This window comes from Nelumbo nucifera, chromosome 3, assembly GCF_055504915.1.
Source record: "Nelumbo nucifera cultivar China Antique chromosome 3, China Antique-T2T, whole genome shotgun sequence".
Taxonomy (NCBI): domain Eukaryota; kingdom Viridiplantae; phylum Streptophyta; class Magnoliopsida; order Proteales; family Nelumbonaceae; genus Nelumbo; species Nelumbo nucifera.
The window spans coordinates 53,251,105-53,360,233 of NC_142651.1; the positions used below are offsets into that span (position 1 = coordinate 53,251,105).

The following is a 109,129-nucleotide window of genomic DNA, read 5'->3' on the forward strand; positions in this document are numbered from 1 at the left end:
CTTGTCTGGTCCAATTTTTAAAACCTTGGATGAAACTGAAAGAATGGAACAAAAACATTTCCGTTGCATACAAACAAGGATATAAAGGATAGAACAGGAGATAGAAAGAATACAACAAGCAAATCTTATGGAGGATCACAAATTTGAAATTGAAAGACTGAAGAAAGAATACAATGATTGGCTATATGGAGAGGAGTATGTGTGGAAACTTAAGTCAAGAAAACTATAGCTGATAGGAGGAGATCCATATACAAGATATTTTCACCAAATGACAAAGTTTAAAAGGAGAATGAACTCAATGAAATGTATAAAAGGTAAAGATGGGAGATGGGCCAATTGTAGAAAAGAAATAGAAGAAGTCCTTAAGATTGCGTTTGGAAACGATGCAAATGGAGTGTAAATCCCAGTTTAGGGTACATTTGCACTCTGGCTCACTTTTGTCTGTGTTTGGCAACATTACATTTATGCATTGACAAATGAAAGATCAATGCATATTTACATTGATAATAAGATGTAAAAATACATCAATAAAAAAGAAGTAAATTTTTATTCAAGTGGGCTTTTGATAAAAAAAAAAAGCATATGCTTTATTGGAATTCATGTTTGCATCCGTTACAGCTAAAAGTCTTTTGGTAAGATGGTAAATTTGTCAATGGAAAACTAACCCTATTTGGCAATTTATATGAACCGTTTTACACTATACATATTTGCATTCACACTTATTTGCATCTTTTCCAAACACAGCCTAAGGAGGATTTACAAGCCACCATTGGGACATATGGCTGTGTTTGGAAACGATACAAATAAGTGTGAATGCAAATACGTAGAGTGTAAAATTGTCCATATAAATTGCAAAGTTGGGTTAGTTTTGCACTAACAAATTTACCTTCTTACCAAACAGACTTTTAGTTGTACTGGATGCAAACACAAATTCTAATAAAGCATATGCTTTTTTTTATCAAAAGTCCACTTGAATGCAAATTTACTTCTTTTTTATTGATGTACTTGTATATCTTATTATCAATGTAAATATGCATTGAAAAATGTGTTTTCTGTCATTTGTCAATGCATAAATGTAATGTTAACAAACACAGGCAAAAGTGAACCAGAGTGCAAATTTACCCTAAACTGGGATTTACACTCCATTTGCATTGTTTCCAAACGCACCCTATGGTAAAATAGGGGTGCTAAACCACTTTAATCACATTGAACTGCCAAGATTGATAAAAGAACAAGTTACTGCATTAGAAAGCCTACCAATAGAGAAGAGATATGCAAGCAATACAACAAATGAATCCACATAAAGCCCCTGGATCCGATGGATTCACTCCATATTTCTATCAAAAATATCCGCATGTGGTGGGTCCAAAGGTGTATAAAAGATTTTCCCTAATGAATCAATGATAGAGGAGATGAATAGTACAAAATAATCTTCATTCCCAAAAAAAAAAGTATGAGAATCTTCTAACCAATATAGGCCAATAAGTCTTTGCAACACAATATATAACATTATTATCAAATAAATGGCCAAAAGAATGAAACAAATACTTCCAAAAAGCTAATCTCTCCACATCAAGCAGGTTTCTTGCCAAGAAGACAAATAATTGACAACATTATTCTTGCTAGGGAAGCTGTGCATAAAATGCATAAAACAAGGAAAAAAATTGGATGAATAGCAATAAAACTAGATATGTCAAAGGCTTATGGAAGGCTCGGTTGAGGTTTCTAAAAAGGATAATGGAGAAAATGAGTTTCCTAGAAAAATGGTGTAATTTGGTTTACAAATGCATCTGAACAACTTCTCAGTTCTTCAAGATACAATGAGAGGTTGGGGGAAACATCAAATTATGTAGAGATATTACACAAGGGGACCCAATTTACCCTTACCTATTCGTAATAGGGATGCAAGTGTTATCAAGAATGTTGGAATAGATAGAGAAGGAAAAAATTAATGGAGTCAAACTAGGGAGAAATGAGATTAACATAACACATTTGTAGTTTGTAGATAATTGTTTCCTATTTTGCCAAGCTAAGTCTAAGTAGTTGAAAGTTTCGAAGGATCTATTGCTTAATTTTGATAAAATTTCAGGTGAAAAGATATGTCTACAGAAGTCTAGCTTATACTTCAACTTGAACATCCAGTACAAGCATAAAAGGTGGTTTTGCACTTAATGGCATCGAAGACAATGAAGGGTCAAGAAGAATATTTAGGCATCAAGATCCAACAAAATATGTTCTAAGTTGAATCTTTTTAGGGACATAGCTACTTGGAAGGCTAAGCTATTATGTCAAATAGGTAGAACAACACTCATTAAAATAGTGGCTCAGCAATAATTGTTTATGTGATGGGAATAGTCATACTCTACCAGTACAAGTTTAGAAATGCAAAGAGACTTTTGGTGGCAGGTTCAAATAGTAGTAACACCGTAGATGCTATTAGTTGGAATAAGCTTTATAAGCCCAAACAAGAAGAGGATTAAGGAGACGTTTGATAACATTTTTCAGACGTAAAAATTTGCTTTTCTAGACGCAAATTAGTTTGGCTTTGCATCTGAAAGAATGACCTAAAACGCTTTTCAGATATGAAATGGTAAGACTGCAGCCTGGAACTTAATGTGCTCAAATGCGTTTCAAATGTGACAAAATTGAAAATACCCCCAAATTATTCTGAAAAGACATGACACGCCCCTTGTTTTAAACCCAAACATAAATTCATTTGTGTTTTTCCTCTCGAACAAGAAAGACAATCGCTGCACTGTCGAAGCTTTGCCCCAGGTATGTTCAACGTCTCAAATCTGAGTTGTCATCTCTTTTTGCTTCTTCGTTGTTGCAAATCCGAGCTTTTACTTTGCTTCTTACCATTTTCTCCATTTTTTAGGGTTTTAAGTAGCATTCTGACGTCATACACCTAACCGAGCTTTTACTTTGCTTCTTCTTCTTCTTCTTTGTTTTTTATTTCTCTGTTTTTTATTTTGGTTATTTTCATCATCCCACTAGATAAGAGGGCTCAAGGGTATTGTGTGTAGGGTTTTTGAACCTAATTCATTTTCTCCATTTGTGTTGCTGGATATTCTACATTTTTTTCTCCAATAATGCCAACACTTGTGTATTTATTTATATGATTCATGCTTTAGTTAATTGACGACTAATGCTTAAATATTTACTATATATAGAATGCATATGCTTGCCTTGCTTTGGCCTCATATCAATATATAATTAACCACGCACCATCCCTAAATTTTAGTCCATGCATTTTATTCTATCCATTCTTTCACTTCCTTCTCTCCTCCTTACATGTACACATGCACGGTGGTGTGAGATGGAGATTTGAAATGGGAAATGTTGCATTTGCTTCCTCGTTAATTCTGTCTTTTCAAGACCCACCAAGAATTGTTGTTGGTATAGCCTCATAAAAATCAATTGGTAGGTTGAAATTAATATTCTGCATTTGATTTTTAATTTGATTACGGGGGAATTTTCTCTTTGAGTAAGACATCAATGTTTTAGACTCAGTTTGGAAGAGTACAAGTGCAAATATGTATAGCGTAAATACATACAAAATAATACCAAAATATAAGGTTTTACACTCTACATATTTAAATTTGTACTCCTTTCAAACTCAGCTTTAGGGTATATGAGAGCACTAGCAATGGTTAGTAGCTATGATCAGCATACCTTAAAAAATGAAACAGGACTAACCTGTCCAATGTCAATAGAACTGGAATTAGACCTGTTTGTGGGCCGCGTAGCCCAACCGGCTAGCCCGGCCTGGCCTAAGTCCAAGTTTTATTTATTACTATATATATATATATATATATAATATTTTTCTTCTCTTTTTTCAAGTAATAGTGAGATCTTTTATTATTTTTGAGTTTTGAGGACTTTTAATATAAATAAAACACTTTTTTATTGAATAAAAAAGAAAAAAAAAATCTGTTTTCAAACTTCTATCTGGGCTTTATATAAGAGCTAGGCTCGGACTCAAGACTTAGGCCCAACAACTGGATCAGTCTTTGACTCGGGCCTAAATGTATTCTGTTGATACATAGGCAAAGCCCGACCCAACCCATAAACAAGTCTAATTGGAATGCAAGCTCTTGAGCTAACAAAATGGAAGAAAACAAAACCTTTTGTTTGAAGTTCAAAGTCATAATATAAGTGAAGAACACACATGATTGCTATAAGTATGTGCATAGTGATCACAACAGTAGACTGTTTTCCCTACTTCTACAAGTTGTTTATAGAATTAGGGTGTGGAATTAGACATTAATTAACACATTTGACCCTATATGTACATTGGATTCTTGACTTAACTCTTCCGTCAAGGATGTCCATGTTCTAATAGAGATGATATTATTTTGAGAACTGCTGCACTTGCTTCAGGGATGAAAAGTGTCACTTCTCATCTCCTAGTCCAATACTTGTATCCCCCTCGAATGTTATCTGGCCCCAACCTTTTGTTACAGTTATTGAATAGATCTCTTTTGACTATTGGGTCCACATAGAAGACATAGGACAGGAAAGCATGTTTTCTTCTCATGGTAAATCTGTGAGGCATGAAATGATTTATTTTTCAAGATCCAATCATAAAGCTCCCATCAATTGCTTTGAGATTTTTTTTTGGAAGTTGGTCTATTATTTCTTATTGCTTTGAGATTTTTTTTTTTTTGTGATACTTCTAATTGCTTTGAGATTATGTTTTCTACTTTGACCTGGTTCATACCTTATCATTGACAGAAAAATAGAAGTATTTGACAATCTACTAATAAGTGTTTGACAAGGAGAATGATTGGTTTTGTGTGGTAATGTTTATAGGGTTAGGAATGGTTTCAGGAGATAATTTTGATAAAACCAATTGGAAGGATCCAACATTACAAAAACTATTATTGGACCTATGCCTTGATGAAGTGTTTATCCATGGAAGACTAGGTGGATCACTAAGGAAAGAATCCTATATACAGATTAAAAAAAAAAAGATAATGAGAAAGTGCAATCACAAAAACAACTAAAGAATAGGCTTGATTATTTGAAGAGAAAATATCAACTATGGGCGACAATTATCAATAGATCCAGAAATGAGTACAACCCAGTCACTGGTATAAGTGATTGGACAAATGAGTAGTGGGATGTTTTTTTGTTTGAATTGCATGTAAATACTAAAGTCAATAAAAATTATTTTGTTTTATTTATTGTCACAAGATTCAAGATGGCATAGTGGTTTAAGGTTGTATTTAAGAAATATGCAATTCAAACCCAAGTCACCCTACACCTAAATCTTAAATGAAACCTTAAACCACTAAGCTATCTTGCATCTTATGATGATGATGAATGGAACAAAATAAGGGATTTTTACAAAAAAATAAAATAAAAATTTTGATGAATTAATAAAATCAGATATGTCTAGAAACATATTACAAAAATAGTGGTAACAACAAAATGTTTCTTTTTAGGGATTAAATTACCCTTTTCTTAAATTTTCCACACCAACCCAAATTTCAATGGCATTGTTCATTGTCTCCTTCCTTGAAATGCCACAGCAATGAAGCAAGCTCTCTCTCTCTGAATGGACTACCATGTGAAGCAATGGAAAAATCTGCATGAGTCAGAAGAACCCCCTTCTGTGAAGATACCATGGCTCCTCCTTGAACCGCATCAGCAACCATCTGGGTATGCTCTCCAATTGTTTGTACCTGAACCTAGCAATAGGGTCAGCAACCTGTCAACATTCCCAAATTCAACTCCTCCTCCTCCTTCGTCTTCCCATTTTTCCATTTTTTCAACTAACCTAGGGCCAGGTCCAAAGCCCACTGAAAATCAAAACAGAATTGATGAACCACATCTTCTACCCTCAAACCTAGACAAAGTATAACTACCGATTCCTCCCAATTCCAGCTACGGTTTTGGCTGTTGGTTCCCCCAATTCCAGTGGTGAAAATAGCCGAAGAACCCCATACCATGATCTTATTCAATGTTAGAAATATATTAAAGAAACATATGCTCGAAGCAAAGGATTTGGAACAATTGCTACAAAGTGCAGTGTTTCTAATCTCTGAACTTGTGACAGCACCATGATATCATCGTCCATGCCTTCTCCGGGGAGTCTTTGTTTTGTAAATCCCCAACGATCAGAAATATGATCAAATCTCCCTTTTAACTTTGTATTTGCTTTGAAAAGTCAGACCCGCCTTGATAATCTGTATTGATTTTTTTCTACAATTGATTTGATCGATCTGTTATTGTTTACCAAATACAAAAATAATTCTATCTTTCTCTTCCTTTCTCTACTTTTTTTTCTTCAAACCAAACACAGCGTAAGGGAATGGATTCGTAAAGGTCGGTACTGTTGTCAGTGTCAAGCTTTGTTCTTTTATTTATTTATTAAGGAAAGTTTTGTCTAAAAATTTTTAAATTTTGTCTCGTTCACTGATTTGGTTATATTTTTCAAAATGTAACTGAATTTTGCAAATGTATTGAACTTTGTCATTTATTTTTGCAAAAAGTCTATAAAATTACTTGTATTACTTTAGGCTATGTTTGGTTTGTAAAGATTATCCTTAGGCATGTACATGGGTCAGATCGGTTTGCCTATTTTTGTCAACCGAACCGATTACATTGGGTTGATTTAAAAACCAACCGAAACCGACCAATGATAACTTATAACCGAATTAAAATTGGTTATTACCGGGGTCGGTTTTAGTCGGTTTGATTTCAACCAATCCGATGTTCTCCTTTGTGGGCCCAAGTACAATACTTCGACAATGTTCGTTTGAGTGGATTTTATAGATGATTAGTTATGCCATGTGTCAAGTTCAGGTGCATGAATTTAATGATATGGCTTAGTGTAAAAGTGATGCGGATTTTATAGATGGTTAGGTAGTTATATCCCATGGTTTCATAAAAACTTGACAAATGAAATGACTAGCAAGGGCCCACGTCCATAGATGGTACTATACTCATACATTTCTTTCATTCTATCCAAACACGTGGAATATAGGTCCCATCAATAAAATCTAGATTGTATCAAATACCAATATATCCTTAGATGGCCAGAATTTTACTTTGTAGTGTAGCCATGTATACATATCAGGTTGGGTTGATTTTAAGTCGGGTCATAAAAATATAAACCATAACTGAACTGAATAGTCAGTTTCTACTGTTATCAAAACTGAAACCGGCTGAGTTTTTATAAAACCAACTATCTCAGATTGGATCGGTCCAGTTTGGTTAGTTTAATCGATTTATGATATTTTGTGAACAGCCCTATTTACCCTACATTTCCTTTCCTTTCCCAACCTTCTCCTTCAAATCAAACATAGCCTTAATGTCCACATATAATCCAAACAAATAACATATATTTATGTTGAACAACTTCAACTTGGGCCGAACCCAAGGTGGCCTGATATGCATGACTCAAGGGGTGCACTCCTGTTCATAGAATATACCATATCCTTATGCACCTATATAGATATGCTCGATATTGGGCATGGACGTATTGTTATTTTAATTCTTGTTTTAATAGGGAGAGCACGTGTCATCTGAGGTTAACAGACATGACAACCAATGTTTTCCCAAGTCTAACAAAACTACAAGACTATAAAAGTTTTAGGGACCAAATTAGTGAATTTTTAAGGGGTTAAGGGGGTTGTAGGCTCCTTTAATGGCTGAAGCTGAAGCATAAACGACTATACCTTAAATATTTAATATTCAAATTATTTAATTATCTTATTTATATATACAAGACTATACAATTAAAAGCGGGAATGAGGTCTAGATTCTGAAATTTGTCTTGAAATATTCTTATTTTTGAATTTAGTCCTTTTTATTATACAGGCAAAAAACATAATTTTGACTATTACTTATATTAAATTTATTCCTTTCTCTCTTATTAAGTCTTATATTTAAGGTATTGACTTTCATCCCCTCTCATTAAATCTATGTTTACACTATGTTAAATACATGAGTCTTGTGGACTTGTTTTTGGCTAAAACACCCATACTTTTAAATTTGATCATTCTCTAACTATGAGGGAAGAAAATGTAATTTAAATTACTATTTTTCACTTTATTCAATTCTCTCTCATTAAAGTGCTAACTCTTATTCTCCCTCCTCTGATCCTTTATTTGAAACCTTTTTGTTTCTTACAAATAAATTTTACTAAGGAAATCTATACTTGATAATTTTAACAATACAAGACCTATGTGTTCTAACCTAACATGAAAACTAATTGTCCTTTTGTCCATGTGGCGATGTGTAGTTCAACCATATGGGTCAACCAATAGTCTCACTGTTAAACAATAAAGGTTTAAAAGCACATAAAAATATAAAAATTACAAAAAAATTAGACATGTCTGTAAAATCATATATTTATTACGTTAGAAATGAAACACAAATTTAAAGTCAACCCCTAGAAATGAAACCATTTCCTATTCAAGTAGTGGGTCGATGGTTCGACCTTTTAGGTCAAATTAGTCAACTCATATTGCCATTATTAATTAATTAATTAACAAAATTTAAAAAAAAAAAGATAGAGACAAAATTATTAAAAAATAAAAAAAAAGTGTAGAAAACACCTAGGTACATCTCTAATATTATGTATCTCATCATATTAAAGAAAAACTACTTTTCTATCTAGTTAATTGGTGGTGAGTGATCCACACAGGTGCAAATTGGGTGGGATCAATCTGAGCCCGGACCAACCCAGCTTGTAATTTTAGATGAACTGGCTTGGATTTCCAATCCTTAAGATGGGTCTGGCCCTAGGCCCAAAAGTTTGGGCTCTTCTATTTTCAAGCTGCACCTAGGAGCCCAAGTCTGGTTTGAATACATACATACATACATATTAGAATACATGTATACATACACAAATACATTTATGTCAAATTTTAGCATGGGGATGATTGACCAATCCAAGCTCGAGCCCAACCCAAGTGCATCAAATTTCAATGTGGGCTGGCTAAGTTGGAAAAATTAAGCTTGAACTTGGGCTCGACCCTTAGGCCCAATGTATAGGGTTGGGTCTGTTAGACAGTTTTGTATGCCCTTAGCTTCAATCAAAATGATGTACTTTATGAGTTTATTGTAAATGAATAAAGATACATATTTGATTCATGTTCCCTTGGTATGTTTCTGTGTAATACCCTTAAACTGGACACTTAATGAGACTCGTGTTAGTTTAGAATGTTCACAGCCAGTGGGTCGGTCTGGGGAGACCTATCCTGACAAGGCTGACACTGTGGTGCCACCAAGTCGGTTGGGGTGGCCTGTCTCAGCTGCCAGGGTGAGACCCTAGGCACATACAGTGTAGGATTAATTGAATCTTTGAACTGGACCAGATTTCCAGTATTGCCCTGGACCTTGGAGATTGATGGGCAAAACTGGAAAGTTACACCCGACCCCTAGACTCGATTATGATACTACACTAGGTGTCGGATTGGGATGTCTTTGATGTGCCAATCAGTGAGATCCTTAGCGGGGGTCAAAACCTGGGTATGTTGGGACAGTCCGAGAATTCATCTGAGTGGGTGATCATAGTGACAGGATCAGCCCCTTTGTCGGACAAAGGTAATGATTGGGGATGCACTCTCACTGATGGAAACCAAGACTGCCGGCAGCCGATTTCAACCGTTGAGATTTGTTTTGCAAAATATATTTTATATAAGATATAAAAGTATATATGTATGGTTTCTAAATTGTTTGCAAGAAGGTTTTAATTCCCGGGATCCATATAAGTGGAGAGTGCAACACTGTTCCTTGCAGCCGAGGGAGAGGTCCTCTCTTGTCGGGCAGTGTATGATCATTATGGGCTGAGAGGTTAAGTGTAAGACCATTGAGGATAATGCCTGATGGGCTAATCTTGCATCTGCCCACAGTCCCTGGGTGTTACAAGGTGGCTTGGCCCAGGGACCACTTAGTGTAAGTGTTGGGCCCATAGAGCTCATTTGATGGGTTTCAGGGGGTACACTGTCTTCAGCAGTGCATTCGGCCGGGCCTTGTAACAAAGGCTGGGCTGAACCCATGTGGCTGATGTGTAGATCAATGCTTGGGTCCCACGCCATACAAGGAAGCCCAACTGGGTAGCAATTTGGAAGGTTTTTTGAGTACATAACCTTAATGGGCCTTAAGCCCATTTTGAACTGGGCTGATTTGATCAGTCATTTAAAGGGGGCGAATTCTGAAGTGGGTCAGCTAAAAGGATTGGGCTTAGACCCTATCCACTCAGAGAGTCCAAGATCTAAATAAGATTTAGATCTGGAAACCTCCTAATTAGATTAGGAGACAGCTGATCTGATTTGCAGATAAGATAAGGATTATCCCTTATCACTAAGGGACTTCTAACCCAAATATGATTTGGATTAGCAACTCCTAATCTGATTAGGAGCTGATCCCTTTGAGATTATAAAAGGGGAAGGGGGCGGCAGCCTTTTAGATCATCAACAACATTCTTCTCTTAAAGAAAGAGAGATTGAGAGATTTCCTGCATACTGTGAATTCTCTCCTGCCGCCACCTTCTTGCCATTGCCATTCCTTCAGTTCGATCTCCAGTTCTTGGGAGCAATCAAGATTTGATCTTGATCTCAATCTTTTGGGAAAAGATTGGTTGGAGCTGTACTCGCAAGCCGTCCAGTTGATTCTTGCGAAGGGTCAAGTTCTTTTGAAGAACATTGCTGATTCTGCTCCATCCTTCACTGCGCCATCTTCAGTGGGAGCAGATTTTGGATCCTTCCTTGGGCGTGAACACCTCCATTGGGAGATAGTATTTCTCCGTATCAGGTATAATCCTCTCCCACTCCTTTTGGTTCAGATTTGGTTCAGTTTATGGTTCAAGATTGATCCTTGAAAATATGATTTTCTAAATAGGGAATACGATTCCCAGTTGAAGGGAGAGATAAAATTTTTGAAATTCGCCCCTTATTCCGCAATCTTTGGGCGTCCATAAGATGGATCTCTCATCCCTTCAGGGTCTAGGTTGGGCACAAACTTGTGCTAGCATGCACAACTTGTACCCTAACAATCAAATTATTTGGATAAAATAGGTCAACCAATGATGTCATAATTAAATAATAAGAAAATAAAAATAAATAGAATTACAAAAAAATAAGAAAATTTATAGAAGAATTTGGCATATCTCAAATACTATAAATTTTTCACATTAAACAAAGATAAATGTGATAAATAAGAATTATTTTTACAATTAATTATGGAAATAAAATATAAAACTTAAAACTTCCCAAAAATGAAATTGTTTTATCTTTCAAGTCAAATATGTCAATACATGATGTCATAATTATATAATAAAAACTCAAGCAATAGATAGAAATAAAAAATTATAGAAAATAAAGAAATTTTTCAAAAAGTTTATGCATCTCTAATATTATATGTTTATGATATTAAGCAAAATAAGTATAATAAATAATAAGTATTTTTATTAACAATGAAAATAAAATAAAAAAATTTAATTCCACTAATATACTATGATTTAATTATTTATCCTTTTTAATGAGTTCTAATAAGGATATTGAAATTATTATTGTTATTTGCATTTGTCATATGCAATATAACTGCACTTTTACTAGTAAAGAAAAAGCATTTAGTTCAGTAAATTCAACTTCTATAAAATGCCCCCTAGATTTTATTCAGCCAAATACTCGTACAAATTATATGGGGACTAAGGAGTGAGAACAATGTAGGGTGCACATGAGATCCATTGTCCTTACCAAAGAACCTGCAGTTATGTGGATTTGGTCCTATTCCTCTATATTTGGAGAGAATAACACATTTCCTACGACCACGTTGCAAGATAAACCCAAGACCACCCAATGATTTTTGAACACTCTATCATTCGATGGAAAAACTAAGGGAAAATTATAGTTAGAGCCAGCTATACATTTAAATTTATGCTGCACATTTCAAATTATGAAAACCCATGTCATGTCATCGAAGGCTTATGTGGTTGTTGCCAACATGGGATTTTTAATCTTTGTTGGACACAACATGAATTATTTGAAAATGTAAAAACAAAAAAAAAATTGAACTTCTCTCCCACTCCCTCTGTCTTTCAATCTCCTTCCCATTCTCACTCCTGCAGTTGTCTCTCCCTGCTCAACGACTATGTGATTTGAGAAAAGGTTTCTACATTCTCCTAGTTAATCTTTCTCGTTCTCTCCCTTTCTGTCAACCTATCATTCTCCCTCAATCTCTCTCATTTTGTTTTTTATTTAATCTCTCCTTCCCCGTCATTTTCTCTTTCAGTTGATCTCTCCTTCTCCTTCATTCTCTCTCTCAGTCGATCTCTCCTTCTCCCTCAATCTCTATTATTCTCTCTCAGTTTTTTCTCGTTCCCTTTCTTGTTTTTTTTTTAAATTTTTCCTACACAATTATATGGTATTAACCAGACCGTATTAAAAAACATAAAACCAACTTGGTATGGTTCTAACTCCCTTAATCCAATTTGATAAAAATTCACAAGAAACTCTTGGCTATGAAATCTACACCAACTTGATCGAAATTTATAACTTGATTGTACAAGTTGTTAGTCCTTTGAATAACTTATACGGGTTGGTTAATACCGTATAAGTTTCTAAGAAAAAAAAAAAAAACAAGGGAGGGAGCAGGAGAAAGACTGAGGGCGATAGAAGAGATTAACAGAGAATGAGAGGAGAGACAAAGGGAGTGGGAGATCAAGAAATGACAATGAGAGTGAGAGAGTGAGAGGGAGATCAAGAGGTAGAGGGAGTGGGAGAGACAAAGGGAGCGGGAGAAACAATGGGAGCAGGAGAGAGTGAAAACTCTTTTTTTCTTATTTCCAAATAATTCATGTTGTGTCCAATATGGATTAAGAGTCTCATGTTGGCAATAGCCACATAAGCCTCTGATGACATGGTAGAGGTTTTCATAATTTGAAATGTACATACGGTTGTCAGAATTTTATTGGTTTCTAAACCAACATGCAACATAAATTTAAATGTACAGACTACAATTTTTCCAAAAACTAAATATCACATCAAGCAAATATCAGATTAAAGCACTGCTATGTTCAAAATTCATTGGAGTCTGCTGACAGACCATCTTAGCCATGGTTTTCAAAACCGGACTGAAAAAATTAGGAATCGGTCAAGTGGCTGGTTCTGTTTTTCACCAAAACTGGTTTTTTACCAAAAGAAAATGTTGATTTGGTCAACAAACCGTTGATCCAGGTGGTTGAATTTTTTTTCTAATTTTTTTATTTTTTGTCAAAACAGGCCAACCGTTCAATTCAAATGATCGAACCATTCAACCCAAGAATCAGACACTGACCGATTCGTTATCCGGATCGGTTTTAAAAATGTCGATCTCAACTATTGGTCATTAGCATGCTCGCACCTTGTGGGCTCGTTCGTAGGATTCATATTCAATCCAATATCCAAATAGCTCCAAACCATGGATCAAATATGGATGGAAATTAACTGATCAATCAAAGAATTAGACATTTCTCACATATTATTTGTCTAAATCTCGAACGCTTATTATATATTGTTGACTCTTTAAGGAAAAGAATTGAGATGCATTATTTTCTTCTTAGAGATTGGTCCGTTTCTGCTGAATTCCGGTACATACACTCATTTAGATGAGACATACAATAGCTGGTCCTCTCGTCCTTTTTGTTCATTCGTGACTTAGTTGGTAGGTGAGGAATATACCAAGTACTTGTTTGATAAGATTGTTCTCATTTCTCAGTTTCAATTTGTATATATATGATAAATGCCCTTATAGGAAATGGTTGCACCCAAAGTACAAGTGAAAACTAGTTTTAACTTTTACCTCAATGTTACTGAGGTAGCCATTATCTGCAGCAGTACGGCACGCATTCACTCTGTTTTTCTCCTCCCCTCAAGTTGACATTTTTAAGGTCATGCTTGGGTTGAAAAAAAAAAGAACTCTCCTAACAATTTTTTTTGAAATTATTTAACATATTTTCTTTGATTTTTCTGTTTTTCTCTTATTTTCTATCAAACCAAACACAGCCCAAAGTGTGAGGAAAAAACGGAACACAGCCCAAAGTATTTCGTTTAGATTGGTTTTAAACGGTATGCTTGAAAAATGCTAACCTAGTAACCTACAGTGGGATAATTGAGATTAGACCTAGGGGTGTCAATTGGACTGGGCCGTCCAATCTATTCAATCCTGGTCCATTGACACCTATATTCTTATCTTCTATCAATGGACCTGATATTGGCTCAATTTAATCCATTCTAATCCAATAAATACTGGATCATTAAGTTTGGACTGGTCCAATTCAATATGCCTTGTTGGTCCATTCAATCTGTCCAAATTGATTTTAGATTGGATGGGATCCAATCCAAAACTGCTCCATTGACACACCTAAGCCCAGCCCATAAACATTTTACACTGTTCAGGCTTGGGCTTCAACCTGGATTCATTCAAATTTTGGCAAAAGCTCAGCCTGAGTCCGGCCTATGAAGAGATCTAATTGAGACACACATAGATATGGTAGGGAAACCCATATAAATATCACAAATACTTTGACGACACTAATTCTACGGTTCAACCTGACCTAACAAAGAAAACATGTTGATCCCGTGGACCCAATTCTTATAGGGCTTGTATGTACTAAATCCAAAACCAACCCCGTTATTAGTTGGGCTTATCAATTATTGGGCCTGACCTGATAAGACCCCACTATACTTGACAAGCCTTTAGTTTTATATTCTAAGAACAAGCCCACTGATCCTCTTTTTTCTCTCCCTTCTCAATGCATCTTATATATCCCCAATAAAATGAGAATCAGTCTGGGCTTTTAATCAGGTTGGAATAGGTAAAACCAATACCAACCCTATTATCTTTACTGAAAAATTAAAAAAAGAAAAAACATTTTATAGTCTAAGTTTAAAATGAAAGCTGAGAACCAACCTTACTGATAATTAAGACAACATGTAGACCTAAATTGTAAATTAATGTAAATAAATATGCATAATGCATTCAAAATTAAATACTACACTATAAAATGTGTAATATATGCGTGGGATCTGGAAATCTCTACAAATCAATCCAACTTAATATGCAAGTAATTGTTTATAGCACATTTTTACAAGTATTTGTATTTAAGTTTGTATTGTACTTTAATTAATTAAAAATACAAATTTAATATAGAGTTATTTTTAGATATATATATATATATATATATATATATATCAAATTATCAATGTATATTGGCCCATATTGATCCCTATATTGGTTTATATTGAGTCTATCAACCCTTATCGGTATGCTACAAAAGAAAACTATATCTATATTGAATGGGTTTGATAAATTGAAATTTAGGGGGTGTTCGGCAACATGGTTCGTTTTGTTTTTTAAAATAAAAATAACTTCCATGTTAATGAAAACAATTGATGTGGCAGTTGTTTTTAATTTTAAAAACAAAGTGAGTCGTGCTTCGAACACCCCTTGGTGTTGGTCGGAAAAAATGATATACATTGGCCTATATGGAATTTTTATGTTAACCCAAGGAGCTCAGATCTCCTGCAAGTAAAATCTCCGTGCACATAACATCTAGTTGTACATTAGGAATATGTCCCATACATGTGTATTAAATTCATGGAGAGATGTTCCCACATCTGAATTTCCATACTTCCAGAGTTTGTACAAAGATTTTATTTGCAGAAAATTCCATCGCTTATCTAAGGGGGTGTTACGTGTTTGTCAATATAAATGAATCTGATTTGTAAAACAAAAATATAACGTATTGTTTCCACAATTAGCAAAATGAAACTTCCGTCGACCCAAGTTTTAATTGATGAATTGAAACATATACAACTTTGTACCAAAAAGTTGGATCCATGCGTAGACATCCAATATCATGGATTGGCAAAGTAGTGGTAGAGAAAATTCAAGGTAGGTGGGTAGGTGAGTGGGAGAAGAAAGCTACTCATGCTTTTGGATTTCATTAGATAGATAGAACAAATCATTCTGAATTGAAAAAAAAAAGGAAAATACCTAATTTGTTTGGCCTCTTGCTTCCACTTTCAATGTTTCCTTGTTTCCCTCCCAAATCAATTCAAACACATCCAAATGCTGGCATAAAATACCAAAGAATGCGCCTTGTGAATACAAATTCTGTGGTTATTGACATGTGACTCTCTTTGGTCCCTTCCATCAATCTTTATATTAAAGCTTTTGTCCTTCCAAGTGAAAAGACTCAAAACCAAACTTTTTTTATTGTTTTCATTTCTCTTTTCATGGGCATGTGGGGGGTCCTTTACCACGTTTGATTGATATAACTTTAGCCTCTCCGGCCTGAAATTGGATCAAGAGAAAGACCCATTCGGCTGAGTTTGGAAGGAGTATATATGCAAATATGTAGAGTGAAAAACCTTATATTTTGTATCATTTTGTATGTATTTATACTGTACACATTTGCATTTGTACTATTTCCAAACTGAGCCATAACAGGAAAAGTGCATATGTTGAAGTATCAATACAAAAAATGAAAGGTGGTAGTGTTTCAGTAAATTACTTAACCATATCTTAAAAGGGGAAAAACACACCAGTGACCTAATACAAGTCTGGTTCGACTCAACCTCTAACATTTTATATTAAAAAAGGTTGTCTTAGCCAGCATTGGACCATTGGACCATCTGACCCATTCAACGGGTTAATGGCTTTTATATTATATTAAGTTTTTTTTTATAATAATTACATCATGAGGTGATCGGTTCATCTTAGGGGTGCTTATGAAATAACTGAAAACCAAACCAAAACCGACAATCCAAACTAAAAAAAGGGTAACCCAACCTATCAGTTTGGTTTTGGTTCATTTTTAAGAGTTCCCATTTTTTTGTTCCGTTTTGGCTGACTTGGGAAAAAGCCTATGGTTAGCCAAACCGATGGGGGTGTGTATTATAAAAAACTGGTCAACCAAATTTGCTGTTTCTTTTCAAATAGGAATGTGCACCCCTAGTTGATCTGAATGTAGGAATGGCAATGGGGTGGGTTTAGAGTGGGTATCATGCTTCTTGTCCCCCCTTTAACTTTGCAACAAATTCCTGTCCCTGACCCCATTAGGGATAAAAATGACCCTCCATCCCCAATCCCAGGCAGAGATGGTTTTCCTGTTGGGGGACCTGAATCCCTGAAATTTTTAAATTAAATTTATTTTAAAAAAACAGATTTACTTAAAATAGGATAATTTTTAAAATTTTTTTAAAATATAAATATATTTTGATATATAATATAATATTTTCTCTCTCTCTCTCTCCAATCCCATACTTCTCCATTTTGTCATCTCTGTATGAATAGTTGAATGATTGACCAAAAGGGAAAACCTGTCCAACCATGGGCCAGGTTGGACCAGGATTTAAAGCACTAGGCAAAAGGTGCTTTATACAAGTGACAATGAAGATGCTTCCTTTTGTCTATGGACTCAAATCCATGATTCAGCTCTAGAAAAGAACCCCTTTGGAACCCTAAGTAACTCGGATTTACGGGTGTTCAGCTCAAAAGATATTTGTGTTTTAATTAATCACCTAATCTTATCTTTACATTTTTTGGTAAATTACTCTAATACATTATATACACCCCACCTTTCTTTCTTATGTTCTGCTTTATGGTTCTTAAATTTGCCCTTAATTACCCTAATACATTTTATTTTACAATTCAATACATAAATTCAAAGACAGATGCATTAAGAGGGATCTAACATTTAAAATTGGGTAACCCTGAAAACCTATACGTATAATACTTTGAACAATTCAGTTAACATACAATAGAAAAGATAGTTAGAACAATAAAGAGATGTTTCAAAATTTAATCTCCATTTTTATATGCCTTTTCTAGTTTTTTTTTAATGATGGAAATAGATACAAAATTCAAATTTGATCCATAAATGAAACCATTTTCCTCCTTGAATAGTGGGTCAATGGTTCAACTATTAAGATCAACCCTTAATTTCATAGTTAAATAAAATCTTTAAAAATTAGAAAAATAAAAAAATTTACATAATAATACATAAAATAGAAAATTTTACACATCTCTAATATTATATATTTTCATATGAAAAAAAGATAAGTGTGATAAACAAGAATTACTTTTATTAATGATGTAATGAAATACAAAATTTAAAACCAAAAGGGTGAACTCATGTTGTTATAAATGAACAATAAAATTAAAAAATATAAAATTTAATAGAATAGTTGGGACATCTCCAATATTATATAGCCATCATATTAAAGAAAACAAGTATGATAAATACAAATTAATTTTATTGATGGTAGAAATAGAATACAAATTTTAAAATTGTCTTAAAAAGGAAAATGTTTTCCATTCGGGGAATGGTTCAAGAATTCAATAGTTTAGGTTAACTCATGATCTCACAACTAAATAATAAAAATGAAAAATAGATAGAAATACTATAAGCTATAAAAAATATATTAAAAAATCAGGAGACATCCCTGATATTATATATAGATGCATCATATATGCAAAAAAGAAAATAGGTGTCATAATTAAATAATAAAAAATTTAAATTAGATAGAAATATAAAAGATTATAGAAGAAATTAAAAAATCTAGACACATCTTTGATATTAATTATTGTTATTATAATTATTACTAGTAGCAAACCCAAGCAATGCACCGGCAAAACAAAAATAAAAGAAACATTTTTTTTATTATTAACCGGCCCAAATGATCTTATTCATCTTCACAGGGTTTACCAAGAGTTTATACACTCTCTCATTCTTCATTCACCTAGTTAAGGTGGATACTAGCTAGATTTCTATTCTTTTGATTGAATGGTTGTAGAATAAAAGCAGTGAAGATAATGGATGGGCCAAATTTTGTCCTCACTTTGATAAATTAAGATCTACTTCCTAATACAAAACAAACCATGGAATCAATCTTCGTTTTTAATAATGGTAGATGAATAGTCAAGAGGTTGTAAGGGGAAGCTTCTTTCTCTTTTTGTTCATACATATCTAAAACCTAAAAGCCCATAACATTGAATTAATTTATCAGGTTTGTTTAGTAATTGAAAAAAACAACTTGCTATAATAAACAATTTCACTTGCAAATAATAAAAGTGATCACTCCCAAGAACTACACATGTAACCATAAGTTCTTCTCTAAGCCCAAAACTATCATGTTCTTTATTCCAATTTCAAAAACTGCCATAACTTCTTTCCGTTGTGGTAATAAACTTTGTTTAAATTCTAACATTGGCTTTAAAGACACCAAGAGGAACAACAACAACAGCTTCTTTTGTTAGAAATGTTCTACCATATTCAATTATGACTTTAACATATTATAACAACAAACATTCCTTTAACCCTAGAGAGCAAAGACATGGATAAGTAAATATTACCTAAAAGAACTAAAGAAGCCATCAGTAGAATATTCAGACCAAAAGAACCAATGCATTAAATAGAGTGAGCAACTTATGTAACTCATTTGGCCATAATTTTTTTCAAAATAATGAATACAACGGGCTTAAAATACATGTAAGCTAAACCCAACACAACCTAGTATGGCTTGAGTAACTTTAGTTTGGATTAAGTAGGTCATTTAAATTTCAAAGTCTTCTCAGTAGGGGTGATGTGTATTGTTATGGTCACACCATCCGGCAGCGCACTGCGGTGCAGTCATAGGCAGCAACAGGCACCGCCTGGCAGCGCTGCACAGCAGCACGCACGCCGATAGCACGCAACACGCACACGCCCGACATTGCACGGCAGCGGCACCATGGCGCGCACCGCTAGGCAGCGGCACCATGAGGCGTGCGCACGCACGGCAGCGGCAGCGGCACCATGAGCCACGCGCACGCACCCGGCAACAGCAGCAGAGCATGGCCCACACGACAGCTCATAGGGGTAGGCCCATCCTTATCTGGACACATCAAGCCAACTCGCCGCCATCTTACCTTATCCTTATCTTATCCCTTATCCCTTATCTTTATCTAATCTCATCTTTATCTTATCTTAAGTAAGAGTGAGTTACCATTAGGAGTAGGTAATTAGGAGTTTGAGTTCAAGTTGGAGTTTGAGTTTAATTAGGAATTTCCTTCTGTATTCTCCTATTTAAGGAGCTACGAATTGAAATAAAGCATTTAGTTTTCCAGCCAAGAAAAGAGTGAGGAGAGTTCGGGTGGTCTCTTGGACAAATCACCCCAAGGGAGAGTTCGGGTGGTCTCTTGGACAAATCACCCATTCAGTTCCGCAATAGGGACTGCACGCAAGGGAAGCAGGGCTTTCGCACCGTGGGCTTACCCGTGACGGGATCCTACGCGCGGGACCATAACAAATTGGTATCAGAGCCAAACGTCACGGGCGATATGGAGCAACTATCATCCAAGGTCAATGAACTGGAACATAGGCTAGCAGAAACCAGCATGGAGGTTCGTGAAGTCAAGGAAGATGTTCGGGAGTTGTGACGCCGCCTGGAAGCATTCCTCTCCAACAAAGAAAGGAGTCCTGAGGGAATCGCCAACACGAACAGTCGTCGTCCGGACTGGGTAGAGGCATCCAGCGAACAGCAGATCGCTACCCCTACAGCCACAGTTATTACCAAGGATCAACGCTCGGAGGTTGAAACTGTAAGGTCTGCTCCTTTGGCCGAGGACAATGTCACGAACATTATATTGGTACATGCAGAATGTGCTCCTTTGTTGAAGACAGGTGGGTTGGGCGATGTTGCTGGGGCTTTACCGAAGGCTTTGGCTCAGCCTGGACATAGAGTTATGGTTGTGGCACCACGATATGGTAACTATGCAGAAGTCCAAGAAACAGGGGTGCGCAAGAGATATAAGGTGGATGTGCAGGATAGGGAGGTAACTTTCTTCCAAGCTTATATTGATGGCATAGATTTTGTGTTCATGGACAGCCCTATGTTTCATAATATTGAGGAAAATATATATGGGAAAGGCTGAGAGGATATTTTAAAACGCATGGTCCTCTTCGATAAGGCCACTCGTGAGGTCCTCTACTGTAAGCATACCCGGTGCATTCTTATGATCCACAACATAGCACACCGGGGTCGTGGTCCAGTATGTGATTTCCATTATGTGGACCTTCCACAAAACTACTTCAAACTATATGACCCAGGAGGTAGGGAACACTTCAATGTCCTTGCAGCTGGCGTGAGTGCAGTAGAGCATGTAGTCACTGTAAGCCATGGCTACGCCTGGGAGCGGGAAACAAAAGAAGGTGGTTGGGGTCTGCATCAAATAATCCAGCGTTATGCACTGAGAGACGGGGCAGTCCCTGTTGTTCATACTGTTGGTGGACTGAGAAATTGTGTGCAGTCGTTTGATCCATTCGCAGAATCCCAAGCCATGTATCCGGAACATGAGCTTGAGGACAAGCTCATAGTCCGGGAGGGGTGTAATGTTATGGTCACACCATCCGGCAGCGCACTGCGGCACAGTCATAGGCAGCAGCACGCATAGCAGGCACCACCTGGCAGCGCTGCACAACAGCACACACCGTTGATAGCGCACAACACGCACCGCCAGGCAGCACGCACCGCACACACGCCCGGCACCGCACGGCAGTGGCACCATGGCGCGCAGCACGCACTGCACGCACCGCACGGCAGCGGCACCATGAGGTGCGCGCACGCACCGCGCGGCAGCGGTACCATGAGCCACGCGCACGCACCCGACAGCAGCAGCAGAGCGGGGCCCACACAACAACTCATAGGGGTGGGCCCATCCTTATTTGGACTCATCAAGCCAACTCGTCGCCAGCTTACCTTATCCTTATCTTATCCCTTATCCCTTATCTTTATCTAATCTCATCTTTATCTTATCTTAAGTAAGAGTGAGTTATCATTAGGAGTAAGTAATTAGGAGTTTGAGTTTAATTAGGAATTTCCTTCTGTATTCTCCTATTTAAGGAGCTACGAATTGAAATAAAGCATTCAATTTTCCAGCCAAGAAAAGAGTGAGGAGAGTTCGGGTGATCTCTTGGACAAATCACCCCAAGGGAGAGTTCGGGTGATCTCTTGGACAAATCACCCCAAGGGAGAGTTCGGGTGGTCTCTTGGACAAATCACCCATTCAGTTCCGCAATAGGAACTGCACGCAAGGGAAGCAAGGCTTTCGCACCGTGGACTGACCCGTGACGGAATCCTACACGCGGGACCATAACATGTATATCTTATATATTATGTATGCATGTGTATACTATCATATATGTTAAAATAATAATATTCTATTCAACATCATTTATTATTTTTCCAAAAATTTATTAAGTCTAGGATGAAATGGATGTTTTCCTATATATTAGTATATAAATGAGTATGATGTTATGATATAATTGAGCCAAAAATATAAAAACAAACCCGACTGAATTGTTTGCAGCTTCATCTAAAAGTTTTCTTCTACCCTCTAATCTAAGGAAACTACCACCAATCAAAAGGTGGAACTTATCAATGTGATTTGGTTTTACTATTACAATGCTAAAACGTGTTTTATGCATGGTAAATCTGTTATTGTAATGAAACCATTATAGGTTATTGAGATTGTTTCTATTAATCATTGATGATATGTGTGCAAATAGAATCATTTAGTTTTATACATTGTATTTGCAAGATAAGAAGCAACAAATAAAAATAGACAATCATCATGGGAAAGTCGTTGAGTACTCACCCAAGAAGTCAATAGAAGTTTGGTAAAATGATGGGTGTCGAGGTCGATCACACGATTAATCCTATTTTTCTCTTATATGATATGACTTTTCAAATCTTTTTTTTTTTGTATTCCTAAGTGCTTTAAAAAGAAGGAAAAATACCTTCTATCAATAAGCATTGCAAATTAGACATGAAAAACACACATAGAGAGATTTGTCAGGGCACTTATGTTGTTAAAAGTTAATAACGCTCCCTCATCATTAATAGTATGAAAGCATTCATACAAAAATGGATGACCATTTTTGTCTTTTTGACCACATGTAAGAATTGAGAGGGAGAAGGGCACGTGTAAGTAATGTGGTGGGAGATACCTGATCTCCACACTTTCCTCTTTCTTATATAGATATAGATTATCTAAAATTGCCACATCCAATCCACATGGACATTTACTAATTTTAGCTTGAAAAAACTAGTCATGGCATTTAGGGTGATGTTTGGCATTGATTCCAATTTCCCGATAACTGATGCCACGTCAGATCCAAATTATCATTTTAAAAATCAGTGTTTCTTTTCTATTTGGTTGGCCGATTATGCCAATTTTTAGGAAATCAATAGAAAATCGGTCCTAAGTGAGGGATCACCACTTTCAATGATTCCCCAATTCTAATTTTGATTTTCTTAGGGTGATGTGGCATCCTATGTGGCAAGGGGATAGGTGATCCAATGCTTCTTAGATTCACTCTTGCACCCTCATTGCTAAGGAAAAAAACCCTAATTTACTAGGCTCACAAACATAAACAAAGGTTGGAGATGTCATTACCCTACTATGTTTGCAAATCGACCATTTTTCCATAGAATAACCACCACCCACATGTGAAAATAAACACTAGTGGGTGAATATAATGATTTTTCGCTATTTTTTCATCTATAAATGGGGCAAGCCACCACTGAAATGGATGGTTGGTGGCTTCCCTATTCGTCCATAGAAATAGTTCTAAGTTCTAACATGTTCTGTTTCTTTTTTTTTTTATACATGACTATTTTGGATGATCCTCCACCACTTATAAGTTCCAACTCTTCAAACCTCTTCAATTTCCTATTCTTTTACACTTTGAAATATTCAACCCCTGTATTCCATTGTTTTTTTTTTTAATAATGGCAATGTGCTCCTTCAACTAGCTTTAGGAATTATGGTAGTTGCTATCTTTACGACTCCAACTATGTATAAGCTTGACACAACTTAACTAAACCTTAATCCCAATTATTTAGGATTGCTACATGAGTTCTCTCCTGATATTATGCTCTATTTAGAGAACTATGAAAAATCTTACTAGATAATATCAACATTAGTATGGGCTCTGAGTTTAGCTAATCTAATATATGCATAGAAAACTAGATTCCTAAAACTTAGTACATGTACAGCCAAGTCAAATTCTAGGTTGGCTATGCATCCATGTAATCTAGTTTATTGCTAGCCTCAATAGATGACAATGTTATCATAGTTTGTCCTATTATGAATTAGATTGTCATCAATTGAATATATGATAAGATGACACAATATGAATGCAGCTATATAGGTGCAAAGAGTCTTGACACTATCAATTAGTCTTTATGGTATCATAACTAATGGATATTGAATGCCTCGACTAGAAGGCAACATATTCAAACACAACTACCAACCTATTATTCTCATGTTTAACTATTATGTTTAGTTTGAACCTAGTTTTCTTCTTTCAAGCTAACATGAGAGCCTTCATATGCTATAATGCCGATACAAGTTTCTATTTTAACATTCATAAATTATCTTTTACTAGGAGTCATCAAAATATGTAATTTGTGCATTTTTTTGTTGACCAAAAAATCACATAAATTGTTTAACAGTTAAATGAAGAGAATATTATACTTCAGAGGCAATTACATTAAGCATATATAAGCATTCAAGTATTATAGTTAAACACCATAAACAAATTATACAATCAACTAATAGCACATTAGGACCAGCAGTTTGATCTTTACTAGCATAAAAAGAAAGCTAAATGATACCACAAAAGAACCAACCAAGAATAACCAAATAGCTCAGCAACAACACACCAATAACTCTAAGATCCTTAAAGTTAAACAAGAATATAGAATGATTATGACCACAATTTGAAAGAAGTTTCATCAAACTGAAAACACCCTTAAGAGTAGACACAAGCAAAACCAAAACTACTTGCATCAAAGACGAGGAAGTGAAGGGATTTCTAAAGAAATTAGAAATTAAGTAAAAAAACATTAATAGAGAGAACTCATGTTATCAAATTGAAAAGGAAAGTAGAAAACTGAAAAGAACAACCCTTTTAAAGCAAAATTTTAAGCTCAAAATTCCATGCCCATACTAATTACAATAAAGACTGGATATTTGGCTTAAAGGGCTATGAACAACTATTAATTTTTATAAAGAAACAAAGTTTTTGTAAATTTTCAACCACCAAACCTTACTTGGTGAAAACAAAAACCACCAAATGGAGGAAACACAAAAAATGGAAATGAAGAAAAAAAATCAAAAACAAATCAAGCAAGCCATACTCCTACAAAAACCCTCTCCTACTTGTTAAGTCAACCGTCAGTCCACCCTCCATTGCACCCTCCAAAATCCAAACCCTTGATGCTATGTTTGGTTTAAAGGAAAAATTTGGGAAAGGAAAGGAAAGTTAAGGAAACCTTTACAAACCTTGTATAGGTATTCCTACCTTTCTTTTCCTTTTCCTACCTTTTCCTTCAAACCAAACATAGCCTTAATAAACACCTCTCCTACACACACCTTCACCATCCAAAGATTTATACTCTTGTTATCTTACATAGAGAAGATATGGACCATATTAAGCTCCAAAATCTTCCAACTTAAAGCATACTCAACAAAACTCTCTTCTTTAGGATTGCCCTCCATTTCCTACTCCCACTCTCCATTATTTTTCTTCCTCATATTCTATACTTCATGGCTCTCCTTTTATCTCCATATATTCATTTTATTCTCATTCTAGCACTTCTTCAACTCCATTGTTGATAGAAAGCACATGTTCCTTCTTCCTCATATCCTATACTCCATGCTTTCTATCTTAAAGCAAATTTATCACTTCTTTCAATCAATCTAGTGGTTTGAAATGTGAACATATAATTAATAAGATCTCTTTCTATTAGTGTCAAACAAGATGGAACTAAGTAATAACATTAATGATGGTAGTAAAGTGGTGGTGGATTCATCAACCACGTGGACTGACTTAGAGGAAGAAACATTTATCGAATTAATAATGGATACGGTGAAGGCCAATAATAGGCCTACATCAAGCTTCAACAATGAGGATTGGGCTCACATTATAGAAACTTCAAGGTCCAAATAAGAGCTACACCCATATGCAATTCAAGAACAAATACAATCACTTGCGCTAACATTTGCAACAAAACCATAAAATTTATTCCCACACTACTATCATGGTAAACCCAATGATTAAAGCCAATTGCCAACAAGGATGTATGGTAGAACATATACGAGGTAAGTATGTCATTATACTCGATATAGCGTCCATGTTATATTAGTATAAATCTTGATTGTATGTTAATGTATGCAAAAGTACAAGTGAACAAAGAAGTTTAGGTCTAAGAATTTCCAGTTTTTGAACAAGTTAGAATATATCTTTGATAGAATCTAAGCAACTAGTAATAGGAACTACTTAGCCATCTAAGACCCTAAGCAAGTGCTTAATTCCACCCAACAAATGAATAGTGCTAATGTTGATATTATTGATGACTATGACACACCACACATTGGAGAGTCACTAATAAATTCCCAATTTATGGATCTCAGCGATGACACCACCCAAACTAAAACCCCTAAAAGTCTGATGAAAGTTGGAAACCTTCTAAAAAGGAAAAAAACATTGCATTCAATGAAATGCATAAATATATGGAAATAGAGAAAGAATACAAGGAGATGATTAGGAAGAAGAAGAGAGGGAGGAGATGATGGTAACTAAGGAGAGGGAGAAAGAAGAGAGCATGGCATCTAGGGAAAGGGAGAGGGATCAACGAGAGCTTAAAGGTATTCAATGGTGTATATTGATTCTTAATGAAAATTTTGAAGTTTCGCAAATCCTCTGCTATTGTTACTTAAAGTTGACTAAATAATTCCACAATATGAAGTAGAAGGAGTCTTTCATCACAACGACACTAGAACTAAGACTTGTTTGGTTGTATTCTTTAAGGAAATGAACCACCAAGCAATTAGTATGTTCTAGCTAAGTTATTCCTCTCATTTGTTAGTTTGTACTACAATTGTATTGGTTTAGATCTTTATGTTAAACTTTCATGTTTATTGACTTTACTTTATGGTTTATGTGGCATCACATACTTTGGACAAATTTTAGATTCATACATTCATGTCAAAGTTAACTTGGTAGTTTGTTATTGAATTATTGTTTTTTTTTTGCATTATATCCATCCAATAATATTTATAATTAATGATATTTGTATTAATTTATATATAGCCTTATAATGCAATTAACTTGGATGATATTAAAAATTTATATGTATGTTTCAATGCATTAAAGGTGTAATCAAGTGATGATAGTTATGATAATTCATCCTTATCGAGTGAAGAAATGATGATGTATTGTATATTCCGTCTACTAGTAGAGTTATATATTCCATGGATTACTAAATAATCATGTATGACATCTTCTTTAAATGGACATACATATTCTATACAATGGTATAAAAAGGCATAAGAGGCATACACCTGGAGGTGCACCCAAAATGCACAGAGGCGCATAGGAGAAGCATTTAGACACATGAAGTGTACACCTCATGTAAAGAGGCGTGTCCAAATGCATATGCTTTGACCATGCCTTGGATGAGAGGCATATGCCTCACATATGACCTGCAAACCTACTCCACACTGTGATCAATCTCTCAAACTACAATAGTCAGGTTTGGTGTTTTTTTTTTCTTTTTTTTTTCTTTATTTCTTCTTCTTCTTCAACGTCACATATGGGTATTTTTATTTTTCTTTTTGTTCTTATTTGCAAATGAATAAAGGGCTTGAGTGAACTTGTACAGTTATGAAACTACAAACCTGCTGACTATTGTAAAGTGTTAACTTTGACCATCAAGTTGTAATGGCCATGTATGGTTTTTTTTTTATTTTCTTTATTTATTATTTTTCTTCCATTCTTTTTCATTTCGATAGCACTATTTTCAATCATGAGCTTGAACAACGCCACACAACTCTCTTCAGTCTCACACTTTTTTTCTTTTTCTTATTTTTAAGACATTAAGATGACCAAACAGCTACACCACACTGCTAATCGTTGCTTCGGCCTTCAACTACAACTCTTCAAGTAACTTTTATGTTCTATCTTCTCTTCTTTTAATAAATGAATAATTGATTGTCCTTTCCTTGAGTGTGACTAAATAACAATTTCAATTTTTAAATTGGAATCACTAAACCTTAAACATGTTAATTTAATCTACTAACTCTATTCTATTATTGATATAAATTATAAAAATTAAAATAATCTAGCAAAAACTTTTTGTATTTATTCTTACTTTGTTTTTGTTATATATATATATATATGTATATGTATATGTATATGTATATGTATATGTATATGTATATGTATATGTATATGTATATGTATATGTATATGTATATGTATATATATATATATGTATATATATGTATGTATTTATATATAAAATTATCAATTATATATATATATATATTTATGTATATGTATGCACTAACTCATTTCTTGTTTCTGAATTACTTGAATCTGAATGCTTGTAGAAAGTAGAAACTTGAAGTGATAGATTGAAGTATTTAACTCATACTTTTTTTTTTAAATTTGATTAGGTGTTGCAATTTGATAATTTCTCTAACCTCTATTTTATCTAGAGCCTAGAATGTCTATAAAGGATTTTGCATGTAAGTATGTTGAATAAGATGAGGGGGAAAGGATATATTTATTATGCATGCATAAATCGATTAAAACATCGTTTGGTTGGCATCAAACATGGAATGGGTTAGTGCAAAGGATGCCCTAAAGGGGTAAAATTAAAATGTCCAAATGCACTAACTGAATTTCAAATGGAGTAAAAGAAGTCAAATTTTGTGTCTAGTATTGGGAGGTGTAATCGTACACCTTCTATGACTCCTCAACATGAAAGTTTTGTGGCTCCTAATTCTAGATTTGAGGAGTCTATTGTGGAAAGTGGAAGTTGAAGTAGGACTCCACAATCATTTCCACCATAACCGGTAGACCCAATTGATCAATTTGTTTTAGTTGAGCCATGCCAACAAACATTAAATTCATAATGGAAACAAAAAAGAAAATGATGTTGATAGGGCTATTAAAAGATGCTTTTATGCCAATGCTTTATCTTTTAATTTAGCAAATAGTTCTTATTTCAATAGTATGTATAAGGCAATTGCAAATTTTGGTTCAAGTTATAAGCCACCATCCATGCAATATCACACTAGGATCTTGAAAGAATAAGTGAATAATATAGATAAATTGATGGAGTAATATAGGAAATCATGGAAGGAATATGGTTGCAAATTTATGTTTAATGGATGGACTGGTAGGAAAAATAAATCCATTATCAATTTTTTTGTAAATAGTCTAAGGGGTACAATGTTTTTTGAATCTATTAATGCATCAAATTCAATTAAAAATGGGGAGCTTCTTTTTAAATATCTTGATGATGTTGTTGAAGAAGTAAGAGCGGATAATTCCGTTCAAGTAATCACAGATAATCAGTCAAGTTATGTTCTTGTTAGAAAAAAAAGTTGATAGAAGAGAGGTTGAAATTGTATTAGACTCCTTGTCTTGCACACCGTATAGATCTAATGTTAGAGTCCAATGAAAATATGAAATTCTTGAGTGAAACAAATTAGAAGGCAAAGCAAGTCACAAAATTTATTTATGGATGGTCTTAAATTTAACGAGTTTCACAAAAAAAAATGGAAGCTTTTATAGCTACTAATTACTTAGTTTATCGCTGTTTATTTGACATTGCGAAGCATTTATAAATAGAAGACAACCTCTTCAATCATTGTTTGCACTGTTCATTTTCTTATTCAATAAAAAACTATTTCATTTATATTAAAAGACCTTAAAACCCAAAATTAATGAAATGTTTCATTATAAAGTCAATCTTTCTCAAAAAAGCTCGAGCCTGGATTGAAAAAAATAAGGCCTGGTGTTTTGGGCTTAAGCCCGAGCTCGCAGGCCTAAATTTATGTCCAAGCTTGACTTTGAACAAGTTGGGTCAGGCTAGCTTGTTGGGCTACCTATAGCCCATGAACATTTATAGTTCCAATACTACAAGGGTCTATCACTCTAAAGGCTTGTAAGAGAATGAAGAAAAATATTGTTCAAGTTATAAAGCTCAAGTCCAAGTGGTTGGCAAGAAAGGGGAAAGTGCTTTAAGACCTCTCCAATTATAGTTGATGAAAAGTATAAGAAAAAAGAAAAACAAACACCTAGATTTCATAGTACAAGATTGGTGTTCTTCAAATAAGTAGTTTATGTTGGAGAAAGAGTTGCTTAGAGTCTGTTTGGTTCGCAACGAGAATCGAAGTCGGAATAGTCTATTCCCATTGTCTGTTTGGTTCAGACAGGAATGGGAATGGGATTTCATTCCCAAGGGAGGGGCAGGGAATGGCCATTCCCTCAAATGGGGGAATGCCATTCCTGCAAGAATGGGAATGGGATTCCAATTCCGCTCAACCAAACAACTGGAATCGGAACAACTCGCTCCAATTCCAATTCCAAACCTTTATTCTCGCAAACCAAACATGGCCTTAGATTTTAACCTATTAAAGCTGACAAAGAGTACATACGTAGTCATTGAAATTTGTGCTCCAACGTTATATCAGACCATTTAGGGTTATTTGAAATAAATCCATTTGGGGTTTGAATTGTATTCTATTAATATGGAGACAAAGCCCAACCCAACCCGACTTGTGAGTAGGTCTAATTAGAAGAATGAATTTTCACAATCTAAACTGCATAAGGTTGTAAGGCTTTAAATATACTTATATACCATTAGATCAAACCTTATGGTGAGTTTGTAATTATCATAAAAACACATGTGGAATTGATTCAAGATCAACAATACATGTACCTTAAGGCCTTGTTGGTTTTTCAAGATGTCACTTACTGGGTAAGCCAATGTTAGAATAGACAAACTTGTCCCATTATGTTTTGTAAACTTTCCGATAGGCTAGAATGTTACATACCCACCTATGGCTAAGTATTACTTACTTGAATAAGTGAAGAAACTAACTTTACCATGGGGTCTATAGCTTATCGAAAAAAAAACACCATAAAGTTGGTCAATGGGAATCATTTTTCCATTCACCAACTTTCCCCCTCCTATTTATCGAAAAACGAACAAGGCCTAAATATTTTTTTATTGGTTGGTTTTTAATTTCACATTGAAATTTTGGATGCAATCAATCACATTAAAAGCAATAAAACAGATCTGGTCATTGCTGTGAAGATACAATGCGTTAGATCTGAACCTTTCACTCAATATTTTAATGCAAAACTAACAAAAAAGGGACCTTTTGGAAACCCATACAAACCTTTCCCTACCTTTTCCTTCAAATCGGGTCCATGTAAAAGATGGTTCTAACGGTCTATAGAATGCAAACTCAATCGAATGTGCCCAAAGCCCAGGCCTGGTCCAGCCTAGACCCATACAGACCTAAGCCAGGGCTATAGCCCTTGTTATAGGTGCTAACTGCTAGGCCCAGGCCTTGCCCGCCCATGGTCTCACCCCTAGAAACTGGGACTTTGGGTGGGACAACAAATACAACGCGCCAGGTACGGACCAGGGAGGTGCACTGGTGCCTGGTTGGTTGGTTGTATATTCGTCAGACCGTATATTATACGTCTGGCATAGAAGAGATATACGTAACTAATATAATAAAAAAAAAGAAAAATAGAAGAGATGTACGTAAGTGCGTATGACTCGTCACTCGTGTGAACATTTATGAAGTTTCAGTTGTTATATAGTCTGTTTGTCTCGGGAAGTCGCATGTTAATTGGGTATTTATTTTTTCTGCTCTCTCGTAACAAGGGTTTCGAAGTCTCGATTCTCTGCTCAAAAATGGCAAAAACTCGGTGAAACCGCATCCGATCTCTTGAGAGAAATTCGGTGGAGTTCCTCCATTTCGATACCTCCATCGTTATCTCCCCTGTCAATTTTTCGTTCTGGAGAGGAAGATCGAAGAGTTCGGTTTTAATATATGAAGCATCGGAGCACAATCAAAAGTGGTGGTTTTCGGAGGCATTGAAGATCTAGCTTTTGTTTAAGTTTGTAAGCTGGAAATCTGGGTTTTCTAGTAGGGGCTGTGTGGCTAGAATTTGAGGAAATGGATGATACTACTTTCATGGCGGTGAAGAAAAATGGGTTGAATTGTCGGAAGATATATTAATTTATTCTGAATTCCTGAGTTTGAAGAATTAGGTTTGTTTTTTTGCCGGGATTTGTGATTTAGGCTGCGGTATTGAGATCTAGGGTTTCTGTTTTGTTGCGGCGGTTGTATGAGATACAGAATTTTGTTCTTATGGATATGGAACTCGTAGGGGATGTGGCGTCCCTTGACCCAGACTTATTGCAGCTTCCGGAGGTGTCTCCTTTGGCACTTAAATCGAATCCTCTCATCGCAGAGGAGCTCTTCTCACAGTGGCTTTCACTTCCGGAAACTGGTCGACTGGTATTTGTTTTGCAATCCTTTTATTTCTTTGAAATTTTACAATGGTTTATACCACAAAAAAAAAAATTACAATGGCTATCCTGAGTTTTGGTTTTCATTGGTTCTGCGGCACGTATGTCTTGCTCGATGCTCCATGTACTCCCTAGCTTATTTGTGGTGTTTAGGTTTGTTTTATGCTTTTTAGCCTCTGATGGCAATAAGATGAATTGCTTTTGGGAGTGAATTGTGAGAAAATTGCAATGATTGCATGATGACAGTGATAACTATAAAATGAGTGTAGTAATTACAAAACGTTATATCAATTTACATATTCTCTTTGTTGTCCAATGAGCCAATCCGAAAAGAAAAAACGAAAACACTTTGATGAAGGTGTATCATTGTTCATTATAATGCCAGCGAGACATGATGTATTTCGATTAGAATGTTGATGGATCTGACAATCCATTTCCAATTAGATTAGTCAATCAACTTGATGAAGTTGAGCTACTGTTGATATGTTCATGAGGTGTGTGGCATCATGTTCCTTACTGTTGCTGCATCTTGAGGTTTCAAAATAAGACTTGAGGCTACAGGGGGATAAACAGTGTAGTTCACCGAAAAGAAAAAAGAACATGGGAAAAAAGAAAGAGAGTTCAGCAGACTTATTTTAAAAGATACAACCAAAAAACTTTCCTTGGAGTCTGGTTCCAATTGTACCCGGAAAACTCTAGATTTGGGATTCATTTCTTGAACCAATATGGTTTCCATCCCTCGTTTGATATTATTTCGGTGAATTCCTTCACATCTTGAAGTTTCAAAATAAGACTTGAGGCTACAGGGGGATAAACAGTGTAGTTCACCTAAAAGAAATAGAAGAAAAGAAAAAAGAACATGGAAAAAAAAGAGAGTTCAGCAGACTTATTTTAAAAGATACAACCAAAAAGCTTTCTTGGAGTCTGGTCCTAATTGTACCCGGAAAACTCTAGATTTGGGATTCATTTCTTGAAGCAATATGGTTTCCATCCGTAGGCGTAGTTTGATATTATTTTGGTGAATTCCTTCACATTCACACTTCACATTTTCAAGTTCCAAGAGCTAGGAATTTCCTATTCTTTTTGTCTTTCTCCAGAAAATATTGAAGTCATTTTTTTCATGGATCCTCAACAAAAGAGTGTAGTTTTACTGCCTCTAAGAAAGCAGTCAAAGCACAGGTGTTTTCTGTGAGCCCTGAAATGGGACCTTTGATCTAGTCTTGGGTATATAACTATTGATTTTTGAAGTCAATATTTCTCTTAAGTGTTTAATTGTATTTCCTTGTTTCTTTTGTAGTTTTTATGGTTTATGATTGTAAATCGAAGCCATTGCCAAAGTATCTGATATGTACTTGTTGAGGGATCTGTACCATCTCAGTGCTTAAAAACAAGGTTTTTGTTGTTTGTAAAGTGGCAACCATGCAATTCTCAAGAAGGGAAAAGCCATGTAGAAGATTAGGAGCAAGGGTTCATGCTATTGATTTTGATGGTTCTTGTCATATGTGGTTTGTAGTGTATATGATGATAGTTGTGTGCCATCTAGGTGCTTACTTGAATGCAAATTTTATTTGATGTGACATGTGTTGGCAGACCTCAGACCTAGCAAGCTCATCAACAATTAAGCTGGATTTCCTAATTTCCTTGGGATTGACCTAATGTAAGCTGGAATGAAGGTTCTTGTTTCTTTCATTTCATTTGAGCGGTGAAGAGAATTACACTCAACCTGAAGGTTTCAGCAATAATAAGAATGAAGCATTGGAAGCAGGTCAGCTCTTTGAAAAAAAAAAAACTCGGTGCTAGGACTTGAAATGACTAACGGGAAGACTAATGATGTGCTGGAGCTTAAAGGATAATCTTGCAATTAGAAGATTTAAGAATCGGAAGAGACATCAAACAGTATTGGTGTCAAATGTTTTTGCTAGACTAAAAAGAGGGCTATTTGGGCTCGGTCCAAGAAAGAAGGGTTTGAAATACAGGAAGTCAGGAAAAGCTAGAAAAAGAAAAAGATAAAACTGATGCTGCTCTTATCTTATTCAGTTTGTGGGTGAGAAGTACTTGATCGGGGTCTTTGTCTTGTTTCTGGTCTGCTGGCTAGCCTTTGTTTGTGTACTGTTTCTGTTAAGATTGAAGGTGGGTTGTGGGTTTGTTATGTGTCTTGGGATGTTGGTTTTTTATTTCTGGGAAGAGTTTCTTTATGGACTCTTTTTTTTTGTATGGGGGAAATATGCTGGTAATTTGAGGGTGGGTTTGGTGTCTGTTTGTTTTTCTTCTCCTTTGGCTGACTTCTGGTCTCCTTTCTTGTATTTTCTTTCTTTCTTTCTTTTATCTTAATAAATTTTATTTTATTACCTTAAACAAGAAAATATTTCCTAGGGTATTCCGGAAATGTGCCTATATTTAAGCAGAGAAACTTAATGACTATGCTCCATGTTGTATAGGTTCAATCTTGAAAGTTGAAACCACCTTGGTTAGATGCATCTACCAGAGATGATTCCCCTTGCTAAAGCTCATGTGTTTTGATATTTAAATTCTGTAATTTGTGGTTATTTGAATATTTCATTTTAGCATTATTATTCCTCCTTGGTATTTGAATACTAGTATTACATCTTTGATCCTATATAGCATATTTTTTTTATCTTTTTATAATTAAAAAGAAAATGCATTAAATGAAAGAAAAGAGTACAAGGAATATATGGGTGAGGGACCTTTTTTTAATTTCCTTCTTATGTTACTTCGAAAAGATTTATACTGTGCCATAATGTTTATGGCTCTATATGGATTGTAACGACTTAACAACATTTGTTATGTGAGCATCAGGTAAATTGCAATAAGGCCTGATGATTTTGTTGAAAGTTTTCTTATCCGAAATTATTTGTTTCTTTTGGAATTATATGCAGGTAAAATCTTTGCTTGATGATGCAAAGGCAGGTACTCCCTTAAATGTCTCGGGCAATTCCACTTGTGCAAATGCTGCTACAAGCAATTCATTGCCTTCCATGTTTCCTGCTGGAAGTGCACCCCCACTTTCACCAAGAAGCACATCAGGTTCACCACGTCTTATGAAACAGAGGGCAGGCCCTTCTTCTTTAGCTTCTCCACTAAAATTAGTCAGTGAACCAGTAAGAGAAGTCATTCCTCAGGTAATGATTGAAATGAAGTGTTTCCACCTCCTTGATTTGGAAATACTGGATTTCTTTTTCTGCTTAATCTTATGAGGACCAGATTTCATGATATTATGTGTGGAGATAGGTTTTGATAGAGGACTTAAAATGATTGCAGTTCTACTTTCAAAATGGTCCTCCTCCTCCGAATGAACTAAAAGAGCAGTGTTTGTTTAGAATTAATCAGCTTTTCTTTGATCATATGGATGGACTGCAAATTCATGGTTAGTTGTGCACATGGGTGTTGTTTTCCTTTTTTTCACTACTAAGTGCATTTTAAATTTGGTTCTTTTCTTTTGTTCTTTATCTTTTATTTTTTTTTGGGGGGGGGGTGGCTTTGGGAGTTGAGGGTGTGAAGTTTGGGTGGTGGTCTTTTCTGATGAGGGATAAACTTCTTTTCTTTTTTTTTTTTTAATGACAGAGTTCAAAGCAGTTACAAAGGAAATCTGCAAATTGCCTTCATTTTTCTCTAGTGCCCTTTTCAGAATGATCGATACTGATTGCATTGGAATTGTAACAAGGTAATCCAGTATTCATTGAAAGTGTATGCTTTATGTAAATGGGTTTGGGTTTTTGTGCCAATTCTGTGCTTCCTTAAAGATTTCCAAGAAAGCTATCTGTTCGTTATTTATTTGCTTGAATATGTAATAACACAATTCTAACATTGTTTTGGAGCCACCTCCATGTATGGTAGGGGTCTAACATATTAAATAACTTTTCATTTCCACAATTGGGCTACTTGACCTCCTGGGGAAGAAAATCCAGCAATTGGAAATTCACTGAAATCAAACCAATAAAATAAGAAGTAAAACATGATGATAGAGTCCACTATGAAGCTTAGGAAATCATGAGAAAAGTCTAGGGTCAAGTGGATTAAGGTGGGGGATGGGAACACAACTTTTTTTTTTTCATGTAGTTGCTAATGGGAACAGAAGAAAGAATTTTGTTTCAATGCTGGGTTTGGAGAATGGGGTGGTTACCCAACAGGAAGACATAGCAAAATATTTTGAGGATGACTTTAAATCAATTTATAGAAGGCCTTTAGATGGAAGATGGAATGTTGAGGGCCTATTTTGGCCTGCGGTACACAATAGTTATCGGGAGATGCTGGATAGAAGGTTTGACTTAGAAGAGATTAAGGCAGCTGTATTCTCAATGGATAAATCAAGGGCTTCGGGCCTAGATGGATTCACTTTGGCATTATCAAGATTGTTGGGATGCACTCAAGGATGATTTATTCAAAGTTTTTAGGGAGTTCCATAATTGTGGGATAATTAATAGGTGTCAATATAACTTTCTTACCCTTGATCCCTGAGAAGGTGGAGGCTCGCCATCCTAAAGATTTCAGGTCTATTAGTTTAGTGACTAACATTTACAAAATCATTGCAAAGATCCTGTCCCTAAGAACTAAGAAGCTTCTTCTCTCTATTATCTCCCAGTTCCAAGGGGCCTTTGTTTATGAGAGAAATTATAGATCAAATCCTTATAGCAAATAAATGGGTGGAAGGGCAAAGAAGAATGGGAAGGAAAAGTGCCGTGATTAAGCTGGACTTGGAGAAGCCTTATGATCTTGTAGATTGGGACTTTTTGATTGAAGTTATGAGGAAAAGCGACTTTGGGGAGAGGTGGTGCAAATGGGTCAGGGGATGCTTACAAACTTGTGATATGTATAGAAATGTATGTATGCAAAATTAACACATACACATATGTATATAGTTGGGACGGGCTCGGGCTACCTAAGGGCTAGGCCCTAGCCTGGCCCGAGAAATAAAAAAGTCCAATTTCTTGGGCCCGAGCTCAGCCTGAGGACCGAAAATCCAAGCCTAGCCCGTGTAAAATTTCAGGCTGGGCTGGTTTGGGCTTGGGTTGTGCCCGCACAAGTTGCACCCCTACAAGGGCGGTTATTTGTTGGACACTCTAGGAAGAAAGAAATCAAGAATTCCTTTAGAAAAAGAAAAAAAGTAGGGAGGCACTTGAAGCCATAACTAACAGAGTGGTTCATTGGGTGAAGACTTTGAAGCTGTTTGAAGATATTCCGGCTGGTGATTTGATGAGAAAGTGGGGGGAAGTAGTTGATTCTGCTCCTCTCAAGGAGATTCTTAGGCCATATTGGTCCCGACCTACAAGTGGCTTCATTATGCTAAATTTTGACGGTAGCAGTGAAGGAAATCCAGGTCCTTTAGGCATTGGAGGAGTTTTCAGAAATGAGGAAGGACGAATTATTGCTCATTACTCCGGTCCAATAGGGTAGGTGATGCTTTCAGAGCTGAAATATTGGCTGTCATGTAAGGAATTCAAAAAGCAAAGGATTCGAATAATAGTAAGCTATCAATTGAGGGAGATTCAAAGTTACGTATTAGCTGGCTGCAAAAGGAAGAGGATGTGGAGTGGTGGGGCTACATGTATGAGAAGAGAAGAATCAAGTGGCTGCTACAAGGGATGGAGGTTACTCTAAAATGGGTTGAAAGGGATGCTAATTCTTTGACAAAACAAGGGGTGGGAAGAAATAGACTCTTTTGGGCTTGGTTGTAATATTTCATCTTTCTTAGGGAGCGATAAGATATTTTATCTCTTCCTTTCTCTTCTTTGTACTCATTTCTCTTTTAATTAATGTATTCTCTTTCTGTTATTGATCAGGAAAAAAACACATGATTCAAGAGTGAGTCTAGGGGGGTATTGACTGCTGGAACATGGTTTAGGAATGATTAGAGGACTAAAGGTAGGTATTGCTTGGGATTGGAAAGTTCCTGGGTCAAACTGCTGATATAGATTCTCTGTAGGGTTATAGAAAATTGAAAACAAATTTGTAGAGGTTGATTTTCAGTGAAAATTTATAGAGATGTTTAGTATGTTGGAGTGTATAGGGTGAGTTCATTTGAAGGCATTCTAAGCATGCTTTATAGAAAAAGACAAATAGTTCCCCAAGTTTGACTGTTTGAGAAACCACCAAAATTCTGGGGACTAGGGATTTTGGGTGGAGTTTTAGGGTGAAATTTGGTAGGGTGGAAGGTGTAAGTACTTATGGGTGGTGACCTAATATGTGGGCATTTAGAAATGATTCCATATTAAAAGGTTGAAAACTAATGAAATGGAAACTTTGCTTGTTGAGGAAATGGGCAACTCTTTTCTCTTATTTCCATCCTCTTCTTTTTTTGGTAAGATGGAACTTTATTAGCGGAAAAGAACAGAAATGAGAGCAACATGATTTCTTAATACATGTGGAAGACATTGACAAGCCTCAAATGTACAATGAGCCACATACAATATAAGTGGAAAAGAAAATGAACAAAAAAAAGAGCTTAGAAAAGAAGTCCTCCAATATGACTAAGACCTACCAGCTACTCTTGGAAGAAAGTTGGCTGATCTAATGAGCAACTCTTATTGTTATGTTCTCAATGATGTTATTACATCCAATTTTTTCTTTTAAGATTATGGAATCCCTTTATTCTAGAGTATTTGATAAGATTATTCCTTGAGGGCTTCTCATCCTTCTTTATGGTAATACAAATACTTAACATTAAAAAAGATTGTTGCTCTACATGAAAGTTTCTTGCTGTTTGATAAAAACAATAATATAACAACAATTACTAGAATATTTATAAAAAAACAACAATTACTAGAACTAAAACAAGAAAGGCAATAATGTTGTTAATGATAGCTAAAATCTCCAACTTATTATTATTGTGAGCATCCATATTGGCGGAGGTTAATGGTTTTAAGTTTTATGGGACCTAATAATTTTTTTATCCTCTTTTTGATGTGTACTTTCTTTCTTTTAAGATGTGTGCAGAAGCTGACTTTCTATAGTTGTTTATCTTTTTGTATGATTATGTTTTTGTATTCAATATTTAACACAATTACAATGGCTTCATCAATATCCATACAACATTAATAAGTTTCTTTTTTTATGAGAAATAGAGTTAATTCTGTTGTATGTGGACCCTTTCTTACTCATGCTAGAGGGATTTCCAGAGAACTACAGTTCACTAGGTTTTTATCCAAGATTGTGGGTATTTTTAAGACTGAATTTCCATTTATGAAATTTAGTAGGCGGCAGTGGAAAAAGGGATATTGGATGGTTAAGGTTTTCTTAAAACTCTTTGATAGTTTTATTCTCATGTAAGTACAAATTGTGCTGACTATGCCCTCCTAATATTTTTGTAGGGATGCATTTGTTGATTATTGGGTCAATAAGAACATGTTGACAATGGATATAGCAACCCTAATATTTACAATCTTAAAGCAACCGGATCGCAAATACCTTACCCAGGTCCGTTTTTGCTTCTGCAAAACTGTGGTATTTTCACTTGCAATATATTGAACTTGGACCTATTTCTGTTTCAGTACAAAGGTTTCCTTTGGAACTTTACTTCTGATTTTGCAATTGTTTTTTGTATGTTTGATTTTGCCCCTATCTCTTTCTTGTATTTAAACTTGTCTTGATTGCAGGATGATTTCAAACCAGTTCTTCGAGAACTTTTGGCCTCTCATCCAGGATTGGAATTCTTACAAAGCACGCCTGAGTTTCAGGAAAGATATGGTATGCCTTTTACTTTATTGACCATTTCTTATGCTGCAGTGCCAGTTATGCATTCTTTGAGTTGCCATTAGGAAATATAACCCTTTCTCATGTTCCCCCTCCCCTTAAAAGGTAACCTATAATTTATATACCCATAATATATTCATTAGATAAAGAAAGGAGATGCACATAGGTAAACAAAACAGTGACTGCAGCCCCTTCCTTGATGAAAAAAGGCCCTCCTCCCTCCTGGGAAGTCTATTAGATTCTGAGTTGAGGTCTCTAAGAATCCAAGATGTAACTATAGAGAATAATTTAAGATGTCTCTGAACTTGTTTAGTCAGTGAGTCAACTTCTATGTCTCTGTGCCAATCATATTGGTCCACCTAATTGGATTAATGTAATCAGTCAACACTGCCGGTGTGGTGGTTGAATAAAACTTTGCAATTCTTGAACAAGTTAGTAATGCCAAAATTTTTGCTTTAACTGCATCTGTATCCCCAATCCAATAGGACCACAAGTGTACTAAAATGGCATCTATTATGATCATTGAAGGCCCCTCTGCTCCTGGATGGACCTGTGTTACCAAGAGATGATCAAAGTAAAGTGTAATCTATCTACCCATCTGTGAAGGGATGGAGATCCTCTAGGTAAAGGGGTTGATTGGGGAATGTATGATAGATTTCTTTGTAGATCATAGAGTGAAATACCCATCTGTTCCTAGATTCCTCACATGACAGCATGTATAGCTGCCTTTCAATATAGTTCTCCTCTGGTGCCTAACCCCAGAAATCTCCATTATTGAAGCGTGGAAATAGTTCCAGGGGCCTCTCATTCCATCCTAATTAGACCCAAAAAGAAATGCTATAATCTTATTGTTACTTTGCAGTGAATGGATAAATTTGGAGCAGTTTCTACATTCTTTAGACACATATTTTGAGGAGAGGTAAGAACATATGGATATTCTTCTCTTTTATTAATGAGTAAGTTAAAAAGTGGTGATCTTTCCTTTTACAGCCTTCCGCACACACATGCAATAAAAGGAAGCATACCCTAGGTAGAACAAGAAAAGCCATTTTTATGGTAACACGTGTTCCTTGAGGTTAGAAATCAATATATGGAAAAAAGATTTAGTTGTAAAAAGGAGGGTTGAACATGGAAATACTGATATTTGAAGGCATTCCAGGATAGTGGTGGGATGGTTGAAGAACCTGGAGACTGTAATTTGAGCCTATAATTAGGGATGAATTCAAGAAATTCAAATGGTTAACTTAACTAGCAACATGACACTAAGGGTTACTCCATTGCGACCTGGGTGACCAGGGTTCAAATCTTGGAAACAGCCACTCTGTATGTGCACAGGGGTAAGGTTGTGTACATCTGTCCCTCCCCAGACCCTGTATTGGTGGGTGCCTTGTCCACTGGGCTTCCCTTGCTTAATTAGCAACATGGCACTAAGGATACAATGGGTTTGAAGCTTGGCAAATGGGATGGGTGATGCATTAGACGAGGAAAGGGTAAATAGGGAACAATTGTACTGGGTCAGTTAGTTTTTAAGATGTTTTGAGAGGTTGCACCTCACATCTCTCCAAGGGATGTTTGTATTGTATATATCTTTTGTTGCCTAATTAATAAAATCTAAAGTTGACAATTGAAAAAAAAAGATTTAGTTGTAAATGGACCTAATGATTGGAGCAATTAGGGGTAGGAGGGATAAGCAAACAACTTGCTCTGTCTTGACATTCCTAAAGGGGCATCTTAATGTAGCTTAGAGGGAAATTTAAGAAATTTGGTTTTCTGGCCATTACCAATCCCAGGTCCAATAAAAGAAGTGAAAGTAGGATATTTTTTTGAGCATACCTATATGTCTCCACAACCGATGCCAAAATGGAGAGAATAATTTCAAAATGCTTAATTGCTCCCATGGAAGTCTTCACATCCACTTCCCCCAAAGAGCAGTTTTTTTAGTGATTTACAGCCCAATCCAATACTTCCTTTTGCCTCTGCCCAAATAGGGTGGTTTCTTTTTTCTCTTCATCTATTTCTATCCCATAAAAACTCCTTTGCAGTTGTTAAATAGGGTTCCTCACCTTAGTTGGTATTTGGAACACAAAAGGACAGTAAATCGGTACATTTGTCAAAGCAGCCTTAATGAGTGCATTTTTCTCCTTTAGAGATGTAGTTCCTCTTTGACATGACATATACACAATCAAGAAAGGTGAAGGTATTATGGAAATGTAAGGGGTGCACCACTTTGGTGCATTTGGGGTGAAAGAAATGCAAGAATATTTGAAGGGAAAAATATGTATGTACAACAGCTGACAGATCTCATGGAGAGGAGTTTATTAAGCTGAACTTTGATGGGAGTAGCTGAGGTAACCCTGGACCTTCCAGTATAGGAGGTGTGCTGAGAAATAAAGCCCATAGCATTATATCTTTGTGTTCAGGTCCTGCGTGTGTGGGAGACTCTTTAAGGGCTGAATTACATGCTGCTGTACAAGGAATCCAGATTGCAAACCAGCTAGGAATAGAGCATCTGCTTATTGAAGAGGGGACTCCCAGGTGATAGTGGGTTGGTTGCATGATCCGGTTTCTGTGATCTGGGGCTATAGAGATCACCTCAAAAAGGTTAAATGGATAACAAGGGATATGACAATTAGAGTTCAGTGGGTAGGCAGATCAGCAAACTCAATGGCTGACTCACTGCAAAACAGGGGGTTTATCAGGCTACTTTATTCTTTGTAATTTCATTTGAACTTAGAATTTTGTAACCAGTTTTAAAGGAAAGGTCGCATCTTGTGCCTTTCCCTGGGTTGCCTGTAACTCTTATTTGCTGGATTAATAAAATCTTACTCATTTATAAAAAAAAGGTGATAGAGCTCAAGATGAAGATAGCACATTGGGTTATGATTTTGGATGAGTTCAAAGGGGTATCTATGAATGATTTGTTGAGATGGTGGCAACATTTGGTGTCTGTTAGTAGAAGAAAGATGATCCAGAGAGCAGTGTGATTCCCTCTTGAAGATGGAAATTAAAATTGGGTTTTGATGCTTGCAGGTTTGGCAACCCAGGTTCTTCAGGAGTTGAGGAGTATTGAGAGATGCGGGTGGGAAGATTCCACTGAGATACTCAGGCCCAGTTGGTTTTGGCAATGCATGGAGTGTGGAATTAATGTCAGTCTTGTAGGGTTTGAAACTATCAGCTTCTTGTAATCTGGATAATATCACCTCTGCTTGATCGAGAGGTGGAGTGTATACTGCTGCTGGACAAGCTAGAGAAAACTAAAATCTGTATAGCGAATGAAGATGGCTTGTGGTGGAAAGAGTGCAGGAATGGAAAGTTTTTGGTGAAATCTTTCTACTTGGCTCTCATCAAAGAAGACATGGCCAGTGATCAAATAAGTGGGGTGTGGGGGAATCCAGTTCCTCCGAGAGTAGAAGCTTTTGCTTGGCTGGTCACTTTGGACAGTGTTCTCACATCAGAACACCAGAAAAACAGGGGATTCAGCATGGCTACATAGTCGGAGGAAGAAATTGCTTTTCACTTGAGGGTGTCAGTGGACCGGTTTTGGATTAGATCCCATCCAGTCCAAAATCTATTTGGATGGACTGGACGGACCAACAAGACATATTGGATTGGACCAGTCTGGTCCAAAATATTTATTAGATTAGATTGGACCTGGTCCATCCATAATAAATTTATATTGGATTGGGTGGGATTAAGCCAATATCTGGTCCATTGATATAAGATAAGAATATAGGTGTCAATGGACCAGGTTTGCGTTGAAACCAATCTAAATCAAAACGGATTTAAACAGATTAGATGGTCCAGACATTGAATTGGACCAGTCCAAAATGGTCCAAAATATTCATTGGACTGAGTTGGACCTGGTCCATTTATAATGGACTCACATTGGACTGGATCGGATTGGACCAAATCCAGTCCAATTGACACCCCTGTTTTCACTTCTTCTTCTCTTGCAAGTGGGCAAACTTTATTTGGAGATATTACTCATTTCTCCTTGAAGTTCCCATTTTCTAGCCATCCTCGACAGCGAAGATATTTGTTTCATGGCCAAGGTTCAGAGGAAGCAAGAAAGCTAAAATTGTATGGAGTTGCATTCCATTTGCAGTGTGTTGGACACTTGGTGTGAGAGGAACAGGAGGCTTTTTGAGGAAAAAGGAAAGAATCTTGAAGCAGTGGTGGCCTTGGTTGGAAAGTACGTCACAAGCTGGGTCCTTTCTCTTCAAGAATTTGAGCAAACAAGCAATTCAGACTTCATAGAGAACTTTTGGGATCTTCTTGAGATTCAAGCTTGTATTGCAAATCTTTTTTTTTTTTGATCAGAAAAGGTGATTTTATTAAGAAAAATGAGATGAGAATTAGTACAGAAATTGAGTAGCCTCGGCTACCCCATTAGAATTTTAAATTTCTACCTAAGATTTTGCTTTACAGCCTTACAACTGAGCCCAAAAACAATGTTCCCTATTAGCCCCTTGCTTCGCTAGCTGGTCCGCAAACCCATTTGCTGCTCTTGGAGTCCACTGAAATAATAACTGCATGTCCTTGGTAATGTGATTAAGTTTCTTGATCTCATTTCTGAACACCCATGGAGTCTTTCCATTCTGCTCTAGCCAGCTTATAATTACTTTGGAATTGCCTTCTACAATCAGCTTTCTCACACCTATTTCCATGGCTTTTTGTATTCCAAAGACCACTGCTTTTAGTTCAGCTGTAATGGAGTCTCCCCATCCAATAGGGCCCGAATACAGCCCCACTACTTTCCCCATGTCATCTCTTATGACCCACCAATTCCAGCCTCACCCGGGTTGCCAAAGCTGCTCCCATCAAAGTTTAATTTGAGGAATTCAGGAGGATCCCAATTTCTTAAAACCTTTTTTGCTGATGACGAAGATGCTACAATCCTCCAGTTCCTGATTATATCATCCACAGTAAAGTCTGAGAATAATCTCATAGATTTTACCCATGAGATCACTTTTATCATAATCCCTTCTATCAGTAATTCCTTACACCTTTTCTTTCCTTAAAAAATTCTCAGATTTCTTTCCTCCCATAACATCCAAATCACTTCTGCCCGTGTGCATCTCCACAGAGTTCTTCCTACTTGTATTGCAAATCTTTTTAATTTGGACTGGTGTATTGGCGTGTCGCCTTGACACCTGATCTGATTGTACTTGTTTTTCTTTTTAATAAAATCTTTTTATCCTTACTCTTCAAAAAAAAAGTTTAGGGGGGGCTGGCAAGTAGTGATTTTCTGTCTATGTTTAGGAAAAGAAACTCCATGGATCTTCAGGTATGCTATCAGAGAAATTATATTTCTGGGGAATTAAATGAACAGCTCGTCCAAGTTTCCAACTGGATTGCTAAGAGTGCAAATGAGGTTGTGGATGAACAGCTCATGGAACTTTAAGAGTTTTTTTTTTTTTGGGGGGGGGCACAGGAAAGTGATCTGTAATTCATATGCTATTATTTCTCTGTTAGCTTATATGCTGTTGTATATTGTCTTTGGCATTTTTGTCAACAAGGTTTCTCACATTAATGAATGGATATCAGTTACTTAAAAAATGTAATTTCTTCCATGTTTCCTATCTTTTCTTGTAAGACTAGTAAAACAGCTAGGCTTACAAGAGATAAAAGTGGAAGGAGACTCAAAATTGGTTATTTGCTCGACAAGACAAATGAATTCAGCACCTTGGAGTTACAGGCACGTTTTCAGGTAGATAGGTTACCTATCTTGGGAACTCAACGCCTACATTACATGGATTAGAAGAGCCACAAATGGGACAGCAGATGTATTAGAAAAACAAGGGGTTAACAGACATCAATTATTCTGGGAAATAATGTAAATTGTGGTATTTGGGTTTGGTTGGAATTTCCAACATTGTACTAAACTTATAATTCTTTTCTAATGTAATAAATTTCTTCTGTTGATAAAACAAAAAAACTTCTTCTAATAGGTTGTATCCTCGGTGTGTACCTTGTATTTTCCTTGGCTATCTGTCTACACAGACGTGAGATAAATTTTATGGCCTAGTGTTGCAAAAAGTGTATATTTCTATGGATTTTACATTTTTTGAGCTCCATTCCTTTTTCCCTGCCTCCACTTATGGGGAGAAATGTGATAATAGTGAGAATGTGAGATGAGACAGTTTTTTCTCACTCTGCAGCCTTCACAACCTGAACTCTAGGTCTATAATCGTCTCCCTAAGAATTAGCCATAGACACATCAGCCCTCCTCTTCTTGAATCAGCTATATCTGAATTTATTCTTGGTGATATTGATTTACCTATTGTTCATTACGCTTCCACTATTGCTTTGTCTCCTTTTTCATTTTGGATCAGCACTGTTGCTTTGTTGCTTTGTCTCCTTCCTATCATGCCTTTGTGTCTGCCATGTATAGTGTATCTATTCATAGAAGTGTTGCAGAGGTGTTGGAACTACCTAAATGGAAGATTGCAATGTATGAAGAGATTTATGCCCTTCATAAAAATCACGTGGGTTTTTGTTGATCTTCCAAAGGGAAATAAACTTGTAGGTTGCAATTGGGTGTTCTTTGTGAAGCATTGTGTAGATAGGTCTATATAGAGATACAAGGCAAGGTTAGTTGCAAAAGGTTTCTTTAGATGCATGACATTTATCTAGTTGCTATGATGAACTCTATGTGAGTTCTCTTATCTTTGGTTGTAAGTTTTTATGGCCCTTTCATTATCTGTATGTGAAGAATGCTTTCTTGAATGGGGATCTAGATGAAAAAGTATATATGGTCTAGCTACTAGGTTTCCAACTCCAAGGCAGTGAGGGTAAAGTTTGTTACTTGAAGAAGTCTTTGTATGGCTTGAAACAATCCTCTAGGGATTTGTTTAGGATATTTACCAAGGTGGTCCAATTGGTGGGTTTTAAATAGTTTCAAGTAGACCATATGTTATTTGTCAAGAGGATGGATGACCATGTAGCTATCTTGATTGTATATGTAGTTGACATAGTAATGACAGGAAATTGGGAGAAGGAATCCAAAAGTTAATGTATTTTATAGTATCTTAGTTTGAAGTTAAGGATGTTGCCCCTTTGAAATACATCATTTGCATTGAAGTTGCAAGGCGGTAGAAGGGTATTTTTATCTCTCAAAGGAATTACATCCTATATCTACTTAAGGACACAAGGAAGTTGGGGTGTAAGCCACCTGACACTTTTATGGATCTTCATAGACTTGGAGATAATAGCAGAGAAGCATTACTAAATCCATAGCAATACCAGAGACTCATTGAGAGGCTGTTATACTTGTCTATGTCTCGGCCAGATATTGCTTTTACAGTGAGTGTCCAATGCACTCACCTAAGGTCTCTCTCTTCACAGCTGTATAATGAGTCTTTGCTTCTTGAAAATGCACCCAAGTAGAGGACTTATTTTCTAAAAACAGGGCCATGGTATAGTGGAAGGGTACACTAACACTGATTGGGCTGGATTTATTGAAGATAGGAGGTTCACCACAGGCTATTGCATCCTTGTGGGGGGAACTCTAGTCAGATGGAGGAGTAAGAGGCAAATCGTTGTAGTTAGATTGAGTGCAGAGACTGAATATGGGGTCATGGCACAAGGAGTAGCTGAAATCTTGTGGTTAAAAAATCTTGTTGCTCAATTGAGTTTTCAAACGTCAAGTTCAATTTCACAGTATTGCTATAATGAGGTAGTTAAAAGTAGTAATTTCATTGTATTGTGATATAGTGGTGATTTTGGCTAAGCAAAGAAGTAAGAGATTAGAACAAGGTTGGATAGGTTATTTGTTGGCATTTCAAGTTAAAAAGGCCAATAATAATTTCTCACTTCGACAAGCAAAGAGCTCTTTTGGATGTGCTTGATGAGCCTATTGTAGTTGTTGCTGAAACAATCTACACACATGGTGGTCAAGTAATGGTCACTAAATGGTGCTCACTCTCAAAATTGAAGGAAATATTGTCAGGAGATGGAGTGACTGTAAGAGTTCTGGGTTTGCCTTTTAATCATTGGCAGGTGGAAACATTTTAATCGATTGCTTCTTTATGTGGGGTGGAGTTTTTGTTGAGGATCTCCACTCGGAAGCAATGAGATTAGTTAACGAGAAACCAGAATGTATTCCTAGAAAGATTGAGGTAATTTCATCCGAGATTTCTTTGAATGTTTGGCTGATGATGTCCATTGAAGTTGTCCTGTGGAGTGAAGGTTGTAGGAAGGAATATGAAGAGTTTGAAAGGTATGTGTTATGTGGCAAGCTTGGGTTGGCCTATTCAAATGAACAGGATCACAATGTTCAAGGAGCCCAACAATGGGTTGGAAATGAAGGTGAAGCGTGCCAAATAACCATATTGAGTATTTCTCAAAGTAATTTGGGACAACGCTTGGCGTCACTTTTGAATAGGAGCTGGTGAACGAAGTTGATGTCGCTTGTCCTGATGCAGAAAAGGACGGATTGGGGGATAAGGAGTTTGAATCGGAATCTAGTGAGAAACTAGGGCATGTTTGATTGGATTCTTTAATTAACCAAGTTGAAACATGTGAGACCTTAAGTGGTCATATGTTTGGAGGAGATCTTAAGGGTGATTGAGAGTTGGATTCGAGGCTAAATACATCATGTGGGCTGTGGAGGTTTAAGTCACTTGGCAGGTGTAGTATTCATGTGCCAAGGTTTGGGCCTGGGCCTGTGTGGTTAAAAGATGGGCCAAATAGTAACAATAAAATGTCAAGGTCGATGTTTAAAGAAGGCTTAGGTGGACACATGATTGGTGGTGTGGGATGGATGGTTGACAATTTTTGGATGAATAACAGAAAACTTTCATTAATAAAGAAATAAGTACAAAGCAGAAGGGGAGAGGTAAAACCTCTTAACCTTCCCCTAGAGAGAAACCAACAATTTACAATATAGCCCAAAACAGATGTTCCCTTACCACCCCTTGTTTAGCAATATTATGCAAAGGAGTTGGTGCTTCTCTTTACCCACTGTAACTGAATTTCCAGGTCTTGTGCTAACCGATCAAACAATCATTTTTCATTAGCATATTTCCATAGACCACTATCTTCTTTTGCAGCCAGCCAATAACCAGTTTTGAATCTCTTTCACCAATAAGCTTGTGACAATTCAACTCCTTAGCCTTCTTCATTCCTTCCATTACTGCTAAGATCTCAGCCTGAAGTGAGTCACCAACACCAACGGAACCAGAAAATAGAGCAATGACTTTTCCTTCATCTCTAAAGGCTCCAACTATGCCAGATGGCCCCGAGCTACCTTCACTACTGCCATCAAAGTTCAATTTAATGAATCTAGGGGCTGGTGGGAGACCAAAGGGGGGTAATTTTGGTCTTTGCGGGGGCTGAATCAGCCACATCCTTCCAGTTTCTTCTGATCATATCTGTGGAGATACCTTCAAACAATTCCATAGATTGCACCCACTATTACCACTCTAATAGTAACTGCCTCAATAATGGCCTCCTTACTCCTTTCTTTGTTCGAAAAAATTCTCGAGTTCCTTTCTTCCTAGATTGTCCAGCATATAGCAGCCCTAACACACCTCCATAGAGTTCTACCCCTTTTCCTCGGCCATCTGAAGAGAGAAGAGGCAAACAAGCTTTGTACATTCCAATGGGGGGGGTCACGTGCAATCATATAAGGAGAGAAACCAAACCCAAATATCTTAAACAAAGGAGCAAGATATTAATAGGTGAAAGCAGCTCTCACCATTAGCCTTACAAAGGATACACCAATTGGGAGATAAGCACCGGTTAGGTCTTTTTCTTTGGAGCAAATCACAAGTGTTACACCTTCCCAGAAAAAAGCCCCAACCCTAGGAGGAATTGGTTTTCCCCAAACATTGAGGACTGGAAAATTATTTCCAAGGCTATCAGAAGGCTGCACTAAGGCTTTGAAAATAGAGGCACAAGAAAACACACCAGAAGAAGTCAAAGTCCAAATCCTGCTATTCCCTCACCCCGGATTCAAAACCACCCCAGCCAATAACTGAATTAGAGCTGAAACAGAATGGATTTCAGAGTCTCTAAAACCCCTTCTAAAACCCAAGTCCCATTAAAAACCAAAACCTGAGTCAGAAGGGACCAAAAAATTGGACACTGGCTCATCTTTAAAGGAAGAAAGGGAATACAAAGAAGGGAATTGATCTTTCAAGCACACATCCCCCATCCACTTATGCTCCCAAAATTTCACCCAGTTACCAGAACAAAGATCATACTTGATATAAGTGTTAGACAGTTTTGTATGCCCTTAGCTTCAATCATTTTGATGTACTTTTGTTATTTAGTGGAAATAAATAAAGTGCATGTTTGATTCATGTTGTTTGGTTTAATTCTGTGTAAAACCCTAAAACTGGACATTTGTAGAGACTCATGTTAGTTTTGAATGTTCACAGCCGTTGGATAACTCTGGGGAGATTTATCCTGCCAAGGCTGATACTGGTGTGCCACCAAGTGTTGGGATGGCCTGTCTCAGCCATCAGGGTAAGACCCGAGGCACATACAGCATGGGATTACTTGAATCCTTGAACCGGACCAGATTTCCAGTCTTGCCCTGGACCTTGGAGATAGATGGGCAAAACTGGAAAGTTACACCTGACCCCTAGACTCGATTATGACACTTCACTAGGTGCTGGATCAGGCTGCCTTTGATATGCCAATCAGTGAGATCCTTAGTGGGGATCAAAACCTGGGTATGTTGGGGCAGTTTGAGAATTCATCTGAGTGGGTGGTCATAGTGACAGAATCGGCCACTTTGTCGGACAAAGGGTAATGATCGGGAATGCACTCTCTCTGATGGAAACCAAACTGCCGGCAGTTGATTTCAATCGTTGGAATTTTGTTTTTGCAAAATTAATATATTTACAAATATATGTACGGTTTCAAAATGTTTGCAAATGGTTTTAATTCCCGGGATCCATGTGAGAGGAGAGTGCGGCACTGTTCCTTGCAGCCGAGGGAGAGGTCCTCTCTTGTCGGGCAGTGCTTGATCATTAAGGGCTGAGAGGTTAAGTGTAAGACCATTTAGGATAATACCTGATGGGCTAATCTTGCACCTGCCCACAGTCCCTGGGTTTTTATAAGATGGCTTGGCCCAGGGACCACTTAATGTAAGTGTTGGGCCCATAGGGTTCATACGATGGACTCAAGGGGTTCATTGAGTTTTTCAGTGAATTTGGCTGGGCCTTCTATTAAAGGCTGGGCCGAACCCATGTGGCTGGTGTGTAGATCAATGCTTGGGTCCCACGCCATACAAAGAAGCCCAACTGGGCAGCAGATTGGAAACTAATTAAACACTGAATACTTAATGGGCCTAAAGCCCATTTCGAAGTGGGCTGATATGATCACCCATCAATGGGGCGAATTTGAGATTGAAGTTAGCAAAAAGGATTGGGCTCTTAGCCTTATCCACTCTTAGAGACCAAATTCAAATCAGATTTGAATCTGGTAACCTCCTGATAAGATCAGGAGTAAGCTAACTCTATCTGGGAAAGGGATTAAGATTATCCCCTATCCAAATACTGATTTGGATTGGGATAACTCCTAATTAGGAGATTTCTTAATCAAGAAGAAAAGAGAGGAGATTTCGAATGTACCAAGAGGGAGAGAAATCAGATTTCGATCCAAGGGGTTTTGGTAAGCAAGAAGGGTTCCTGCGATTTGAGATTAGATCTCATACTCTCCAGAAAAGAAAATAGTTCAGCCTTTTCGTTTCTGGAGATCTCCTCCTACCGCCGCCATCTGCATTGTTGCAAGATTCGATCTTTGCAGAAAAGAAAGTCAAGAAACCAGTTCTTGACATCAGTCTTGCAAGAAAGACTGAAAGAATTCAGTGTTTAGTACATCCAGGGGATTCTTGTGAAGGATCCAGTGTGTAGGACGCACCCTGCTGGTTCTGTTCCATCCACAGCTGTGTCATCTTCAGCGGGGACAGATCTTGGAGCATTCTTTGGGCGTGAACACCAACTTTGGGAGATACTGCTTCTCCGGATCAGGTATAATCCTCCCATTTATCTTTTGGTACAGATCTGGTTTGATTAGGGTTCAAGTAGATCCTTGAATATTGTATTCTAAATTCAGGGAATATGATTCCCAGTTGGGAGAAGGTAGGAAATTTTTGAAATTCGCCCCACCCATTCCGCAACCTTTATGGCGTCCATTAGATGGATCCTACCATTCTTTCAATAAGCCAAAAAGGAAGGAAGAACAGCATGAATAGATTTCCATGGAGAAGCTTGTGTATCTCTAGCCAGGACTCCAGCATCCCAACCATCAGCCACTGCCCATTATCATCTTCCTTGGATAGTTTTAGTTTTCTTGATCATTTTTGTGAGATGATGGTAGAACGTTTGCTATGTTTTTGGGACCAATAGGAGTGGGAGACTCATTGAGAGCGGAGGCGATGGCTTTGCTTCAAGGTGTAAGATATGCCAAACAGTTGCGGTTGCATCAAATTGAGATAGAAGGAGACTCTAAATTATTAATTAATTGGTTGCAATCAGATATATTGGGAGCCTGGATATAGACAGCCTATAAGGTAAATCCTCAACATAACAAGGGAGGTTGGTGCTTGCTTCAAGTGGACTAGAAGATCAGCTAATGGACTAGCTGATACCTTAGACAAACAAGGGACTATGAGGGGGAGTTTCTTTTGGGAAGTGTTGTAATAAAGATAACCTTGGGCTCAATACCCTACTTTTGGGGTTGACAGTTGTATCTCAATTTTATGTTAATGAAGTTACAGTTTCCAATAAAAAAATCATTCTTGTTAGGCTTAGGTGGAAAGTCTGACTAGGGGCTACACATGGCAAGCGTCCAAGTATATTTACAAGGATCATGGGGTAGAAACAGAGGAAAAGATTGAAAGTCCGGCTAAGAAGGATGATAGAAAAGAAGAAAAAGAAGGGGAAGTTTTTGAAGTTGTAATTGACTGGAGATATTAATCCTGGCTAGGTAAGCGTGCTAAAGTTAGAAGTGTTAGCTCTGGTGTATCTTCTGTTAATGGAGAATTTGGAGGTGACAAAGAGGGAATTTCTGGATTAAATAAAGTTTTAGGAAAAACCCCTGATTAATTGATAGAGCAGGAAGTAATTTGGGTGAAATAGAAAAAGAAAGTGAGCTTTGCTCACAAGAATTGCAGATGTTAACTGAAAATTTCTAGGTTCAGAAGAGTTCTGGTTCTGGTGCTATTTGTGTAGGGGATATTGAGAAAGAAGTTGATGCTGAGACGGGAAGGGGGGGGGGAGTGAAAAGAGAGGAGATGGGACTTCTCTGTCACCTTCCTATAAACTTTTGACAAAGAGATCTGGTTCTGGTATTTTAAGTTTCTTCCGTTGATGGAGAATTTGAAGGTGACAGAGGGAATTTCTAGATTAAATAAAGTTTTAGGAAAAACCTCTGAGGCGGTTGGAAGTGAAAGTGATGAGTGGTTAGAATCAAGTGAGGATGAGGTTATTTTTGATGAAGTTCATGAAGTTGGTAGCTCAATTCTGGGTCTTCGATTTATAGGGGGTGAAGAATATTCTATGAAGTCTTTTAAGAGACTGTAGGAAAAATATCCATTGCATAAGTAAGGGACAGATGAAGAAGCTGAAAGAAGTTGTTCGGAGGCTGGTAATAATCCTGCCGATCTTGTTTTGGATGGAGCTGTGGGGATGCTATTGGAGATGGTGGGACAGAGATGGTGTTGTGTTTCTGCCTTGAATTCCAGTTTATGACCTGCCTCGAATTATGGACCATGTAATTTTTCGTGTGTGCTTGAGTACTCTCTTGTTTTTTTTTTTGTTTTCTTCCTGTTTTGTCTACTTGCCAATCATATTTTCAGAACCTGAATTTTGTTCGCTCTGCAACACAACCCAACTTGAGGGGGAATTCCATGAGCATTTGTTTTATTCTATTTTAGGTGTAAGGGTAGTATCATCATTTTATCATTCTTTTTAAAACACTCTTAATATAGAAAGGTTGTGTTGTGCTGCTACATCCCTAATGATTGATTTCTCCTCACATTCTGTTTTCTTCTTCTTGCTGTCTTCTCTTTTTCTTAATCTTCCCATGACAGATGACAATTTGCTACAAGGATGCTATCTACAATTTGTCATGCACGAATGGAAGTGCTTTGCCTATATGCCACCAGCTTGCCAACGGCTTCTTTAAGATGAAAGGAGAGAACCTTGGCAATAATTTTATGGATCAATCCACTAGTCTAATCTGTCATAAGTGTTTGATTTCTGAGGCCCCCTTCTTTGAGATGAGAGTTAGAAATGTGGTCCCGTTTCCCATATTAACAATAGCAGCACTGTAAAAGTATTCAAACACCTTTAGATGGCTCTTTTTAAAGCCATCCCAACATTAATGAAAAAATTCCATCAAAAAACCATATGGCCTTGGAGCTTTGTCATCAACCATTGAGAAAACTACCATAAAACTATCATTTCAATTCCCTATTCTTTAAACTCCTTTATTCATCTGCTCTTTTCTTCAGAAATTTTAGGGTGGGGCCTTAAGCTTCTTCCCAATGTGTAGAGATAGGTGAAAGAAGCTATGGATCCTCTTGCAAGGACACTTTTCCTTCGCTTGGCCCTCAATGTGAATTGAATATTGGAAATAATGTACCTCCTGCAATTATCATAACTCTGGAAACATCTTCTGTTTCTACCCCTTCTTCAATCCTTGCAGAGCATTTTCTCCAATGAATTTCTTCTTGGCGAATCATCTTTTACCTCTCTTTGTTGTGGTCACTCCCTTCTTTTGCTCACTGTCAAGAATTTCAATCCATCTTCTTTTTTTGTCCAAGCTGTCAATCTTGGGAACTTAGCTTCACTAATAAATCCAAAAACTTTTACATGGCTTGAATTTCCTTTTTTGTGGGCACAGTTGTAAATAGTCTAAAGTGAAAGGGGAGAGATAACAGGTTGTATCTCTCAAGGGAAGACTGTATATATGTACTTTTTACTGTTACTTCAATCTTAGTAAAATTCATGGTTATTGATCAATAAAAAAATTCCTTCTTCATTTACTGGAGTTTGTTTCTATACCAAAATGCTATCCACCTATGATACCTGGATACCTGTACAAAGGGTGCTGTATCATAACAGATACTTAAATTTTTAGTGCAAATATCCAATACTGTATTGATCTGTGTCCTTGCTGTATCTGGGTCTCTACCCTTCTCACAACTCTTTAATTAGATCATGCTGTGCTGAAGAACCCAAAACTTATGAATCTGATTGGAGATCTCCTATTTGCTTATCCTATCTGAATGATGGGTATGGCACTGGCATGCAATAGATGTAATGATCTATAGTTCCTATAGGCTTCTTTCCTTAAGTTTATTTGTCAATCTGATACCGTTACATTTTCAATCTATTTATGATGAAATCTAACCCAAATTCCCATCACAATGGGGCAGCTGAAACTGTCATATACAGAATATTTTATTACATAAATAGGTCAGGGAATGGCCATCTTACTCTCAGGGAGCTGAAACGTGGAAATCTTATTGCTGCAATGCAACATGCAGATGAGGAAGAGGATATTAACAAAGTTCTGAGGTAGGCTCCTATCATCTGAAAATTTTTCTAGTTATTTGCATTATGGAAGAGATTATTTTTACGTGGATTATAATGTTTGATTTTCCTTTTTCATGTTTCAACTTACTCAGATTGTAATAGTCACATTGACTCAATTGCTTTTGAGGTTTGCCAGTTTCTTTCAATTGCTTTCTTGCATGCACAGCAGTCGTTAGCCTATGGGGTTAGTTCCTTAAGACCTAAAAGTGCAGAGACAAGGTAGTAAGAATGGTTAATTTGAGCTTCTAGTTTTGGATTCAATATGGGCTAAAATGAGGCCTCTTGACTGGCTCATATTTGGGTGAAAGTTAGCCTGCATCTCACTAAAGCCATGCCATGGGAACAATGGTCACTAAAAGCTGTCATGGGCCCAGTGTTATCAAAGCATTGACTTATCTACTGACTAGCCAATTTGGGGGGTTGCTGGATACATTGCTAACTAGTTGATTGATACCCTTGCTGTGGTCGCCTTGGCTGACTAAGCAATGAGTGGGTGAGTAGATTAACTGATGTGTAGTTGACCTAGTCAACCACAAAATTATTTGATCAATTTATAGAAAACGGCATGGAAAATGAAATGACAAAGTACTGCAAAATCAGACTTGAACACTATTGAAAATTTCTGCTTCTATTGTTTTTTCCTTTTTTTTTTCTTTTGATCATTTGAAAGATTTGTATAGTATTCCCACTCTTAAGAAGATCTGCTTTGAGAATTATGCTTAAGCTTTGTAATCCATGTCTGGACTTACCTTGAATCTTTGTCCTTGGCATTGTATCTTTGTGGCTTCACTAGGTATTCAACTTTTTGACCATGAAATTTTTTAATAAAAAATTTGACCACAAAAGCTGTTAGGCGATAACTCCAGAATTAATGATATTACTTAATCCAAGGAAAAATATCATTTGACACTGATTGGGGTGTTCAAATGGGTGGTTGATGATTCTTTTGATGCATGTTGTCAATTTGATCTGTTGCAATTTATTCGCTATCAAATGGTTATTTCAATGATGTTGGCTTGTACTTATTTAAATTTCTGACACTCAGATTTAGCTGGAAAAGGTATCGCCATATCTGACTAAGTTTACAGAAAACATTTTAGTATCCAGCATGGCATGGGACCCGTGTTCAGATATCTGAGTCATAAAATAAAATAATCTATTTTCTTAGGATCTTCTTGATAAAGTAAAATAAAATAAAGTTTGAAAAATTTTTATTATTCACTCGCTGGCTTAGAGCATTTGTTGTAGTTGTTTTTGATCAATGATAACCATTTTCATCCTTCACTTTTAAATCATGGTTAGAAATTTAGATGCAAGAGTTGCTTTTTCCTTCAATTGCTAAGCCTACATCCTTCAGATATTCATCAAGAGCTGTTGAAGAAGAATTTTCAGTGGTCTAATTCTTGTAACTTGTAGTTGTTACTCTTGTAAACATGGAAGTATCCACCATTATTTGTGGACATGTATCAAGATTGGCACCTGAATACACTCGGTTGCTGTTCCAAGTATAGTAGATCAATCACTCCATCCAAAAAGTCATCCTAGGGTAGGTACTCTATGGCAGGCTATACTCATTGAATGCTGACATGCATGAGCTTTTGATGGTCTCGTTGTCTTCGAATGGTCCTATCTGTAGTACAAGTAGAACAATTTGCAAGTACATGCATGTGGTGAAATCTGCAATTATATACAATCTCAGACTCTCTACTCTACTTGCTATACTTCGATTGCAGACTCCTCTTGATTCTTGCACTTCTGGATTCTTAGGTTTCATTTTCTGTTCCCACAACAAGTAATAGATGTACGGAAATTGTGAGTTAGAGTAGCAAGGCTGTAGTTCCATTTAACAAAGAGCAAACCATTCTGAAACTCAAGAACAAGAAGTAACAGAGGCAGCAATTGGTAGGTACAACTAATGAGAAAGTGAAAATTAAATAAAACTAAGTAGAAAAACAACAGAGATATTGTGTTGGATGAAGGTGAAACATCAAGTTGAATAAAAGGTTTCCTCAAAATATTGAAATTGCAGTTATTGAATTATTATTGAAAATGTGCTTCTGGTTTTATTAGTAACAGAACAGTGGCTCTAAGAACGAGCTTCTGGTTTTATTAGTATGTGTGTGTGCATGTATTTGAGAAGACAACTGCTTAATTGATAGGGGAAAAATGCATGTGAGAGACAAATAAAAAAATTATGCACATTAGATGATGATTGAATAAAAAAACCTTGCCCCTGGAGTGAGCTTTTCATTTTTGTTAGACGTTTTTTTTGTGGTGGTAATGGTTATTTCGTTCGAAGACCCAAATATGTTATATGTACATTTGAGGATGCACACTAGAATATAAAGACAATAAAGCTCAATTCCTTACTAAATCATGCAAGGTATAGAACTGTTGTTAAAGAAGATTGCCTTCCCTACAGCCATTAAGATAATGAGCAAGCTTCTAACTGCCTCAGATCATCCCATGCACTGATGAATGGTATTATTAGCTGAATCTCTTTATATGGCAATGTTGGATGGGTGGAGCCTCCCGGCTATAGACTTCGGTGAGAAATGGAAGGATCTTGGCCTTGGTAGAATCAGAATCACCAATAGGGCCACCAAAATCCAAGAATAATCTCCCATTATGATTAAAGAAAACTCCTCCAATGCATGCTGCAACTGGGTTCTGACAAGCGCTACCATCAAACTGACATCTAATTTCACCTTCTGCAGGAGGGAGGACAGTCGTTGGGGGCTGTTGACAGGGACACTATGAGGATCTCTCTGTCAAATTCTTTTGCAATTAACTTAGCAATATGATTTTAAATTCATCTCTTGCTAACATCCAAGAGTGCAGGAGAAATAAATTCTTAGTTGCAGATCTTCAAAGGAGAATATTTAATGAAAATAAAAGAGTATGCCTTTGGTGGATCTCATAGTCATGGGTAACACACCCTAATGTGCCCCCAGCTACATATCGAAGTTGACTTGTGAATAGAATTTTTGACCATCCGTAGAATGCACTTATACACAAGCGCCAGATGATGCATTTTTTGCTTGTCCAATTGTTCTGAAATTGTTTAGATGCCAATTGCTTCTATGACAAGCTGATAAGGAGTCAGTAAGCCACCCCTTATCCATTTTATTATCTGGAGGAACTTACCTGGTCTGTCTGATATCTGGTTTCAAGCTCTTTAGTTCAGGATATATCTATGTCTATGTCTATGATCTTCTAACAATTGGTATAAAAGCCATTAGTTCTAGGACAAGAGGAGATGCTTAATGTGTGCTGGTATTTGAGACTTTACTAGAATAGTGAGAGCACCGTTGATAGTTTCACCAAGGGTCTTCTAGTGAGTTATTATAATTATTAAATCCCCCCTACAGAGTGTTGATAGTTTCACCAAGGGTCTTCTAGTGAGAGCACCGTTATGTGAAATTCTGTCGATAAAGATGCCTTTATAGACAGTACCATGGTAGTTAGACTAGCATATTCTAGAATCAAGATTGCTAAGATTTTGAGACTCGGTAAGAGAGGAGCTTTACTCATTGACTTGGGGCTTCAAATTATCAATATAAATGGGTTGTCAGAGGTTTGTATTGACAGCAAAGTTGAGGCCAATAGGCTTTTTTTTATAACCTAGGGGTTTGCCCAGGGAAAACTCGGTGATGCTCAGTGGTAAAGCTAAGGCGATTTCTGTTATATTTTCCTTTTTCTTTTTGTTAGACACAGACATATTACACTTGTAAGCTAAAATATGTATATTTTATTAATGCACTAAGTTATGTATTAAAACTATTCTATATGAATGGGGTTCATGAGATAAAAATGAGGAAGATTATTATATTGAAGGGTACTAAGGTTTCAAAGCAATAGGATTACTAGAGATAATCAACTTTAAGGATCATATATAATATATAATATAATATAATATAGTATATAGTATATACTATATAAGAAGGTACTTCTCTATTCTTAGATTTTTTCTTTGTTTCTCATTGGCTATACTGGTTCCTTCACCTTTTGCACTAGTATGAAATTCTGGGTATAACTAAAGAAATCAAATTTGGGTATATTACTTTTGATTGGTAGGGATTGAGACAAACATAAACCTATGCGTTCCAACTCTTTGATCCTTGAACATTCTATCTACCCATCTATGCATACTTTCTCAGTTGAGAATTGATAACTGTTTTCCATCAGTATTTGTTTGTCCTTTCTAGGGTGATTTCTAGAAACTGAAAATTCATTGTGCATTTTGTCTCAAAGTTCAGGGTGACAGAGAGAAAATAATCTCCATTGATATAGAGAAGCATGTAATTGTTAATTTTCAAAAAAGAAAAGAAGCATGTAATTGTTAGTTTTACACTTTAATTTTATCAAAGCACTTAAGCTTAAACTCTCCTGTTATTTTCTCTCTACAGGTACTTCTCTTATGAGCACTTTTATGTCATATACTGCAAGTTTTGGGAACTGGATACGGATCATGATTTCGTGATTGACAAGGAGAACCTTATCAGATATGGTAACCATGCTCTTACATACAGGATTGTTGATAGAATTTTTTCACAGGTTTGTTCCCCCTCCAATCCTTGGTCCTTTGCCTGTTGACTACATGTATTATACCAATATATTTTTGTTAAAAGTTTATTCTTTAACCTTCTCAGGTCCCAAGAAAGTTTACTAGCAAGGTTGAAGGGAAGATGGGTTATGAAGATTTTGTTTACTTTTTGCTGTCAGAGGAAGATAAGTCGTCTGAACCTAGTCTTGAGTATTGGTATGCCTATCCCACTTCCTGCAATATCATGTTGAACTTTATTGCTTAATGGAATCGAAACTAATGAAGGATTAAATGCAAAATTAAGCTTATGGACAAATGCCTTGTAAACAGAGGTTTTAAAATAAGTAGGAGTAAAACAAAGTATATGACATGCAAATTTAGTAATATTAGAACTGTAAATCAAGATACACTTGGGCTTGGAGACCAAGAGACAACTCAATGTGACCATTTCCAGTACCTTGGTTCAATAATTCATAACAAGGGAGAGATTGAGGAGGATGTCACCCAAAGAATTAGAGTAGGGTGGGCAAAATGGAGGGGTGCATCTGGACTTTTACGTGTTAGGCGAATACCAGTTTGATTAAAAGGAAAAATTCTATAAAACAGTTATAAGGCCAGCCAAGTTGTATGGAGTGGAGTGTTGGGTAGTCAAGAAACAATATGTCCAGAAAATGAATGTGGCAGAAATGCAAACGCTAAGATGGATGAGTGAAAAAACTAAGATGGTTTGAGCATGTGCATAGAAAACCAACTGTGCTAACTAGAAGAAGTGATTTGTTACGCATTGAAGGGGCTAGAAGAGCTCGGAATAGACCAAAAAGGAGATGGGTAGAAGTAGTAAGAAATGATTTAAGCACTACTTCACTAATGATTTAACAGTGGGTATGGCTTTAAATAGAATGGATTGGCGAAACAGGATTAATGTAGCCAACCCATATGATGGCGATGATGATATGATCCTTTTTTTTCTTTATTTTCTTAGATGAATCCGAGAGACAGAGAAGGGAAGGACATCAATCATGAGAAACTATTGGGACTTGGCAAATCATTGATGTTCTCTTCTTAAAGCCTTTTTCCACCTATATTTGAAGGGAGATTGTTCTTAATAGGATTGGTGTATTGACATCAGCCAGGATGGGCTTCATACTGTTGGTGTGTGGTATGTTGAAAAATGGGGTTACATGTACTACTGATTCTCATTGACACGGTCTTGAGAAAAACTTGTAAAACAGTGCTCCATAAACTGTTGTATGGGAAAAATACCCTAATTGTTCTCTTAGTATGAATACCATAACTTTATTTAGAAAACTGTGTTTATCTATTAGTAATTGATTCTGATACAACCTATGATCATCAGATGATCATCAGATAGTGCAAATTGAATGTGATGTCTGATGCATATTTTCTACTTAGGAGACAAATATGGCTAAGCCCATGCAAGAAAAACTAAAGAAAATCTTAGCTAGTACTTACTTGAATTGTGCCATTCAAGTTCATAGACTTGTTTGAGACTGAAGAAGAGCTGCATAGTGCATGGGGTGATTCATGCATGATTACTAAGGTTCTAGTGGAATGCAGGTATTACCCATTTCATTTGATAAAATTGCAGCTTGGGAGAGCTGCATGCAGGACTTGGTAGTCGCATTTTCTTTTGTTGGAGGGGTGGGGTGGGATAAAAAATTAGTATTCAATCTAGTCATTAATGTTAGATCTTTTCTCTGATATCTCAATGCCTTTCGTCCCCAAACTGGTGCTCTTTATGTAAAGTGAACAGTGAGGACTGTCACCATTTGCTAACATCTTGCTTTTTTGCTGCTAGTATTTGGAATTGGGGTTTAATGCTCTTTGGGTGCATGTGGAACTTGCCCTCTGAAGTAAATCTGCTCTTTGAACCGTTTGCCTTTGGGCGACTGACAAAGAGAGGGAACTTAATGTGGAAGTGCATAAGAGCAGCTAGTTTGTGGACAATTTGGGAGGAGAGAAATGCTGGAATTTTTCAAGAGAAAGAGAGAAGTCTTGCTGAAGTAAAGGAGTGTACACTGACAAGGACAATTTTCTGGTTGAAAACTTCAGACCTGTTCGTGAACTTCTCTTACGATGATTTAAGGAGGCCACAGCTGCCACAAAGAACAGAATACAAGCTGAATGGAAGCCTCCTCCAGAAAGAGTGGTTAAACTAAATTTTGATGGAAGCAGCCAAGGTAATCCAGAACCCTTGGGTATAGAATGTTGCTGTCTTGAGAGACAAGGACAGCAACATTCTATCCTTGTTCTCAGGATCAGCGGGAGTTGGAGATTCTAAGGGCTGAGATATTGGCAGTGGTGCAAGATATACAGGTTGCTAGCCAATTGGGAGTCGAGAACTTGATAGTTGAGGGGGACTCCAAGGTGGTAGTCGGATGGCTATCGAATCCAGAAAGTCTTTTGGGGTTACAAGGTCCTTTTGGAGAAAGTTAATTGGCTGACAAGGAATATGGTAGTTAGCTTTATGTGGGTCAGCAGAATGGCAAATGCTATGGCTGATTCTTTGGCTAAACAAGGGGTGATTTGTTTTGGGCTACCTTGTAATTGTAATTTCCAGTTAGAGTGTACTTTTTTCAGTGTTCAGCTCTAAGGGGAGGTAACATCTTGTGCCTCCTTTTAGGCTGACGGTACACTTCTCCTATGCCTAGTCAAATACCTTCATTTATAAAAAAAATTTTTTAAGTACAAGGAAGGTGACCAAAAGTCACCCAAGAGAGAAAAACAAAACAAAATCACCCAAACTTCAATATCTCAAAAAAGAAAAAAAAGCAGCAGCCACAGTACAAGTATTACACCCAAGTTCCCTACCTTTGACCCAGATGTCCAAACCTGGAAAATAGGAAATTCTAACCATCAAAACGAAACTCTTCACAACCAGGCTCACATAAAAGCACAGCAAAGCATCCCAGAAAAAATCGGCCACCGCATCGTGAAAAAAAGCAAAAAAAGATCAGAGCCCTCTATTCTTCTTTTGACCCTTGTATTTCATCACTTTTTTACTTGGTCCATCCCAAATAGCCCTCCTTCTAATATAGCAAAAACACTTGACATCGGAACTGGACAACAGTTTTTCTGATGTTTGAACCTTCTGACTGCCAGAAAATCCTTCCTAAATTCCAACAAGTCCCTAGTCTCCTTGTTAATTCTTTCTAGTTCCAGAACTGTATTCTTCTTGAACACTTGATCCGCTTCCAAGATTTCAATCTCATCATTACTGGCTGTTGTAGGTGCATCTTCTCTCTTCTCAGAACTTAATTCTTCGGATCTTGACATATTTTCTTCAGAGGGCAAAGGAAATCTTCCTTCCGGTTCCTGAAACATCTTTCTAGTAAAAACCTCTCCACCTAAAACCAGTAAACCCAGAGCTTTGTTCACTTCAAATGCTTTACCCACTACCTTGCTCATATCAACTCTTTTATTAATCCAGTTGGTTTAATCTATATGAACTTCCTCCTTGCTTGAATCACTTATTCTTCCTTCTTCATTGGTTCCACTGTCTTGTTCTTTTTCCTCCTCTGTTAGTGGCCTTGTTCGGTGAGAATGTTTCCTATTGTAGTCTTTATCCCAGGAAGCCTTCGAATTTCTTTCTTTTTTTTTATTGGAAACAGTAACTTTCATTAATTCTTTAAGAAACTTAGCACAACTGTCACCTTCAAAAAACAAGGTGACCCCTCCACAGATTACAAACAGGTCCAAAAAAGGTTCTGCCTACTAACTCCTTGCTTTGCTAAACTATCAGCCTTTGCATTGGCTGATCTCCTACTCCATTTAAACCTGACTTCAAGCTCTTTTGTTAGTTGCATAATCTCCCTTACAGCTTGTTTAAGGGACCAGGTGCCTAAGCTGTTTGTTTGCATCCAACCTATTACCAGTTTCGAGTCTCCCTCCACTTCCAACTGCTGAAAACCCAGCTGTTTAGCCAGCTTGAGCCCTTGTAGGTGTGCCAAAACTTCTGCCCTAAGAGAGTCCCCCAGTCCTATCGAGCTAGAATAAAGGGCCAGGACGTTTCCTCCCCCATCTCTAAAGACACCCCCAATTCCAGAGGGGCCTGGATTACCTATAGAACTGCCATCAAAGTTTAACTTAACATCCAAAGATAATGGGGGCGACCAGTCCTCTTGAATAGCTAAAGAGGGGCAGGAAGAAGCTGCCACCGCACTCCACCCTCTAATTAAGTCATCTACAGAGAAGTCCTTGAACAGACCCAGCGGTTTCAGCCAATGTATGATCTTGATGTTGATCCCTTCTATGACTTCATGTGTGGATTTTTCTTTCCCTTGAAAGATTCTGTTATTTCTCTCTTCCCACACTGCCCAAACAACTACTGCCCTCGTTGCTCTCCACATTACCCTTCCTCTTTTCTTTAACTGACGAAAAAATCTAGATTCAAAAAGATCCACCACGCTTGTAGGAGGAACCCACCTACACCCAAAGAGAGAGGAAAACCAATCCCAAATAAGAGTAACAAAAGGACAACCGGTCTTTTTTTCAAGCAAGGGCTACAAACATGAGGGGGTAAGAACCAATTCGGTCTTTTTTTCTGAAGCAAGTCCAAAGTGTTGATGTTTTGGAGAACCACTTCCCAACAAAAAGCATTGAAGAAAGAAGAGCATGAAAAACAACTGGAGGACTCTTTAGACCAAATTCTATTATTAGGACAAGAATGATCCAAAAACATTGAATTTAAAAGGGAGAAAAGATCATTTGCCAACCCTATTTCTGACTCGCTCAACCCTCTCCTGAACCCTAAATCCCATGCCTCATTAGAAACATGAAAGGTAGAGATGACTTTAAATTTGTTCAAGGACAAGGAGTAGAGGGCCGGGTACCTATCCTTAAGAGGCTGGTCCCCAACCCAAACGTCCTCCAAAAAATGGACCTCATTACCCGAACAAGCGTTGTACCTGATGAAAGTAGAAAAGGTGGGCAAGATACCAACAATGTCTTTTCATGGAGTGGAACGGGAAGCCCTTGGGTTGATACTAGCATCCCATAAATTTACTGCCAATCCATGTATGCTTTCTATCACTCTATGCCACAAACTTTCTTGCTCCTTGGGAAACCTCCACAACCACTTACCTAAGAGTGCTATGTTTCTTAGACAGATATTTCCAATCCCTAAACCCCCTTTGTCTTTTGTCCTAGAGACCATTTCCCACTTCACTCGGTGATCCTTTTTTGACTCCCTAGGTTCCCAGAGGAAATCTCTCATTACTTTTTTCAACTTATTTGCCAACTTGATAGGCACTTTGAAGGTAGACAGGAAGTACACTGGCAAATTTGCTAAAGTTAACTTAATTAAAGTGATTCTACCTCCTAAAGAGATGTAATTCCTCTTCCACCCTGCTAGTCTCTTTGTGAATCTTTCCAAGAATGGGTACCAGAAACTTTCTGACTTTGGGTTTCCCCCTAGGGGTAAACCCAAGTATTTTATAGGCCAATCACTCCACTCATAGCCTAACAACCTAGCCAAGGAAGACACCTCCTCATCTGATCTATTAACCCCAACCACAACTTTTATTCCAATTCAGTCTCAAATTAGAGACCTTTTCCAAATCTTCTACCAACAATTTCAGATTGATCATCTCCTTAGGCTCTCCCTCACAAAAGAGAATTATATCATCTGCAAATTGTAAATGAGTAACCACTACTTGCCTTCCTACTCTCCACCCATGAAAAATATTTTTGGAGTCATCTCTGGAGATCATAACACTCAAAACATCCACTATTAAGGTAAAAAGGAAGGGGGAAAGAGGGTCCCCTTGTCTTAGACCTTCCTTTGCAGGGAAAAAATCCCTAGCTACCCCATTCACCAAAATATAGTACTGGCATGAAGTCACACAACCTTTTACCCTTTCTCCAAAACCTCTGTTTCTTAAAACTTCTAATAAAAAATCCCAATCTACCAAGTCATAAGCCTTTTCCAAATCAAGTTTGCAGTTTCTACATAATCTTGGCTAAGGTTTTGGCTGAAAGAATGAAGTGTAAGTTAGGCAGTGTTATCTCTTGTAACCAAAGCGCCTCAACCCAGGTGTGCGCCTTTTTAAAATTTTGCGCTTTTTGCTTTTTTTTGAGTCTAACGGTTGGGCCGGGGTTCCACCCCTAGACCCCTGACCACGCCCCTCAAGGCAAGCCCAAACAAATCTATGTTAGGGTCTGAATTCTTATTTCTCACATAAAAATAATGATTTTATAACTTTCATTGCCTTTTAAGAAGATATTTTATTGCAATGAATGAATGAATGGACAACATTAGCAAATGGGGGGTTCTACTCTACTCCGGTTCATTCGCTCACTGAAGCTCCGAGAACCCCCCATTTGCTAATGTTGTTCATTCGTTCATTGCAATAAAATATCTTCTTAAACGGCAATGAAAGTTATAAAGTCATTATTTTTATGTGAGAAATAAGAATTTCAGACCCAAACATAGACTTGCTCAGGCTTTCCTCGAGGGGCGTGGTACAAAGACGACTCAGAATCAAGAATGCAATATGTTTTACGTCACATTAGCTACTTGAAGCAATGCAATTAAGGAAAAAAAGAGATTGTGGGTTTTACATGTTTGAAAAAATGCTTTATATGTTTGCTTTTAGTTTTAAGTTTTCATTTGAATACGCTTTACATGTTATGTTTATGTGTTTTAGTTTTAGATAATAGGCTTTTTAAAACATTTATTTTAAAATTTAAGTTTATATTTTTTATTAACATTATGTTTAATATTTTTTGAATTTTTTGCATTTTTAAATTTTTTTTGGCATTTTTTTTGAATTTTCTGACATTTTTTGGATTTTTTAGCATTTGTTTTTTGTATTTTTGCGCCTTGCCTCAAAAAGGCATGCACCTTGCCTTGCACCTCAGGCGCAAATTGACTCCTGTGCCTTGCGCTTTTAAAACACTGTTATCTCCACAAAAAGGAAGAGGATTCAATATCTGATAGGGGTCAAAGAAAGAAAAGAAATACACGTCTCTGAGTCCAATAGAGCAGGTCAGGGATCTCAATGTCAGAATGCTGCAGGTTTTGCGGTTGACAGTACAGAAAAAGTGGGTCATGTTCAATGCTCAATATTAGAAGATTTGATCATAAAGAGATGCATCAAATGATCTGGTTTATGAGATCATGATTCACAGGTAAGAATGGATGTATAGACAAACATAGAGAATGTTGTAGAAGTGGTGTATGTGGGGAGGTGATTTTTCCTAGTTGATTGGTTTAGAAACAAGGGTGACAGTTGACAAGATACGCAGAGACAACTCTGAAACAGGCATTAAGTTTTATATTGAAGAGGGGGAGTGCAAGAGAGAAAATTCATTGGTCAGCTGTTTTTTCTTTCTTTTTCACATGAAAAAATGAATGAAGCTGGTTCATGTAAAACATTGGGAGGGAAGCCCATCATAAATAAAAATTATGAGGGAAGAGGTTTGAAGGACAACATTCATTCTAATGCACAATATTTGATGTGGCTGAAAATAGTTAATGAGACAAGGTGACTTAATGTGCTGATGTTGGAGATAGCATTCCTTTTGATAAAGCTTTTATAGTAAACAAGATGGATTTGGAAGTGTTTATTGATAGAGAAGTTCAAGGTTTCATGCAGGTAAGAAGTTGGGGTTATTTTTTTGTATAGGAGTTTGCAAGAAAGACATCATTGGAATTAGAAAGACAATTTGGATCACCCCAATTCTTGGGAGTGAACTTTGTTGTTTGACAAGATGAATTTTTTCTGGGAAGAGGTGGGCTGTAGTTGTTCTCGTGGAAGGATTGAGAAGTTTAATGGGGTTGAAGTGTGGTGTAATTGATTCAGGTGGAGAAAGATGTTTTCTTGGTTTGATGGTTATTGATGGCCTGTCTGATATTGTTGGTTTGTTCATGCTTGGTGATTTTGTTTCTTCCATATGAATATATCTTTCTGTTTGGGGATTTCATGAATGGTGTTTTTCCAGTGCAGTTGGTGGAAGGGTTTTTGTTGGGTGTTGGTGTGGACGTTAATGGTATTACATTTAGTTTCTTCTTCCTCTTCTGGTTTCTTATCACCCATTTTATGTTCTCTTTTTACTTTACTATCAAGGAAAAGTCAATGAAGATAAAATAATTAAGTGCAATTTTGTTAGTGTTGCATGGACATGGATAAGAGTATCAGAATCTGACATGTGTCCAAGAGTATGACTCAGCAAGATGAAAACAAGAACTCAAAGTTGTGTTCAAACAAGGATAACTATTAAAGTAGTCCATGTCTTGTTGAATCTTTAACATCACATACCTATAGGAAATGCATTTCAAAGATTATCTCAGTTATTTGATAACATTTTGTAGAAAAAGTGACATTTGATGTGTACATTGACTGTTCATTAAGCAATTAAATAAAGAAAATTGTCATATAGAATAGTCCCTCAAGAATCCATGGAATGTCCAAGTCCCAAACACACACACATCATCGTCATCGTTATCTAAGCATTGTCCCAATTATATGAGGTCGGCTACATGAATGTATATATGTATGTATTGGATACATGCGTGCACACACATATCATCATCATCATCATCTAAGCATTATCCCAATTATATGAGGTCAGCTATATGGATGTATATATGTATGTATTAGATACATACATACATGCATGCATGTTCATATACATGGCATTTTATTTTGTGGTGGGATTTGTGGTACCAATACATGGTCGGATTTGTGGTACCAATATAATTTTATTTTGAGACCTTTTCCTCTCTTGGTAGTTTTATTTGTTACATAGAAAGATTGTAAGTTGTGCACCATTTATCTCATCAACTTTTATTTTGCAGGTTCAAGTGTATAGATTTGGATGGAAATGGAATACTCACACCTAATGAAATGCAGTTCTTTTATGAGGAGCAGTTGCATAGAATGGAATGCATGGCACAAGAGCCTGTGCTCTTTGAGGACATTTTATGCCAGATGATTGACATGATTGGACCAGAGGTCACACCTTTCCTTTTGGTTGTTCTTGTTAAGTTGTGGTTTAGCCGTAGGTGATTGCAATGTTTGTAACAGTCAGTTTTGTATGCAGAAAGAGTCCTATTTAACACTGCTTGACTTCAAGCGCTGCAAATTATCTGGGAATGTTTTCAATATCCTTTTCAATCTTAATAAGTTCATGGCTTTTGAAACTCGTGATCCATTTCTTATTCGTCAGGTATATTGCAGTCTTTTTGCTTTAATGCTGATCTGCCACTTACAAGATGTCAATGAATCATTAGCTGCTTCATTATCTGTTTTTTGATGTCAGCATTGCTGTTGCTATGTGTGTACAGGAACGTGAGGATCCAACTTTGACAGAGTGGGATCGCTTTGCACATAGGGAATATATTAGGCTTTCCATGGAAGAAGATGGTGAAGATGCCTCCAATGGCAGTGCAGAAGTTTGGGATGAATCACTTGAGGCTCCATTTTGAGTTCAAATCAGTAGGTAAAATTTCCTGACTGTTTCATCTTGCTTCAATGGAGGGTTCCATCTCTTCTTGTCTTTCACCCAAGCATTTCCTTCGTTGGTAAGCCTCTTCTGATCAGTTGAAGAAGCCATTTAGGTTATAAAAGGGCATCCCAATGCATGAGGCTCCTGCCAATGTGGGGTCTGGGGAGAGACAGATGTACACACCCTTACCCCTGCATTGGAGAGGCTGTTTCAAAACCCTGGTCACCCCAGTGTTTTAAAAGCGAAAGGTGCAGGCAAGGCGCAAGGGTCATTTTGCACCTGAGGCGCACAAAATTAAAAAAAACTAAAAACTAGAAAAAATAGAAAAAAACATGTAGAAATTCTAAGAAATCAGGAAAATATAAAAAAACTAAGTTAATTACTTAATTATTAACTCAATTGGTTAGAATTAGATACTTAGATTATTAGAATTACTCATTAGAGGTAATGTAATCAGCTTATCAGCAATCTGAATTCTGAAGTTAATGAATCAGGAAAATATGCAATCATCTTATCATCAATAATCAATCTGAATTAAGAAATCAGCATGATTAAATATAAAATAATTATAGAATATGCGAATGCAATATTACAATCAGCATTAAATATAAAAGAATTAAAGAATATGCAATCAGCAATGATTCAATTGGTTAATCAGGAAAAGATGCAATAAGTACAGAATTAAGAAATCAGCACTAAATAATTAAAGGAGACTAGACTACAAAAAAATAATAATAACAGAACAGTATAACTCATTCAAATTTCAATTTCAATGATTCAATATAAAAATATAAAATATAAATATAAAAGAATTAAAGAATATGACATATGAGCACAACCTATAGTCCTATTCAACATTAGATAATCAGCATTAATGAAGTTAACACTTAAAAGACACTTACCTCTTGGTATCAGTATCCTCTCCATTGCTCACACGTAACAAAATCATTATAAAAATTGATCATTTATTGTAATAAGCAAGTAAGGAATCAGATTTGAAAAATATTTCAAAAAACAAGCTATATATTAAGAGTAAAAAAAAGACATATAGATTATAGATAGAGTCATAGACAGTTTTCTACCCAAAAAATGAGTCAGAGACAATTTTCTACAAAACAAAATCATAGACAATTTTCTATATTAAAAACAAAAAGAGTCCAAGGTTTCAGTTCAGCCATTCTTCAAGGCTCAATGTCTCAATCAGCATTATCATCCTCTAATCGTTTTCATCTTCACTTGGAAGTTTTCATCTTCATTGCCATCTGACTTGTAGTCATCAAAATCCTCTTCCATTTCTTCTTCCACATCAACTTCAACTTCTTCTTCCTTTTCTTCATCTTCCAATTGAAGCTGTCTTGGAGTTGGTCTTTTTGCACTAGATTTTGTTGCTCTTGCTTGGGAAGTTGAAGCTCTAGGCCTTGTATACCTTAGTAGCTCTTCAACTTCAGAAGCACGAGCAACATCTCCCCATGTTAGTGTATCATCATCAAACACCAAATCAGCTTCTGCACCATCCTCATCACATCCTACCTCCCCATTAACCATTCATTGCTCTCATCTATATCTTTTAATGAAATGGGGTCATTGGTGCTATGTGAGTCAAAACTTTCTTTAAGCATCATCTGGTTGAATTTAACAAATACCAAGTCATTCAGTCGCTTCCGATCCAACCAATTTCTTTTCTTAGTATGAATCTGTTAATTCAAAAAAATAAGTAAGTGTAAATTTAAGATAATTTATCCAAAAAAAATGGAAGTATTTGAGTGTAGTAGTTTGGCATATATGCTCAAATACGCTCCAATTTCACTCAGACCCCGATGCACTACATGCCAAACTTAGAACTTTCACTGCAATCTTTTGTAGATTTGGGGTAGAAGCACCAAATATGGTTCACCAATCAGCTAAAAAATACAAGTATTAACTATTAGTGATCATTGGACAAACTAAAAATATTAAGATAATCAAATATTGTATTAATTATTAAATCAATGTTATTTACCTGGTGCATTAGTCTTCCTCTGGGAAATAGCCATATCAAAACCAAAAATGCCTTCTGCATTCTTGTACTTGGATATTTCATCAGTGATTAGAATTCTCTTGTTCTTGTCCTTCTCAAGCATCTCAATTACTTTAAAAAGCCCCGTCATAACCTCTTCATCTGTTTCAATTCTCTCTTGATCATCGTAATTAAATTGGGGGTTTAAAAAGTAATCAGCTGTATGCAATGGTTGGTGGAGTTGGCATTCCCACCTCTTATTAATAATTTAAAAAATTTCTTCATATTTTTCTTTCCTTCCACTAAATGCCTTGTCAATGGCCTCCTTTGCTCGATCCATAGCCTCATAAATATAACCCATGGAAGACTTGTTTTCACGATCCACCAACCTTAATACACGAACAAGAGGGCCACACACTTTAAGAGTAAAGATGACATTATTCAACTTCATTCCTTTGAGTTGAATAAACCTCTCAAATTCTTTTTTTGTTTGTATGTACTCTGCAATGTGAGAAAGGAAGTAGCAAAACGGGTTTTTTCTGGCCTAATCATTCTCTCTGATTTGTGAACTTCCTCATCAAGTTCAATAAACCCGGATGGTTTTAGATATAACCCGTAAGTGCAATTGCCCTCTCAATTGTTCTCTTCACAGTAGGCAACTTTCCAATGTCTTCCAATATCAAGTCCAAACAATGGGCAGCACATGGTGTCCATGTCTGATGAGGATGCTTTACCATCAAAAACTTCCCTAATAATAAAAGAAAACAATTCAAGAAATAAGAATTAAGAAATGTGACTTTAACATGTCAAAAGACTAAAGTTAAATAGAAATATTTAATAACAAAGTATAAAACTCACCGGCTAGGACATAATTTAATGCATTGTCAGTAATAACTTGGAGAACATTTTTCTCACCAATTCTCTCCACCATCTTGTCAAGCAGTATAAATAACCTCTCAACTGTTTTTACTTCACTTGAAGCATCAATGCTCTCTATAAACATTGTCCACGCACGGCTATGGACCAAAAAATTTGTGAGGGTTCTATCCTTTTTATCTGTCCACCCATTAGACATAAGTGAGCAGCCCTATTTTTCCCAAGACTCCTTATGGTGCTGAAGCAATGTTTTTGTATAATCAACCTCCTTCAAGAAAGGTACTTGCAACTCATAGTAACTTGGGATTTTTAATCCCGAACCAAATTGCCCTATTGCCTCTACCATTGCTTCAAAACTTTTCAAGTGTACGACATTACTTGAAAGAAGAAGAAGAGCTGTTTACTGTATTACCGGTTTGAAGAGAAGAAAAGAGAGAGAGAGAGAGAGAGAGAGAGAGAGAGAGAGAGAGAAAGAGTGAAGAGAGGAGAAAAGAAAGAAAGGGTTCAGTGGTGAATCATCTACTGCCCCATACACTCCGTTATTTATAGCTTTTAGGATTCTTACAAGAATAGGAAATAAACAAAAATTAGAAACAATAAGGCCACCCAATCCAACTTAACAGAAATTAGAAACTTCTAATAACAGAAATTAGAAACTAAAGAAATTAGTAACTACTAAAAAGAAATTAGAAACTATTAATAAAAAAAAATAGAAACAACTAGGTGTGGCTATGAAACCACACACACTAGAGCCTAAGTGTGGGTATGGAACCCCACACTTGTGGCTAACCAACTATTTCTTCACTCCCCCTCAAGTTGGGAGTAGATATTTGTCATGCCCAACTTGCGTAGATCTGTCTCCAATTTGCCTTTTGTGACTGCTTTGGTAAAGAGATCAACTAACTGCATGTCTGAGGCAATGTAAGGAAGGCATACTTATTGAGATGCGACTCGCTCTCGGATAAAATGTCTATCAACCTCGATATGCTTAGTCCTGTCATGCTGTATTGGGTTGTGGGCAATATTAATTGCAGCTTGATTGTCACAAAACAACATCAGAGGCTTCTCATAATCAACCTCCAACTCATTAAGCAAGGATCTCAGCCATAACACTTCTGCAACACCATTGTCCATGGATCTGTATTCTGCTTCTGCACTGGAGAGGGCAACAACATTTTGTTTCTTGCTTCTCCAGAAAACAAGATTTCCCCCCACAAATGCACAATATCCAGAGGTGGACCTTCTATCATTAACACATCTGGCCCAATCCGCATCTGTATACATTTCTATTTTCATATGACCATTATTCTTGAGGAGTATACCTCTCCCTAGACATCTCTTTAAGTAGGTAAAGATCCTTTCTATTGCAAGGAGATGGGTGGTCCTAGGAGAATGCATGTATTGACTGACAACACTGACGACATATAATATCTGGTCGGGTTAAACAGAGATAAAGAAGTTTCCCAACCAATCTTTGGTACATAGCCCTATCCTCAAGGAGTTCTCCACTTTCTGCACATATCTTATGGTTAGGCTCAATGGGAGTATCAACAGGTTTCACTCCTAAATTGCTAGTTTTTTCCAATAAGTCCAGAACATATTTCATTTGGGAGATGAAAATGCCATGCTTAGATTGAGCTACCTCAAATCCTAGGAAATAGTGTAACTTTTCTAGGTCTTTCACTTCAAATTCCTTGTGAAGGTGTTGTTTAAGGGTTTCAATTTCAGTAGTGTCACTTCCTGTTATCACAATATCTACATAGATTGCAAGTAGAGTTGGGGAATGACCTGTCTTCTTAAATAAGAGGGTGTGATCTGACTGAGCTTGTATGTATTCAAATTTGTCCAAAGCCAATCTAAACCTATCAAACCAAGCTTTTGAGGATTGTTTCAGCCTGTACAAGGCTTTCTTTAAAAGGCAAACTTTCTTTCCTACTTCTGTACTATAAAAACCAGGGGGTAACTTCATGTATACTTCCTCTTGCAAGTCTCCGTTGAGGAAGGCATTCTTAACATCCAGCTGAAATAGTGGCTATGAGAAGTTTGCAGCAATGGATAGAAGAACTCTGATAGTGTTCATTTTTGCAACAGGTGCAAAGGTTTCTGTATAGTCTATGCCATAAGTTTGTGTGAATCCCCTTGCAACCAATCTGGCCTTGTACCTCTCTACAGTACCATCATCATTATATTTCACAGTAAACACCCATTTGCATCTAATAGGTTTCTTTCCTTCAGGTTTGTTAACTAGTTCCCATGTGTTGTTTTTAACAAGAGCATCCATCTCTACTTGCATTGCTTCCTTACATCCAGGTATCAAAAGAGCTTCTTTCACTTTTCTGGGTATAGGAATAGAAGAAATAGATGCCAAGTAAGATTTGTAGGATTCTGAGAGACTATTATAGAAAAGGAACTTGGAGATGCAATGGGTAGTGGATGAGGTGCAACGACGCTTCCCTTTACGAATAGCAATTGGAAGATCAAGGTCATCTATCAGTGAAGGCTGAACCTCTGTAACAGTGGGATCAACAGTGGGAGCAATAGTAGTGTCTGGATCTGGAGCTGTAGAAGATGTTGGAATTGGCCTAGATTGCTGTTGAGTACGAGAATCAACCTGCCTCCACCACTTTCTGTGATACACCCTCAACTCCTTACATTTTTGACAACCTTCTTCGCAACTCCCCCCCTCATTAACTGGGACAGGTAAAGGAACTCTTGGAGCTGAAATTGAAATCCCTTCCTCACTATTCTCCCCCTGAGGAGAAGTCTTACGATAGTAGGGCATATCCTCAAAGAAGGTGACATCCATGGACATAAAGTGCTTCCCTGAAACTGGCTCGTAACATCAATATCCCTTTTGATTTTGTGCATACCCAAGGAAAATACACTTAGTGGCTTTGGGTTCAAATTTGGAGCGATGAGGTCGAAGGATTTGAACAAAACAAGTACACCCAAAAGTTTTGAGGGGAATAGTGAATAGGTCCTTATCTGGATATAGAAGACTGAACTGGGTTTGCATGCTTAGGACCCGTGAAGGAACCCTGTTAATGAGGTATATGGTTGTATGGATTGCATCTCCCTAGAAGCGTATGGGAACATTGGAGTTGAGCATGATGCTTCTAGCTACCTTTAAAATATGTTTGTTTTTTCTTTCAGCAACCCCGTTTTGCTGAGGTGTGTGAGGACAGGTGCACTGGTGAATGATCCCATGATCAAGGAGATAGGATGCCAAGGGTTTTACAAAATATTCCTTGGCATTATTAAATCTAAGAGTTTTGATCTTGGTTTCAAATTGGGTTAGAAGCATCTGATGGAAAGCTTGGGTTAGAAAAGGGACCTCATCGCGAGAGTGCATAAGGTAGACCCATGAAAAGTGGATATAATCATCAACAAATAATAAGAAATATCTGTACCCCCCCCAGTGGTGGGAGTATGATATAGCCCCCAAACATCAGTATGCACAATCTCAAAAGGAAGGTTGCTTCTTTTATTACTATAAAGGATAAGATGATCTACTGTGTTTTGCAAGCTCACAACTTTCACATTTTAACCCAGCCACTTCTATTGACTCAAACAAGTTTGGAAAAAGACTCTTTAAAGACCCAAAAGATAAATGACCTAAGCGGTTGTGCCAAAGCATAATCTTACTACAAGACTGAGAAATAAACAATTTCCCTGCTTCACTTTGCTCCCTCTATGAATGTTCCAACAGATAGACTCCATTCATCTCATGACCAATCCCAATCACTTTCTTCGTTCCCAGATCCTGAAAAATACATTGATCAGGGAAAAAGGTTACCAAACAGTTTTGATTTTTAGTAATACTACTAACTGAAAGTAAGTTAGCACTAAGCTTGGGAACATGCAAAGCTGAGGATAGGGTGATGGTATCTAATAATCTGATGTTTCCCTTGCCAGAATTTGGTACAAGAGAGCCATCAACAATAGAAACTGTCTCTCCCAGAAGATAAATAATAGGTGCTAAATAGGGTAGCTGGTCATATGATCTGAAGCACTTGAATCTATTACCCAAGAAGGTCTAGTATTACCTGGGACAGAAGCATGACAAGCAGTAGCTCTTGTACTTGTATGAGCAAGGGTTGAAGTAGGTTGAGCTGAATTACTAAATTCATTTTCTAATTGAGTCAGAGCAGCTCGGACTGCAGCTAGGGTATCTAGAGGAGTGCCTCTTGTGCCTGATGAAGTTGTACTATCAGTGTTGACAACCATATTAGCATTCCCTTTCTTATTTTTGAGCTTTGCTGGAACTAGTTGAGGGTTCAACTTCCAACATGTGTCCTTAGTATGTTTAGGTTTCTTGCAGTGTTCACATGCTAAGTCCTTAGCTTCCTTCTCCTAATCCCCCCCCTTCCAGATTTAGGTCTAACTGCTACTAAGGCTGATTTGGAGGGCTGTTGCTGCAACATAACATTTCTCCTAGTTTCTTCACTATGCACTAGGGAATAAGCTTGTGATAAAGTCACACCATCTCGTCAACAACTGTTGTCTCACAATGTCATATTCAGAGTTTAGACCAGTTAGGAACTCAAAAATTTTGTTAGTTTCAACTTGCTTTCTATATGTTTGTGCATCTTTCTAACTCTCACTCAAATTTTCAAGATGGTCAATTTCATGCCACAGGGATTTTAAGGTTGAAAAGTAAACAGAGACTTGTTTCTCTCTTTGCCTTAGATTTTTAACCTCACATTTTAGCTCATAAGCCTTGGCAACATTAAGAGGCTGAGAGTAAGTTTCCTTCATAACATTCCCATATTTCCTTAGCTGTTTTGACCCACAAGTAGTTTCGGCTGATGTGTGGCTGCATAGAGTTGTACAACTATGTCATCACCAAAAAATTTTTTTGGACCCACCTAGCATAAGTAGGGTCCTCCTTGGAGGGTTCCTTCACATCCCCTAGCAAGAAGTTCAATTTTCCTCTACCCCCAATAGCCATCATGGCTGATTGGGCCCATTCCTATTAGTTTGATCCATCAAACTTAACAGTTGTAATCTGAAAGGTGTTTTCAGTCATGTTACTTGAACCACCAGTCCCAAAAACACTTTACCCTTGGTTCTTGTACTCCATTCTAAGTTAAGAAGAGGCTTTAAACTACTGTGACAAGAAAAAACTGTATTTTAAGGCTGATAACAGCCGACCTAGGACAATGACTTTGCAGTTAGATAACAGTCAACTACTGTCCTGGGATTGATATCAGTCCTGGACTGATTGATATCAGTCCTGAGATTTTCTATCCTTACCTCTCTGAATGAATAACGAAGTCCTTTTGAGTATCAATCTCAAGAAAAGGTACTTACTTTATGAAGAAAAAAGCCTAGAAAACTGATTGCAACCTTCAGTCTTCAAACTTGATCAATCGATTACTGTTAGCACCTTGAATTTTGATCAACGAACCCAAAAAAAAAAACTGATTGACACCTCCAATCTTGATCAAGAATCGATCTTGATCACTCAATTCTTGCCTAATTCTTCCTGATTACAAGAAGCTCTCTCCAATCTTAGGACAGCTACTAAAGCCTTCTTGCAACCTCCAAGAATTAGCCGAAATAAGGATCTTTTTGAACTTTCAGCCCTAAACATTTCTCATGTGGTCGGCTGAATTAAATCCACATGAGAAACCCTAGATCTAAGGCTTTGACACCAACTTGAAAGAAGAAGAAGAAGAACTGTTTACTGTATTACAGGTTTGAAGAGAAGAAGAGAGAGAGAGAGAGAGAGAGAGAGAGAGAGAGAGAGAGGAGAAAAGAAAGAAGGGGTTCAGTGGCGAATCATCTACTGCCCCATATACTCCTTTATTTATAGCTTTTAGGATCCTTACAAGAATAGGAAATAAACAAAAATTAGAAACAAGAAGGCCAGCCAGCCCAACTTAACAGAAATTAGAAACTTCTAATAACAGAAATTAGAAACTACTAATAAAAGAAATTAGAAACAACTAGGTGTGGGTATGAAACCACACACACTAGAGCCTGAGTGTGGGTATGGAACCCCACACTCGTGGCTAACCAACTATTTTTTCAGTATTCAAGGGAATACCGGCTTGATAAAACCATCTAGCAATGCGTATGCATACTTACTCTCTCCCTTTATTATTATACGTATCACTAATAGTGGTTTGCTTCATCTTTCTCTGTTCTCTTCTCAAATTCACAATTTCTTTTGGGCTTGGAGTAGGAAAAAATTTATCAAAAGGCCCCTTTTTCCTTCTTATGGGGGGCTGTTTAGAACTTCTTTTTGAACCTGAAGCAGAAGGAATATGATCACCACTTCCAACACCAAGAATTTCCACCTTGTCCCCCATCTCATCCTCATCTTCAATTGTGTTTTCAAAATCAACAAAATCAGGAATTCTGCCGTCTTGACTTCCAACTATGTCCTCTTTCATTGATTTTTTTCTAGCATGTATGCTAATATTTCTTCTTTCACCTCTTTTGGGCATTTAGGACAGACTTTTACATTTCTTCTTCCACCAATCAAATGCTCCTTCGCTCTATAGATCCCTCCATTTGTCACTTTGCCACAAAATTTGCAAATGACAGAATTTGCAATATTTCCAGCCCGGGTCTTTCCTATTGCTTTCTTGAGTATTGTCGGACTTATCTCCCATCTCTTTACTCGGTTGGCAAAATTTCCTATTGGCAAATAACAAATTACAATTTGCAACTATCAATACTCGTACTTGTGAACCTATCTTTGAAAATAAATAAACTATTCTAGTTCTACTTGATAATAACAGAAATAAATAAACTATATCCTATTTAATAATGAGAAAAACTGAATTGTTTTAACTCACTAAGAAGCAAACCTGTAATTCTGCAAGTATGCAAGTCTTTGTATAAACTATAAAGAAGAATGGGCAGTAACGACAGTTTTAAAATTTTAATGATAAAAACTAAAAGACAATGGGGTGGACTATGGAGCCCCAATTTTAACGAGAAAAACTGAAAACAAATGGGGCGGATCCCCTGTTTTTATGATAAAAAATGAAAAGCAATATGTTTCAATTCAATGAGGAAAACTGAAAAAAAAGGGGTGGATCCCCTGTTTTTATGATAACTACTGAAAAACAATGGGGGCAGGGCTCCTGCTTTAATGAGAAAAACTGAAAAAAAAGGAGGCGGATCCCCTGCTTTTATGACAAGAACTGAAAAAACAAATGGGGCATAGCCCCTGTTTGTGTAAGAAGAAGAAGAAGGTGGCTGAGGCGCATGCCTGTTTTGCTGGGCCGCCTGTTGCCTGGCCTGAGGCGCACACCTAGGTGCAAAGGCGAGCGACTGTTCAAGGTTTGTGTGCCTTGGCCTGGGCGAGGCGCTCAGCCTGGAAAGTGCCTTGCCTCTGCGCCTAGGCGGGCCTTTTAAAACACCGGATCACCCAGGTTGCAATGGAGTAACCCAACCCTTGCACCAAGGCCTACCTGCTGGCCATTAAGTTATCCTTAATGTAAATGTGAGGCTTTTAAAAGGTGGAGGACTAAATGGTCTTTTCATGTAAAATTATGTTTCTAGCCCAAATTTGTAAGTTGCTTTTGAATTGTGATATATGATCTCACACAACTATTTTATAATCTGAAAAGTGATTAGTATGTACAATTTGAGTTGTATTAGGGCTGATTTTATATGAATCATATGATTCAAATTGTTAATCACACGATTTTAAAAACATTGGTCAGGAGGCCAGAGGCAAAGTTACAGATATATGTTGATGGCTCCACTATAATGAATGGTATGAATAATCTAAACATTTGCACATTTCTAATCATCAAAATTGAGAAAGCTTTAAGAAAACTGAGATACAAAATGAGGTACCTTCTTCTCAGTGTTTTAAAAGTGCATGGGTCTTTTTGCAGCTGAGGTGCAAGGTGAGATGTGCGCCTTTTCTGAGATGAGGCTCAAAATTTTAAAATTTAAAAAATACAATGTAAAATTATTAAATTTTGCAAAAAAAATAGCATACTTAAATTTTAAGCCAAATGTTTTAAAAAGCTTATTAGCTCAAGGTGAAATACATAAACATAACATTTAAACCATTTCAAAGTGAAAATGTAAAAATATAATTAAATAATATCTAAAACATATTTAAGCACTCAAGAATTCAAGCATGTGAAATTTTCAATCTATTTATTTCTTTCCCAATCACATTACTCTAGTTCTACCAGTCTCTTTGTACTGAGCTCGTTGGGGCAAGCCCAAACAAGTCTATCTTTTTTTTTGATAATTACCCAAACAAGTCTATCTTAGTGTCTTAAATACTTAATCCATGCTTATAAAATTGGTTTTATAATTTAGTTATAGTTATGTTTTAAATAAAAGGTTTTTTATCAGGAAGAATAAATGAACATTAGCAAATGGGGGGTTCTGAAAGTTGATATCCCATCCCATCATGTGTGATGTATGAGAAACTCTGCCTATCTTTCTCTTCCAATAGCACTGCCATACTTGCCAGGTCAAGTATAGCTTGCCTTGCATCTCATTCTTAGCTTTTGGTTAGATAGTGGAGTCTCAGACCATGACTGAGTCTTCAGATTTATTTGTCTTCCTTTCACCATGTGCATTTCTAGTACATGGTCCAACTTGCATAACATGACCTCTCTCTCTCTCTCTCTCTCTCTCTCTCTCTCTTTCCCTCTTCTACTTGTGTGGTTCAGTGATTTAAAAGGTGCACCTAGGCGCTCAGGCAAGGTGCATTTTAAGGTATGTGCTTTGCCTAGGCCCTAGGCGCAGCACTTTCAAAAGGTCCAAGCCTGGTGTGCCTTGCACTTCAGCCCAGGCATGTGCCTTGTACTCGAGAATCCCATATTTGCTATCATAGTTCATTCATTCATCCTAGTAAAATATCTTCTTAAAAGGTGTGGTTTGTTGGAGAGCAGTCATTGGGGCTCCATCCTAGATCTTTTTTTTTTTTTCTTAATTTTGTTCTTATGAATGATTGAAACAAGTTTTACATTGTTGTCCTTGTATGGTTGTATTGTAAATTTGAAATAGGGGCTTTCCCTACTTTCCATATCTGATTTGCTGTTGTTTTGGGAGGGGAACCCAGATTATTTTTCTTTTTCCTTTATCTCTTCCCTTTCTAATACTTTTTTCCTTCTCCTTCTCTTCAAACAGATCTGGCCCCTCTCTTCTACTGGTACCTTCTATAACTATGCTGCATGGAGCAGAGTGTTGGGATGTTAAGAAACAGAAAGTCCAGAAAATGGGGTGGCAGAAATGTGAATGCCTAGATGGGTGGGGGGTAAAACTAGAAAGGACAGATTTAGAAATGAAGTCGTATGAAGGAACCTAGGAGTAGCTCCAATAGGTGATAAAATGAGAGAAAGTAGATTGAGATGGTTTGGTCATGTGCATAGAAGGCCATCTACAGCACCTGTTCCGATAAGTGATCAGTTGCAAGTTTAAGGGGCTAGAAGAGTTAGGGCAGACCATAAAGGACTTGGGTGGAACTAATAAGAAATGATCAAGTGTCCATAATTGATATGGCACTGAACAGAATGGAAGGGTGAAACAATATTCATGTGTTTGAGCCCATATGGTTGGGACAAGGCTTAGATGGTGATGATGATGAAAGGAATTCATTGTTTCAGGAGGGACTGATGATAAGGTAAAAGCTATCTCTTGAAGAATTCTATTTAAGAAGGGGAAGGTGAAAAATGAGGGGCAAAGATGAACTCTTCTAAAAATAAAAATTTAAAGAAATCTTCTGGGAAGATCTTTGTGTAGAATCTCCATTGGTGGCCCTAGTTTTCTGCTTTACTTTGGTTCCATAATCTCCCTTTTATGTTGATTAGTGGTATAAGCATAAAACCCTTGTAATAGAGGAGATATTACGTGATTTTAAGAGGTTGGGCTATCATTGACATCCAAGTCCCTTTTAAGGTGGGCCTGGTTTTGTGCATGGCACCCTGATATTGCAACAAATTATTAGCACCTAATGATTATTTTTCATGATTGATTGGCAAGGGTTTGTGACAAGCAAAACACTGAGATTGTAAGGTGATTCCCTGATAGAAAAGTCTGGAGTCTCTTGACTTTAGAAGTGTTATCTTGGTCACTCTAAATATGGAAGAGTTGTAAACCTTAAATGTACTTTTGGCAATTTTGATTTGATGTATGCAAAACATTTTAATTATAGATGATGAATTAATTGGATTGTCAGACCTAAAACGGGTGGCAAATACTTTAAACTGATCAATGACAATCTGTTAGAACTCGCATGGTTTCTAGACCCATTTAGATTTGATATGCACAACTTTTTTTTTTTGACAATTACCAATGAATAAATTGGTTTGTCAGGCTCAGATCAGATGATGGAGCATTTTCAGACTGTTAAACCATACAAGAAAACTAATAATGCTTAACATTGTAGACATAATTGAGATAAGGGATGGTTCTGGATCTTGTCTGGGTGTGTTTAAATAACAAAATAGAAACCCTTCTAACAGGTTTGGTTTAAGCTTTTATTTTCTTTTTTCCTTTTTGAATATATTAAATCAAGAAAAAGTGTATGGTATTCATGGTCCTCTACAAGGAAATTTGTACAGTATATACACAGCATTGATGACCCCCAAAAAAGTCTATTTTCAAAAAAGAACAATCCTCTCCACTAAAAGATTTGAGAGTAGACAACTGGCTTCTAATCATTTGTATTGCAAAATTGATTACAGTTTCCTCTGGATTTGCCTTCTACTCAAGGATTCTATGTTGCCTAAAGCTAATGGACATTTGCTTTCACTCAGATGTTCTTTGTGTAGCTGTTCTTTTGAACAGCTTCATCCATATGTGTTATATGAATAGTTCCATATCTCTCTTTCTCTCTCTATCTCTCACACACACACAGACACACACACACACACACACATACTCACAGATTGTTGTTTTCTTTCCTTCTGCTACATTCAGTGATATTATTAGTACTTTTCTGTTGATCTCTTGAGATGGTATATGACCAAAACAAAAGAATATACAATTTGATTCTGTTGACTGTTCACGCCAAAGAAATGAACTGAAGCCTTTATCCATCCTTATGCGTAACATTTTATGGCTTCACTTGCAGGGACCTAGACAAATTCAGCATGCTTATTTGAACCTGGGTCATTGAATGAAGAAGCCATCATCTCTCTTTTGAATGAAGTTAGCCACAGCATCCAGCATCAACAGTTGAAATTTTGAGCTTGGCTAAGTGAAATGCATCTCTGATGCGCATGATCTTCTGGTGGGTGATATTCTGGCCATTGAGAAAATGAATTGAACCACACCGAGGAATGCTACATTGGAAGTTTCTTTTTTGGAAATAGCAAATGCTTCCTTGGTGTAGGACGGACGGTTACTGACCTGTGATTAATCATATCATCCAGGTAAAATAGTTGCAGAGTATGGTTAGTCAAACTTTTCCTTTTGTTTTTAAGGAAATCAATTCCATGTCATATTGCATTTTTCTTACCCGTCCTCCATAGTGGGTTCTGGAAGTATGGGCAGGCGTTTTAGTCTTTCATCTTAATGGCATTCTGTTTTCCGGCTTGGGGGTGTCTTGGTCTTATTTTGTTGGTTTCTCTTCGGAGTTCACATGTTATCTTATTGGACTTGTGATGAAAGGGAAACAAATTAATCATTGTATTTTGTTTTTCTTTGAAATGGCATGTCTTCTATTGTCTAATAAAGACGGTAGAGTAATTTTCAATATCTGATAAAAGGAATTAGTGTCAATATCTGAATTTTCAATAGTAGAATTTGATGTCATTCAAATATATTATGGCAGAATAAACATGCTGATTACAATGTTAAAGTTCTCACATGCTTTGAGTTTTATTGCCTGTATGCCAACAGGCTGAATGAATGTTTCAGGGGTACTAACTGCTTTTAGAACTTTGGAGATAAGTTGTAGATACTCTTTCGGTAGCTTACCCATTTGAGACGTGGTGTTATTTAGAAAGTCTTTTGAAAGGTCTTCTGGAAGATCTGGCAGTCAAAAGGCGTAGTGAGCTTTTATATAAAGATCTGGATAGTCTACAGACCGTTTGGTTGGAGGTGCCTCTTTCAGTGCGAAAATGAGATGAAAAAAGGCGAGAAGCTTCATTTCTACTTTTCCGAAATAAAGCTTGAAGCGAGGTTCTCACATTTTTTCAGGGCGGAGTCTTTTGGCAGTTAGATCTTCTCCCAATCAAATGGGAAAAGAAAAAAATGTGGACTTCCGGGCTTCTAAACAGCCAACAGCCCACACGGAAGACATGTGCAACAGGGCTATATGGGTTGAAGTACTAATAAATGATTTAAGCACTTTTTTTTTTTTGTAAAAAAGGTAAGGTAGCTTTTATTAGAAAAAAAAGCCTTGTGCAAAAAGAAAGCAAAAAACTGCAGCCCCCAGAAACACCTAGCCCATACAACAAAGCAAGGGCCTAATACTACACAATCCAAGATGACACCAAACTAGCCAAACACCCAAGATAGGACCAGCACACGACTTCGACCAACCCAACCCAACTCAACTACGAAGATCAATTGCGGCCAAAAAAAAAAAGGTAGTACTTCAATAAGACTAGCTGGCCAAGTTGTCCTTGCCTATACCTCTTCTACCCTTCCCCTTTGGATATCACATTACCTGAGAGGATGCGACCGTGGCACGCCAGTTGAAATTTTATTTCAAACACTGACATGTTTGCATTTCACTGGCGACCTGGGTCGTAGGTAATGTTTTCTCTCCCCCCTGTGCTGTGTGCCCCTCGGGAAGGGGGGGGGGGGGGGATCAGCGACCAGCACATCATAACAGTCCCTCAACAATAGGGACTTTCTACTCCCAAGAGGAAACATCGGAGGATCAGAAGAGTAGCTCGATCACAATCTTTATATTTCTACTTCTACATCCAGCTCGGAGCAAAAGTCATCTTGAGGAGGATGGGCTTCACGCCTTTCCAAAACTAATTGCTTTATCCACTTGATTTGCAACAACCACCTGTGCGGGGTACACTTCCCCCCTCTTACATCTTAGACAAAGGCAGAGCCATCAAATTCCTAGAAGAACAAGGCTCACTTTGGGCCGAAGACGTAGCCGTACTTAACTGCCAATCAGTGTGACATTTAAGAATGGCTTCCTCTTGGGCTTTGCTGCTGAAAGATGGATCTTGGAGAAGAAGGTTCCCGCCAGTCCACCACCACTGAACGGGGCCTCCTTAATACTTTCAAGCCACTGCCAAAGGGAACTCAATGGAACTAATCCTTGGGAAAACACAGACTGGGCTTCAACGTCACTTGAGACAAGCCCTACCTAGTCTCTTGGCTGTTCGGCGAAGGGGAAACCGAGATCAAGTTGACCTACAATAGTTGAACCGGGTTCCAAGCCGGAAATGCAAATCATCTAAAACTTCCCAGCTCACATTAAAACTTTCAACATCGATTAAAACTTGAAAAGCCTGCCAAAATAAGCAAACGTTGCGATGAGGAGGCCGTTGTGCCTGTAAACTCTGATGACCCATCACCCGACAACACAAGATCTAGCATTACTCCATGTGGCAACGGGGTCATGTCTGAATTCCTTCCCGTCAATTTTGACTGGCAATGGGGAAAAATCTCTGGTCCAATTTCCACCGGAGCAAGGATCGGCTGAATCTCCCTTCCTCTTGCCTCTCCATTAACACCAAGGTGAGGAGCTTGTAGCTTCTTCCTTTTTCTGCTTCTGCATTGGCGCTTCCAAATGACAATAGCAGGGGTACCCTGCACCCAACAGGAAATCCAATGTTGCCCCTAGATACAACCCTAGAAACCAGACCAGGGGACGGTGGAAAAAAACGAGCCATGTTCTAAAGTTGTGACTTGAGGCGACAATGGAGTCTAGACCCATTTGTTGCAGCACGGAGGTCGGCCATCAATTGGGAGGTTGATGTCTTTGACTGCAATCCTCAAGAAATAACTAATGCCCCCCACAACAAGAACTGTAGTTTGGGGATGTCACGAGCTGCCCTGCTCCATACAAATAAACAAAGAGCGATTTGGCATATAAGATGAATCTAGATATGCTGACTACAAGCAAATATTTTATATCACTGATATTCCCAATGTGCAACTGGGTGAATGATGCCAGCAATGTGTTGTATTCAGTAGTAGATCTGAACTCATCCGATATGCATCTATAAGTATATACTTAAAGCATTGGAAAGGTGTACAACGGCATTTGGAGGTTGAAATGTGATATGGTTTTGGCACATAATCTAAATTATTGACATGTGTTTCTCCCACCCTTCCCTCCTTTACTCTCTCATCTCTTATATCTCTCTTTACTTTAAAATTCAAAAATTACAAGAATGCCACATATAAGGCAAATCTCTTTATATAATTGATTCTATAATATTTGAAAATTACAAAAATGTTACATATAAGACAGATGCACCTTCTTTACCTTGCCATGTAATTGTCTTTATTATATTCAAAAATTAAAAGAGTGCCACATATAAGATAAACCTCCTTATGTAATTGACTCAATGACATTCGAAAATTAAATGAGTGCCACATACAATTATTTATGATTATGCTATCTTATAAATAAAATGCCATCCCTCTTCTTTATCAATTCTCTCTCTCTCTCTCTCTCTCTCTCTCTCCTCCTATTCTTTGTCTCAGATTTTATTTATTTTATTATTATTATTATTATTATTATTATTATTATTATTATTATTATTATCTAAACATTGATTTATTCAATAAAACTAAATAAATTATCTATTTTAATAAAATAAATCAGTAAAATAAAGGAAATGTGACATTGAGAGAGATTTTAATCAACATATATATATATATATATGTTTATTTAGAAATAATTTCTCTCCCCTTGAGCCCAATAATTAGGGCAATCAATGGGTTGAGTTTGGTTTGAGATGGCCTATACCATTTCCATTCCAATAAAATTTTATTTATTTATTTTACTCAATTTAATAAATTATTATATAAACATTAATTTATTTAAGAAAAACTAGGGCTGAACCAATGGGTTGGGTCTATCCTGATGGAGCTAAATTGATTAAATATAATTACAACGGTTCTGGTTCCATGATTTTGTCTTGATTAATTATTGGATTGATTCTCATTCTTACTTGTCTAAAATTGATTCAGGTCCCGAACCAAATATCTTATAAAATATATAATTTTTTTTATCTTTCTTGTAATTTTTATCATGTTTTATGTTTGAAATAGTAAATTTGATAAATAATAAATAAGATAATATTAATTAAAAATGTTTAACTTATTAACATAAAAATAAATTAGTATTATTTTTTTTAACTATTGTTTTCAATATAATCAAGTATATGATTTGATCCCAATTAAATAATTGGTTCAAGACTGGTTCTACCTAGTCCTGACTTGTTGACAATGTTAAACCAGATTGGGGTCCACTATAGTTATTTATTATCCGTAATAATATAGTTCTAGTTATTCTATTTAAAAAATATAACCTAATTTATTATTGTATCTCCAAATGGCATTTTGGTTTTTCTATTTTGCCCATGCAAAGCTGGGGGCATCCCTGCTCATTGGTATTTCATTTATTTTGAACTTTTTATAAAATAAAATAATAATATTTTTCCTTGAAATATAATGATTCTACTTGAATGACTATTCTGACCGAATGAATTTTTCCGATACTTTTAATTAGTTTTTGTTATTCGAATGATTCATTTTGATACAGTGATTCTTCTAAGATGAACTCTTTTTACTAATCTTTTGTCCTCTTTCTCTCACACACATACATACATCGTAAATAATATTTCACAAAAATAAAAGCCTAAATGACTTTGTGCAAGGGCTCTTTACAATAAAATGGTTTTATTTTTAGCTTGAATTGTGATTAGTTAAAGACAACAAAATAAAATTATAATAGTTTGTTTTGTTTGTTCATAGAGATAAGGTCTGTCCTTGCAAAGCAGTTCAAATATCCTTCCATGACCTGCTAGGTCAATGGTCCAGGCTAACTTAGTCAGTCACTCGGTGTTTCAAGTTTCAATCTGCCGTTGATCTAGTTGGTCATACTGTTGGACCTAAAATCCACATTATGGACAGTAAGTTTCAATTAAAAAAAAATAAAAATAATTAAAACAAAAAATTGGTAAAAAATGGTTGATCTGATCAAAAGGGTCAACAGTTTGACTGCCTGGGTCAGTGGGTCCCTAACAAAGTCAATGGTTTTTGGTAAAGTTTCAATTCATTGGTGAAACAGAATTGGTTGCCTGGATGGTTTTCGACTTAAATGGTTCAATTGTATAGATCAACAACGGTTCGAAAACCATCATTCAATGGATAGATTGAGATGAACTTTTTTCCTTTCCTTTTTATTTTTCTTTTGTATTTGATTTTCGGGCATGCTATTAATATTTTAAATTCGTCATATTAAAAACCAATTGGGTTGTGGGTCAATGGTTCAGTTGTACGGATTAAATGGGTCAACCCCTGACTTTGTAAATAAAATAAAGATAATATAACAATAAACATAAATACAAAAAAATATGTAAATAATTGATGTGTTTTTAATGTTACTTATTCATCATATTAAGATGAAACAAATGAATTTCATATAACTGGTTCAACTATTTGGGTTGAATGGATGTACTTGTGGTGTTATAAATAAAATAATTTCATATAAAAATAGATAATTACAAAAACATATGTAAATAATTTGGGCATATATCTAATAGTATGTATTCATTATATTAAAAAAAAATGATTGTAATAATTAAATTAAATTTTATTGACTTCCTTAGCTCTCCCCTTCACTTTTTGGGATGACACAGCCTCTACAGCCGCTTATTTGATCAATAGGATTCCTACAACTACCTTACAGGGACTTTCTCTACTTGCAATGTTATTTGGCATGGCACCTGGTTATAAGCTTCTTCGTACTTTTGGCTGCGCCTGCTACCCATTCATCATGCTGTACAATCGCAATAAGTTCTCCTTCAGATCACTTCGATGCATCTTTGTAGGTTACAGTGGTTCTCACAAAGGATACATTTCTTTATATCCAATCTGGCCGACTCTATATATCATGCCATGTAGTATTTGATGAAAGCTTCTTTCCAGGCTCTCTTCCATCTTCACCTTCACAAAATATCAGTTCAGGTTTTGTTATTAATGTCCCGTCAGGTCTCTCTCCATCTGTTTCATGTCCAGAGGTTCCTACATTTGCTTTCGATGGTGCTGCGTCCAGCATTGATGGCTCCTCTTCTCTTCCTCCACGAGGAACTCGGTTATTGCAAGACTTACTCGATGCCACTCAGCTGGTTCAGGCTCCATCTTCTCAAACGCACACTATATATGGTGATCCGTTCCCAGATTAGCTCCCTTTGGTCCGGCTCTCACATTGTTCATGGTTCGAAGTATTGATAGGATATCGTATCTTTTGGTTTTAATACATCTATTTACAGGTGTTTTGGGACTCTGGTTTGTTTCAGTAAAAAAAAACCATTAAAAAATGTCTTTAAAAATCAAAATTTGAAAAAAGAAATCTTATTTCCATGTTAATCTAAGTACTGATACGCCTCTGCTGATATTTTGAACCATGCATAGGTGTTCGTTATCCACTCCCCCAAAGCTTTATTGGCTACATTCCATGATGACATCACAGAACCAAGTTGCTTTTCCAAAGCTTATAAAAAACCATGCTAGCAAGAGGCTATGTCACGTGAGTTCAATACTCTTGTAACAAATGGGACGTGGATTTTGATTCCTTACCAACTGCTTATACATGTTGTGGGCACCAAGTGGATCTACAAGTTCAAGCGACGAGCTGATGGATCCATTGGTCGTTGTAAAGTCCGGTTGGTTGCTCAAGGTTTCAGTCAAGTTCTAGGGATGGATTTCATGGATACCTTTAGCCCGGTGGTTAAACTAGTTAAAATTCGGACCATTCTAGCACTTGTTACTGCTCTTGAATGGCCTCACAGACAATTAACTGGACTTTGACAATGTTTTTAACAATGGGTTTGTGAGCAAAGAAATCTATGTACGACAACCAAAGGGCTTTTAAGACCCGACTTCACCTCACCATGTTTGTAAGCTAAATAAATCTTTGTATGAGGAGCTTGGTACTCTCGCCTCATCATCCTTTGCCTTGAAGGACCTCGGATCAACATTTTAAAAAATGACCCGGAAATGGAACTGTTCTGGGAACCGGTTTTCGGGTTAATGGTTCGATCGTCTGGTTCGAACGAATGGCCTGTTCTGACAGCAAAATTAAAAAATAAAAAAAACGGTCAAAACCGTTGAACAGGTCGACGGGCCGACAGTTCAACCGCCCGGTCAATAATTTATTGACTTTTTCAACGGTATTTAACCAGATTCTGAGTTTTGGATAAAACGGAACCAATTGCCTGGATGGTTTCTGGGCCGAACGGTCCGACCGACCATCCGGGTCAGCGGTGGTTCAAAAACATTGCCTCCGATCGACTCATCATTTTTTAGGCATGGAAATTACAAAACAACCCCATGGTATTATTCTTACGTAGCGGAGGTATATTTTGAATATCTTGAAGTGTGCTAACATGGCTGAAGGTAAGCCTTTGACTTTTCCCATGGTTGTTAATTCCAAACTGTCGAAGTTTAGAAACATTCTCTCGGATCTTTCTGAATATCAAAGAATTGTTGGTATGCTCCAGTACATAACCATTACTTACTCACATTTCTTTCTTTGTGAATAAACTGTGTCAGTATCTACACTTTCCCACCACTGACCCACTGGACTGCTGTCAAAAGGATATTACGGTATCTCAAACACATTGCCTATCATGGTTTACACTTCTACAGTTCTACTCCACTCCACCTCCTCTCACTCTCCAAGGCAGGTTGCCTTGAGTTATTTTCTCTACTTAGGAAGTAACCTAGTTGCTTGGAGCTCCAAAAAGTAATTTACCATTGCCCACTCTAGCACCGAATCTGAATTTTGAGCATATGCCAATGCTGCCACCAAACTCCTTTGAGTTCGTTCTCTGTTACTTGATTTGGGCCAATTTCTCTCACATACCTATTGTCTGGTGTGATAAAATTGGAGTCACAGCCAATTCTGTCTTCCGAGCGCGTACATGACATATTGAGGTTGGTTTTCATTTTTTCAGTTCAATTCATCTATTCTGGTGATCAAGTTATGGACCTACTTACCAAGCCTATCAATGGTGTTCGCTTTACTTTTCTTCAGTCCAAGCTTCATGTGCTTCCTGAACATTTTACTTGAGGGGGCGTATTAGAGCAGTTTAGATATCTCATTCGCAGAGTTATCCACTCCAGCTGGCTTATCTCTAAAGACTCCCACTCCTAATCTATCTATATCTCTTAGTGTTGTATTTTATCTCAAACACTTAGTGTCCTATTGCAACTCATCTACAACTCTTCATTATAAACACAGAGGGTATCTCCCAACCATTCAGTACAGTTCTCAGTCTATTGTTTGATATTTATTCTTTAGTTAGTAGAGAAACCCATAATAGAATAGGAGGCAAGATTTGAATAACAAGATAAAGTTGAGAATCATTCTTTGCAACATTCCACAACATCTTAATCCTATCAATGATATTCTGAGTTGGAGTGGTAGAAATATTAAACAGGTTTCCATAATATTAGTGGTAGAAATATTAAACAAGTTCCCATAATAGTTCCACATATATCTTGTTGGTCATGACACCATTTTCCAAACAAGTGGTTTAAAGTTTCTACATTAATTTCCATCATTGTGAATGCACCTTTCAAATTATTATGGATAATGTTGTAGGTCTTCATGGAGTACTCACCCAGTTATGCTTCTTGAACAAGACTTGAAAACTTAACAAGTTAGATGGCACTTCACCACCCAGTAGATCTGTCTTTATCAATCTGCCTTCAATGAGTTCAATCCAATTCTATAGTCTGTCTGTCTGTCTCTCTCGCTGGGCTGCAAATGGCCGGATTGAATCAAATTGGAGATGGGGAAAATCCAAATTTGGTTTGTTTATATTCGAATTCAGATCACATTTTATCCATTGGTTGGCAGATTCAAATTGAATTCGAATTGCAATTATAGATATTAAAAGTATAAAAAAATAGACTAAACAAACATGATCAAAACATTACAAGTTATTAATACAATGAACTGAAGAGGAATTGAAAATTACTTGCTTGAGACTTGAACAGCATGAATGGTTTTGTTTTTGAAAACCAAAACAACTGCCATGGCAGCAAAAGCAATACACACACATACACTTTCACTCACCCAGCCATGTAATACACATTTTTCTACCTCTATTACTTGTTACATTGCAAGCTTTCAATGTTGTAAAAAACCCTAGCCAGCATTCAACTTGCCATTAATTTTATTTTGATTAAATAGTGAGAAATTTCATAACATGCACTCTTTTTGGATAGAGCTATCTCATGTCACGCCATGAAATCTTAAATATGGGCCAATTAATTATTCTTATAAGATTAGGAATTTAACAATTGAACTAATATCAACCCTTAGTGAGATATTTTCTCTACTAGTCCAAGGCCTTTGTGATTATCCCTCTTTTCTACTTTTAAAGGATCCACTTGCAACTACCTTTCATTCCATTTCTTTTTTATTTTTGGAAAATTGATTCCATTCTTTTTCTTACCTAGCTTTATAACGCATAACGCTTGGAATAATTGTAATTTTAGTTGTGATTTAGCAATATCTACCACGTGGCAAGATATTCTTGTAGTGTAACGTTCCATATCCATTTGCATGATTAATTGCTTTTTCCAGCTACCTAGCTACTTGCCCCAAAATAACCAGCAGAGATCAATGAGTGCAAGAGGTGATAAAAATTCTTATCCCTCACACAAACACACACACATCCACCCACCCAGCCCACACAATACACATTTTACTTCCTTTGCCTTTTATATTGCATGCTTTCATTGTAGAAAACGTACCCTAGCCAGCCCTCAATAATTTTATTTTGTAAAAAAAATTCATAAATATAGACTAATTTATAATTCTTATATTATAAGATTTGGAATTTAAGAATAGAATTAAATTAAAGGAAAAATTCCCGATTAGTACGTTGTACTTTGGTCCTAGTGCCACTTTAATCCCCGAATTTTAAAATGCGACAATTCAGCACCTGAACTTTCAAAACATGATAATCCAGCATCTGTTGTTAACTAGCTATTAACCATTCGTTAACTGACATTTAAAAAAGACACAAATGCCCTTCGAGTGTCATCTAATTTTCTTTATCAACCATACAAATATTGACAAAAAATTAATAGTCTCAATTACTTGCCTCTTCTATTCAAGAAAGTTGAGGTCACTAGAATGTCCACTCAAACGTGACCCCAACTTTCTTGAATGGAAAAAGCAAAGATTTGGGATTGTTAATTTTTTGTCAACGCTTAGATGGTTGATAAGGAGAATTAAATGACACTTGAAGGGCATTTGTGTCTTTTTCAAATGTCACTTAACGACTGGTTAACAGCTAGTAAACGACACGTACTGGATTGTCAAGTTTTAAAAGTTTAGATACTGAGTTGTCGCATATTAAAGTTTGAGGACCAAATTGGCACTAGGCCCCAAGTATAGGGTACCAATTGAGAATTTTCCCTAAATTAAAATGGAACTCATATCAACCCTAAAAAATTTCAATATTAGTTTAAGGCATTTTGCGCTTCTCTCTCCTTGATATTTAGCTAGAATGCAAAGTGCAAAGAGCAAAGCAATGTCTAGAGTCAGTCAGAAAATGGTTAAGTTTCCAGGGCCCTCGCTCTTGCACTCCCAACTCCCAACCATCTTGGGATTCTTCCTAGGGGTGATCATGGGCTGAGCCGGGCTAGGCTTTTCACTTATTATAAGGGCTATAGCTTAGGCCCGGGCCCAGCTCGGCCCGGGGTTTTGGGGCTAAAACATAAGCCCTAGCCCAAGTCTATATGTGCTCGGGCCAGGTCGGGCCTGATTCCGAGCTAATGCCACTTGATGAAGGGAAATTTGGCCCGACCCCAGAATCACCCGACACGTGGCAAAAGCAAGCAACTCGGGGCAGCAGGGCGCCCAAAACGAGCACCGAAAGTAACGAAGTCCAAGATCACTACTGAGCCCGAACTCCGCCAGATCGGATTCTCTACTGGGAGTCCGAGCTCCCTACTGGGAGTTCGAGCTCCCTATTAAGAACCCGAGCTCCCTACTGAGAACCCGAGCTCCCTACAAGGAGCCCGAACTATCTCGGGTCCTAAACCTCACAAAGCCGTGACCCGAGCTAGCCCATGGCAGCTCAGAACACTCCCCAAACCGAACTCAAGACATCTCGCTCGCCACTCCAGCACTTCGCTTCCGAAACACCAGACTGGCCAAACGTACCTGACACCAAGGACGTCCGTATCCAAGGGAGGCGCACCTGACTGATTTGGGATCTGACGCCTGATAGCCGCACTTCAAACAGCCTCCTGCTACCGCCACCTGCCACCGTCGTTACCAGCCGCAGAGACGGCTCTAACAAAAGGAGCAGTGGCGGTTCTGTCCGGCCAGAGGGAATGACATCCGAACTGGCAGGAGCTCAGAGATAATCATGCCCGATCTGACAGAAGCCTGGAAGTGAGTGCGCGAGGTGGTTATAAAAGGCTCCCTACCCCCCAAGAACAAGGTATGCTAACTTTTGCGCTATTTGGCTTATCTTGCCTTTGAAAGACTCTAACTTGAGCTTCGGAGCCCTTGCGCCGGGTTCTCCCCGGAGCTTCTTCACCCCCTCCGTTTCAGGTCCCCTGCCACTCAGTTCAGAGGCAAGATCGTTGACAGCTAAGATCGGCCGGATTGTGCATCATCAATTGGCGCCGTCTGTGGGAACGCTTCAAAAGGCCTCCCTCCAAACTCTCATACCCCTTTCTTCTTCTTTGAAAAACTCAACACTCATGGCCTCTTCCAGCAACGCCGGACGCGGCACAGAGACAAACACCACCGGGGAACAGCCTCAAGTTCCCGTGGTGTGCGTTGGGCAGTTCACCGTCCCCCTCTCGGTGGACAGAATTCCCAATCTGAATACGCCACAAGCAGTGGCGCCTGTAAACCTTCCTGCCGCAAACATCCCCTTTCCTCCCCCCATCGAGACTACCTTCGCTGAACCAACTGCCGTCCCCTTGGCAGCTAGCCAAAATTGGTTGGACGACCTGATGCAGTGCATGCGGGCAATGCAAGCCCAGATGCAATAGTTCCAACAACACCAGCTTCACCAGCACCAAGTGTTGCACAACCTCTCCCAGTATCACTATCAACAGCAGTTCCCCCAACTGCCACCGAACCAACCACTACTTCCACCTCGCCACCCTGCCCCGAAGCCGGTCAAGGCCTCTCCGCAGGATGGGCGCCCCCACCAAGGAAAGGCCCCCAGGCCCTAGAACCCCCCAAACAGCCAGGCCTCGTCCCCAGGCCGGAGAGAGAGAAAAGTCATCCCCGCCTCGCAGCTCGCAGGCGGGTCGGGAACCTCGCCCGTGAGATCAGCACCTCGGGGCTCTAAACCGGAGTTCCCACTCATGGAAAACCGATTCGGCGCACTGGCAGCAGCGGACTACCAGCATTCCGAGCCCATCGAGCTCGGCAACACGGAGGCCAGCAGTGCCAGTACAAGGCCCACTCAACAGCGAAGGCGCCGTCGAAGTCGACGAACCGCCACCCGTGTCCTGTCAGAGCTCAGAGGCAAAGGCGAGACAAGTTCGGACGAGGTAGGAGTTGCCCCGATTCTCTCAGTTCCTTCCCCCCTCACGTCAGAACTCCTAGCAGTCCCCTTGCCCAGAGATTTCAAGCTCCCACCTCTAGACAAGTATGACGGGTCCTTCGACCCCAACGACCACGTTGACGCTTTCCAGTCCCAAGTGCACCTCGCCAGAGCCAGCGAATCATGCATGTGCGTGGCTTTCACCACCACCCTCAGGGGGGTAGCCCGCACTTGGTACAGGAACCTGGCCCCCGGGTCGATAAAGTGCTGGGCTCAGCTCGTGCAGGTCTTCACTGCACACTTTGTCACGAGCAAACGGTGCCCCAGAGCAGAGGAAAGCATCTTCGGGGTAGTCCAAAGGGAAGGAGAACCCATACGGGGCTATATCAAACGATTCAATGAAGCATGCTTACATATACCACGGTTAGACCCCATGGTGCAGCTCGCGGCAACAAAAAGAGGGGTGACGCACAAAGAGTTCAAATGGCACATGGTAGCTAACCAGCCCGCGACCGTGGCCGAATTTCTCAAGCTCGCGGACAAGTTCATGAGGACGGAGGAAGAAATCAACCAACGAACCGAGGGCGGAAACGAGAAAAGAAAGAGGGATGGCGAGCCCTCTAACTCAGTTGACCAAAAAAACCCGGCCCGGGACCCAAAACCGAACCAGTCGTTCCAAGCTCCCCTACCAGTTCGGACGGATTACACGCCACTGAACACAAGGCGGACCGAGATCTTAATGACGATCAAGGACGCCCAGTACGTGAAATGGCCACCTCGCCTAAAGGGAAATCCGAACGAAAGAAACAAGAATTTGTATTGTAGTTTCCATAGGGACCATGGTCACAGTACCGAGCAGTGCAATAATCTCCGAGATGAAATAGAGGGGCTCATCCGTCGCGGATACTTGAGAAACTTTGTACAACACAACAATAAAAACAATAAAGCAGATCGGCCGGGCGAGCACGAAAAGGACGCCCCCGAATCTGGCAGCAGGCCTACCGAACCGTTGCTGCAACAGCCTCCGGTAGAGAGGTCAATTCGGGGAACCATCCATGTAATTGTGGGAGGTTCGGTGGAAGCAGGGTGTACCTCGGCAGCAGCCGGGACTTCAGTTCGCGAAGCGGTCCTCGAGGAGCAGAACCCTCCGAAAAGGCCAAAGACCGAAGAACCAATCCTCTTCACGAAAGACGACGCGCGAGGAGTTCGCAACCCCCACGATGACGTGCTTGTCATCAAACTAAGGATCAGCGACTTCGAGGTAAGACGCGTACTCGTAGATTCGGGCAGCTCGGCGAACATCCTCTTCAAATCAGCGTTTGATCGGCTACGGCTGCCAAGGAGCGAACTAAAGCCCGCAAACACTCCCCTGGTGGGCTTTAGCGGAGAGGAAGTCAGGCCCCTCGGAAAAATAACGGTACCTGTGGAAGTCGGCACGTGGCCTTGTGCGGTCAGACTCAACCACGACTTCCTGGTGGTCGCGACCCCCTCCCCATACAATGCCATAATAGGACGGCCAATCACGCATATCCTACGAGCGGTGGTCTCCACCTACTATTTGGCCATGAAGTTCCCTACGGACTTCGGTGTGGGGGTAGCGCGGGGCGACCAGCTCGAGTCCCGCAAGTGCTACGTTGCCGCCCTAAAGGGAAAGACCAAGGCAGCTGGCGACCTCGATCTGGAGCGGCCCGTGGAACAAGGCGAAGAACGAGCCTCGCCCACAGAGGAAACAGTCGCAATTCCAACCTCGCCTATGGACCCAGCTCGCACACTCCAGATCGGTGCTTCTGTCATAGAACCCCGACGGACCGAACTGGTAAGTTTTTTACTTCGAAATTTAGATATTTTTGCGTGGTCCGCGGCCGATATGCCCGGTATTGACCCTGGCCTTATAATTCACAAACTTAACACTGACCCTTTAGTCAGACCCGTTAGGCAGAAGAAGCGGAACTTAGCCCCAGAGCGCTGGAAGGCGGTCGACGAGGAAGTCGAGAAGCTCCTCGCGGCAGACTTCATAAGGGAAGTCCATTACCCGAGCTGGGTGGCCAACCCTGTGCTTGTGAAAAAGGCGAACGGCAAGTGGCGCATGTGCGTCGACTACACCAGCCTGAATCGAGCTTGCCCGAAAGACTGCTTCCCCCTTCCCAGTATTGACCGCCTAGTGGACGCGACCTCAGGACATGAATTGCTAAGCTTCCTGGATGCCTACTCAGGCTACAACCAAATCCGGATGGACCAGTCCGACGAGGAAAAAACCAGCTTCATAACCGAGTTCGGTCTGTACTGTTACAAGGTCATGCCCTTCGGATTAAAAAATGTCGGGGCGACCTTCCAAAGACTTGTAAATAAGCTGTTTCGGCCCCTAATTGGCACGAAGATAGAGTGTTATGTAGACGACATGGTCGTCAAGACACGGTTTTCACAAGAACTAATAAAAGACTTGGACTTTGTCTTCCAAATCCTGCGTCAGTTTAGCATGAAATTGAACCCCAACAAATGTGTCTTTGGCTTCACCTCGGGCAAATTCCTAGGCTACGTTGTCAATCGGCACGGTATCGAGGCCAACCCGGACAAGATAAAAGCCATCCTAGATATGAGACCGCCTCAGAAAGTAAAAGAAGTTCAGAGGCTAAACGACTGCATAGCCGCTCTAAGCCGCTTCATGTCCAAGTCGGCAGATCGCTGCCTACCCTTCTTCAAAGCAATCAAAGGCAAAGGGTTCGAATGGACCCAAGTCTGCTAGCTCGCGTTTGATGAGCTAAAAGGTTACCTCGCCAGTGTGCCAACCTTAGCTCGGCCCGAGGAAGGCGAAGTCTTAGAACTGTACCTCTCGGCTAGTGACGAGGTGGTCAGTTCGGTACTAGTAAAGGAAGCAGACCGGGTCCAACGACCCATATATTATGTTAGTAAAATCTTTCAGGGAGCAGAGACAAGGTACCCGCAGATAGAAAAGCTAGCGTATGCACTGGTGATAGTAGCATGGAAACTCCGCCCGTACTTCTAGGCTCACACCGTCATCGTCCTGACCGACAAACCTTTGAGACAAGTTTTACTCAAACCCGAGGTTTCCGACCGACTGACGAAGTGGGCCATCGAACTCAGCGAGTACGATCTCTAGTACAAGCCAAGAACTGCCATTAAGGCCTAAGCCTTGGCAGATTTTATTGCAGAATGAACGTTTAGCCTCGAAACCCCTGAGTCGGTCGAGCCCGAGATCCCTAGTTCGGGCAAGCTCGGAGCTTCCAAGCCAAACGAGTCCGAACCCCGTGAAGTAGCAGCCAGTGTAGCATCCCTCCTGGTTAGACCAAGCGCGAACTGGGATGAGGAGCCCTGGATCCTTCACGTAGATGGATCCTCGAACCAGCAAGGCAGCGGGGCTGGAATAGTGCTACGCGGACCGAGCGGAACAAAGCTGGAATACGCACTACGCTTTGAGTTCGCGGCATCCAACAACGAGGCGGAGTACGAGGCACTGATAGCCGGGCTAAACCTAGCGCACAAGGTTGGAGCAAAGCACATAGTTATCTGCAGTGATTCCCAGCTCGTGGTCAACCAAGTTACAGGCGAATACGAAGCGCGCGAGCTCACAATGATTGCATATTTGGCAAAAGTAAAGGAGGCTCTGCTCAACTTCCCGTAACACTTCATCAAGCAAATCCCGAGGTCAGAGAACGCTAAGGCCGACGCCCTGTCCCGACTAGCTAGCACGAGCCACAACGCCAGGAGAACCGTGTACGTAGAGAACTTACCTCAGCCCAGCATTCTCGGTGGGGCAGAAGGGGTCGCTCCCATCACTGAAGCAGAGCCGAGATGGATCGACCCACTCGCGAGCTTCCTGCTAGACGGAACCCTCCCCGCGGACCGCAACGCAGCCAAGAGGGTGCAGCGCCAGGCAGCCAGATACGTCATGATAGACGAACGGTTGTACCGACGATCCTACACGCTCCCCTACCTGCGATGCTTGCGGCCAGCCGAAGCCGGGTTGGTACTCCATGACACTCATGAAAGCTTGTGTGGCGGACACCTGGGGGGCAGAGCCCTCACCCAAAAATCACTTTGACGAGGATACTACTGGCCAACGATGAAGACAGAGGCAATCGAGCTCGTCAGAAAATGCGACAAGTGTCAGAAGCATGCCAACATCCACCATCAGCCCGCTGCCGACCTCAAATACCTCACCAGTCCATGGCCCTTCGCCCAATGGGGCATCGACCTCCTGGGGCCATTCCCACCAGCGACAGGCGGGAGAAAATTCCTAGTGGTGGCAGTAGATTACTTCACAAAGTGGATAGAAGCTGAACCCCTGGCAATAGTTACAGCCCGAAACATACAGAACTTCTTTTGGAAGAACATTGTATGTCGCTTCGGGCTACCTCGGGTACTGATCTCCAACAACGGCAAACAGTTCGAAGATATCAAGTTCCAAGAATGGTGCCAAAGTATGGGAATTAGTCAGAACTTCACGTCGGTCGCACACCCGCATGCAAATGGCCAAACAGAAGTAATGAACAGAGCCATCCTCCGCGGACTGAAAGCACTATTAGACTGAGCCAAAGGTTTGTGGGCAGACGAACTACCAAGTGTTCTATGGGCTCACTGAACCACGGAAAAAACCACCACAGGAGAGACCCCCTTTAACCTCACCTACGGCACCGAAGCGGTGATCCCGGCAGAAATCGAAGTACCTACGCTGCGACTAGAAGCATATGACGAACAGACAAACGAGGGTGAGTTACGCACCAACCTCGACCTACTGGACGAATTAAGAGACCTCGTGCACATCCGAACTACGGCCTACCAGCAAAAGGTAGCTCGGTATTATAACGCGCGAGTAAAGAAGAGGAACTTCCTCGTCGGCGACCTGGTTCTCCGTAAGGTCATGGTGCCCGAACCCGGTGTAGGGAAACTTGGACCAAACTGGGAAGGACCCTACAGAGTAAAGAAAGCACTCGGTGGGGGGGCATACGAGCTCGAAACCCTAGAAGGAAAACAAGTACCCCGAGCATGGAACGTCGTCAACTTAAGAAGATACTACCTATAAACCACCAAGGCAAGTACCTCGAAGCCGAGGTAAAAAACGAACTAAAGGACCGAAATGGTCAGTTCGTTAAAAAACGCAGCTCGAAGACAGGACAACTAGCACTTAAACAAAAAAGCCATTTCATTTCAGATAAAGGTGTATATTCAAAAAAAAAAATGCCATTTCACTTCATCTTTTACAAGTCAGGGGCTACTTCATCATTATCAGAAGCCACTTCGACAACACCCGAAGGACCTGCCTCCGCTTTGGAGTCCGGTTCGGCATCCGCAGCATTAGCCATCTCTTGAGTAATGCGCGAAGTGGATATGGCGCTGGTATCGAGCTCGGGGTACGTATTCCGGCGAAGCAATATAATCACTGACAGCTTTTTTCTTTGCATCTTCGATGCCTTGAGAGAAGATCTGAGTCCTCTCCCTGATATCCTCCTGAAGATACTCGACCTGATGCTGCAGGTCCAGCTTCAATTCCGCCATATGCTTCACCACCACTCCCATGGCCTCAGCATCTCTCTGAGACCTCGCCTGCCTAGAGCGCGCGAGTCGAGCAGCCTCCTCGGCAGCTCGCGCCTGCCTCGAGCACCTCTCCACCTGGTTCGCGAAGGCGTGAATAGAAGAGTTCACCTACCAAAGGGAAACAAGGGATCAAAGGAACAAATAGAAGAATAAAGGCCGAAGAACTCTAAAGAAGGAAGCACTTACCACCATGGCATGGGTAACGGCACGGCAGGCCACTTGGTGCAGAGGGAGCTCGGTCCACGCCGCGACTTCCTCGGGAAACATGGCCTCCTTACTCCGTTGAAGAGCGTGAATAGGCGACAACACACTCGTGAAGTCCCCCGGGGCCTCCGAGCCCGACGGCCTAGCTTGCGTATGGGTAGACTCGGAGTAAGCGGGAGCCCCTGTGTGAGTAGTTTCGGCATAAGGAGCCTCCGCCGGCTCCTGCAGAGGAGGAACCATTTCAAGCTCCATAGGCTGATCCTCCACCGGGTAGTCCGGCACCTCGGACTCCACACCCTGGGGTGGCTCGGCGCGAGCTCGCTTAGCCACCCGTTTCCTCCTCTTCATGCCTTGGAATAAGTGCCCACCTCGGGTCGCTCGAGAGTCCATCGTACCTGCGAAAAGGAGTTCGGCATCAGTAAAACAAGTAAAAGAAGAGCAAGACAGGATCGCTAGGAGAAGAACCTACCCAAACTCAGGCCAGCAGCAATAAGCTTGGCCTCCGTCAGATACCGTTGACACTCCAGCCCAAGCCGCGCCCATTGCCAGAGGCCCTTCGCCGTCTCTTTATCGAGTGTGACGCTGGAGTCGGGAGCGGCCATCCCCCAGCCGGTCTGAAACGGCCACCCCAGCGCACTTCGCACCCCGAAATAGTCCTGCTTCCATGCCGGGACCTTATTAGGGAGTCCGTGTAAGAGCTTGAAGCCTGGGCGAGGAGACAAGTAGTATGCCCGCCTACGCCCGGGAAGGGGACCCGCTTGCTTTTTCAGCATTAAAATAGAGGAGAAAATCTCCAAATCCAAAGGAAAGTTCTCGTCACAGAATAAGGAGATCGTCCCCACTAAATTCCCAATGGAGTTCGGGTGAAGCTGGCCGACCGTCACACCGAAGTGGTTTAGAACCTCGACGAGAAGAGGATGAAAAGGCAGTCGCAGCCCCGCAGCGAGCTGCTCCCGGAAAATCACAATCTCGTCACGACCGTGTTCCCAAGGGAAGCTACCCGTAGGGACGAAGTAGGCGTGCTCCCCAGGCAAGTTGTAGTAGTCTATGAGGGATTCAAGTCCCTCAGGCGTCATAGTCGAAGGGCCGAACTGATCTAAAGCCCGGCCACAACGGGAGGTGGACGCTGACCTACCCGAGGCACCTCGGCCTGTAGAATCAACCTCTTCCTCAGGACCTACATCGGGCTCACTTGAACTACCGGGGGACGCAAATTGGTTCGTAGAACCTGCATCAGACCCGCTTGAACTGTCTGAACCCTCCGAACTAGACATCAGGGAATGGAACGGGATTCCAAGAGCACTCACCCGGGAAGAAGACTGAAGTAGACCGCGAAAGCTCGAACAAGCAAGGAACCTGGGACGCGAGCTGAAGAGCCTGGACGCGAACTGAAACTTAGGCGCGAGCTCAAGAGGTACAATAGCAAGGACTGGGCCCCCCTCCCCCCGCTATTTATATCCACAGCGGCCGGAAAGCGACGGCCCAGATCGAAGCCAATCCAACGGCCCACAGCCGCGCTAAACCGCACGTCTTCCGAAGCTGACCAGCGCACGTCTTTCCGAAACTGACGAGGCATCGCGCACGTCCTGTCAGAGGACGGGGCGTCAGCACGCATCTTCTCGAAACTGACAGGGTGTCAGTGCACGTCTCCTCGCAATAAAAGCATCTGCAGCACGACTCCCGAACGGCTACCATCACGTCTCCCAAACGCGCACCCTTTTTTGAAAATCAAATTAAAGCGAGCGCCCTCAGTGCGGACCAAAACCCTTCTGCTACCTTACGAACTCCCCGCGCCAAGACAGGGAGTGGGGGGCAATTGATGAAGGGAAATTTGGCCCGACCTCGGAATCACCGGACACGTGGCAAAAGCAAGCAACTCAGGGCAGCAGGGCGCCCAAAACGAGCACCGAAAGTAACGAAGTCCAAGCTCACTACTGAGCCCGAACTCCGCCAGACCGGATTCTCTACTGGGAGTCCGAGCTCCCTACTGGGAGTCCGAGCTCCCTACTAGGAGTCTGAGCTCCCTATTAAGAACCCGAGCTCCCTGCAAGGAGCCCGAACTATCTCGGGTCCTAAACCTCACAAAGCCGTGACCCGAGTTGGCCCATGGCAGCTCGGAACACTCCCCAAACCGAACTCAAGACATCTCGCTCGCCACTCTAGCACTTCGCTTCCGAAACACCAGACTGGCCAAACGTACCTGACACCAAGGACATCCGTATCCAAGGGCGGCGCACCTGACTGATTTGGGATCTGATGCCTGATAGCCGCACTTCAAACGGCCTCCTGTTACCGCCACTTGCCACCGTCGTTACTAGCCGCAGGGACGGCTCCGACAAAAGGAGCAGTGGCGGTTCTGTCCGGCCAGAGGGAATGACATCCGAACTGGCAGGAGCTCAGAGATAATCATGCCCGATCTGACGGAAGCCTGGAAGTGAGTGCGTGAGGTGGTTATAAAAGGCTCCCTACCCCCCAAGAACAAGGTATGCTAACTTTTGCGCTATCTGGCTTATCTTGCCTTTGAAAGACTCTAACTTGAGCTTCGGAACCCTTATGCCGGGTTCTCCCCGGAGCTTCTTCACCCCCTCCGTTTCAGGTCCCCTGCCACTCAGTTCAGAGGCAAGATCGTTGACAGCTAAGATCGGCCGGATTGTGCATCATCACCACTCATATATAAAACATTATATATCTATATATTAAATGACATAACATGCATATAAACTTATTTTATATATTATATAATATAAAATATTACATATAATATAAATTATATATGTCATGTTATAATATTTATATATAAAATATATAATATAATGTAAAATAACATGTATACATATGTATACATTATACACAAAATGTGTAAGTTTAAATATATGCGGGTTGGGCCCCGAACCGGACTTGGAAGTATTAAACCCAAACCCAACCCTAAAATTTATGAGAGTGATGTGGGCCCAAGCCTAAATCAGGCCTGAATACAAAACCCAGGCCCAAACCCAGAATTTCCAAACCGGACTTGTAGAGGCCGAGCCAGGCCGGACTAAAATGATCACCCCTAATTCTTCCTTTACTTGGCTTTCTTCACCATGCATAACGCCTCCAATTGTAATTTAGTTGTGCCTTAGCAATATCTAATTACAATAATAAGTGAGCACGATATTCTTGTAGTGTAACGTTCCATATCCATACGAATATAATGCCTTTTCCAGATGCCTACTTCACCCATGCATAAAACAGCAGAAAATTTAGCTGGAAATTTCCAGCTAAATTAACTGGTAGTGGAGACTGGAGAGTGCTTTACTGGACCAATGGAATAGTTCTAGTTCTTTACCTTGAATGTATATATATTTGGAAGGTACTAATTAAAATCATTACAGGAGTTCGTGATCAGTAGGGGAGTTCGTGATCAAGGTTTTTAAAATCGAATCAGACAATAAATCGGTCAGGGGTCTGATTTTTGGGTGGACGATCCAACCATTTAAACTGAATAAACAGTTTATTCTGAAAAAAATAAAAAGACTAGAAAAATAAAAATCCACTAAACCGTTGAATGGTTCGAATGCCTGGATTAATGATTTGCTGACCAAATCAATTGTTTTTGGGGAAATAACGGTTCTAGGTAAAACAGAACCAATCACTTAACTAGTTCCCAAGTCCAATTTTGAAAACCATATTCGTGACGTTCTAGATAAATGTTAGTATTCAATAATGTGATCTCTACGCTCACGAACCATCAACTCCTTACACCTGACATTAATTTGTTTAATTAACAGCCCTAAGACATGTACACATCATATTTATATTATACTACTATATTATTATTATTATTATATATGAAAAGTATGAATAAGGATATGGAAATTTCATTAAAATAACTTTATTTTTGAATTTGACCTATCTCTAATTGTGGCATCAAAAGATGTAATTTGAATTCTCACTTATTACATCATTCAATTCTTTCTAATTAAATCTTATAATTAAGGTATTTTTTGTCACCAATAAATTCTATAATTAGATTTTTATCCAATACTTTTAACAATATAAGACCCATTTTTTTATAAGCAACCTGATAGAGGATGATTTGACCCGACCTACTGAGACGATGACACGTAGATCTGACTCAGCACGAGCAACAACTCAACGTCATGGCCTAACCCCTACTAAGTAACGAGCCTGTAGAGCAGCTCACTATGTCATAACTCGTTGTAGGGAACGCGAACTCCAGGTCCCCCGAGCTATCGAGAAAAAGGGAATAATCCAAGACTATTTCAACTCGCGAGCTAGGGAAACCAACTCACTCCAGCAAGAACTGCCCCAAAGACCAACCTTGATGAGGGTCACCTCGAAATACTCCTAAGAGCTTGCTACAAAGTAGTTTGCTGCGCGAGGGTAGCTCACTACAAAGTAATTCACGACTAAGCAACGCGACGCTCTTAGGAAGCTTCTATCTAACAAGACCGTACTCGTCAGACTGCACCACGTCTCTCGACTAACGGCACAGTCCCTACCCATTTGACAGTCTGCACCCACGTCTTTCGACAGATGGTGGCGTGTCTGTCCCTTTAAAACATGTCACTCATCCAAGCAGGTAGTACATTATAACGATCACCTATGCAGCCCTGGCAGGTAACGACTGCGGTAGGAGCCTAGAGGCGGTTACGCCCGATTTGACAAGAACACCCCTATAAAAGCCCTTTTATCGAAGAGGAGAATTCTCTCTTTCAAATTAGATCTGAACTTGGACTCTTATTTGCTCACAAGCTAATCTCGAGACATAGTGATCTAGCACGACCTACACTCTTAGCCTTTTACGCTCTTTTCTTCCTCCCCAGCGTTCTAACTTAAGCTTCGGAGTATTCCCACCGGGCAAATCCCCCGGGGATCCTTCATCTTCCTCTTCTCAGGTGTCGTTCATTGCCAACAGGGAGCTAGTCAGTAGCCAGCTAGGAGTGCCCAGATCGTGCCGCATCATTTGCCGCCATCTGTGGGAAACACTTCTAAAAGCCTTCCTCTAAGCTTTCATAGTTTCTCTTCCAAAAAACTCAGCATTCATGGCTTCTTCCAGTAGTGCTGGACGTGGCACCAGCTAGAACGCTTATGGGGAGCAGCCCTAGCTTCCTACTGTCTATACTGGATAGTTCACCGTCCCCCTCTCCATGGACGGAGTCCCCAGTTTGAACGTGCCTCTTACAGTGGCACCCGCGGTCGCTCCACTCCCTTCCACAGTTGGAGCAACCTTTGCTGAACCCTCGGTTGTGCCCCCAGCGGCCAGCCTGAACCAGTTGGAGGACTTAATGCAATGCATGCGGGCCATGCATGATCAAATGCAACAATTTCAACAATTCCAACTCTACCAATAGAAAGTGTTGCACCAGGTCTCTCAGTACCAATACTAGTAACAGTTCCCCTCTCTGCCTTAGGCCCAGCCGTCGCTTCCCCCTCGGCATCTGGCCACAAAGCAGACCAATCCTTCCCGCCGGAGTGAGCGACTTCCCCGTCGGGGAGAGGTCTCCCAGGCTCAGGATCCTGCCAAGAGCCAAGCCTCCTCCCATAGCAAGAAGGAGAGGCCAGCTACCCTCGCCTCACAGCCTGTAGGCAGGTCGAGGGCCACCAAGCCAACCAAGCCTGTCTCACCCTGGCCTTCGTAGTTCGAACTACCGCTCGTGGAGAATCCATTCGAGGTCCTGGCCGCAGACTATAGGCAGGGCCCTTCGGTCTAGAGTCACCACCGACAGTCTGAGCCTATCGAGCTCGGCGATATTTAAGTGTCAAGCACCAACGCCGAGCCAACAAAGCAACATCGAAGACGTCGGTGAGCTCACTAAACTACTACTCGAGTCTCTCACGAGCTCAAAGGAAAAGAGGAGGTATGCTCAAGTGAAGTGGAAGCTACCCCTCTCCTCTCAGTCTCTTCCCTGTTATCTCCAGAACTCCTCGCTGTCCCCATGCCAAGGGATTTCAATCTCCCTCCTCTGGATAAGTACGATGGGTCTTTCGATCCAAATGACCACGTGGACGCTTTTCAGTCCCAGATGCACCTGGTAAGAGCCAGTGAGTCCTGCATGTGCGTGGCCTTCTCCACCACTTTCAAAGGAGTAGCCTGCACCTAGTACCGAAACCTCGCGCCCAGCTCAATAAGAAGTTGGGCACAGTTCGTGCAAGTTTTCACCTCTCACTTCATCACCAGCAAAAGGTGCCCGCGAACTCAAGAGAGCCTCCTCGGCATAGTGCAAAAGGAAGGGGAGTCCATCCGGAGCTACATCAAGCGGTTCAATGATGCTTGTTTGCAGATACCTGACCTGGATCCCGCGGTTCGCCTCACAGCAACCAAGCGAGGCATCACCCACAAAGAATTCAAGTGGCACGTAGTTGTCAACCAACCTAAGACCGTGACCGAGATCCTCAAGCTCGCGGATCGGTTTATAGGGACAGAGGAGGAAATCAACCAAAAGGGCGAGCAAGCCCCAGACAAAAGAAAGAGGGAGCCAGAACCCCCATCTGAAGGCGACAGTAGAAAGAAGAAGGACACAGCTCGGGGGGCAAGGCCAGTCCAGCCCTTCTGAGCTCCAGCAGCAGAAAGAAACTATACACCCCTCAACGCAAAGCGGGCCGAGATCCTCATGGCGATCAAAGACGCCCCATACGTGAAGTGGCCACCTCGGCTGAAGGTCGATCCTAGCGCTAGGAATAAAAATTTGTATTGTAGCTTTCATAAAGATCACGGTCATAGTACCGAAAATTGTAAAAATCTCTGCGATGAGATAGAAGAACTCATCCGTCGTGGATATTTGAGAAATTTTGTACAAAATAAATAATAATAATAATGTGGGTCTACAAGGGGAGCAAAGTAGAGACACTCCCGAGTCCAACAGGCAGGCGGAACAGTCGCAGAAGCAACCCCTTGAAGAGAGACCACTTCGGGGGACCATCCATGTCATAGTCGGAGGTTCAATTGTGGTGGGCTGCACCTCAGCAGCAGCTCGCACATCAGCCCGCGAGACCGACAAGGAAGAGCGAAACCCACCGAAGTGACCAAGGACAGAAGACCCCATCTTCTTTACGGAGGACGATGCATGCGGGGTCCACTACCCCCATGATGACGCGCTCGTCATAAAGATGAAGATCAATGATTTCAAAGTTAGGCGTGT

The 109,129-nt window shown here is 38.9% G+C and overlaps 1 protein-coding gene across 1 annotated transcript; it reads left to right on the forward strand.

Moving 5' to 3' along the window:
* Window positions 1-31,698: 31,698 nt before the first annotated feature.
* LOC104600907 (serine/threonine protein phosphatase 2A regulatory subunit B''beta-like) lies at window positions 31,699-84,302 on the forward strand. The gene is made up of 13 exons (XM_010264066.3): window positions 31,699-32,385; window positions 35,294-35,536; window positions 35,676-35,781; window positions 35,979-36,078; window positions 39,722-39,827; window positions 40,007-40,097; window positions 55,501-55,642; window positions 60,070-60,217; window positions 60,313-60,422; window positions 69,028-69,184; window positions 69,273-69,398; window positions 69,517-69,671; window positions 83,615-84,302. The coding sequence occupies exons 1-12, from the start codon at window positions 32,236-32,238 to the stop codon at window positions 69,655-69,657; spliced, it is 1,620 nt and encodes a 539-aa protein (XP_010262368.1). The 5' UTR covers window positions 31,699-32,235; the 3' UTR covers window positions 69,658-69,671; window positions 83,615-84,302.
* The last annotated feature ends 24,827 nt before the right edge of the window (window positions 84,303-109,129 follow it).

Coding starts and splice junctions, on each gene's coding strand:
- LOC104600907 (XM_010264066.3), top strand. CDS start 32,236: ATGGATATGGAACTCGTAGGGGATGTGGCGTCCCTTGACCCAGACTTA. Junction 35,537..35,675: donor TAAGAGAAGTCATTCCTCAG/GTAATGATTGAA, acceptor AAATGATTGCAG/TTCTACTTTCAAAATGGTCC. Junction 40,098..55,500: donor TGAGTTTCAGGAAAGATATG/GTATGCCTTTTA, acceptor ACAATGGGGCAG/CTGAAACTGTCATATACAGA.